We start from the raw sequence: 144179 nt of genomic DNA, 5'->3' as shown, positions 1-144179 counted from the left end.
ATTATTGAAATAAAAGGAGTCCAGCCTGACCTGAACTCAGCTTTGATTTGTATGGAGGCGAGAGAGTGTTTTAAAGGGGGAATTAAGAAATAGGGAGGTGGAAAGGCAGAGCAAGGTAACGAATAGAAGCCTCCCCCAGTTGTTCTTCCCATAAGAACACCAAATGTGACAACTCTCTACACACGGAAAAAGCACCTACATGAGAACCAACAATCAGGAGAGAGATCACAGTACCTGGTTTTAACTTCATATTGCTGAAAGAGGCACCGAAGAAGGTGGAAAAGACAGTCTTGAATGGCTGAACCGCCTCTCTCCCATCCCCCAGCAATGGCCGCGTGGTGTGGAGAGAGAATCTGTGCACTTGTGGGAGAGAGAGCACAGTGATTGTGCAACTTTGCATTGAAACTCAGTGCTGCCAACACCAGGCAGAATTCAGGGGATGCCCACAAAGGGAGTCTTTAGACCAGCTCTATCCAGAGAAGAATTGTCCATTTCAGCAGTTGGAGCTTGAGTTTCAGCAAGCCTCATCACCATGGGCTAAGGGGCTCTGGGGTTCTAAATTAATTTTTTTTTTGAGATGGAGTTTTTTGCTCTTGTTGCCCAGCCTGGAGTGCAATGTTGTGATCTTGGCTCACTGCAACCTCCACCTCCCGGGTTCAAGAGATTCTCCTGCCTCAGCCTCCAAAGTAGCTGGGATTACAGGCACCCACTACCACAGCCGGCTAACTTTTTATGTTTTTAGTAGAGACAGGGTTTCACCATGTTGTCCAGGCTGGTTTCAAACTCCTGACCTAGGTGATCCACCCACCTCAGTTTCTCAAAGTGCTGGGATTACAGGTGTGAACCACCGCGCACAGCCCTAAATTAACTCTAAATCCTGTCTGGGTCACAAGGACTGCAACTTCTAGGCAGGTCCTACTGCTGTGCTGGCCTAAGAGCCAGTGGACTTGGAGGGGTACATGACCTAGTGAGGCATTAGTCAGGGTGGCGAAGGCAGTACTCGCATCACCCCTCCCCCAACCTCAGGCAGCACAGTTTGCAGCTCCAAAAGAGACCCCTTTCTTTCCCTTGAGGAGAAGAGAGGGAAGAGTAATGAGGACTTTGTCTTGCAGCTTGTATTCCAGCTCAGCCACTTTAGTATAAGGCATCAGGCAGAGCCCTGAGTCTCCTGTTCCAGGCCCTAGCTCCTGGATGGCATTTCCAGACATACCTTGGGCCAGAAGGGAATCTACTGCCTTGCAGGGAAGGACCTACTCCTGGTAGAATTCATCACCTGCTCACTAAAGAGCCCTTGGGCTCTGAATAATCAGCAGCAGTAACCAGATAGTACATACCACAGGCCTTGGGGGTAAGGCCCCTCTGCTTGTGGAAAGGGGAGAAAAGAGTGGGAAGAACTGCATCTCATGGTTTGAGTGTCAGTGCAGCCACAATATAAAAGAACACCGGGTAGATTTCTAAGTCTTCCAACTCCAGGCCCTGGCTCCCAAACAGCATCTCTGGACCTGCCTGGGGCCCAGAGTAACTAACTGCCCTGAAGAAAAGGATACAAAACTGGCTGGCTTTGCCACCTGCTGATTGTAGGACCCTAGGGCCTTGAGCGAACATAGGTGGTACAGGCAGTGGTTACAGCAGGCCTCAGGCAAGACCCAGTGCTGTGCTGGCTTCAGCACAATCCCAGTGGTGATGAAAAAAGGAGAGAACACCCAAATAAATAAAATAAGAGATGAAAAAGGAGACATTATAACTGATAAAACAGAAATCCAAAAGAACATTAGAGTCTACTATGAGCAACTGAGCAACTATATGCCAATAAATGGGAAAATCTAGAAGAAATGGACAAATTCCCAGACACGTATAACCTACCAAGACTGAACCAAGAAGACATAAAAAACCTGAAGAGATCAACAAGAATTAATGAGATCAAAGCCATAATAAAAATCTCCCAACAAAGAAAAGCCTGGGGCCCAAAGGCTTCACAGCAAAATTTTACCAAACATTTGAAGAACTAATACCAATCCTACTCAAACTATTGTTAAAAAAAAAAAATAGAGGTGAAGGGAATTTGTCCAAACTCATTCTCTGTTGCCAGTATTACCCTGATACCAAAACCAGACAAAGACACATCAAAAAAGAAAACTATGAGCTGATATTTCTGATGAACATTGATGCAAAAATCTTCAACAAAATACTAGCAAACAAAATGCAACAAAACATTAGAAAGATCATTCATCATGACTAACTGGAATTTATCCCTGAGATGCAAGGATGGTTCAACATATACAAATCAATCAGTGAGATACATCAAACTAATAGAATGAAGGACAAAAACCACGAGATCATTTAAATTGATGCTGAAAAAGCATTTGATAAAATTCAACATCTCTTTGTGATAAAAACTCTCAAAAAACTTGGTATACAATGAACATACCTCAACATAATAAAAGTTATATATGACAGACCCACAGTTAATATCATGCTAAATTAGGAAAAACTGAAAGCTTTTCCTCTAAGATCTGAAACACAACAAGGATGCCCACTTCTACCACTATTATTCAACATAGTACTGAAACCTCTAGCTAGAGCAATCAGACTAGAGAAAGAAATAAAGTTAATCTAAATAGGAAAGAAAATAGTCGAATTATCCTTGTTCATTGATGATATGATCTTACATTTGGAAAAACCTAAAGACTCCACAAAAAAACTATTCGAATTGAAAAACAAATTCAGCAAAGTTGCAGGATACAAAATCAAAATATGAAAATCAGCAGTATTTCTATATGCCAACAGTGAACAATCTGAAAAAGAAATCAAGAAAGTAATCCCATTTACAATAGCTGCAAATGAAATTAAATGCCTAGGAATTAACTTAACCAAAGAAGTGGGAGGGCTCTACAATAAAAACTATAAAACATTGGTGAAAGAAATTAAAGACGACACAGAGAAAATGGAAAGATATTTCATATTCATTGATTGGACGAATCAATATTTAAAATGTCCATGCTACCCAGAGCAATCTGCAGATTCAATGGAATCGCTATCAAAATACCAATAACATTCTTCACATAAATATAAAAAAAATCCTAAAATTTATATGGAACCACAAAAGACCCAGAAGAGCCAAAGCTATCCTGAGCAAAAAGAACAAAACTGGAGAAATCATGTTACCTGATTACAACTCATACTGCAGAGCTATGGTAATCAAAACGGGATGCTACTGGCGTAAAAACAGACACATAGACCAATGGAACAGAATAGAGAACCCAGAAACAAATTCATACATGTACAATGACATCATTTTTGACAAAGGTACTGAAAACATACACTGGGGAAAGGACGGTCTCTTTAATAAATGGTTCTTGGAAAACTGGATATCCATATGCAGAAGAACGAAACTTGACACTTCTTTCCATATACAAAATTCAAATTAAAATGGATTAAAGACTTAAATCTAAGGCATAAAACTATGAAACTACCACAAGAAAATCTCCAGGACATTGGTTTGGGCAATTATTTTTGAGTAAAACTCCACAAGCACAGGCAACCAAAGCAAAAATGGACAAATATGATCACATCAAGTTAAAAAGCTTATGCATGGCAAAGAACACAATCAACAAGGTGAAAAGACAACCTACAGAATTGGAGAAAACATTTGCAAACTACCCATCTGACAAAGGTTTAATAACTCAACTCTATAAGAAAAGAAATCTAATAATCCATTTAATAATAGGCAAAATATCTGAATAGATATTTTTCAAAAGAAGACATACAAATGGCAAACAGGCATACTAAAAGCTGCTTATCATCATTGATCATCAGAGAAATGCAAATCAAAATTACAATGAGATATCATTTCACTCCAGGTCAAATGGCTTATCTCCAAAAGACAGGCAGTAACAAACACTGGCGAGGATATAGAGAAAAGGGAACCCTTGTACATGTTGGTGAGAATGTAAATTAGTACAACCACTATGGAGAACAGTATGAAGCTTCCTCAAAATCTAAAAATAGAGCTTTTATACAACCCAGCAATCCCACTACTAGGTATATACCCAAAATAAAGAAAATCAGTATATTGCAGAGATATTTGCACTCCCATATTTATTGCAGCACTATTCACAATAGCCAAGATTTGGAGGCATCCTAAATGTCCATCAACAGATCAATGGATAAAGAAAATATGGTGCATATACACAATGGGTTACTATTCAGCCATAAAAAGAAGATCCTGTCATTTACAACAACATAGAACTGGAGGTCATTACGTTAAGTGAAATAAGCCATGGAAAGACAAACTTCCCATGTTTTCCCTTATTTGTGGTAGCTAAAAATTAAAACAGTTGAATTCATGGAGATAGAGAGTAGTAGAACGATGGTGGGGCAAGTGGTGATGATTAATTGATACAAAGAAATAGAAAGAATGAAGAAGATCTAATAATTATTAGCATTAATGAATGCTAATTCATTAATTAATGGGGTGACTATAGTCAATAATAACTTAACTGTACATTTAAAAATAACTAATAGAGTATAATTGTATTGTTTGTAATACAAAAGATAAATGCTTGAGGTGATGGATACCCTCATTTATCCTGATGTGAGGATTATACATTATATGCCTGTATCAAAATATCCCGTATATCCCATAAATATATATATGTCTACTATGTACTCACAAAAATTAAAAATAAAATTTTTTAAGTAAATAAAAATAAAAAAGAAACAGGGAGTAGGTGATCAGGGCCTCAGTATAGTCAAGAAGGTGAAAAGTTACAAAAAATGGGAAGCAGTATAGGTCCACGTGAAACCCACCTGGGTTTGTTAATTGGCACTTATTGAATTTAGGCTTCTATCTTATCATAGAGGCTGGGCAAAAGGGACCCTATCTTTCAGTGTGGGCTGAAACAAAGAGTAAATTAACTTGCCAGCCTTGAGTTTTCTCAGTCAAGTACTTTAAGAGGTGCTAGGATCATCCTAGGGATGAGAGCATAAGCAGTTAGAAACTATGTTAATGTTTTAAGACTTTGCAAAAGAAACTACCATCAGAGTGAACAGGCAACCTACAGAATGGGAGAAAATTTTTGCAATCTACTCATCTGAGATAGGACTAATATCCAGAATCTACAATGAACTCCAACAAATTTACAAGAAAAAAACAACCCCATCAACAAGTGGGCGAAGGATATGAACAGACACTTCTCAAAAGAAGACATTTATGCAGCCAAAAGACACATGAAAAAATGCTCATCATCACTGGCCATCAGAGAAATGCAAATCAAAACCACAATGAGATACCATCTCACACCAGTTAGAATGGCGATCATTAAAAAGTCAGGAAACAACAGCTGCTGGAGAGGATGTGGACAAATAGGAACACTTTTACACTGTTGGTGGGACTGTAAACTAGTTCAACCATTGTGGAAGTCAGTGTGGTGATTCCTCAGGGATCTAGAACTAGAAATACCATTTGACCCAGATATCTCATTAGGGTCAGGATATATATATAATCTCAGCAGGATTATAAATCATGCTGCTATAAAGACACATGCACATGTATGTTTATTGCGGCAGTATTCACAATAGCAAAGACTTGGAACCAACCCAAATGTCCAACAACGATAGACTGGATTAAGAAAATGTGGCACATATACACCATGGAATACTATGCAGCTATAAAAAATGATGAGTTCATGTCCTTTGTAGGGACATGGATGAAGCTGGAAACCATCATTCTCAGCAAACTATCACAAGGACAAAAAACCAAACACCACATGTTCTCACTCATAGGTAGGAATTGAACAATGAGAACACATGGACACAGGAAGGGGAACATCACACGCCAGGGCCTGTTGTGGGGTGGGGAGAGGGGGGAAGGACAGCATTAGGAGATATACCTAATGTTAAATGACGAGTTAATGGATGCAGCACACCAACATGGCACATGTATACATATGTAACAAACCTGCACATTGTGCACATGTACCCTAAAACTTAAAGTATAATAAAATAAAATAAAAAGATTTTGTAGGCCAAGGTTGAGGCCTAGTCCACAGTAAGGATCAAAGAAGCCTGGTTAGAACTTGGTCAAGGAGAGAATCTTTGTCAGTGTCTGGCCAAAGTCCACTCTCAGCTCACTCTCACTGGATATCCTCTCTCTCAGAAAAGTATTAGAAGGCCATTAAAATCAGAGTTAAGTGTCTTCTCCACCTGTAGCATAAGCTCTCTTAGAGCAGAAACTAGGCTTGTTATACTTCTGAACTACTTCCCCTGTGAATTTATCCATTTTTCTCCACATTCACTGCCATCCAGTAGTAGATCAAATGGTGGGCAAGCTCTTCCTCTGGTGGAAGCAGTTAAAAGATGTACATTACTTATAGAGGATTTTAAAGCATCTTTTTTTATCATTACCATATGCTGATGATTCTAAACAACATCAGTGATTAAAAGCACTCCTCCTTTTCCAAATCTTTTGTGGATCTAATTTCTAGATAATATTCTTGGTTCCTGTTAAGTTTTAACAATGTATACGTAAGTTTTAAATTAGCACATTTTTATCCCTTATCCTTTAACAACTATTGTATCCTTTAACAACTATTGTATCCTTTAACAACTATTGTATCCTTTAACAACTATTGTATTTTTACAGGAAAATTAATTCAGAGGATTCCCAGTTGTACAGTCAGCGTTTAATACCTATTGGTTCAGCACATGCTTTCATTTTAATGCAAATGTTAATGGTTCAGAAATCATTTGAGCTTATTTTGGATATTGTATATAATTTTCATTATTTCTTTTAAACAGTAGATTCCGAATATATGATGATAGCACAGTGATTGTGAAGACAAGGAAGCAGAACTTCAATTACTTCAATTCTGTCATTCTATGTTGACCACTTAAAGCCCGTCTTAGTCCATTTGTGTTGTACAAAGGAATTCATGAGGCTAAGTGATTTATTAAGAAAAGAGGTTAATTTGGCTCATGGTTCTTCAGGCTGCACAAGATGCTGCAGGCACCAGCATCTGCTTCTGGTGGGGACTTCAGGGTGCTTTACTTTTGGCCGAAGGCAAAGGAGAGCTGGCCTGCAGGGATCACAAAGCGAGAGAAGTGAGAGAGAGAAGAGGAGCTGCCAGGCTCTTTTCAGCAATCAGTTCTTGCAGGAACTAAGAGTAAGAACTCACACACGAGAAAATGTCTCCAAGCCATTCATGCAGGATCTGCCCCCATGACCCAAACACCCTGCACCAGGCCCTACCTCCAACATTAAGGATCAAATTTCAATATGAGACTCAGTGGGGGGCAAACAGGCCATATCCAAGTCACGGCAGGACAAAAAAGTGAAAGTGTGAATTGTGAGATGTAATATTTTTGTTTCTTAACCACAAATTTTAGTTTACTCATAATGAATAGTATCTTTAAAATTAAAAAAAAATTAGTAAGCATCTTAAAGCCAAAGAATCAAGAAAACAAAACATTTCATCAGTGTTATCACTTCGTTGTTCCCAAATTGTATTTTTTACAGATATTTTGGTTTTATTAAAATGCACTTATTGTCAAAACACTATTTACATAAGATATTATAATAGCTCTATAACCTGATATTAAAGTTCAAAATGTTAAATAGCAACAAAAATAATTGAATGAATACTTTTTTCCTATTTTGTGCTTTGTTATTTATTTTTTAATTTTTTAAAAATTGGCATGATTATATACACAAAGTTCCACGAAAACATCTTTCCTTGTCTGTATTTCTTTTTTAGCCATTATTGTTACAAGCTGTTTGTTTCATTTGATGATTGCTGAAAATAATTTGTCACAGGGGGAGGTATTAAAAAATGAAGTACTCCACTGTGAAATGCACCAGGTATACCCACACTGTCACCCACCCTAATCATATTCACTGTCTTCCCTCAAATCATAGACCCTACCTCGTGTTTGGATTTCTTCCCACTGAGGCACCCTTACAATCTGTTTTCCATACAAAAGTCAGATTGGTTCCAAGTCTTTGCTATTGTGAATAGTGCCGCAATAAACATACGTGTGCATGCAAAGACTTGGAACCAACCCAAATGTCCAACAACAATAGACTGGATTAAGAAAATGTGGCACATATACACCATGGAATACTATGCAGCCATAAAAAATGATGAGTTCGTGTCCTTTGTAGGGACATGGATGAAACTGGAAAACATCATTCTCAGTAAACTATCGCAAGGACAAAAAACCAAACACCGCATGTTCTCACTCATAGGTGGGAATTGAACAATGAGAACTCATGGACACAGGAAGGGGAACATCACATTCCGGGGACTGTTGTGGGGTGGTGGGGGGGGGGGGGGGGCAGGGACAGCATTAGGAGATATACCTAATGCTAAATGACGAGTTAATGGGTGCAGGAAATCAACATGGCACATGGATACATATGTAACAAACCTGCACATTGTGCACATGTACCCTAAAACCTAAAGTATAATTAAAAAAAAAAAAAAGTCAGATTGACCTTTCCAAAAAACAGTTCTGATCATATCCACCACCTTTTCTATAAATCCTTTCATGAAGTCAAAATGCCCTTAGAATAAGAACTAATTCACTCAATATTTATTTAGCATAATCTCTCATGCAATTCTCTTCTCCAGTGATTACTTTGTAAGGCCCTCATTGTAAATACATGTTCAAAAAAATTCAAGAAAACATCAAATAAAAGTAAAAGTTAAATGACAAAAACTGGATAAATGTATTTTCAAATTATATCACAAATAAAGTGTTAATACATCTTATGTAGAAGACATTCTGGAAAACAAGAAGAGAAAGGCTAATACCCTATAGAAAAATGGACAAAAGATACAAGGAAAGAACTCACAAATAAACATAACAATACGCTCAATCTCTAGTATAATAAAAGAATGCAATTAAAAGTACACTGATGAGATTGGCAGAAATCCAAAAGTTTGACAACATACTCTATCAAGGTGACTACAGGGAAATAGGCTCTCTTAGACTTTATTGGTAAGAAGAATCTAAAATGATAAAATCTTTATCATGGGGAATTGAGTTACAACTAGCAGAATTATATATGTATTTATTTTTCAATCTCCCCTCCATAATAACCTTGTCTAGGAATGTCTTTCAAAGATAACACTGGGGAAAGGGTATATGGGGTGAAGGGTTCATGAGGGTCGCTTTTACTCCTCTCTATACTTTTGTGCTTATTTATAAATACCTACAATGAAAGGTTTTAAAAATTGATCTTTGCTGGTGTTTTCTCTTGACCATGGTATCCTAGCTCCTTAGCCTGGGTTTCCCAAAAAGCAAAGGCTAAGAGAAAAGCTGCTGCCTGATTGGACTACTCAGAAGTGTGATGGAAGGAGGGTGGTAAACAGGAAATAAGAGAGGGTCTTCACAAAGATGCATTGTTGAGTTGGCCACCACGTGAGGCTGCTCACATGGAAGGGCTTTCGGAGAAGTGTGATGAAATGAACCTTAGCAACAAACACTCTCAGCCTCAGAGAGACCCCAGGGCACGAAGTGAGTGGCACATCTGGTATACCCGAGTCCTTGTCCTGCTAGGGTACCCATGGGATGAGAAGTCAAGCTTATGCAGAATTAGCTATCATATCTGTGGCTACACAAAGAGGGGAGGCAGGGAGAATTTGATATGTGGCAAGAGATCTGTAATGCTGCCCCCAAAAAGGGATTATTAACACTTGCATATGAGTTGTAGAATTTGCCTGTAATTTGATACAATAAAATGAATCATCGGATTAATTTTGGGAATATTGATATTAAACAGCCAAACTCCTAATAGGTAATTTTATGATTGATGTCTTTACCAAGATACACAGCTTCCTCAGGAGAGAATAGTACATATTAAAACTAGAAAATTATACTATAGATATTAAGAGTTCAAATAATATATGCCAATCTATAAGAAAGCCAGTTGTAAATAGTTTTCACTGATGCATGCCAGAATATTTAAATATTTAGCATATTTAATACATTAAATATGGTAATGAAGTGGGACAACCATCATAAATCTATATACACACATATAATGTATTGTAAAATAGTATAGTATAATCTGTATATGTACATAAATATTGATTTTGAAAAGTTGATAATAAAAAGAGAAGTAAGCTGGCATCACGTGTGCTCTGTAAGCAGTTACTGAGGCAAAGATACAACAGCCAAGGGCTCATTTTGAAGTGCTGATTATTTCTTTGTGCCAGACAGAAGTGAGAATCAAAGTGATTTACTCTGAGAACTTTGCATTACTGTGAAATCATTTACACACTGTAAATGATTTGAATACCCACGAAGTCCGTAAGTCCCCAAAGCATGTTCTTTTGCATTTCCCTGCATTTCTTCCACCAAAGACAGATATCATGTGAAGTAATGAGTCTGAAATTCATAAGCAGACAAAATTTCTATTGACTTCAATCATATGGGCCAATGAAAAGGTTATTATCTTCTCAAATGGTCTCCCAACCTATATTAGTTTCCTGTTGCTACTGTAACAAATAATCACAAATAGCCACAAATTATGGGGAATTATCATAGCCACCTTGGTGGTTTACAACAACAGAAGTTTCCGTACTCACAGTTCTAGAGGCCAGAAGTCCAAAATCAAAGCAACAGTGACTGTGCTTCCTCCTGAGGCTCTTGGAGAGAATCCATCCCTTGCCTCTTCTGGCTTCTGGCAGCTGCTAGCCTTCCTTGCATTCCTTGACTTGCCAGCCCTATCATTCCAATCTCTGCCTCTGTCTTCACATTGCCTTCTCTATGTGTATAGCAGATCTCCCTCCACCTCTAAGATCTTCCTACGAGGACATTCAAGATGATATTTAGGGCCCACCCAGCTAATCCAGGTATACCTTCTCATCTCAAGATCCTTAATCACATCTGTAAAGACCCTTTTTCCAAGTAAGGTAACATTTACAACATTTACATGTTCTAGACATTAGGACCTGATATCTTTGGGGCCACAATGTAGCTTACCTCAGCAACCATGAGTTATTCTATGTCTCATGACATAAATACTGTCTGTCATGCTTATTGCCACAGTAGAATAACAATTAAAAAAAAAAGTCTGCATACCCCTACCTATTCTCATACTCATCCTAAGATTAGCGATAATTTTGTTTCCAAGACAGAAGACAGTACACTTTTTCTGAAAAGGGCCAGATAATAAATGTTTAAGAACTTGTCAACCATATGATCTCTGTCATAACTGTTCCAATAGTTTCTTATATGTGCTGTAACAAATTGACACAAATTTTGTGGCTCAAAACAACACAAAGTTATTACCTTCCAGTTCTATAGGTTAGAAGGCAACAGTGTTCTCCCTGGGTTGAAATCAGTATGATAGCAAGACCATGTTCCTTCTGGAGGCTTGAGGAGAACGTATGTTTCCTTGAATTCACCAGCTTCACATGTCCTGGTTCATGGTCCTCTACCTCCATCTCCAAAGCCAGCAGCAGGTCCAGTGCTTCTGAGATGACATCACTCCAGCTTTTTTCTCTGCCTCCCTCTTCCACTTTTAAGAACTCTTATGATTACATTGAGCCCACCCAAATAATTCAGGATAATCTCCTTTTAAATCAATTGATTAGCAATCTTAATTGATCTGCAATCTTAATTCCCCTTTTTTATATCATATAATATTCACAAGTTCTGGGAATCAGGATGTAACATGTTTGAGAAACCAGTATTCTACCTACCACAAGGAACATGCAAAACCTATATTTTACTCCCAACCAGAACTTAGAAGGTGGCAGAACCTCTGATGAGGGACAAATGTAGAGACCCAAAGAGGCTAAAATGTAAACACCCTGACCTTGAGAGCAGCTACCAGTTTTTTTTCAACTTTTTTTTAAAGTAAATTTCAGGGTACATGTGCAAGACGTGCAGGTTTATTAGATAGGTAAACGTGCAATTTTTTTTTTTTTTTTTTTTTTTTTGAGACGGAGTCTCGCTCTGTCGCCCAGGCTGGAGTGCAGTGGCGCAGTCTCGGCTCACTGCAAGCTCCGCCTCCCGGGTTCACGCCATTCTCCTGCCTCAGCCTCCCGAGTAGCTGGGACTACAGGCGCCCGCCACCACACCTGGCTAATTTTTAACATGTGCAAATTTCTTGTATCGAAGAGGACCATATGACAAGGCATCTCTGGAACCCAACCAGAACAGTTTCGCAGTTGTCAACTGAGCCACCCAGAAACAAAAGGAACAAGAAAGCAATGCTGGCCATCTTGAACTAAGAACCAGGGACCTCCCCTGTTCTCATGGAATAGTGTGAATTAAACTGATTAATTCACAGTATGTTAATACGGAATAAAGTTTCACCTACCTTCTTACATGAAGGTAAGAAATGAGTTCAAGTAATGACTGATATTGGATGTCCTGCCGGTCAAATAATTGGGAACTCAGACACAGAGTACATTTGGTTTAGAAAAATAGAAGAATATGACATTCTTATTATTGCCAGCATAACACAGAACATACTGATACCGACTACATATCTTCAAAATATATAATACGTTTTATTCCTTTCCTTCTCTGACTTCCTAATATTGCAACCTTCCTGCTCAAAAGCCTTAAATAGTTCAGCAATTCTGAGTCTGGTGTTAAAGATCCCTCCCCCTACTCCTGCACTAAGATCTGATTCAATTTTACCTTTGGTAATTTATTATTAAATATTAACTTTTACAAATTATGATTTCCAGCTGGTTTGTAATATTTTATGTTTCCTGTTATTAAATATTTTTCTAATGTTCTCCTTCTTTGAAAGTCTTTTTCCACCCCATCTTTACACCTCTAAATCCTACCTATATTCAAGATCTTTTGCAAATCCTATTTTTTCATAAATTCTTCCCTGATCTTTCCAGTTGAATTATTGGGGAACCCCCACTCTATTTACATAGATCTTTAATTGCTATAGTCTTCTCACAGTTTATCAGTCAGGTGCAGTCAGAAAAAAACAGAAACCACACTAGGGACTCCAACAAGGAGGATTTAATATAGGCGCTGGTTATACAGATGTTTGAGGGATGAAAGAGCAACAGACAACACTAAAGGTTAGCAAGAAATAACAAGCAGCTATTTCTCATAGAGCTGGAAGAATAAAAAGGAAGAGGTTAGACTACTAAAGCTTAGGATCTCACAAAAGCGGACTTACATAACTGTGACTTGGATTTTTTTTTTAAACAGGGTCTTGCTCTGTCACCCCCAGGCTGGGTGGCATTGGCACGAACATAGCTCATTGCAGCCTTGAACTCCTGGGCTCAAAAGACCCTCCTGTCTCAGCCTCCTGAGTAGCTAGGACTACAGGCGGGCACCACCACACCTGGCTAATTATTATTATCATTATTTTGTAGACAGTGTCTCACTATATTGTCAGGTTGATCTCCAACTCCCAGCCTCATGCTATCTTCCTGCTTCCGCTTCACTGGGATTTCAGGCATAAGCCACCACAATTGGCAGGACTCAGACTTCTAAAGTGTAGGCAATGCTTGACGGTGGTTAGTTCTTATGAAGGAGAGCAACAAGCTGGTTTGGGAATTTGAAGGCAGTTGGACATTGAAACCAACTGGCACTGTTAAGACAACTGTTTCTACAGGCATGAAATGTTATTGCTGGAGAAAACTGTCACCACACAGGTGAGAGCAAGAATAACAAACAGGAAAAAGGAGGTCCTTCCTCCTTTCTTCCTGTGTTCCAGTCACTCTAGTGCTTCTTGGCAGAACCCAACAGGAGGCCAGCTGGCAAATACATCAGGGAAATGTTTGCTGTGTCTTTAGCCACAGAATGGTAAGGTATTCTGGAAGACTAGTGAGGAAAGTTTTCTGAGGTGGCAATTCTTTCTCTAACTTTAAATTTTTATCTTATAGAAGTCAAAGGCCAGGTGTGGTGGCTCACGCCTGTAATCCCAGCACTTGGGGAGGCTGAGGCAAGCAGATCACTTGAGGTCTGGAGTCCAAGACCAGCCTGGCCCATATGGTGAAATCCTTTCTCTACCAAAAATACAAAAATTAGCCAATGTGGTGGTGGGCATCTGTAATCCCAGCTACCACTGAAGGCCACTAGAGTCGTCCAAAGCATGTTGGTGCGACAGGATCCATATTTACCAGACAGATCTGTCTCAAGACCTTGGCAAGGCCAGAATCCATGGCGGGAAAGTCCCCTCCACAGACCCTGAAATGTCTTTGAAAATTGCAGCAGTTCATTTTCTGTCCTGCTCGATGATTTCCTGTGTCATTCCAACTTTATAGCTTATTATGCAACTTACTTTTTTTTCTCTCTCTCTCTTTTCAAAGAAGAGAGATCCCTCTAGTGGTTTGAGTGAGTCTCTGTTTTTCAGTAACCAAATGAGAACATGGAGAGAGAGCCCTTTTAATTTCCAAAGAGCTATGAGAGTTGATGAGCTGGGAGGAGAAAGAGATGAGCTGCAATAATAGGAGACACAAAGAAGCATGACTTGATGATGCTCATACAGTACCTTTCTTTGCTATGCTGGCAGCAATCAAGCAATTTTATGAACCTTTAGAGACTTGTAAGATCCTTGCCACTGGTTCATCGGGATCTTTCTGATTAACATTTATTATTTATTCCCATTTTCTCATTCCTGTTATTTCAGTTCTTTTTTCTGCTATCTGCATTGCTTTTGGAGGATGCAAATTCCCTTCACATAACTGCCAAGTCCATGTACAGTTTCCATGCATGATTCTATATGGAAGTAGTTGACGAAAAAGAGTTGGTTGTCATGCTAATCAGTGTATCAGAAGGAAAGACTCAAGAAAATCCATTTGCATTTCTGGTTTTGTGAATTTTACTTCATTACAATGAGAGAGGAGGGTGACGGGATGGGCCACTTTCTGTCTCTTCAATTCTAATGAAGCAGCTGGAAAGATTTAAAAAATCATTCTGCATAGTCAAAATCAATTAAAAGAAGAACACTAGCAACCTGCAATTATTTATATTTTTTAAAATGATGCCTGAGATTTAATTGGCTAAATAAAGTCTGCCTATATGTCAGTAACATTTTAACTAAGAATCCTACTGCAGACATTTAGCCAAAGTAGCTAACATGCTTGATATTCCACCTTTGAAGTGTTGGTTGGTTAAGCCTAAGGATGCACTTTCTGTCCCCTCCAACAATGACCAAGTGGAAGATCTTAAGAATGGGTCTAGTTTCTTAAACAACCCTGGAAAATAGAAAAAGAAAAATTTCCCATGTTGAGGGTGCTTTTGTATAACAGTTGAGCTGCTTCAAGTGTCCCAGAGAGAACGGGACTGAACACTGTTCATGCTAATTATCGTTTATCTAAAAACTGCAGTTATTGGTTACACAGCGTTGTTTAGATACTATGGCAATAAATCATTTTTGTGAGCTGATGTGATGAAACATATATTGTCCTTCAATATAAGCAATCAACAGCAATGGTGTTTCTTGTTCTACTTCAAACTGTTGGTCCCTGGAAAATCTACAGAACAAAATCTCTTAATGTCACAGTATATTATGTGTTTCAGAACCGCTACATGAATTCATTCATGTACATTCATTCTACGTGAATTCTACATTCATTCTACATGAATGCATAAAACGGCAATCAGTAAATGGAAGAGGTAAATAGACAATGAAGAAACGAAATTGGCTAATTCACAAACCAGGTAATCTCTGAGGGATACCAGAGTATGCCACCCTAAAATATGCCTCTTTGGATTATGTATTATTTTGAGCTAAAAGCCATTAAAAACCAGCAGCAGGAAAAGCTCTAAAAATAAAGCACAGATTTTCCTTTTATTAGGGAAATCTCCATTTATAGAGGTGTCTCCCTCATACCAGGAAGAGGAGGACTCTTAACAACTCTTAACTCCTATCAATGGAGAAAGCACCAATTTAAATCTGCAAACAAATCTTAATAAACAACCCTTGTTTGCCATTCTTTTCTCTTGTCACCTTCCCATAACTTGCCTCCTGCCATTCTTTTCTCTTGTCACCTTCCCATAACTTGCCTCCTTCCACCCACAACATGAAACCCTTTTTCTTTAGTCTAAGATGGTACATAATCCTAAATTCTAACCACCCTCGTAGGTCACTCATCTCTGGGTACTCGCGTGTGTAAGCACAACACATGTGTTAATGATATAGGAGTTAAAAAGAAATTATTTAGGCAGATAGTGAGGTCTCCTTTTAATAAAAAGCAGACCCCAAATCATTTTTTCTAACAAAGAGCAGCCTGTAAAATCAAGCTGCAGACATACACAAGCAAGCTGGAAGTTTGCATGGGTAAAGGCTAGCAGTTGTGCCAGTAGGAAAAGGCTACCTATGACAAGGCATAATCAAAATGGCAGCTCCATCTTCCCTTCTCTTTGCCAGCCACCTGTACAGTAAGAAGCAGACAAGATGGCGCTGGCCAAGTGGAAAGTTCATTTGCATAATAAGATTAGGGTGGTGCAACCAGCCTTCCCTGGCCCCACCCCTCACTATGTAAACGTCACACCTGGTAGAACCAATCTGTGGGCCCTATGTAAATCAGACACTGCCTCCTCATGCTTGCCTATAAAATCTGCTGTGGTCTGCTGCAGGCTGGCTTTTCCCTTTCAGACACCTCACTTCAGATAGCTGCTGTCCTCTCTTCTTTCTTCTGCCTATTAAACTTTTTGCTCCTTAACCCACCCACATGGGTCCATGTTCTTAATCTTCTTGGTGCAAGATGATGAACCTCAGGTATTTACCCCAGACAAGGATGCCACTTCACTAATAAACTATTGTTTGTTTTGCTCTTGTTAATCTGTTTTTGGACAGTCTGATTTATAGAGCCCCAGCTGAAGAATCTAAGATGGATAGAGAAAACGATTTTTTCCTCACCTACATCTGTAATTACATTAGTTTGAGGGTAAATTTGAAGCAACAATGATCACTACTTGGTAATCTCCTTTACCAATCCTCTGTAATTTGGTTAATTATAAAGCAAAGTTATAGCCAATTCTCATGATGCGGGCTTCTTTTTATAGCATTATGTCTAATATATCTGATTCATGTCTATTGTTTTAGTAATAACATGCCAACCTCATGGAAACCAAAAAGTATCTCAGACAGCTCTCAATGAATTTAGAAAGCTTATTTTGCCAAGGTTAAGGATGCACACCTGAGAGGCAGGTCTGTGCCTTTCTCCAAAGATGGGTTTGAGGGCTTCAATATTTAAAGGTGAAAGGGTGGGTATTTGGGAAAGAGAAAGAAATTTTCAAAAGGTGTGGGTAGACAAATGGTTGCATTCTTTTGAATCTTTGATCAGCCTTTCACTAAATACACAATTAACATGTCGGTGGTGTGGAGCAATAGACACTTATGCTGTCATCTAGCTCACTGAATCAGCATTTTTACATCAGAGGAAACAATCAGATATGTGTTTGTCTCAAGTGATCAGAGGGATGACTTAGAGTTCTGTCCTTTGTCCTGCACCTGTGAAGATAAGCTGTCTATTTCACTATCAGAGTAAAATTCAACAGAACCGTTGTAGGGTAAAGATTTTGAAGTCCACAAGGAATTTCCTAGTGGGCAAATTGTAAGGGAGATATATACTTTGTATTTTTGTAGTTATCTTATTTAGGAATAAAATGGGAGGTAGTTTTGCCTGATGCAGTTCCCAGCTTGACTCTTCCGTTTGGCTTTGTGATTTGGGGGTCCCGTATTTTCCTTTCACACTCACAATAAAATTTTAATACCCTCAAAATCTGCAGGACCAAACTGACACATAAAGCTTCTTGAGAAGAAACTAGAGGTTAAATGGGTCTGAAGGGCTCTTTCCGTTCTAGGAGAAGGATCATGATACTATGATAAGGTCACTAATATCAGCATCATTTATTTATTTAACAAATAATATTGAGTACCTGTGGTGGATTTATATCATGTCAACTTAGCTAAGGTGTAACCACAGTTTTCAGACTTCCCTTCACTGCATAGCTCCAAGTTAGTATGGGCCACAAATGACATTTGCAAAAACTGAGAAGTAGAAGGGAAACAGCAGCCTTAAAAAATAAAATAAATAGTTGAAAGATCTGCGCAGGTCTACTAGGCACCACTGCAACTCATGTACATTGCGCCCATCTGCTGGCTTGCCTTGAAGATGTAGGAGCCAAACGGAAATGACCTCTTTGCACTTTGAAGTTTCATTGAAAATCAACTGACAAAAGGCAAAGCAATAGCAGAGAAGGCTTGCACAATTTTATTTTAACATGAATAGCACAGGTGATTCTCAGGAGAATGATTACCCAATAACCCAATGAGGTACAGAAGCTTACATCCTTTTTCATAGGGGAGAGGGAAGATAGGGAATGTGGACAATGCTTTTCAGAGGCAGCAAATGATTCTTAGGGAGAAGAAATGGACAGAAATTAACTTGTAAATGATTCTCTTTGGAATTCGAATGAGCCAGAAAAGCAGGCATTCTCTTGTGAAAAATCCATCCTAGTTGCATTCCTCAGTCTTCTTTTCTGAGAGAGACAGGGGGACTTCAGGGAGAGGAAGAAGGCAATCTTGTTCATTTTTGAAATAAGATTTCATGGTGAAATAAGAAAATTCCAGAGAATCCCTTCTTGTGCTTGGGCAGGAAGCGGGGTTGGCGGAAGAAGACAATATTAGAGGGACCTTGATTCTGAGGCAGCTTCTAAGGCCTCTCAGCATGTCAAAGTGCCAATCTTTGCAGTTTTATTTTCCAAGCCCCAATAATAGCATAGGGCAGATCCCACTCCTAGTTTTTCTGCTCCTATCGGACACCCCCTCAACTCTCTGACAAGCTTCTTCAACCCCCTGATCAGGTGAATATTTAGTTCCACGACAAAGGGCTCAAACTTCGATTGAAAGTCACCCCTTCAGCATTGAAACTGGAGGTTTGGAAAGACTGACATAGTTCTAATTCACCCATTGGAGTTCCAGCTCATTCTCATGGGTTCCAATTTCTCCTTGCTCTTCACTACTTTGCCTTCATCTTTTCTTCACAGGTGGCTGCCTTCCTGATTCAGATTTCAGAATCAGGTTCAAAGACAATAGATTCTGTTAGACCAACCATTTAAGCAACTTCCAAAATTACATAAGGCCAATTGGAATTTTTTCTTATAAAAGGCAAACCAAAACCAAAACCACATTTTTCTCTCTACTCTCACTCTTAATACAGAAGGCCTCTGTGACCAAATGCATGGGTTTTTTTCCCCTCAACACACCAAGCAATTCGTTAGCAGACACCAGTTGGGTGTCCTATAACTCAATTCAATTCTGACACTATGTGATCCCACAGGTTAAGAGTCAGATCCCACAGGTTAAGAGTCAGATCCCACAGGTTAAGAGTCAGATCCCACAGGTTAAGAGTCAGATCCCACAGATTAAAAGTTCAATCCCACAAAACTGCCCCCCTACCTTAAGATGCCAATTGCAAGCCCCAGGTTGTGACCTGTAATCCTGATCAATGGCTATACCAACTGGGATTCCCGCAGTCTGCCTCCTTGTGTTCCATAATTTGCTAAGACAGCTCACAGAATTGAGTGAAAGACTTTACTTACATTTACTGGTTTGTTTTAAAGGATATACAGGATATGGATGAACAGCTAGATTTAAGAGATGGATACAAGTCTGGGGTAGGGGATGTCACAGTTTTCATTTTTCTCTGGGTTTGCCACCCTCTCAGCACCTCCACATGTTCAATAACCAGGAAGCTCATTAAATCTCGTCGTTCAAGAGTTTTTATAGACTATAATCTCCAGCAACTTCCATCAGGTCAATGGATGGGGTTGACAGTTCCAACCCTTTAATTCTTTAATCCCTTGGTCTTTCTGATAACTGGCAGCATCTTGAGGCTATCCAGGGGCCCTATCCTAAATTGAGATATTAGGATAAATACAGGTCTGATCAAAGGGGGTCCATGAATAACAAAAGACACTAATTACCCAGGAAATTCCAATGGTTTTAGGAGCTAGGTGACAGTAACTAGGTGCACAGATCAAATGTATTTCATTCTTAAGGGCTCTGTTTTGTCAGACTGAACCTTGACTCATACAATGCCCACCATGTACCTAGCACTGATCATATGGATATAAAATAAAATTAATTTTATATTCTGATCGTACAGATATAAAAATTAAGCCAATCTAGTGAAGAAGTCTGTGTTAGTTTGTTAGGGCTGCCATAATAAAATACCACAAACTGCGTGGCTTAAACAACAGAAATTTATTTTCTCACAGCTCTGGAGGCTGGAAGTCCAAGCTCGAGGTATCAACGTGTTTAGCTTCTCCTGGGACCTCTTTCTTTGGCTTGCAGATGCTTGTATTCTTTCTGTGCCCTCACACAGCCTTTTCTCTGTGTGCGTGCATTCCTGGTGCCTTTTCCTCTTTTTATAAGGACAGTAGTCCTATTGGATTAGGGACTCACATTTTCTACAGCAGATACACGTGTCGGCAACAACTTAAGCATACGCTGAGAATGACCCTGTGGTCTAAGAAGAATGTGTGTTCAGAGTTCTGAATCCCTGGCCTTTCCCTTAGAACACAGGCTGTCCAGCGGATTGAGGCCCTCTGTTTTGGGTTAAATAGTGATTGCTAGATGGATGGTACTGTGTGAAAATACTATATAAACTGCATGCTTTTTACAAATGGTAGCACTCCTCCTGTTCAGCTCGCTGCCACTGGACTGTCCCTGTAAGCAAGTTCCCCCAAAGAATGCTGTGTCTTATTCATTGTCTCCAAGTCTCTTCTTCAGCCTCTCAGACACAGTGCCATCTCTATTGGAGTAAATAGGGGTTCAGGATGACACCTTTATGACCTCATTTAATCTTTATTACCTCTTTAAGGAACCTATCTCCAATATAGTCACATCTGAGGGTTAGGGCTTCAACATATGAGTTTGAGCCGGATACAATTATTTCCATGACAAAGGCAAGTAAATAGGAAAGTATAATTGCACCTGAAATATGCTAGATGCAATTATAAAATGTCATGGAAATCCATACAAAAGAAATATAACACAGTTCTGGAAATGTAAATTCAGAGATCGAGTGATTATATAATGTATTATTCAAATAGGGACACTTGTAAGAGTGAAAAGGTGTATTAAAAAGAATTTAAAGGCACTAATTATTTTTAAGCAGGCATAATCTAGAACTTTCCCAGGAAAAGTAGGAGATGTATGCACCCTGTTCAAAGAAGACCTAATGGAAGAAATATCATCTAAACTGAGACCTAAAGGAGGAAGGGAAGTTGAGACAAAGGTGAGAAAGAAGGAAGTGTACTCCAGGTGACCAGGCAGAAAGAACATAGTTGGCAGAAAACAATAAGCTGGAGAAACAGTGTGCCATGTTTGGAGAACTGCAAGAGATTTCACATAGCTGAAATTATGGGGGCAGAAGGTATCAGGCAAGAAGCAAGGTTAAGCAGGATTTAGACGATAACAGAATTCCTTAAAGAGTTTGGACTTGGTCTGTAGCAGGTGTGGGCCATTAGAGTTTCAGTCATGGAAGCAGCATTGTTTGATTCACATTTTTGAAAGATCTCTCAGATTCGATCAAGACAGCAGACTCCATCAATTCCTGACTCTTACCAAATACCTCTCTTCCCCCAGGGACAAAGAGCATTATCTAAAAGGCCAAATAAATAACAGCCATGGGAAACAATAAGGAATTCAGAAATGGAAGATTTGCATAAAAATAGAAATTAAACAGTATCAGATAGACAAAGAAGCCACAGGCCAATGTATGAACAAGAGAGAAAAAGAGGTAAGAGAGAACCAAGGGTGCCCCAACCTTATGCGGAAGAGATACAGGGCAAACATCAGTGCAGAACACCACACCGAGGAACTCTATTTAGAGCAGCTGAACAGGTCGACCTCTACTCCTAACCTCCTCACTCCCAGATCTGAGGGGACTAAAGAGTCAACTTCCAAGGGCTCTCATTAAAGATGGGCAATTTGAGTGTCAATAATGATAACTACAATAGATTGAAGTGCATCACAAAAGCTTCAGTCTATAATGATACTTTGATAACACAAATTAGCTGCCACAAAAGGATACTAATAAATTGTTTTAAAACTGTTAATAAAGGGAAAGATTCAAGCATTTATCTTGCTTTTTCTATATGAACTGTACCAAAGGGTAAACAATACTAGATGGGATGTTTCCCTTTATAGAAATACTTCAGCTAATAAATGAGGAAGGAATAATTTAATTAGTACATAACCATTTTGCAACTATAAATGAGGTAATGCAGTAGGTATTGATCAGCAATAGCTGCTAAAACCACGAAAGAAAACCCAATAGACATTATGTGCCTCTGAATAGGAGAACATAATATTACCTATGAATTAATTTTGCTAAAAGAAAAAGTTAAACCTGAATCTAATTAAACATCTAATCAAATCTTCAGACCAATTACTAATGTGCAGGAAATTTAGATTGATACAGGTTACAGTCAGAAAATCAACAAGACAAATGACCTATTTTTCTTAACAAACAAATTACAAAAATAAAAAAGAAATGGAGAAAGACTATAGATTAGAAGAGTAATCAGAGACATGCCTATCAATCACAATGTGTGGACCTTATTCATACCTTGATTTAAAAAAATCAACTGTACACCAAAATTGCGATATTTATGTCACAATTGCACACCTAAATACTGACTCAATATACCATGACTGAATACTTTGAGTTTGGAATAAATGGGGAGAGGAGGCAGTTGCATACATAAATCCAAAGCTCTTGACAGACATCTGAACTGGGGAAATATATGTAGAAGTCAGAATCAACTATGAATTCTTGCTGAACACACATGAGCTGATGAGCTACAAAGCTGTGTTTGAAGCTGGGGTTATCAACATCTGCACTACTGAGGTTTGGGGCCAGCCAATTCTGCTTTGCGTATTGTAAAATGTTTAGGTATATCCATAGCCTCCACCAACTAGATGCCAGTAGCATTCCCACATGCAGTTGTCACAACCAAAAATGTCTACAGATATTACCCAAAGTCCCCTGGAGGATAGTGGGTGCAAAAGTGACCCCAGTTGAGAACCAGTGGTATGGAGTAAAAAGAGAAGAAGGCAGAGAATGAAGCCTCAAGGAATCATACAGATCCGTCATTCATTTACAATTCCATGACTAACTGTGACCATCTTTCCAGACCCCAGTATTCTCATCTACAAAATGGACGTGATATAATCTAATTCACAAAACAGGTGTGGCAATTATTTAATATTGAAAACCCTTCTTAAAGTGAGAGCATATTCAAAGTGCCTGCCTTTGTAAGTGTCCATTACTATTGGCCTCTTATCTCTTCCCTTCTCCCTCAAAGCTTAGTCCAGTTTAGCTCCACCAAACTCCAGAACAACCTTTATCCTCTTATTTCTCTCTTAGGAAACCTGGATCTTTGACTTTGTAGCTACAATGCAGAAGCAATCCTGCTTCTGTGAAGCTGCTTGACGATTCCCACGTGTCACCCACTTCCCAACCCTCCACATGAAGGTACTTTCCATAAGTTAACTAGCAAAGCAATCTCAAAAGCAAAGACAAGATGTTGTTCTTCCTGGAATTCAGTACCAGAGCCCACTCTTACACCTTCCCGAGAGCTTTCTCAATATGATTAAGAAACACGTCCTCACTGGAACTTCTTGGATGAAAAAGTAGACAAGAATGTATATTCTCAGTGAATTGAAAAGGTTTTGCCAGGGGAAAGTTACTCTGCTGTAACAGAGGTTCCTTTTCTTACTTGGGTTTTGAGAAAGGGGCCTGAAGTTTGTGCTTGACCTCTGTTTACCCAACATGATTTCCTTTCAGGAGTTATAATTCCCTTATTAAGAGCTTTACTGAGATATAGTTCTTACACAATACAATTCAGTCATTTGAAGTGTGCAGTGCAAGGACTCATAGTATATTCACCATTGTGTACACCATTACTGTAGCTAATTTTAGAACATTTTCATCACCGTAAAAGAAAACCTGTTTAGCCATCATCTTCCTACCTCTTTATCCCCCCAATCCAAAGTAACCATAGATCCACTTTCTGTGCCTATAGATTTGCCTATTCTAGATATTTCTTATAAATGGAATCATAATATGTGGTCTTTTGTGTCTGGCTTCTTTCACTTATGAAAATGTGAAAAGCATAAAGTCTTCGAGGCTCTTCTCTGTTGTAGTATGTATCAGAATTTCATTCCCTTCTATGGTCAAATAATATTCCATTATATGGATATATCACATTTTGTTTATCCTCAGCCAACAACTAGTAAGAAAATGAGGATCTCAGTCATACAAGTTCAAGAAAATGAATTCTGCCAATAACCTGAGAGAGCCGGGAAACAGATTTCCCTAGCTGAGCCCCCAGATGAAAATGCAGCCAGCAGACACTTTGATTGCAACCATGAGTCACTGAGCAGAGAACCCAACTAAAGTATGCTAGATTTCTGATAATAAATTAATATTATTGCAAGCCACTATGTTAGTGGTTATTTTCTATCCAGCATGAAAAACTAATACAACTAATACAATGGCAAATGTCATTGTGTGTGTGTGTGTGTGTGTGTACGTGTGTGCATGCGTAGCTTTGTGTGCATGCATAATTTGTGCCTAAGAGAATTCAGTGGCTTTGAAACACAGGCAGGACCTAACACATATTCTCGCTGTTGTTCTATATGCCTTTTGTGTACCTATCATTGACTTATGTTTTATATCTAAATAGCTCTTTTACTATCCATCTTTCACACACATCTTCTACAATTAAATAAATTGTTAAGATTCTCATCTTGATGATAATGCAGTAACCTACACAAGAGATTTCTTGTTAATTTGTTTTGTCCTGAGAGGTAGAGTTCTAAACCCTTAAACCTTGCAAATGCTTTTCTGTTTTGAGTCCCAAGTTGCACTTATAAACAGAATGAGCGGTAGAAGAAATCAGAGATTAGATACAAAGAGATTTAAAGTTCCTAGGGGAGTGGTAAACCTAAAAGAAAATCTGCAGTTTGTCTGTGTAACCCACAGACCATTTAAATGTGGGCGTTATTGTTTAGTTAGCACCGTATTATGTAAGGGCCTAAAACAATTTTATTCTAGTGATTTCAGAGTACAGTGTGGTATATATCTGTGTCATCAGATTGCAGTCAGAATAACATACAATGCAAGATAAACTCCGATCACTTTTTTCATTGTGGTGTTAGCCCCGAAGCTCCCCCATTTTACCCAAAGACAGATGGACAACAAATGGTGCTCTGTTATTTGTACAGAACTCAAACTGAATGGGATTTATCAGGATTTTATAACTAATCTCTCTTCTTAAGGGCTCTGGCTGTTAGCTTTGACTAAGAGAATGGAAACCAGATGTTTAGATACCAGAGGCAGAGTTCCTAGGTTAAAAACAAAGTTTAAAATTGCCTTTTATTTTTATGTATTTGCATATGTCATTCTAAGTATGAACATTTCTCACTGATATTAGTGGATTTGAATTATGGATTAATCTAAATAGCCAACCACTCCCCAAATAAAACCAAACTGTGTTAACTACACCTTTAGCAATAAGTATATCTGTCCTTGTTATTACAGAAAATAAAGCCAGTACTGAAATTTGTAAATAATACTAATAAAAAACATATTCACGAAGTAGAACACTTTTATTTAAAAATTCCAGTAAAATGCATTCCCTCCTGGCATGGAACATCCTGCTCATAAAAACACTTGCAAAGCCTCCAGCTGTTCCTGATTATTTCCCCCATCAGCTCCACACTATCATCTTAAAAAGGCACAATAGGACTTTCCCAAATAATCACAATGCATGATGAAATTACTTCTCCAGATCTAAGAACTCCAGCAAAGAATTTGTAGGGGATTACGATCTCATTTTCAAAATGTGTCTTTTTCAGATGTAGCTACAACCACCCTACAGTTAGAGCAATAATTTTTTTCTTGTCACACTTCAGGGGGTCTCCAGTTATGTTAACAACTGTCATAAAACTCTAAAAGAAAAAAAATTAATGTATACTTGCTCTCATAAACAAAAGACTAAAATGTATTATATTATCCTTAGGAGTAGAAAGGAGAAAGAGCTCCTAAAATCAAAAATTGAATAATAAGATCATAATTGCAAAGAGTTGGCCAGTCTAGATTAGGGAAGTGACTCAATGTTCTACTTCATTTTCTGCTGCTATAACAGAATACCACAGATTGGGTAATTTATAAAGAACTAAAGATTATTTGGCTTATGGTTCTGGAGGCTGGGAAGTCCAAGAGCACTAGAATCTGGTGAGGGACATCCCATGGCAGAAGGCATCACGTAGGGTGTGAATCTGCAAGACAGAGACAAACAGAGCAAAACTGTTTCTATTATCAGGAGCTCACTCCCGAGGCAACAACAATAATCTATTCATGACGGCAGAGTACTCACTGACCTAATCACCTCTTAAAGACCCCACCTCTTAATACTGTTAGGATGGCAGTTAACTTTTTTACACATGAACTTCTGGGGGACACTTTCACATCATAGCACTCTCAAACCTAGCCAATCATAAAAATAGCTTGGAAAGAGGTTTAAAACTCATATTTTAAGGACCCTTAACATACCTTCTAAATTGGAACTCTTGAGAGTCACCATTCATAAAGCAGTTTCCACATATTTCAGACGCAGCTCAGCTGTCACCAGAGTTTGGGAACCACAAAATTGAGGGATGTTTAAATATTCCCAATGGTTTGTTAAAGTGTTAATTATCATGTAATACCTGATAATAATCTACTCAAACATTTAAAACACAGACTTTGGTCTGAATACTTGCATTTAACTTCTGACTCCCCAAAATCCCCAATGGAATGACCAGAGGAATTCAAAAATTGTGGAAAAATTGTACTAGCTCTGAAAATCGTAGAGGGAAACCAAACTATTATGAAAAAGTAAAGCAATTCCTGCAGAATATATTGTAAGCAAGAAAATTGAGAGAACTGCTGACCAAGTCACAATTCCCACACTGACTCCAAGTTGATAGCAGCAAGGCATTAGGACAAAGTAGGAGGTACTGGAGGGAAGTTACAAATCTGGAGCTGACAAGGATGGGATTACTCTGCATAATTTTTCCCCAGTTTACTATTGAATCATACAGCAAGCCAAGTAGAATAGGGGCAATGCTACAACTAGTCTCAAAAGAGAAAGGCTGTGACAGTCAGAGAACAGGCACATTATTCCAGCAAAAAAAGAGTGAATTTAATCTCTTTGGCTTAGGAATAAGACTTCTTGATGTTGCTGTCCACATCCCCACCCAGCCTTAATTTATATCCTATTCTTCAGAGGTCATCACCTTATAATTTTTCAATGTCAAACTACAATAGCGTTAACTCTTCCTTCCTTTTCCTTTTAAATGTCTTTCTTTCTTTTTTCTTCCTTCCTTCCTTTTTTACTTTCTTTCTTCCCCTGTTTCTTTACTTCTTCTCTTCCCTCCTCTTTATTCCTGCTTTATTTTTTATTTTGTCCCAAACTGTATCTATTTAAAAGAAGTCACATAAATCTCCAAATATGGACAAACCTAGAGTGTCCTCCAACATTCTATTTACCCAGTCACTCCTTCATTTCCTATCCCATCCATGTGTTATTTGCAAGAAGCAAAGAGAAAATTCTAAAGAGAGTCAATAGTTAGAAGGCAGTCAATCTAAGAAGGCAGACAAAATATTTCCTAAGAATGGCTTTATTAATAAAAGCTAGGAAAAAGCTATAGAAAATATTCAATGTGTACTTTCAAGAAGATTCAAGAGAACATTTTGTGTATGAAGTAAAAGCAAGAAGTCATTAAAAAGGTAGGACCTGAGAGCAGAAAAAGTTGCTTTGAGATGAAAAATATGACCATGAAATTTCTAATGTAATGGAATTTGTGAATACAAGAGGAGATTCTGTAGAATTGGAATCAATGGATTAGAAAAATAAGCTAAATAACTTCTTCCAGAACTTCTAAAAAATGTAAAAAAATGCTGCCAAAGGGTAAAAATTTAGAGGAAATATCCAGGAGATCTAAAATAAGTTTTATAAGAAGTCTAGAAGGACACAGGAGCAGATAACCGAATACCACATGCTTTCATGTATGAGTGGAAGCTGATTGAGGGGACTACATGGGCACATGAGAAGGAACAACACACACTGGGTACCTATGGATGTGGGGCAGAGAGCATCAGGAAGAATAGCTAATGGATGCTGGGCTTAATTTCTAGGTGATGGGATGATCTGTGCAGTAAACCACCATGGCACACATTTACCTATGTAACAAACCTGCATATCCTGCACATGTACCCTTGGACTTAAAATAAAAGTTGAAAAAGATAGATGTCTAGAGACAAAGAACTTGGCAGATAGAGCAGCAAAAATTAAAAAAAAAAAAAAGAGGAAGAAGCAATAGAAAACTTAGCAGAGCTGAAGAAAGTCATTTGACTACAAGTGTAGAGGACGTGTTTAATGTCAGGTGAAATTAATTAAAGCAGACTTAAGCCTGATATATTGTGATGAAATATTTCATTCCAGCACTAAAAACAAAACCCTACAAGCATCAACACAGGGATGCCAGCAGGGAAGGGCGAGGACAAGTGACTTACAAAAGAAATCCTCAAGTTGGCATCAAGTTTTTCACAATACTAAATTCCAAAGGATCATGGAGCGTTGCCTTCAGAGTCTAAGAAAATCGGTTTAAGAACCAGGAATTCCATACCTAATTGAGCTGACATATATACAAAAGAAAAGAAAAGACACATGCCTGTAATCCCAGAACTTTGGGAGGCTGAGGCGGGCGGATCATCTAAGGTCGGGAGTTCGAGACCAGGCTGACCAACATGGTGAAACCCCATCTCTACTAGAAATACAAAAATTAGCTGGGCGCAGTGGCACATGCCTGTAATCCCAGCTACTCTGGAGGCTGAGGCAAGAGAATCGCTAGAACCTGGGAGGCAGAGGTTGCGTTGAGCCAAGATCATGCCATTGCACTCCAGCCTAGGCAACAAGAGTGAAACTCCATCTCAAAAAAAAAAGAAAAAGAAAAGACAAAAAATAATAACTACGTCCCCTTCCAAAACATTACAAAAGAAGGGAACAGCTGACAGAGACAAAAGCAGTATCAGAAATTTAAGAAGGGGGAAGACAGTAGTATAATAACAGGTAGTGTTTACCCAGTGGTTACTATGGGCAAAGCACTGTTCCAAATACTTTAGTAACCCACTCAAACCTCACAATAACCCTATGAAATAAACTCTGTTGCTATACCCATTGCAGAGCACAATACAGTTTTAGAGAAATCAAGGAACTTGTTCACAGTTATAGGGCTAGCAAAATGGTGCAGCCAGGAGTTAAGCCCAGAGAGTCTGAATACCACATCTGAGTGCTGAACCACTAGGCTACCCAGCTCCTCGAAAGGAAAATGAAAGGAGAGCAAAAATAGAAAATGCGAAGGAGGAAGCTCCAAAATAATTATTAAAAATGAATCAATGACAAAAGTGTTGAAATACATACCTCTTATGAAAACATGACTCTCCAAGCCTTAAAAAAAGAAGAAAATCCTGCCATTTGCAACAACCTGGGTGAGCCTGGAGGACATTACGCTAAGTGAAATAAGCCAGGCACAGAAAAACAAATGCTGCATGATCTCACACGTGTGAAGTCCAAAAAAGTCAAACCTAGAGAAACAGAGAGTGGAAGGGTGGTTACCAGGGGCTGGGAGATGGGGAGAAAGGAAAGATATTTGTTAAAAAGTATAATCTTTCAATTATAACATTAATAACTTCTGAAGATCTAATGTAGATTATGGTGACTATGGTTCATAATAATGTATTATTAGCTTGAAATTTGCCAAGAGAGTAGATTTTAAGTGTTCCCACCCACAAGAAAGGTGGGTTGATATGTTAATTAACTTAATTTCGAGAATCATTTCACAATGCATATGTATATCAAATCATCACCTTAAGTATATGCAGTTTTTATTTGTAAATCATACCTCAATAAAGCTGGAAAAAAATTCTTAAAAAAAAAGAAATATATGACTCTTCAGCAGTGTAAAGAACTTAAATCACAGAAAGGTTAGAAATAAAGAGACAAGTAAATATATGCCAGGGAAATGCACATTTAAAAACATATGTGTCAATCTCAGAAAAGGTAAAATTCAAATTAAACATAAACAGGACAGAGAGAACTATTTTCTGTTCATAAAAAGGACAATCCAGAATGAATTTGTAAAAGATAAAAACTTTGTATGTGCTATGTACCATGGCACTTAAAAAAACACAGCAAAATCCAATGAAACAATAAAAACTTACATGGTAATCGTGGCAAAAAGCATTTAATGTTTTCTCAGTCTTTGGCCAATCAAGACAAAAGTTCAGTATATAAAACAATTGACCATTACAAATCGTCCCTCGGTATCCAAATGGGATGAGTTTCAGGACCATCTTGGATACTAAAATTCATGTATGCTCAAGTTCCTTATATAAAATGGTGCAGTATTTGAATGTAACCTATGCATATCCTTCCACATTCTTTAAATCATCTCTATATTACTTACAATACCTAATACGACGTAAATGCTATGTAAATTGTTATTATACTATATTTTCTACATGAATTTTTTTTTAATTTTCATCTGCAGTTGATTGAATCCAGTGATGCAAAACCCATGAATACAGAGGTCTAATTGTATATTTAGTGTGTTAATTTTATGGATATGAAAGTGATAATATAACAATATAGAGATACATGTAAAACAGGGTCACGATTAAGGACATTGGCTGCAGAGCTGTATAACCTGAATTTCAGACTTATTTCCCCCACTTAACTAGCTCTGTCCTTAGGCAATACACTTACCATCTTGCTACCTCAGTTTCCTTCTATCCTCCCTTATAAAATGGATGGTATCATTGTTACGATGATTAAATAAGTTTATACATATAGTAATAAAATTAGTGCCCAGCCCAAAATAAATAATTAATATGAGCTGCTATAATAATAACTGATGATGTACATACATATATATGGAATTTTGAGTTTTACCAACAGAGAATATTCTTTCTTTCCAAATATCTTAGGGATATTTTACAAAAAAGTAATATAATATGCCACAGGAAATCACAATAAATTATTTAATGTGGAAATTATATGGACCACATATTTAAGTACACTAAAACTCTAATAGTAATAGTAAACAAAAAATCATACTACAAAGAAATTTTAAAACACCCTCCTAAGAAAATTTTGAATAACAAAAGAAATCAAAACTGCACTTTACATTATCTAGATAATTCTAGATTGTATTCTAGATTCTAGAATATAACCAATTAAGTGTCTATATATCAAACCTAGGTGATTATAGTAATACAATAAGAGTTTTGCCATACCACAAGAGAGATAACATCTTCATAACTTTAGAACAAGAATTTTTAAACAAGAAATAAAACACACCTCTTCAAAGAAAAAAAGTGATCCACCGGACAACATTTAAATTATAAAACTATGTTAATCAAGGACACCATTGAGAGAGTGAAAAAACAGCTACCATAGAGGAAGAAGATACTCATAATGTACACGTGTAACAAAGACTTCAGATCCAGAAAAAAGAACACTTAAAAATCAATAGGAGAATACAAAAGAAAAATAGACAAAAAACTTCAACAGTTACTTCACAAAGGAGGTATCTAAATGGCCGATAAACAATGAAAAATACTAACTGCATGTCGTCAGAAAAATGCAAATTAAAACTTCAATGTGAGACCATTGCATACCCACCAGAATGGCTAAAATTAAAAAGAGCAATCAATACTTAATTTTGTCAAGGATATGGAGTAACCAAGTATCCCATACATTGCTGGTAGAAATGAAATCAGTACAACCAACTTGGAAAACTGTTCGGAGTGTCTATTAATGTTGAAAATACATATTCTAAGTATATCCCCACTGGACATGCATCCATATGTTCACCAAAAGACATCTACTAGAAAGTTCATAGCAGCAATATTTATAATACTCTATAACTAGAAATGACCCATCAACAGTAGAATGGATGAACAAATGGTGATGTATTCACAGAATAAAATAATATATAGCAATAAGAATGAATACATTATAATTATACATAACAACATGGCAGAAGCTCACAAATAATAGTGAGCCAAAGAAGCCAGATGCAAAGACTGAAAACTATGATTTCATTTATACAAAGAACAAAAAAGGCAAAATTAATCTATGCTACTTAAAGTTAAGATACTAGTTACCTTTGGGAGGATTGTGACTAGAAAGAAGGGCTCTGGGAAGCTAGTATATTCTACTTCTCGATCTAGGTACAGATTACACAGGTTTATTCAGTAGGTGATGGTTGTATGAGTGTGTTCAGTTTGTAAAATTTCATTGAGCTTTATGACTATGGTGTATGCACTTTTCTCTTTTTATATTAACTATCTTTCAATAAAATGTTTTAAAAATCTATGGGAACAGATTTAAAAGTATACTAATAGGAAAATACAGAGCACTTTGTGCTTAAAAGAATATCACTCAAGAAGTCATAAAAAGTAATACAAAATGAAACTAAGTTTCTAAATGTAGAAGCAGAAAAGAGAAATTAATAGAGGTTAAGAACCACATTTAAATTAATGATAAAATATTAAAATGCAAAACTGATAAATAAATCCAAGCACCAGCTCTTTGAAAAGACCATAGGCAAACCTTAGGAAATGTTAAATGAAGAAAAAAAAGAGGTAAAACCTAAGTTTGAAAAATGATGAAGGGGATGGGATATTATCATAGACCAGAAATTCTCAACTTTAGCAACACTGACATTTGGGGCCAGATAATTCTTTGTTATAAGGGGCTATCCTGTTCATTGTAACAGTAGCCCTGGATTCTACCAACTAGATGGCAGTAACACATTCCCACTTCCATCTGTAAAATCTGAAAATATCTCCATACATTAACAAATGTCAGGAAAGGCAAAATCACCTCCAGTTGAGAAGTAGTGCAATGGTAAAGGAAGTAAAACTCTATACTATTAACTTTTTACATCTGAATAAAAAAGCAATGTTTGAGGAAATATACATTATAAAAATGGTGGAAATGTGGTAGAGAAGCTCAATAAAACAATAACCAAACAATTAAAATTTTTATTAAAGACATTACCCAAAAAAGGCAAATTCTGAATTTTCTATGTTGTTGCATTGATTTGTGTGTATATTCATGCCCTGCTGCCACACCCATTTAATCATTGTGACGGAGAATACCCTTCAGACTTCTAAGAACTAGGTCATTCATCTCCTACTTAGAATGTTATTGAGAGAAGTTACACAATAGAAATATAAATGAATACCCCATATAAGTAACAGAAATTGAAGAAATGTGATTTAATAATAATTATGATATATTAATTGTAATGATAAGATTTTATAAAAGTTGATGTATCAAAAATATTATTCCAATGTACATTCAATACAAAAGTACAATATTTGAATTCTTTTTTCATACTAAGTATTTGAAATTTGGTATATATGATATACTTACAGAACATCTCCATTCAGACTAGCTATATTCCAGTGCTCAGTTGCTATCTGTGTATTGGACAGTACACTTATAGAGTATATTTAAAGACGGAAATTTCCTAGATTCATTTTCTCATTTCCTGAAGACAGTAGAAATGTGATCTTTAAGAAGAATTAAAAAAACAAAGACAATTGGCATTTCAGAACTTAGAAACAAAATCTTCAAACAAAATGTTAGCAAAACAATTATCATTACCTTAAAATGATAATATGTCATTCATGATCAAGTATGGTCACTCTAAGAATGCAAGGCATAATTTATATTGGACCTATTAATATTATTTATCCTCTACTATGTAAGAGAGAAAATTGTATGAGCAGTTTAACGCCGGAAATTTATTTCGTTAATTAAATTTCATTTATATTCCTGATTTTATTTTATTTATTTTTATTTTTTTTCTGAGACAGAGTCTTGCTCTGTCACCCAGGCTGGAGTCCAGTGGTGTGATCTCAGCTCAAAACAACCTCCATCTCCTGGGTTCAAGTGATTCTCATGCCTCAGCCTCCCGAGTAACTGGGACTACAGGTGCATGCCACCATACCTGGCTAAATTTATATTTTTAGTAGAGATCATGTAGGCCAGGCTGGTCTCCAACTCCTGACCTCAAGTGATCCACCCGACTCAGCCTCCCAAAGTGAGATTACAGGTGTGAGCCACCGTGCCAGGTTATCCCCCTACACCATGCTTCTTATATGTTGTAGACCATATATTAGAATTCAAAAGCTGAATACAAAGGTAAAAGTAAAATGTCTTATTTTTAATAAAATTGAGAATGATATAAGAATAAGAAAACCCTAATTCTTAAAGATTCACTGCTTAAAAGTCAGGTCTCTCCAAATTAATTTATAAATATTTTATAAGTCCGATTAGTGTCAAAATTATTAAAAATATTACCTGTAAGAAATAAATAAAAAAATGGCCAACAGATTTTTGGAAATAAGGTGTGCTTTGACTTGCTAGATATTAAAATAAATAAGAAAAAAGTAATTAAAATAGAGAGGAACAAGTGTAGGAAGTATAGGCAGTTCAATGATGCAATGTAAGGTCCAGAAAGAACTCAGCTATTTATAGAAATGTAATATACAGAAATAGTTACTTTTCAATTCCAGTAAAGATAGATTCTTCAATACATGTTTGAAAGTTTAGCTACAGTGAATGTTTATTGGAGTACTATTCATTGGTGAAAAATAGGAATCAACTAAAATGTTTGTGATGGTTAATACTGAGTGTCAACTTGTTTGGACTGAAGGATGCAAAACATTGATACTGAGTGCGTCTGTAAGGGCGTTGCCAAAGGAGATTAACATTGGAGTCAGTGGGCTGGGAAAGGCAGATCCACCCTTAATCTGGGTGGGAACCATCTAATCAGCTGCAAGCACAGCCATAATATAAAGCAGGCAGAAAACCATGAAGAGGCTAGACTGGCCTAACCTCCCAGCCTACATCTTTCTCCCATGCTGGATATTTCCTGCCCTCAAACATCGGACTCCAAGTTCTTCAGCTTTGGGACTCTGACTGGCTCTCCTTGCTCCCTAACTTGTAGATGGCTTATTGTGGGACCTTGTGATTGTGTCAGTTAATACTCCTTAATAAACTTCTTTTTGTATATATACCTATCCTATTAGTTCTGTTCCTCTAGCGAACCCTAACAAATACAGATTTTGGAACCAGGAGTGGTTCTAGAGAAACAGAATACTTAGGAAGGAGTTCTTTCATTGGTTTGGGGGTTTCTGGAATTGTCTGCTTAATATTATTAGAGCCCAAAATGCTAAAGCCTCTGCTTCTAATAGTATGGAGAAAACTGATAGTTCTTGGCATGAACTGTTTGGAGAGTTAAGTAAGATAAATGCATTTAACACTCCTAATTCACTGCTCATGAGACGAAAGGAGTTTAGTAACTCTATACATAATACATTTGACCATATATAGAGAACCAAGGAACATAATGAAGTTGGTTGGTTGCTCCTAAGTTCACTGGACAAAGTGATGAAAGAAAATGATGAACTCAAGGATTCTAACTCCCAGCTACAGAAGCAGATACTTAGCTTCAAATCTACTAAGATTGCCCTGAGTGAGAAAGAGCTGTAGAGAAAGAGCTGAAATTGCAGAAAAACAGACACAAACTCTTATCATGCGAGGGACTGACATGCAATGAAAGATGCATGCACAGCCTCACCAGGTGTCTACTGCTAAAGTGAGCGCATTGATTGGAAAAGAATAGGACCTTGCAACTTGAAATGGGGATGTGCGGGAGGACCCTGATGAAGCTGGGGACACTGAGTTTGTAAACTCTGATGAAACTTTTTTGCCAGAAGGAATAGCTTCCCCATCCCCAGCAGTGGCAACATCCCCTCTCTAACCCATGCTGCCATCAGCCTTTCCACCTGTGTCTGAGGTGATAAAGCTTGTACTGTCTGAGGCAACAGTGATGGACTGCTTCAGCCAGTTGCCAGGCAGGATAATGTTGATTTCCCCAGGAACCACCCCCAAAACCCCTGTTTGCTTCTAGAATTATAACTAGACTAAAGTCTGGGCAGGCCCCTAGAGGTGAGGTTCAGAGTGTGACCCATGAGGAGGTGTGGGACACTTGAAAAGAACTGCTTGAGTTTTCCAATGTATACAGGCAGAAATCTGGAGAACAGGCATGAGACTGGATATTAAAGGTGTAGGATAATGGTGGAAGGAACACAGAGTTGGAGCAGACTAAATTTATTGATTTGGACCCACTAGGTAGGGATTCTGCATTTAATGTTGAAGCTCAGGGAGTTAAAAAAGGTTCTAATAATTTTTTTGCTTGGTTAGCTGAAATATGGATTCCAAGATGGCTCACTCTGAGTGAGCTGGAATTGCCTCATCTACCTTGGTTTAGTGTAGACGAAAGGATCCAAAGGCTTAGGGAGATTGGGATGGTGGAGTAGATAAGTCACTTTAGATCTACTCATCCCAGCTGGGAGGGTCCAGAAGATATACCCTTGACCAATGCTTTGGGAAACAAATTTGTGAGGGCAGCACCTGCCTCTTAGAAGAGCCCTGTAATTGCTCTTCTCTATATGTCAGATCTAACAGTGGAAACCACAGTCATTCAACTTCAATATTTAAATACAATGGGAATAATTGGATCCTGAGGTGCTAAGGGCCAAGTGGCAGCACTCAAACAACAAAGGCAAGGTGGGCTACTGTAATGGATGGCAGAGGCAAGGCAGCAATCAGAATAGTCTAACTTGTGTAGACCTCTGGCATTGGCTAATTAATCAAGGTGTTCCTAGAAGTGAAATCGATAGGAAGCCTACTGTATTCCTACTTAATTTATATAAGCAGAAAACTTCTAGATCAAATGGACAAAGACTAATGTGAATTATAAAAACAGAGAATCATGGCCCCTCAATCAATTTCCACACCTGAGCCAGTTCACAGACCCAGAAACACTTGAATGAAGGGGAAGCCAGGTCTCCTTGAGGAAGGACCCCACTACACTACTGACAATTTATGCTGTTAATCTTTCTCCATTCTTCCCCAAAGGGACCTCTAGTCTTTTACCATTGGGGAAAGGGAAATGATCAGACATTCTGGGGACTACTGGACACTGGCTCTGAGCTGATGTTAATTCCAGGGGACTGAAAAGGTCATTGTGGTCCTCCAGTTAAAGTAGTGGCTTATGGAGGTCAGGTAATTATTGGGGTTTTAGCTCAGGTCTGATTTACACTGGGTCCCTGGATTCATCCTGTGGTCATTTCCCCAGTGCCAGAATGCAGAATTGGCATAGACATACTTAGCAGCTGGCAGAACCCCCACATTGGCTCCCTGACTGGTAAGATGAGGAGTATTAAGTGGGACAGGCCAAATGGAAGCCATAGAGCTGCCTCAACCTAGAAAAATAGTAAATCAAAAACAATATCACATCCCTGGAGGGACTGCAGTGATTAGTGCCACCATCAAGAAGTTGAAAAATGCAGGGATGGTGATTCCCACCACATCCCCACTCAACTCTCCCATTTGGCCTGTGCAGAAGACAGATGGATCTTGGAGAATGACCATGGATTATCATAAGCTTAACCAAGTGGTGACTCCAATTGCAGTTGCTGTACCATATGTGGTTGCATTGCTTGAGTAAATTAACACATTTTCTTGTACATGGTATGCAGCCATCGACTTGGCAAATACCTTTTTCTCCTTTTCTGTTCGTAAGGCCCAAAGAAGCAATTTGCCTTCAGCAGGCAAGGACAGCAATATACCTTTACTGTCCCACCTTAGTGGTATATCAACTCTCTGGGTTTGTGTCATTATCCGATTTGGAGAGATTTTGATTGCTTTTTGCTTCCACAAGATATCACACTGGTCCATTACATTGATGACATTAGGCTGATTGGATCCATTGAGCAAAAGGTAGCAAACACACTGGACTTACTGGCAAGACATTTGTGTGCCAGAAAATGGGAAATAAATCTGACTAAAATTTAGGGACCCTCTACCTCAGTAAAATTTCTAGGGGTCCAGTGGTGTGGGATCTGTTGAGATATTCCTTCTAAAGTGAAGGATAAGTTGCTGCATTTGGCCCCACCTACAACCAAGAAAAAGACACAATGCCTAGGGGCCTATTTGGATTTTGGAGGCAACACATTCCTCATTTGGGTGCATTACTCCAGCCCATTTATAGAGTGACCCCAAAGCTGCCAGTTTTGAGTGGGCTCCAGAACAAGAGAAGGCTCTGCAACAGGTCCAGGCTGCTGTGGGAGCTCTCTGCTACTTGGGCCATATGACCCAGCAGATCCAATGGTGCCTGAGGTGTCAGTAACAGATAGGGATGCAGTTTGTAGCCTTTGGCAGGCACCCATAGGTGAATAACAGCAGAGGCCCTGCCATCTTCTGCAGATAACTACTGTCCTTTTGAGAGATAGCTCTTGGCCTGTTACTCGGCTTTGGTGGAAATGAACATTTGACTATGGGTCATCCAGTCACCATACAACTTGAACTGCCTATCATGAACTGGGTGCTTTCTGACCCATCTAGCCATAAACTGGGTCATGCAAAGCAGCATTCCATCATCAAATGGAAGTGGTATATACGTGATCGGGCTCGAGCAGGTCCCGAAGGCACAGGTAAGTTACATGAGGAAGTGCCCATGGTCTCCACTCCTGCCACCCTGCCTTCTCTCTCCCAGCCTGCACTGATGGCCTCATGGAGAGTTCCCTATGATCAGTTAACAGAGGGAGAGAAGATTAGGACCTGGTTCACAGATGGTTCTGCATGATATGCAGGCGCCACACAAAAGTGGACAGCTGCAGCACAACAGCCCCTTTCTAGGACATCCCTGAAGGACGGCGGTGAAGGAAAAGCTTCCCAGTGAGCAGGACCTCAAGCAGTGTACCTGGTTGTGCAGGTTGCATGGAAAGAGAAAGGGCCAGATGTGCGGTTATATACTGATTCATAGGCTGTAGCCAGTGGTTTGGCTGGTCAGGGACTTGGAAGAAGCATGATTGGAAAATTGGTGACAAAGAAATTTGGGGAAGAGATATGTGGATGGAACTCTCTGAGTGGTCATCACTGAAGATATTTGTATTCCATGTGAGTGCTCACCAACGGGTGACCTTGGGGAAGAGATATATGGATGGACCTCTCGGAGTGGTCATAAGTGTGAAGATATTTGTATTCCATGTGAGTGCTCACCAACAGGTGACCTTAGCAAAGGAGGAGTTTAATAATCAAGTGGATAAGATGACCCGTTCTGTGGACACCACTCAGCCTCTTTCCCCAGCCACCCCTGTCATAGCCCAATGGTCCCATGAACAAAGTGGCCATGGTGGCAGGGATGGAGGTTACACAAGGGCTCAGCAACATGGACTTCCACTCACCAAGGCTAACCTGGCTATGGCAACTGCTGAGTGCCCAATTTGCCAAAAGCAGAGACCAGCACTGAGCCCTCAATATGGCATCATTTCTCAGGGTGATCAGCCAGCTACCTGGTGGCAGATTGATTATATTGGACCTCTTCCATCATGGAAAAGGAAGAGGTTTGTCCTCACTAGAATAGACACTTACTCTGGTTATGGGTTTGCCTATTCTGCACCCAGTGCTTCTGCCAAAACTACCATCTGTGGACTCACGGAATGCCTTATCCACCATCATGGTATTCCACACAGCATTGCCTCTGACCAACCCACTCACTTTATGGCTAAAGCAGTGTGGCAGTGGGCTCATGCTCATGGAATTCACTAGCCTTACCAAGTTCCCCATCATGCTGAAGAGGCTGGATTGATGAACCGGGGAATGGCTTTTAGAAGTCACAAGTACAACACCAACTAAGTGACAATACTTTGCATGCCTGGGCAAAGTTCTCCAGAAGGTCGTGTATGCTCTGCATCAGCATCCAATATATGGCACTGTTTGTCCCATAGCCAGGATTCACAGGTCCAGGAATCGAGGGGTGGAAGTGGAAGTGGCACCACTCACCATCACCCCAAGTGATCCACTAGCAAGATTTTTGCTTCCTGTTCCCAGAACATTACATTTTGCTGGCCTAGAGGTCTTAGTTCCAGAGGGAGGAACACTGCCACCGGGAGACACAACAACAATTCCATTTAACTGCAAGTTAAGATTGCCACCTGGACACTTTAGACTCCTCCTACCTTTAAATCAACAGGCTAAGAAGGGTGTTACAGTGTTTGCTGGGGTGATTGAGGCTATTAAGATGAAATAAGTCTACTACTCCACAACAGAGGTAAGGAAGAGCACGCATGGAATACAGGAGATCTATTAGGGTGTCTCTTAGTATTACCATGCCCTGTGATTAAAGTCAATGGAAAACTGCAACAGCCCAATCCAGGCAGGACTACCAAAGGCCCATCAGGAATGAAGGATTGGGTCACTCCACCAGGAAAAAAAACTACGACCTGCTGAGGTGCTTGCTGATGGGAATACAGAATGTGTGGTAGAAGAGGATAATAATTAATACCAACTATGATCACATGGTCAGTTGCAGAAAGGAGGACTGTAACTGTCAGGAGTATATCCACCTTCTTTTGTTAACAACATGTTTGTGCATGGATATACTTGTACTAAGAAAATATCTTCATTTTATTTCCTTTTTCCTTTATCCTGTGACATAAGATTTATTGACTTCATATCAGCATTTAAGTATTGTTGACTTTATGTAATAGCATTTGCGTTGAGGATTGGTGCATTTTCGGTTGTATGAAAGATAGTTGTATCCTGTTAGGTGTAATTATAACCTTATTACTGTCTTTATTTGAAGATTATGTATGATCTCAGGAGATGTGTATGGGTTCGAGTTGACAAGGGAGTAGACTTGTGATGGTTAATACTGAGTGTCAACTTGATTGGATTGAAGGATGCAAAATATTGATCCTGGATGTGACAGCTAGGTGTTGTCAAAGGAGATTAACATTTGAGTCAGTGGACTGGGAAAGGCAGACTCACCCTTAATCTGTGTGGGCACCACTTAATCAGCTGCCAGGGGAGCCAGAATATAAAGCAGGCAGAAAAAAACAGAAAAGGCTAGACTGGCTTAGCCTCCCAGCCTACATCTTTCTCCTATGCTGGATGCTTCCTGCCCTCAAACATCAGACACCAAGTTCTTCAGCTTTGGGACTGGCTTCATTGCTCTTCACTTTGCAGACAGCCTATTGTGAGGCCTTATTATTGTGTGAGTTAACACTCCTTAATAAGCTCATATATATATATATATCATATATACTAATCAGAGAGATATATATATCCTATTAGTTATGTCCCTCTAGAGAACTCTAATACAATGCTCAAGCAATGAAATTTGTATATAAATTATGATATATTTTTATAATGCAATATTATCCACCCATTTAAAATTATGTTGTGGAAGAATAATCTATATAAAGAGGTTTATTACACAGAGTTAATTGACAATGAAACAGTTTACCAAGTAATAAGTAATGTGAAGTTCAATTTTTATGTTGTCTTTGGTGTTCACACCAAAAGGATCTCTTTGCAGTCCTTTTAATAACTTTTTGCTGAATTATCAAATCCCTAAGACACAAAAAGTCAAATTCTTGAGTTTTACCTAACCTAAACTAGGTTTAACCTTAATTATTTTTACCCAAATTTCAGTCATATTTTGATGTTTTTGTTTCCCTATCTCCTTTCCCTTCTTCTATTTTGTACGCTTGTTCTCTTCCAGCAAGGTTTTTTATAGCCTTTTTTTGTTTTTTTTGTTTTTGTTTTTGTTTTCCATTTCCATTGATTGAATTGGGAGCAATTATGAAAAGCATTTTAGAAGCTATTGCTTATTAAAAGAAATTACTACTACATCACCTTGCTTCCGCCTCTATCTTTATCAGTGCAGATACCAAGAGCCTGAATGCTTCTTTGACTTGCCCCTCTGCCGCAAAAGCCACGTCCAAACCTGATGTCATAATTCTGAAATGTGTTCAGAACCCACTGCTCTTCTTTAATACTGCTGTAACTGTGTGTTGCGAGCAGCGAAAGATGAGACGTAACCAAGTCTGTGCATGTTTGTGTCTTTCCACAAGGTCAGATTTTCATTGGTGTTCTTTCAATCATAAAAGTCACAGCTACACGGAGTTCCCAAGGAAGCAATTCTCCTTAGCACTACCTGTTCACTCAGTAGTTAGCGCCATGGGCACACGGGCTCAAGCCACAAGTCAGTCTATATTGCAAATCACACATTGTAGTATAATTAATATATAAATGTTATAGATTAAACATCCCATATCAGACAAACAATTAACATCAAGACAAAAAGGGTTAGGAAAATGGGGTCAAATGAACCAGTGCAAGGAGAGAGACATGGACAAGGAGAGTGTCCTGGCCTGATCCTGATGGATGTCAATGACTTGCACTGAAGAGTCTTTTATTTGGGCAGAGCCTTCAGCCTCAGATGCCAGGTGCTAATCACAAGTGACAGCATAACTGTGTCTATCAAGATGGCCGTCTTGAGCTGGTGAAGTCTTGCTATTTTTATGGCCCCAGAGTCTTCTGGTGAGGACTGAATTGATAGTAAAGAGTGTGCCTGGTTATGTTCTTATCTGATTGATTGCAGTCTCTACTGATTAGGCGAGCATCTGATCCCTGTTGGTATGATCCCTGTTGGTCTGATGCATTCTGAAACATAAGATGAGTCTTTTTCTAAGATGGAGTTACAGATGTCAAGGGTGCTCTATAAACATCACCATTCAGTCCTTCAATACTTTTCATAGGTACGTCTGTAACCTACCAATAGACCTCATTGCTAACAATCTCCTCCCCTGTCCAATCCATACCTCAGCCTGAAAGTTCTTTCTAGAATACTGATTAATCGTGCCATTTGTCTGCTTTTTGGAGAAAGTTAGAACTTCTGAGAATGGATTTCAAAGCTTTTGAGCCCAACCTGATTTTCCAACCTCACCTCGGTTTATCACTCCCTGCCTACCATACCAAACTCTGCCCATCTCAGAAAGTATAGGAACTTTCGAAGAAGTGTTTCTGATGGAATAGTCTAAACAGTATGCACATTTTGCCAAGCTGTGTGTGTGGTACCACTGTAAATTTTATAATGACACTATATTTTCCAACCATTTGTTTTTCATTGAAGTATTTCTGATCATTTTAGTAACAGCAATTTTTTTCACAGTAATTTGTTTTATAAGCATCAGGTAGTATCAAATCTCCCTCATGCAAACACATTATCATCTCTTCAATATGTGCAGCTGTGACTGCATCCTCCACCCCTTTTCCTTTCAGGAGAAACTGTACTTTGTGGTTTCACTCTTATTTTATTTGTTTAAAATGTCCCATCCTGTTAAGCAAAGGATTATTCCTCCAAATGACCTATATCTTTTCTTACTTTTCTCTTTTTTTTTTTTGCGCATGATGTTATCTGTACTTGAAAATTCCTTGATATTTGTCTTCACTGAGCTAAATCCTACAGACATTCAAGGCTCACCCCGGACATTACTCCCTCTTCAAAGGTTTCCCTTTTGATATTCCTAACACATCACCTCACATGTGCATAGAAAGTTGAATTTATTAGGTTGGTGCCAACGTTTGCACCAACCTAATACTTAATCTCCTCATTACTACCACTAACAGAGTCTCAAAAAGGAAGACATATCTATATCAAAAGTCTAGAAGTAAAAGTTTTGGAGTTAAATGATCTGCTTTTGCCTGGGCGCAGTGGCTCACACCTGTAATCCCAGCACTTTGGGAGGCCGAGGTGGGCGGATCGTGAGGTCAGGAGATCGAGACCATCCTGGCTACCGTGCTGAAACCCGGTCTCTTCTAAAAATACAAAAAATTAGCCAGGCATGGTGGCGGGCGCCTGTAGTCCCAGCTACTCGGGAGGCTGAGTCAGGAGAATGGCATGAACCCCGGAGGCGGAGCTTACAGTGAGCCGAGATGGCACCACTGCACTCCAGCCTGGGTGACAGAACGAGACTCCGTCTCACCAAAAAAAAAAAAAAAAGACCTGCTTTTGTTCCCAATTTACAAATCACTCAAATTTCAATCTACTCTCTTTCTCTTATGCATTCCCATTGCCCTTTGTAAATACTCTCTTGAAACATTTAACACATTCCTTGTCTCTCACCATACATAAAATCAGGTGGTATGTGTTAATTCATTTCTGACTTTTTCAGGCCCTAATAATCATTAAAAACAATTAAAGAAGACGAGAAGGAAGGAAGGAAGGAAGGAGGAAGGAAGGAAGGAAGGAAGGAAGGAAGGAAGGAAGGAAGGAAGGAAGGAAGGAAAGAAGGAAGGAAAGAAGGAAGGAAGGAAGGAAGGAAGGAAGGAAATCATTCTATTCAGATTTCTAATAGCCTGTCTATCTAAACTTTGAGTTGAGGCCATGTCTGATCCAAGAGGAAAAAGAAGCAACGTGGATAGCTTAAGCTAAAATTAAATTCCTATAAAAGGTGAAAGTTTACACTTTTTTTTTTTAGGTGGAAGCTTGATTAGACCACTAGAAAAAAAAAAAAGAGTTAAATTACTTCTTTCTCTTCCAATAATCGTGTTTATTACATTGCAGCAAACGTTTGTATATGGAATTGCTTTTTAAAAGCAGGAAACCTGCTTCTCTGTGAACACTGGTTTGTAGCTGCTTGTTCATTTTCTTGACTAAAAACTCAATTCTATAAATTGTTTCAGTAGTTCAATAAACGAGTGCTAAATTGTGAGCTCCCTAAGGATAATCACTGTGTCTTATTCAGTAATGTTTCCCAGGAGCCTCACTAATACCAGGAAGGCAAGTTTGCCTACATTTACTCGAGAATACATTGTTGTTAATTCTCTAAAGACCAATGGAGTATGTGTTCTCTCAGTGTCCATCCACATGGCAAAACTGTGTGAAGAATAACAATCAGACAGACCTCAAATTTGCTCATTTGATGATTTATCTTGTTTGATGAAAGGCACGATAGCCTAAGAAAACTCTCTCTTCTCAGATACTATTTGCCTCAGATCAATAATATGCAGAAAATACCATGACAGGACAAATGAAAATTGTCTTGACTGCAACTAGAGCACAAAGAGGAAAAAGTTGTAACAATCTAAATTTCAAGAAAGCAGTCTCAGTTAAAAGCATTGCTCTCAGAAGTCTTTTTTGGTGCCTCTGCAGATGATCCTATTAGATTCTAGCAATTGCTAGGATTGAAATACTCCGAAGTGAGATAGAATGCTTCGGAAACACAGACTAGATGGCCTATGATTCGTTAACTTTATTAAACAGCACTGTATTTCCTGAACAAACAAAAGAGTACACTGGTATGTTCCTGAACTTTTTAAAGTTTTGCAGTTGATGGGGTTCAGGACACACTAACCCAGGATGTAGCATCTTGACATTTGAGAAAATAGTAGAAACATGAAGGTCACTCTCACCTTCCCCTTGCCCCATCTCCTCTGAGCAGGCCATAAAATGTAGAAATAATTCTCTGACCTCTCCTGTGGCAGAGAATAAACTCAGCTGACTTTCCCGTGAAGCAGGTCATAAAATCCTGTTTCCTGAGGTGCCTTCCTTGTACTTGGAGGGAAAGAATGTTCTTATCTCTGAAATCAGAGGGACACAGAGAAGAATCTGAACAAACAGGCCTTGCTAAGATGGGGTTTGTTACCATTAGATCATACCTCATTTGTCCAATCACACTTCTGCACAACTCTCCACTCTTCCTCCTACCTGAGCATAAAAATATACGGTTTCCCTGTTTCTTTGGGTCTTCATTTCTTTTTTTCTTTCTTTTTTTCTTTCTTTTTTTTTTTGAGTCGGAGTCTTGCTCTGTCACCCAGGCTGGAGTGCAATGACACGATCTCGGCTCACTGCAAGCTCCGCCTCCTAGGTTCAAGAGATTCACCTGTCTCAACCTCCTGAGTAGCTAGGATTACAGGCATGCACCACCACTCCCAGCTAATTTTTGTATTTTTATTAGAGAGGGGGGTTTCACCATGTTGGCCAGGATGGTCTCGAACTTCTGACCTCAAGTGATCAACCTGCCTCTGCCTCCCAAAGTGCTGGGATTACAAGCGTGAGCCACTGCACCCGGTGCGTCTTCATTTCTGAAGGCTCCCATGTCGGGCAAAACTTATATTAAATAGATTTGTTTTTCTCTTGTTAATCTATCTTTTGTTACAGGTGCCTTAGCTGGGAACATTGAAACAGGTAAGGAAAAGATTAACACTTTTTCTCCTTTGCACATTTCACTTCATTAGAGTACACCTGGCTCCAAGTCTCCCTTACTTCTTGCTTTCTTACCCCATGCCTAGCTTTAATTCAAATTTAATTTAAATGGTTAATTGCCTTAGAAGCCTGGTAAATTAGTTTTTATGTTAACTAAACACCAAATGTGAGTAAATCACTCTGCTAGATGCTTTACATAGTCTACCCAATTTTCCCTTAAACAACTTCCCAAGGCTTATGTTTTTTTTCCTATTTATTCTTAGGAAAACTAAGAGTCAAGTGATCAAGTAACCATCAAGGAAACATTCATAATCTTTCCATTGGACCAGGTCTATCTCCATGTTTATTCAACACACAGTGGCTTCAAATGGTATCCTCTTTATAAAACTTGCTCAAATTAGGGATTCTTACCCTCCTTCCCCATCTCCACCCAGAACTCCAAGGTATGAGAGCAATCTGGCTCATCCCTTCAATCTCCCAGGTGAACCAGCATCAAAAGAATTCCTAGCAAGAACAACTTGGCGTAGTGAAAAACGTGCCAGTTGAGGAATTAGATGTTCTGGGCTCCACTCACCTGACCGGCTGTGTTACCTCTGCCTGATGATTTAACTGCTCTTAGCCTTATGTTCCTTATCTTTAACTGAGGTTAACCATCTAGTTACATACAGCATTTCAGTTTGAGTTATAATGGAATCTCTAAGAGAATAGGTATATGTTGTAAGTATTCTTTAAATTAACATTTAATCCATAAACTGCAAATTAGGGACATTGCCCACACTTTTTAATTTAATTTAATTTTATTATTTTTTGAGATAGGGTCTCACACTGTCACTCAGGCTGAGTTGCCGTGACACAGTCATGGCTCACTGCCGCTGTGACCTCCTGGGCTCAAGCAATCCTCTTACCTCTCAGCCTCCTCAATAGCTGGGGCTACAGGCGCATGCCACCATGCCTAGCTAATTTCTGTATTTTTAGTAGAGATTTGGTTTCACAATGTGGCCTAGGCTGGTCTCGAACTCCTGGGCTCAAGTGATCTACCTGCCTCAGCCTCCCAAGGTGCTGGGATAGCAGGCATGAGTCACCGTTCCCAGCTGCTCACAACTTTAAAAAAGAAAGCTTAATGTCTCAACTACATTCTAATGTCATGGATTATGTTCCAACAAATTCTTTTTTTTCAAAGAAAACAATTATTTAAAAAATCATTAACATGTTTGTTTATTATTTGACATTTAAAATGTGCTGTTTTTATATTGAAATAACTCTATCCAAAGTGTACCAAAAGAGAATGGATTCCCTAAGATGGTCAAGTGCAGCAGCATTTTAGCTATCAGACAATAATAAATTGGGAATGACAGATAGTGCTGACCATGGTGCATTCCATAGTGAGAATGGTAAGGACTTAGCAGCTTCCCATTAAATTAATGAGAACCCTCAGCCTTTTTGGCTAGCAGGATTAAGCAACATAACGGAGACATCTGAATACCTTTCTACCACCCTGGGTGTGAAAGGCAAGATTGAAAGGACAATCAATTCAGTTAAGTGTTTGGCTTTTCACCCAGGTAACCCCTAGATCGGGCTGTTATTCCACTATTCTCTCATTTTGGCTTTCAAGATCAGCAGCTGCTAAAATGGCGTTTTTGAAGTATTTTAGGTTGTTTACACCCTTGTTTCCTGAATCAATAAGAAATAAAAAGACCAGGAATCCCTCCAGGTCCCTAAAACTGTCCAATAAAGGTGTGCTCTTAATTTGGATTTATAAGTAGGGTTTTCATTTTATGGTCTGCTTGCTTTTTATAATCAGCAACTCTTCAGTCTGCTGTCTAAAAGGAGGCATAGCAAATAGTTAAAAATTCAAATGAAAAAGACTAGAATCTAACTGTGGATTAGTTCACATTGCTACTGTTAGTATTCTTTACCGGGACTTATAACATCACCTGTTAGGTCAACATTGATCCACCAGTCAACACAATTTGTTTGTATTTTTGCTTTCTTTAATCCATAATTTAATTATCTTAACCCCCCTGGGAAAAACCCGTAGACATCACTTTGAAGGAGTTTATTTTTCATAATCTTTTAAAACATAGGTCATGAAGTGACTGTGTTTCCATTTAGAGGATTAATCCCCTGTGTGTTTTCTAATTCCTTAGGCTGACTAGTGTTGTCATCTCAATACCCATTAATATCTTACCCAGAGAATGGAAGCTTAAAGAAAGCTGTTGAAGATTTAAGATAATCTATAAGTTTGGATAGAAGTTTTTTTTATTTATTGTATTTATTTATTTATTTGAGACAAGAGTCTCGCTCTGTCACCCAGGCTGGAGTGCAGTGATGAGATCTTGGCTCACTGCAACCTCTGTCTCCTGAGTTCAAGTGATTCTCATGCCTCAGCCTCTGGAGTAGCTGGGATTACAAGCGTGTCCCACCACACCTGGCTAATTTTTGTATTTTTATTAAAGACGAGGTTTCACTGTGTTGGCATGACCTCAAGTGATCGGCCTCCAAAGTGCTGGGATTACAGGCCTGAGCCACTGTGCCTGGCCAAAGGTTTTAAAACTGTAAAGACCTATAACATTAACCTTTACATAGAGAAACGCTATTGGGTTTCTAGTGGGGTTACTAGATCTGTATGTTTCACAGACTTCTGAGAGTGCTCAAGCCCCAGGAAAATAATGAAATCCAACTTTAGTGTCCAAAATTTCTTAGTAGTTTTTTTATGAAAGTCTGCAAGGAAAAGAAATAGCGACATTGAGCACTTACTATTTGACAAGTACTTTATGTATATTAGCTTGCTTTATCTTATCTTAGCCCTAAGAGTGCCATGAGTCCTGATTCACATATAAAGAAACCTAGGCTTAGCAATATAAGGATTCTTCCTTTGACTCTTTCTTTCTATGACAGGTAGTCAACAGCAAAATCAGTATTCCAACACTAGTCTATAAAGCTCTAAAATTGATGTTTTCACTCTGTCACTGCTTCTCTTGCAAAACCTAACAGATATTCCCTCTATTTCTGCCCTTCATGCTTCTTTCACTCGATTGATTGACTGATTGATTAAGACAGGGTTTCGCCGGGCGCGGTGGCTCACGCTGGTAATCCCAGCACTTTGGGAGGCCGAGGCGGGCAGATCACGAGGTCAGGAGATCGAGACCACGGTGAAACCCCGTCTCTACTAAAAATACAAAAAAATTAGCCGGGCGCGGTGGCGGGCGCCTGTAGTCCCAGCTACTCGGAGAGGCTGAGGCAGGAGAATGGCGTGAACCCGGGAGGCGGAGCTTGCAGTGAGCCGAGATCGCGCCACTGCACTCCAGCCTGGGCGACAGAGCGAGACTCCGTCTCAAAAAAAAAAAAAGACAGGGTTTCGCTCCCATCGCCCAGGCTAGAGTGCAGTGGCGCGATCTGAGCTCACTAGCACCTCCACCTCCCCAGTTCAAACACTCCTGTCTCAGCCTCCAGAGTAACTGGGACTACAGGCACAGACCACTATGCCCTGCTGATTTTTATATTTTTAGTAGAGATGGGGTTTCACCATGTTAGCCAGGCTGGTCTTGAATCCCTGACCTCAAGTAATCTGCCCACCTTGGCCCCACAAAGTACTAGGATTACAGGTGTGAGCCACAGTGCCTGATCCCTCTCTCCACCTTTAAACTCAAGGTGAAGACTTTTTAGTTAAATTTTCTTCCACCTACCAAGCTTCTGGTAATAAAATAGTTTTTGTTTTATTAGAGTTAGCATTTATTGAGAACTATGTGGCCTAAACTGCACTGTAGGGTTTGGCGCTATAAGAATAGCATTTACAGATTTGAAAACAAAGGCTAAAAGATTTAGTAATTGCCTATGATGAAATTGTTGGTGAGTTCTGAAGAAAAAAATTCAATCCCTTATCCATGTAACTACTGAGTGTGCTGTTAGCAACTATTTAAAAATCTAAGCCTCAGGAAGAAAACATATATTAAAATTTCTTTTATTTCAAGTAGGGGAGATTTAATTAAATTTGTATTTTCCAAAGAGATTTGGTTGCCTATCTCTATTCTGAAAATTCTCTTCAGCCTTTTGCTTTTTGAAAAACGATTTGCACTCTGCCTAAGATAAACAAGAACCAAACAAAATGCCACTGCTATTATGGTATACCACTGCCATCTAATGGCCACTAAGGCAAACAAATTGCAAATGTTTTATGACTGAAAATGACCAATGTACAATTATTAAAATACGGAGAGGCAAGGCTGAATTTGAAGGGAAATGCTAGAGTAGTGTAATTTGATTTTATTACTTACTGTGGATCTGAGCCATCCCAACAGTAAATACACAGTTTTAGCTCTTCCTGTGTGTGTCATGAAGTGAACATTAGTGTTAGAGGCCTTTAAACAATGAATTGTAAAAAGCAAACACACCATGTGCAGTTGGGAATTTTGCTTTAAAGTTTGTAAACTTTTTGGGTAAGCACAATTTTAAGTCGCATCTATATATTTCAAAAACATTTTGGAATTAGCTGTGTGAATGCTGTGCTGGGCTTGGTGACTAATACATACACTGAGCAAAACCAACCAGTGTTTTGGTCCATAGAGGCATAGATGGTACTACCATATACAGCATTTTGGATTTGTATTGCATGTAGATTAATGTAACACTTCATTTTTGATTTGTTTTGTTTGTAAATTTGTTCAAACACTTCTTTATTTGTTAGCTTATTTAAACCACTTGTGCCAGAGATGCCTGTCCATTTTGGCATGGAGAAACTAGAGATTTTGGATTCAGGTATGTTTAGAACCATGAGTTGGAAGGACATTAGGTTACTCATTTAGCAAATATTTATTGAGTTTTGGTGAGGTGTTGCACACAGAGTAAACATGACATACTCTTCTTCCCTTCAAAGTAACTGTAGAAGTATGAAGTAACTATAGAAAGCAGAAACACAGATAGGCAAACACAAGACAAAATATGGCTAATGGGATTGAGGACATGTTACCACAACATGTGAGACCTTGGCTTTTGAGAAAACAGCAGAAGCAGAAAGGTCACTCTCACTTTCCCATCACACTTTTCTCCTAAAGCAGGCTACAAAACCCAGCGAGTTTACTCTTTGACCTTCTCTAGACCCTCATTTCAGAGGCATCCTCCCTATACCAGGAGGAGAGAAACAGGGACACAGAAAAGAATCTGCACAAGCAGAACTTGCTAAATCCCCCCTCCCCCAGTTTATTATCACTAGATTATGCCCTCTGTCCAATCACAATTCTTGACAACTGTTCAATCTTAATCAAACTGAAGCATTAAAATACACAAGCTTACCTGTTTGCAGGATCTTCAAATTTCTGAAGCCTCCTATCTTACATAAAATTTATATTAAATAAATTTAAATCCTACTCAAACTATTCTTAAAAATAGTTGAAGAGGGAATATTTCCAAACTCACTCTATGAGGCTGGTATTACCCTGATATCAAAACCAGACAAAGACACAACAAAAAAAAGAAAACTACAGGTCAATATCTCTGATGTATATTGATGCAAAAATCCTCAACAAAATTCCAGCAAACTAAATTCAACAATACATTAGAATGATTATTTATCATGACCAAGTGGGATTTATCCCTGGGATCCAAGGATGGTTCAACACACACAAAATCAATCAGCATGCCACATCATATCAACAGAATGAAGGATAAAACCATATGATCATTTCAATTGATGTAGAAAAAGCATTTGATAAAATTCAATATCCCTTCATGATAAAAACCCTCAAAAAACTGGGTATAGAATGAACATACCTCAACATAATAAAAGCCACATATGACAGACCCACAGCTAGTATCATACTGAATGGGGAAAAACTGAAAGGCTTTTCTCTAAGACCTGGAACATGGCATGGATGCCCACTGTCACTACTGTTATTCTTCATAATACTGGAAGTCCTAGCCAGAGCATTCAGACAAGAGAAAGATGTAAAAGGCTCCAAATTAGAAAGGAAGAAATCAGATTATCCTTGTTTGCAAATGATATGATCTTATATTTAGAAATACCTAAAGATTTCACAAGAAAGCTATAAGAACTGTTAAATTTACTGATAAATTCAGTAAAGTTGCAGGATATAAAATCAGCGTATGAAAATCAGTAGCATTTCTATATTCCAACAGTGAACAATGTGAGAAAGAAATAAAAAGGTAATCCCACTTACAATAGCAATACATAAAACTAGATACCCAGGAATTAACCAAATAAGTGAAAGATCTGTATAATGAAAACTATAAAACACTGATGAAGGAAATTGAAGAGGACACCAAAAAATGGAAAAATATTCCATGTTCATGGATTGGAAGAATGGATATTGTTAAAATGTCCCTACTACACAAAGCGATCTACAGATTCAATGCAATATCTGTGAAAATACCAATGACATTCATCACAGAAAAAAAAAATCCTAACAATTATATGGAACCAGAAAAGATCTAGAATAGCCAAAGAAATCCTGAGTAAAAACAACAAAACTGGAGGAATCACATTGCCTGACTTCAAACTACACTACAGAGCTATAGTAACCAAAATGACATGATACTGACATAAAGACAGACACATAGACCAATGAGAATAGAGAACCCAGAAACAAGACATGCCTACAGTGAATATATTTTTGACAAAGGTGCCAAGAACATACACTGGGGAAAAGACAGTCTCTTCAATAAGTGGTGCTGGGAAAACTTGATGTACAGATGCAGAAGAATGAAACTAGGTCCCTATCTCCAACCATATACAAAAATCAAATCAAAATGGATTAAAGACTTAAGTCTAACACCTCAAACTATAAAACTACTACAAGAAAACATTGGGGAAATTCTCCAGGACATTGATCTAAGCAAAGATTTCTTGAGCAATAACCCACAAACAGGGACAACCAAAGCAAAAACGGATGAGTAGGATGACATCAAGTTAAAAAGCTCCTACATAGCAAAAGATACAATCAACAAAGTGAAGAGAAACCCACAGAATGGGAGAAAATATTTGCAAACTACAACTAACTACTCACCTGAGAAGGGATTAATAATCAGAATACATAAGGAGCTCAAACAACTCTATAGGGAAAAAAATCCAATATTCCAATCAAAAGATGGGCAAAAAGTCTGAATAGACATTACCCAAAATAAGACATACAAATAGAAAACAGATATATGAAAAGGTGCTCAACATCAATGATCATTAGATATATGCCAAAAAAAAAATACTTTACAATGAGATATCATCTCACCATCGTCAAAATGGCTTATAACCAAAAGACAGGCAATAATAAATGCTTGCGAGGATGTGGAGAAAAGGGAACCCCCTTGTACGCTGTTGGTGGGAGTGTAAATTTGTACAACCACTATAGAGAAGAGTTTGGAGGTTCCTCAAAAAACTAAAAATTGAGCTACCATATGATCCAGCAATCCCACTGCTGGGTATATACCCAAAAGAGAGGAAATCTCTCTATTAAAGAGATACCTGCACACCTATGTTTGTTGTGGCACTGTTCACAATAGCTAAGACTAGGAAGCAACTTAAATGCCCATCAACGGATAAATGGATAAAGAAAACGTGAAACATATACACAATGGAGTACTATTCTGCCATAATAAAGAATGAGATCCAGTCATTTGCAACAGCATGATGGAAGCGAAGATCATTATGTTAAGTGAGATAAGCCAGGCACAGAAAGAAAAACATCACATGTTCTAACTTATTTGTGAGATCTAAAAATCAAAACAGCTGAACTCATGGACATAGCGATTTGAAGGGTGGTTACCAGAGGCTAAGAGCAGTAGCACAGTAGCAGGGGATTTGGAGGGAGGTGGTGATGGTTAATAAGTATAAAAAAAATAGAAAGAATAAATAAGACCTACTATTTGATAACATAATAGAGTAACTATAGTCAATAATAATTCTATATTTTTAAATAACTTTAAATAACTTTTAAATAACTTTAAAGAATGTAATTGGATTGTTTGTAACTCAGACAATTGAGAGGATTCTCCCTGATGTCTTATTTCACATTGCATGCCTGTATCGAAACATCTCATGTACCCCAAAAATATGTACACCTACTATATACCCACAAAATTTTTTAAGCAAAATTTTTAAAAAATTAAATTGTATACTTTTTTTTTTTTGTTAATCTGCCTTTTGTTATCAGGGTCTTGGCCATGAACCTAAGATGAGAAGGAAAGAGATTTCTTTTCCCCTACATGGCATTGCAAGGAATGAGTGAAGAACAATGTCTCCTTGCATATAAGTGTGTCTCTAGAAGTCAGCAAGCACCTCACACATGGTAAACACCCAAATGTTACTGGATGAATGAATAAAGTAGCATTAATTGAGTTAAACGTGAGTGTTATAAGACACCTAACCACAATTCGAGAGGTTGTCTGGAGTACAAGACTGGGCTAAGGCATAATTAGGCATAAGCAGCCATGAGAGTCAGTGGAGCAGCGTGTTTCAGACAGATCGCAGGGATCTTTTTTCTCTCTTTTTTTCTTTTTCTTTTCTTTTTTTTTTTTTTTTTTTTGAGACAGAGTCACACTCAGTCACCCAAGCTGGAGTGGCTCGATCTCGCTCACTGCAAGCTCCGCCTCCTGGGTTCACGCCCTTCTTCTGCCTCAGCCTCCTGAGTAGCTGGGACTACAACGCCCGCCACCACGCCCAGCTAATTTTTTTTTTTTTTTTTTTTTTTTTTTTTTTTTTTTTTAGTAGAGATGGGATTTCACCGTGTTAGCCAGGATTGTCGAGATCTCCTGAACTTGTGATCCACCCTCCTCGGGCTCCCAAAGTGTTGGGATTACAGGTATGAGCCACCACGCTCGGCCTTTTATTTCATTTAGAAATCTGTTTTTTGTTCTTTGTTTTCATAGGTTATTGTGGAACAGGTAGTGTTTGGTTATATGATTAAGTTCTTTAGTGGTGATTTGTGAGATTTTGGTGCACCCATCACCCGAGCAGTATACACAGCACACAATTTGTAATCTTTTATCCCTTACCCCCTTCCCATCCTTTCTCCTGAGTCCCCTGTGGCATTCTTATGCCTTTGCATCCTCATAGCTTAGCTCCCACTTATGAGTGAGAACATGTGATGTTTGGTTTTCCATTCCTGAGTTACCTCACTTAGAATAATAGTCTCCAATCTCATTCAGGCCACTGCAAATGCCATTAATTCATTCCTTTTTATCGCTGAGTAGTATTCTATTGTGTGTGTGTGTGTGTGTGTGTGTGTGTGTGTGTGTGTGTGTGTATGTATACATATGCCACAGTTTATTTATCTGTTCATTGATTGATGAGCATTTGGGTCAGTTCCACGTTTTGCAATTGCGAATTGTGCTGCTATAAACATGCATGTGCAAGTATCTTTATCTTTTTCGAAAAATGATTTCTTTTCCTCTGGGTAGATACCCAGTAGAGGGATTGCTGGATCAAATGGTAGTTCTACTTTTATTTCTTTAAGAAATCTCTACACTGTTTTCCATAGTGGTTGTACTAGTTTATGTTCCCACCAGCGGTGTAGAAGTGTTCCCAGTTCACCACATCCAGGCCAACATCTATTATTTTTTGATTTTTTGTTTATGACCATTCTTGCAGGAGTAAGGTAGTATTGCATTGTGGTTTTGATTTGCATTTTCCTGATCATAAGTGGTATTGAGCATTTTTTCATATGTTTGTTAGTTATTTGTACATCTTCTTTTGAGAATTATCTATTCATGTCTTTAGCCCACTTTTTGATGGGATTGTTTGTTTCTTTCCTTGCTAATTTGTTTGAGTTCATTGTAGACTCTGGATATTAGTCCTTTGTTAGATGTATAGATTGTGAAGATGTTCTCCCACTCTGTGAGTTGTCTATTTACTCTGCTGAGTTTTCCAAATACAGTCAACTGGTCTTTGACAAAGCAAACAAAAACATAAAGTGGGAAAGGACACCCTATTCAATAAATGGTGCTGGGATAATCGGCAAGCCACATGTAGGAGAATGATGCTGGATCCTCATCTCTCACCTTATACAAAAATGAACTCAAGATGGATCTAGGACTTAAATCTAAGACCTGAAACTATGAAAATTCTAGAAGATAACATTGGAAAAACCCTTCTGGACATTGGCCTAGGCAAGGATTTCATGACCAAGAACCCAAAAGCAAATGTAATAAAAACAAAGGTAAATAGCTGAGACTTAATTAAACTAAAGAGCTTTTACATGGCAAAAGGAGATCTGGTTTTTAAACCTTTGTCAGTGCATCTATGATTCTAATCCTGAGTGTCATTACTTATATCTTAAGTAAATCTCTTCATTTAAGAATGAGGAATGTGATAGTTAATTTTATGTGTTAATTTGACTGGGTCACAGGGTACCCAGATATCTGGTCAAACATTATTCTGGGTGTTTATATGAAGATGTTTTTGGATGAGATTAACATTTAAATCAGTAGAAATGAAATAAAGCAGATTATCCTCCACAATGTGGGAGGGCCTCATCCAGTCAGTTGAAGGACTAAATAGAACAAAAGTCTGATCCTTACTCAGGTGAGAGCAAATTCTCCTGACAGGCAGTCTTCTCACTGTCATGTTGGCTCTTCTTTCCAATTAGCCTCTGCTTTTCTAATTGCTTAGCAAGGTTGTGCAAGGGATTGCTCAAAAATGTGCATCTCTTCAGAGGCCTAGGCTTGGAACCATCAGCTTGTCACTCCCGCCACATTTAATTTGCCAAAACGTTCTGAGGCTAGCCTAGTTTCAGAGGAGAGGAGATGGACACCACCTCTTGAGAAGAAATTTAAAGTCACATTGTGAAGAACTGGGAATGATTTTTGCAATGAGCCTACCACATTTATCTGCCATCTTCATGAATTTTGCAAAAATTCCTTTACCAACTCTTTAACATTCTATTTATTCATGAGGTCTACATTACCATAATCATATATGAAATTGTGGGTTTAAAGTTAAAACTTTTTATGTTCATTAGAAGTCATAACTATTAAAAATTGAGAAGAAAAAACTTACCCACATACTTAAATAAGGTAGAGTTCAGAAGTTTCTACGAGATTCAGAGATTGATGGAAATTCTCTAACATGCTGTGAGAGAGTAAAAATGATCTCTCTAACAAGTGCTAGCGTCCCTATTGTGTCCATAGCACTAGAATAAATGCAGGGGAAAGGACTAAGAACTTAAAACCTGTTTTAGGAGAGTTTGCAACGCAGAGTGGCCAACAGAATCATCTTGCCCACCACTACACTAGCCAACCCATAAGGAATGTAAACCCTATGTCGATCATACAAAGAATAAGTAAAATAGTATTTGGAAAAGGAGGTGATCAAGTGGAAAGGAGGGATAGAAGAAGGAATCATGGACTGAATTTGCTTCAAGCTAGACCTTCAAATACGGGTAGGAGAAGAGCAGATAACCTTAAGGTAGGGAGACTTTTTAAACTGGAAAGAAGCCCTAGCTAGAGGCTCAAAGACAGTAAATAAAAAACCACAGTCAGAAGTCAGTAAAATTAGATGTAAAATGTTAAAACCAACATTATTCACATTATGGTATGTAAATGACATTATATAATACTTAGTTTTGGTCATCAACATAGTGGTCATTATGCACATCTGAATTTAAGAGAGATAGGAAATATATAAAGAGTTGAGAAATGGGGATGAATTCTACTTCTGGCAAGGTAGGGCTGCATACTTTGAACCAATATTCCTACTAAAGACAAGGTGAAAACATGGACATTTTATCAAAGCCATTAGCCTAATGACACCAAAAAGCTCAGAAAATGGTGAGAAATTATCAGGTGAAGATCCAAAAGAAGATTAAAGTGCAGAAAAGTGAATCCAGCTGAGAGGGTAATTTTTCCCTTGGGACCATTAGCTGCTCAGGACCTGGCCAGCACTTTTGACGGCTTCTCAGGGATAAAGACACCAAAGGTGGCATCTAGGCCCACATGTTAAGCTTGGGGCCCTAAAGACTACATTCTGAATCAACCTCAAGTAGCACTGCCGTCACACAGACTGCAGCCCAGCTTCAAAGCAGCTAAATCTCTGAAATTGAGTTAAGGTGTTCTAAGGCTACTAGCAATTTAGAAATTTTGTTTTTCACCCTATTTCCGGTTCCTTTCAGCTAAGTTTTCCTTCTACTGGACACAGATGGAATCTCAATGAGAAAAGAGATTCATGAGACTATTAAGGAAATATAAAATGACGTACCATGTGTGTTGCAAAAGGGAATTTTATTTATTATGCTAAGGAATTTAGAGGAAAACATTGCAGCTTTGTTTATTTTAAAAAATAATAAAATTAAAAATTAAACTTTTTTATTGGTTGCCAACCAAGGACCATTCATATACTTGGCTGTCTTTTGAGATCTCCTTTACTTCAAAATCCATTTAGAAGGCTTTTCTAATGTGCTATGTGTGGAAACTGGTTGCAAGATTTAGAACAAAAATAATCCTGAGTGACATGTGAATTATCAAGTCAAAGCTGAGAGAAGTAAATCCAGTTTCTGAAGAAATAATACAGTTAGCCTTGTACCATTGGCTCTGATGGAGTTTGATTTTTGTGAGGTACAGATGTTTTCAGTTTTTGATACATAGTCTCAAGATACAACTAAAAGTAGGCTTTGGTGCTATTTTTGGAGGTGTATAATCTGCTACTCTACTTAAAATATTTTGGTATATCTTCCTGTTTCATTCATTTCTCTGAGTCCCAATATGTCAGAGCAAGATGTCCTCCTTCTTTCATTTTGGGGGACCCAATTTTTATTTCTGTAATTTTAATTATCACTTGTCTACTCTCTTCTTTACGGTATTTTTACATGTGGGCCACTGTGTTAGGTGACTAAGCAAAGCCTGAGCCACCAGATACTGACTTGCAGGAAAAAAATGAACTTAATGTACTCCAGTAAATCCAGTGGTAAAATTTGCCATGGCCAAGTCTTATAGTACAACATATTAAACAGGAATCTGTGTCTAAGATATTCAAAATTATTTTAAATTTTTAGTAAAATCAGCAGAGAATAACCATGAAATAAAAAAAAATGGAAGCAATTATAACCACATCATAAACAAAATGTTCTCCTCTTCCAAAACTTCCATGGTAATTAACAGTATGTGTCATCTTAGCTAGATTATGGTGCCCAGTTGGTTGGTAAAACCCTAGTCTACACGTTGCTGTACAGTATTTTTTAGATGTGATTAACATCTACAATCGGCTGACTTTAAGTAAAGCAGATGACACTCCATAATGTGAGTGGGCCTCATCCAATCAGTTGAACACCTTGAGAGTAGAGACTGAGGTTTCCCAAAGTAGAAGAATTCTGTCTCCAGATTGTCACATGGAAATTCTGCCTGAGTTTCCACCCTTCAGACTCAAGAATGCAATATCAACTCTTATCCGAAATCTGAGTCCAGTTTTTCCGCCTGCCCCATGAATTTCAGGCTTGCCAGTCTCAATAATTGAGTCAATTCTTTAAAATAGATCTCTCTCTCTCTCTCTCTCAGTCTCTCTCAATCTCTCTCTCTCTCTCTCTGTCTCGTGTGTGTGTGTGTGTGTGTGTGTGTGTGTGTGTGTGTGTTTTCCTGGAGAACCTTAATTCTTACACCTTCCAAGGAAGGAATAAGCTTCCAATGGTTATTTGTAACATTCCATGTAAATATCTGAATGCATCTAACACACATGTAGAGTGGTATTTTTAATATTGCCTTTGCATTTTGTTTAAAACCAAATAGATAGTAGCCACTTATAACTCTTTTATTATGTATAGCAGTTTTAACAGTTTCCAGGAGGTTATGTTCTTTTGACCCTCCGAGGTTTCTTCCCATAGTTTCACCCTATTTTTCCTTTCATTCTAATCCTTAAAGAGCATGAAAGCTTATTCTTTTCCTCCCTGAGTAAATAAAAGCAATATAGTTATGTCATCTTGTGGCCCTTTGTGGATTATAGGCCAATTTTTTTTTTCCTTTCACAAAAACAACTGTTGGCACAAAACTATTTAAACAACTATTATTTAAATCTATGGGAAAAAATATTGCTGATTTTTATAAAACAGTTGCCAGAGAATGATGATTAAGGGCAATTTACGAAAGGCATGAGTGTTAGGGCCATTGCTAAGGACAACAACTAGTTGGGAGGAAACAAAAATAATTTGTTACAAAAGAAAAGTGAGTTAGTAATGGAGAAGTCTAGCAGATAAGTGTTTGATGAGTATATGAAGACTAATTTTGACATTTTCATTCTCAGCTCTCTCTTCTTGTAAGTAGGAGAAAAGACGTCAGTTTCAGACAATCAAATGGAAAAATTCTAAAAGGTACATTTAAGAATTTCTTAATCTTTTCTCATAATCTAATCAGACTGACTATATCACAAATAGTTGTCATGGGAAAGAAAAAAAGTGTAAGCAGCTAAGGGAAGGAGATAGAGGAAACAAAGAACAGTTGATAAAATATCCAAAATTGCATAATACATTAAACTTAAAATTTTTCAAATGTCTTTATATAGTCACTTGGAGATGATGATTAACTGTATTAGTTTCTTCAAAACACACTTGGGAAGGTTTTAACGAAGTTATATAAGTACCAGTGTTCACAGTATGGGAGGAGAATTTTATCTTAGCAACTGGTATTAGTGATCTAAAAATGTTTCACCCGTGTATGAGCACCCTAAAATCTGTTCTTACACACACCCTCCAGATTTTTTCCAATATAAATTGGCAAGTCTTTTATTCTTTTTATGTATATGACATCAACCAAACTTGCAAGTTTTTAATTTGTAGTTTATTCCCTTTGCTATACTGACACCTAACTCTAGTGACAGGTGTGGTCAAAGTAGGGATAAGGAGAGACGTGTGGGTAATGGACTGTTTCTTTAAGGAAGTCACTATGGTGAGGTGGTAACAAAATAATCCTCAAGCAATGGAGAAAGAACTCTCAGACAAGAAAAAGAAATATGCTTTTGAGGGTAGCAGATGCTTCGTGGAAGGTGGGCGAAAACCACCTATAGATCTGATTTCTGGTTCTTGAATTTAGATATTTGGGTTTAAAATTCCCTCCCTTTACACTATCTAATTAATTCTACTAGAAAGAGTCATGCCACCGTACAGGTCTTCCATTTTTGCTACCGAACTTCGGTGGCGACAATGCTGTCTCCCAAACTTTGTTCCCAAGGGCACACAAGATGACATAATTAGCAGTACACAGGATGACTTAATTAGCAGTTTTCCCAACTGTTTGTCATGGATTGCTCAATTCCAAAACCAAAATATTAGGGTACTTCAACTAGATGCATTCAGACCAGATAACCCATCCCATTTTATCCATATTTTCCCAGGGATATTTAGTTTGTGTCTATCTGCTTTGCTTTCTGCATCAATTAAGACGTTGTTTTGCAATAAGTAACAGAAACATACTGTGGATAGCTTAAATACATACACTTTAAGGATATCAGGAGCTCGCTATATTAATAGAAGGCTTGTCTGAAGCGGCATCTCTTAGCATCGCATCTGGCCCAGATGTGGGCACTGCTGTTGAGAATGAATTGCTATCATTCTTGTATGCACCACGAAGCAAAGATTCCAAACCATGTATGGAAAATCCAGTTGAGAGAACTAAATCGTCGTAACTGCTTGGCCGCCAGGCTGTTCCTTATCCTCTTTGCCCTTTGCAGTGGGAAATAAGATACTGCCTTCCAAAAGGAATTATCACGGTGGGAAATTACCTGCAAATAGGACACCATGCCAACTCAAAATACAAGTGGGTACTGGCGTTCCTTATCCTTAGACGTTGTTATCCTTATGCTCAGCATAATCTTCACCATTGACTAAAATGCTCTCTAATGTAGATAATTTGTATTTGCCTCCTAGAGAACTCTGAACTACTGCCACCCTGAACATGTCTTGGCTTCTTTTTTCCCCCAGCAAGGATCAAAAGCAAGTTTTTTTTCATTGTAATTGTTCAGTCATCGTCGATCTATTAACTTGTGTTGATTTGCAAGGCGGGCAGCCAAATGACTGTCACAATAACAAAAGCCAAGTCTCCTTTGATTGTAGAATCATCAATAATATTTATTCACTTGTCTCTGGCATGAGACAATTACTTTTCCACTACAGAAAGGCCGTTTAAATTGAACTTGTATTTCCTGCTTCCCAGGCATTTTGAGTAGGAGGAGGGCAGACCTCCTCATCATCTAATGCAATTGTTTTGCATCATCTTAATTTGAGCGGAGCCTGACATTCCTGAATTCCTGATTGCATGCCAAGCTGTGGGGTGTGGCAAACAGCTCAGTTGTTTTAATTCCAGAAACTGAGTGATGACATTTTGCTAAGCTTCTGTCACATACGCCCTCACGAAGGGTGGGAAAATTTTGAACTCTGGGCTTCAGTTTATGTGTTATGTTTAGTAAGTGTGTAAGTAACTAAAGCACCTCTGTTTACTTGGTTTTGACATTTGGAGAATGAACTTTTCTCACCACAAGATAGAATACCAAGTGAATCTTGTTCTTCACGTGTTCCTGATAAAGATGAAGAAACAAATGATTGAGAAGTTAAAGGATAATAAAAAAATGTGGTAAATACCAAATGAATAGTATAGGCAGAAAAAGGAATAAGAAAGAACTTAGGTGACGGTCATGGCAGTGGGAATGGTGGGTTATCCCTTTCGCACAAGTTCTGCATCACAGAGAACACGTTTAATTTTTTCTCTGTTCAGAAAAGATCAACCAAAAAATTCTTTTAACTTGTACTACTACTAGGTAAATATTTCTGCCTCCATTCCCCTAGAAGAAGATACTAATGCATAAACTTGTTCCACTACTACCCCAAATAACTGTTCAAACCCAAAGTAAGGACTTGGATCCCAAGCCTGAATCTGGTACATGTGATCCCTAGGTTGCCAGCCTTAAATATGTATAACTTTGCATTGAACCCAAGGTTAGATCTTGGGGGGGTGCGGAAATCTTGGAGTTGCTATGTCCAAGGGAAAATGTCTATGAATGTGACCTGGGGCATCATGTCCTTTTGCCCAGACCCTGAGAGGATCTGCATCTATTTTCAGACCAACTTCCTTCTGGAACTTAATATCCGTATAAAATGGATGATTTTAGGGGACTGCCTGTGGCTTAGGCAGAATTGTAGAGTCAAACAGAGAAAGAAATCATCTTTTTAATAAACTGGTGCTGCAGGATTTTCCATTTTAAACTCCAGTTACCCTTCCTATATCCCTCCTGAATTGGTTTTACAAGTTTAAAAGAACAGACAATGAGGTCCTGTCAGACTGGTTCACACAAACTCCACAGCACCTGACAGGTTTGAAAAACACTAACATTTGAGTATTCCCAAGTGTCACACACTATCTGCACATATTCTGGGTATATGAGTATGGAAAGGAAGGGACTTCTCCAAAATATTTTACGAACCCTGAATTCCTCTAATGGGGTTAGAAACTCCTTTCTTAAATCACAACTTCATAAAAAAAAACTTCTGGAATCCTACAATATAGTATCACCTCTAAATTTTTTCTGTCAAATCCACAGTACAATAAAGACTTCATAAATAAAATTTATAAATAAAACTTATAAATAAAATTTATAAATAAAACTTATAAATAAAATTTATTTATAAATACATAAACTTATAAATAAAATTAATTTATAAATACATAAACTTATAAATAAAATTTATAGATAAAATTTATAAATAGAATTTATTTGTAAATAAAATTTATAAGTAAAACTTATTTATTCATAAATAAAATACATTAAAGAGTAGATGGGACTACAGGCCCAGATAATTTTTTCTTTTTTTTTTATTTTTGGTAGAGACGAGGTTTCCCCATGCTGGTCAGGCTGGTTTTGAACTTTTGACCTCAAGTGATTTGCCTGCCTCAGCCTCCCAAAGTGCTGGGATTACAGGTGTGAGCCATGGCTCCTGGCAAGACTTGCCTTTAAACATAAAATGCCAAGGAGTAACAAAGTGAAGGAAACAGACTTCCCAGAATTTTTGGTGCTATTCTTTGATAGCAGTGGCACTAGTAAGAGGAGAAACCTACACTGTATTTTCTTTGTCCCTGATTGCCATGGAGTAGGTCATCCAGGGGAGGGGGTAGTGTGGTCTTTTGGAAGAATATGAAAAGGGGAGTTAGAAAGAAGAACGAAGGAGGTATGGTTTGTAATATGATCTTGCCCTTCTCAAGTAATTAGAAATTTGAAGGTGCTTGGGAGTATCAAATGATACTAAATTGTACACATATTTCTAATTCCTTACTCCTAAGACATCACTTAATAAAATTCACTTAAAAAAAAACAAAAACCTCTCATCAGAGGTGTCTAGTTTTTGATTCAGCAGCAGGTAAGGATCTCAGAGTTTGCCACTCCATTCTAACAAGTAAAAAGTTAAACAGACTGAAGAAATCAACAACTCTTGTCAGGTCTGTAAGCAAAGTGAGGTCCAAGAGCAAATCGCTAATCCTAAAATTGGAGAGATGGACAAGTGACTATAGAGAAGCACAGCTTACCAAAGCAAAAACCTCCCTGCAAACCAGTAGGAAAACCTGAACTGTAATGTATGGATTGCTGAAGGCTCAGTATGGACAAGTCTGACAAATAAAATCTCTGGGGGGACCCAATCATTGTGGGGTCCCCATAATTTTGTGAGTTTTGCCTCCTGCAGTCCTAACAGTTTCTCTCAGTGAATAGTGAAGAAAAATCTCATTCTTCCAGCACAGGGAGAGGAAAAGATACCACTTTGAAATACACCAGAGCATTGTGTTCTACTTAACAAGGTCACCCTCGGAAGAAGCCATTTAACCAGAGCCTAACTTAATGTGGTTTTCTCAGAGCCTACATGTCCTGGTAGAAGAGAAATACCCAATCCCGGTCCCCTCTAGCTTCCACATGGGGAAAGAGAAACCCAACTCCAGCCCAGTCCTGCCATCGTGCCTCATGAGAAAGGGAACGGGACTGAAAAGCGCTCGTGAAGTTCACAGTCCAGGTAAAAGCTCAATAAACAGACACCTGTTCATGAGACTATAGGACACTTCTCCTCCCCTCACATCTTTCCACCATATTACTAAAGTCCTGTTCACAGTAGTTTCTTTAACTCTATCCATCGTATCCAGTTATCAAGAAAAAATTACAAGCTGTGCTAAAAGACAAAAAGCATAATTTGAAGGGACAGAGGAAGTATTAGAATCAGACTCAGATATGGCCAGGATGTTAGAATTATCAGACCAGTAATTTTAAACAACAATAAATAATGCGTTAAGGGATCTAATGGATAAAGCAAATAGTATGCAGGGACAGACAGATGATGTAATCAGAGAGATGGAAATTCTAAAAAAGGACCAAAAAGAAATACTAGCGATCAATCATACTGTAACAGAATTGATGTATTTGATGGCTTATTAGTAGACTAAAAATGGCCATAGAAAAATCTGTGAGCTTGTGGATATCTCAGATAGAAACCTCCAAAACTGAAAATCAAAGAAAAGAAAAACTGACAGGAACAGAACAGAATATCCAAGGGCTAGGAAAACTACAAAAGGTGTAACATGTGTGTAATGCAAATACCAGAAGAAGAAAGAGAGAAAGGGACAGAATAAGTATTTGAAACAATAATGACTGAAAATTTCCCCAAATTAGTATCAGACACTAAACCACCAATCCAGGAAGCTCTGAGAACACTGAGGAAGATAAATACACTCCCCCCCACACACAAAAAAAACACACTTAGGTATATCATTTTTAAACTATAGAAAAATCAAAGATAAAGAAAAGAAATCCCAGAAGAAGCCAAAAGAAAAGAAAACCTTACCCACAGAGAAGGAAAGATAAGAATTACATCCACCTTCTCCTCAGAAACCATGCAAGAAAAAAGAGAGTGGAGTGAAATATTTAACATGTTCAGGGGAAAAAAAAGCAACCAAACTAGAACTCTGAAATTATCTTCAAAAGTGAAGACAAACAAAAATTGAAGGAATGTGTTTCCAATAGACCTACGTTGCAAGAAATGTTAAGAAGTTTTTTAGCAAGAAGAAAAAATATATAGGTCAGAAACTCAGATCTACATAAAGGAAAAGCATAGGAAAAGGAATAAATGAAAGTAAAATTAAAATTTTTAATTTTGTCATTCTTAATTGAGCTAAAGGATAACAGTTTTTAAGACAATAATAACAACAATACGTATGTGTGTATATATGTGCTTACTTATGCTCATGTATAAATTAAATGAAATACAGCAATCAGACAAAGGATAGGAGGAAAGAATTAAGATTATTTTGTTATTATAAGGTACCATACACACTACCCATAATAAATGGTATAGTCTTATTAAAGTAGATTTGAATTAGTTATAAATGCATATGGCAAACTTCAGGGAAACTACCTTTAAAAAAGTATAACTGATGATCTAGGAAAGGAGAAAAAAAAATCATATAAAATTCACAATTAAAATGATAAAAGACAGAATAATAGTGTGCTATAGATTGAATGTTTGTCCCCCTTCAAAATCTATTTAGAGATTGAATTGCCGATGCAATGGTATTAGGAAGTGAGACCTTTTAGAGGTGATTACGCCATGAGGGTGCCACTCTAAGGGGTGGGTTTAATGTCTTAATAAAAGGGTTTTCAGAAGTGGGCTCTCTCTCAACTCTTCTGCTTTTCTGCTGTGTAAAGAACAATATTCTTCCTCTCTGGGGAATTCAGCATTCAAGGTGTCATTTTGGGAGCAGAAACCAGGTCCTCAGCAGACACTAAAGTTGCTGCTGCCTTGATATAAGACAGTGTCAGCCTCTGTAATTGCAAGCCAATAGATTCCTATTCATTATTAATTACCCAGTCTGTGGTATCCTGTTATAGCAGCACCAACAGATCAAGAAACATTGGAAGACAAAAATAGGAACAAGCAATTAAAGCAATGAATTAAAAACAGTAACAAATACAATAGATACTAATCCAATTACATTAATAATCACTTTAAACATCAATGGTCTAAATGCACCAATTAAAGAACAAAGATGGTGAGAGTAAATCAGAAAGCAGGACCCAGCTAGACGTTGTCTGTAAGAAAAACATTTTAGTTATAAAGACATACAGAATAAAAGTAAATGGATGGAGACAGATAAACCATGCTAACACTGATGAAAAGAAAGTGGTGTCACTATTAATTTCAGACAGAGCAGACTTCAGAGCAAGGAAAGTTATCAGAGATTAAGAAGGGCAGCCGGGCGCAGTGGCTCACGCTTGTAATCCCAGCACTTTGGGAGGCCGAGGCAGGCAGATCACGAGGTCAGGAGATCGAGACCACGGTGAAACCCCGTCTCTACTAAAAATACAAAAAATTAGCCGGGCGTGGTGGCGGGCACCTGTGGTCCCAGCTACTCGGAGACGCTGAGGCAGGAGAATGGCGTGAACCCGGGAGGCGGAGCTTGCAGTGAGCCGAGATTGCGCCACTGCACTCCAGCCTGGGCGACAGAGCGAGACTCCGTCTCAAAAAAAAAAAAAAAAAGAAGGGCATTACACAATGATAAAGGGGTCATTTCTCCAGGAAGATATAATAATCCTGGAGATGTGTTTGCCTATAACACAGTGTCAAAATATGACACAACGAGGAATTTTGGCATGTATTTCAAAACTCCTTGATCAGAAAAGGGACAGACCCTGCAGTCGAAAATCATGAAGAACACAGTAAAATTCAACAATACCATCAATTAACTGGAAATAATTGACATTTATAGAGTACTTTATTCAACAACAGTAGATTATATATTCTTCTTAAGCTCACGTGAAACCACATGAGATCACAATTTGGGCCATAAAGCACACCTCGACAAGTTAAAAAAAAATAGAAATTATACAATTTCCATTCTCATACCACAGTGAAATTAAACTACGAATCAATAGCAAAAAGGTAGCTGAAAAATCCAAAAATATATGGAGATTAAACAACATACTTTTAAATGTCTCATGAGTCAAAAAATAAATATCCAAAAAAAATTTAAATATCTTGAACTAAACAAAAATGAAAACAACTTAAAATTTGTTTGATACAGTGAAAGCAGTGCTTACAGGTAAACTTACAGCATTGAATGCACATGTTACAAAAGAAGAAAGATTTAAAATCAGTTATCTAAACTTTAACCTAAGAAACTGGGAAAAGAAGAGCAAATTAATTTCAAGGTTAACATGAGAAAAGAAATAATAAAAGTTAAAGCAGAAATCAATGAAACTGGAAATAGAAATTCAATTTTTTAAAATCAACAAAACCAAAAGCTGGTTCTTTGTAAAGATCAATAAAATTGATAAGCCTCTAGCTAGGCCAAGTTATTAAAAATGAGAGAGGACGCCAGACGCCTGTCATCCCAGCACTTTGGAAGGCCAAGTCGGGCGGATCATGATGTCAGGAGATCAAGACCTTCCTGGCTAACATGGTGAAACCCCGTCTCTACTAAAAATACAAAAAATTAACCGGGCATGGTGGCGGGTGCCTGTAGTCCCAGCTACTCGGGAGGCTGAGGCAGGAGAATGGCGTGAACCTGGGAGGCGGAGCTTGCAGTGAGCCGAGATCACGCCACTGCACTCCAGCCTGGGCAACAGAGCAAGACTCCGTCTCAAAAAAAAAAAAAAAAAGAGAGAGAGAGAGTGGACACAAGTTATAAATACCAGAAATGAAAGAGAGGGCATTACTGTGAATCAATCCCATGGACATTAAAATGATAATAAAGAAATACTATGAATGACTTTATGCCCATAAATTTGATATTCTGGAGGAAATAAACAAATTCCTTGAAAGACACAATCTGTCAGAACACACAAAGAAAAATTAAAAACTGTAAATTAGCCTATATCTATTTAAAAAAATTAAATCCCCAAACAGAAAGCACCAGACCCTATGGTTTCACTGGTAAATTCTATCAAACATTTAAAGGAAGAAATTATACCAATTTTCCACAATCTCTTTCTGAAGATAAAAACAGAGGGAATAATTCCTAACTTATCTGTGAAGCCAGCATTTCCCTAATAGTAAAAGCAGACAAAGACATTACAAGAAAAGAAAACTACAGACCTATATCTCTTATGAATGTAAATGCAGAAATCCTCAATAAAATATTAGCAAATTGAAGCCAGCAATATATACAACAATTATACATCATGACCAATGGGATTTATCCTAGGTATGCGAGGCTGTAGGCTCAGCATTCAAAAATTAATTGGTGTTATCATCATACTAACAGGCTAAAGATAACAAATCACATAAGCATATAAATAGATGCAGATAAAGCATTTAACACAATCCAACACTTTTCATGTTAAAAACTTTCAGTAAACTAGAAATAGAGGGAAACTTCCTCACCTGATAAATAGTATCTATGAAAATTATTATTCCGAATGGTAAGATACGAAAAACCTTCCTACTAAGATGAGGAACAAGGCAAGAATGTCCCTCCTCACCACTCCTTTTCAACATTGTACTAGAAGTCTTAGTGCAATAAGACAAGAAAAGGAAATAAAAGGAATATTGATCGTAAAAGAATAAATAAAGGTATCTTTATTTATGGATGACATGATTGTCTATGTAGAGAGTCTAAGAGAATTGACCAAAAACTCTTGAAACTAATAAGCTATTAATATTATAGCAAGGTTGCAAGATAAAAGGTTAATATACAAAAAGTCAATTGCTTTCCTGTATTTCCTGCTTTCCTTTCCTGTATTTCCTGTAAGCAAATCAATTTGATATTAAAAACGCGATACCATTTACATTAGCACCTAAAAAACAAAACACTTAAGAATAAACCTAACAAAATATATGCAAGATCTATATTAGGAAAACTACAAAACTCTGATGAAAGAGATCAAAGAACTAAATAAATACAAATTGCATGTTAATGAATAAGAAGACAATATGGTGAAGATGTCAGTGGTTCTCAACTTGGTGTATAGATTCAATGCAATCTCTATCAATATTCCATCAGTTATTTTGTAGATAACACTAAACTGATTCTAAAATTTATATGGAGAGGCAAAAGATCAAAATAGTTAACTCAATATTGAAGGAGAAGAATAAAGTCAGAGGACAGACATTACTTGATTTAAGATGCATTACAAAGCTATAGTAATCAAGACAGTATGGCAATAATAAACAAAAAGATCAATGGAACAGAATAGAATACCCTGAAATAGACTCACATAAATATATTAGTTAATTAATCTTTGACAAAAGAGCAAAAGCAATTCAATGAAGAATTGATAGTGTTTCAACAAATGGTGCTGAAATAATTGCACAGCCATATGTAAAAAAATTAATCTACATACAAACCTTACACCATTCACAAAAAATGACCAAAATGTATCACAGATCTAAATGTAAAACACAAAACTATAAAACTTTTGGAAGATAACAACAGAAAATTTAGAATAAGCTTATCCAACCCAGGGCCCACAAACCGTATGTGGCCCAGGATGACTTTGAATGTGAGCCAATACAAATTGTAAACTTTCTTAAAACATGAAATTTTTTTTGTGATTCTTTTTAGCTCATCAGCTGTTGTTAGTGTTAGTGTATTTTTTGTGGTCCAAGACAATTATTCTTCTTCCAATGTGGCCAGGGAAGCCAATAGATTAGACATACCAATCTAGAAAATCTTGGGTTTTTCTAGACTTTTTCAATATGTGACTTTTTCAATATGACATCAAAAGCTGGACTTCACTAAAATTGAAAATTTCAAACATGTAAAAAACAGTGTCAAAAGAATGAAAAGACAAGTCACAGACTGGGAGAAGATATTTGCAAAAGACATACCTGATAAAGTACTGTTATCCAAAATACATAAAAAACTCACCAATAAGAAAACAAACAACATGATTTTAAAATTGTCCAGAAACCTTAACAGACACCTCACCAAAGAAGATATACAAATGGCAAATAACTATACAAAAAGATGCTTCACATCATATATCATCCAAGAAATGCAAATTAAAACAACAATGAGATACCACTACACACAAATTAGAATGGCCAAAATCCAGAACACTGGCAATACCAAATGCTGCCAAGGATGAGGAGCAACAGGAACTCTCATTCCTTGCTGGTGGCAATGCAAATTTGGATAGCCACTTTGGAAGACAGTTTGGCAATTCTTACAAAACTAAATATATTCTTGCCATATGATCTAGCAGCTGCGTCCCTTGGTGTTTATCCAGAAGAGTTCATGATGGTTAATTTTAGGTGTCAACTTGACTGGATTAAAGGATGTGCAAATAGCTGGTATGGCATTATTTCTGGGTTTGTTGGTGAGGGTGTCTCTGGAAGAAATTGACATTCAAATCAGTGGACTGAGAAAGGAAGATTTGCCCTAATCTAATGTGGGCAGATACCATCCAATCAGCTAAGGGCCTAGATAGAACAAAAAGCAAAGGAAAGGTGATTTCTCTCTCTTTCCTGAAACTGAGACACATTTCTTCTCCTGCCCTTGGACATCAAAACTCCAGGTTCTCCAGCCTTTGCCATCTGAGACTTGCAACAGTGGCCCACCAGTTTCTAATGCCTTCAGCTTCAGACTGAGAGTTATATTGTTGGCTCTAGTCCTTTAAATTTGGACTGGCTTTCCTGGTTCCCCAGCTTCTAGATGGCCTATTGTGGAGCTCAGGCTCCATAACCCCATGAGCCAATTGCCCTAATAAATTCCCTCTCATCTATCTATCTATCTATCTATCATCTATCTATCTATCTATCTATCATCTATCTATCTATCTATCTATCATCTATCTATCTATCTATCATCTCTCTATCTATCATCTGTCTATCATCTCCTATTGGTTCTATCTCTTAGGAGAACTCTGACTAATGAAGAATTGAAAATTATGTCCACATAAAAACCTCTACACGATGTCTATAGCAGTTTTATTCATAATTGCCAAAACTTGGAAGCAACCAAGGTGTCCTTTAGCAGGTGAATGGACAAACTATAGTATATGAATACAATGGAATATTGTTCAGTGCTAAAAAGAAATAAGCTGTGACACCATAAAAAGACACTGAAGAAACTTAAATGCATATCACTAAGTGAAAAAGCCAATCTGAAAAGACTACATACAGTATGGTTTCAATTCTGGAAAAGGCAAAATTATGGATACAGTAAAAAGACCGATGATATGCTCCCTTCAGAAGCATGTACACTAAAATGGGAGTGACACAGAGAAAACTAGCAGGGCCTTTGCACGAAGATGCCATGCAAATTCATAAAGCATTCCACATTTTATAAAAAGAGCAAACCCTCATGTAAACTATAAACTTTGGCAGGTGAGCTGCTGCTGATGCGTCAAGGTAAGCTCATCAGTTTTAACAAATGTGCCACTCTCATGGGGGATGTTGATAATGAGGAAGGCTGTGCATATGTTTGGGCAGGAAGTATTTGGATCTCGGTCCCTTCAGCTCAATTTTGCTGTGAATCCAAAACTGTTCTAGCAAAAAGTCCAGTAGAAATAATAATTTTTTAAAAAACTACCCTCTACTGTGAAACACGGTCCCAGACCTGGAGGGTACGCATAAAGATTTCTTGAAGCAAATTCTGCGTACATTACATTAACATTACAGTAAAACTCAATTAGTTGAACTCCTTTGCCTGTGTGCTTATTTCTACCTTTCTTCTTAGATTGGTGTTTCTAAACTTACATTCAACAGCTGGAATGTGAAGAGGACAAAAAGAAAGAGGGGAAAAGATATGAGTTAAATTGTTGGTAGCATAAGATGCTTGGCAAAGTAGGGAAGAGTCCTCCTCGCTTCTTAATGAGTTTTTACATAAAAGGCCCAGGAACTGAGCCAAACCTACCGCGTTCCTGAATAACATAAGCAACTTGGAAAAGATTTCACTAAGTAAAGCAGGAGCGCTCTGAAGCCCTGGGCTGTAGGCAGAAGCCCATGGGGGTTTATACTGCTGAACTGTCTCAACAGTTTCTTTCTTAAACTTGACTTCCACTGGAGACAGTGTCTTAGGCATGGTAGTGAAATACGGTGGTGACTGGAGCGAGCCAGGTGGTGCTATTTTTGTTCAAGACAAACTTGTTTGCTCCTTAGAGGTCTTCTGGGGAACTGCAGGTAGGGCGATGAGAGGGGAAAGCTACAAAGAGGATGCTTGCTATTATTTTACCACCTGACAATAGTTTACCCAAAGGTGAAATAGATGCAGTCTGTACCTCAATTCTGTGTCATCATTTTTGCCTGAAGGTTTCGAAATAGCTTCCAGTCTTTCCCATGTCTAGTCTGTCTTTAATATTGCTGTCAGATCTTTCCAAGTTATGAATGAGATTAGTGCCTGGTAATAATAGACACTCGAATATTTGCTGAGTAAATGAAGTTTCTTCCTATGATTAAAACCTTCCTATGGCTTCCACTTTCTTATACTGTAGAGTTTCAATTTCTTAACATGGTGTCTGAGACTTCAAGTCTTCATGCGTCCTCTTCTTTTCTAGGTTCTTATCACATGCTCCTCTTTGTGATTCCCTAACTTTGAGCTGTTCCCTTATGTTTCAAAGCATTTACATGTGCTATTTCCTCTTGTTCTCATGCCTTCGTTCCTACTCTGTCTTTAAAGTTTCTGTTCCTTCTCAGTCCTGCTCCTCAATGAAATCTTCCTCGGTGATATCCAGACAGATTGAGTTGGTCCCATTATAGGAGTTTCAATGAAACTAGTAAAATGTATTCTGCTTTCAAGTACATTATAAATGGTTGTTTTCATGTTTCTCTCTCTTGTTAAATGTTGTCTTCTGAGGGAAGAGCTCTCAGCTTGACTGTCTATGTCAAAGTATGGATCATATGGAACAAATAAAAGCAATGGGGGTAGGCAAACCCAGATGAGACTTCGGGCTTTCCCTGCCCAGTGTGCGACCTTAGTAAAAGTAATTAATTTCTCAGAAATTCAGTTTTCTCCTTTAAAAAAATGTTACTTTGGATGGGTCAGCAATTGACAAATAAAATTTTTATTTCTGAATAAAATAAAGTGTTAAAGAAGTAAATGACAAAAAAAGTTTGTGGGGTGTGTGTGTAATTGCCAGATTTCCAAATAATAATTTTAATACTTAATGATTTTTGGACTTTGTTATCAAAACTTTTTGTCCCGTTACAAATGCAGCATTGACAAAGTATATTCGAGTCATAGGCTTTTGAATTACCTGTGATTCTTTGTGAAAATAAAAGACCGAGATTCATGTGACTTCTTATTCAAAGAAATCACAATTATATAGTAGCATCAGATAAGTGAATACACTAAGATAGTAACATAGGTATAAAATTAACCAATCAAAGCCAAAATATAGAGCTATATTTAGTTCAGAAGTTAGAATTTCAGATCTACAGGTTTGTGCCTGGTCTACAAGGAAAAAAATAATTTAAAAATCATCTAGTTCCCAGGTATTCTTATTTACTCCAAGCCATCCTGCTATATTTGTGTTTGCTTCTTTAATTCTTAAGTGTAAAAGTGAGGATGATTGCAGGGAAACTAAGATGAGTGATGTATTATTACCAAAGATTTAAAATTTAGAATTGCACAAAAACCCGTGGACTTCCAAAACCATTCCCAAAGAATAACGTGTTGCCAGGCTCATGAAAAAGGATTTTTCAATTTGAGTTCAGTATCTAATATCTCTTTGTTGTAAAGAAATTGTAAATTAATTGTACTCTGAATGCTAAGTTTTAAAGGCATAACTAAATCTAATGTAAAATTTAGGCTCGTTAAATTCTTTACTTTTAAAGAGTAGAATTTTCTTTTACTCTTATGAACACAGAGAAAAAAGAATAAAACAAAAGTTGCCATTTTAAAAAACACCTCCACAATTTGGAATTTGGTTGTTCTCAAAGGATAAAACTTCTGCCAAATGGATGACAAGCTGTTATCAAAGCATAATAGGAGGCTTCTGTGGGAGTAGGCGATGGATTAATGCACAGAAGTTGCATCACATTTTGAGCTCAGATACTCTTTGAAACAGAAAGAGTCTAAATTTCAAAGCTTGTACTAATCTTTCTTAATAACTCTAGCACTTATTCATAGATGTCCAATATAAATGTGTATTAACCCTAGAAATAAAAACATCAACTTTCTAAAGAAATATTATTTTCAATATCTTCTTACCTCATCACGTTCTTGGAAATCTAAATGACTCAATATGTCAAAGAATGCTAGTGAAAAATAAAACCATCCTTTTTTTTTTTCTTTTTTTGAGACAGGGTCTCACTATGTCACCCTGGCTGGAGTGCAATGGTGCCATCATACCTCATTGTAACCTCAAACTCCTGGGCTCAAGCAATCCTGTTGCCTCAGCCCTCTGAGTAGGTAGGACTACAGGAATGCACCACCACATTCGGCTAATTTTTAAAATCTTTTTGTAGAAGCAGGGTCCTGCTAGGTTGTCCAGGCCAGTCTTGAACTCCTGGCCTCAAGCAATCCTCCTGCCTCAGTTTCCCAAAGTCCTGGGATAACACAGGCATGAGCCACCGTGTTCAGCCAAATCCGTACTTATAGGTTAATAAAATATGAATTCACAAGTAAGATAGAAGGAAAACTAGTAATCAAGATTTATCGAGTATACTGTGCCCAAAGATTATGGGTTCTTTAGCATACTTTTATTATTGACTACTTACAGCATCTACTAAGTATGTTTTATTATTCTCATTTTTAAATTAGATACTGAAATGTCAAGAGATTATTATTTATTGAGGATCATATAGCTGGTTTGTTATACAGACAGAACTCAAACCCAGGGTTTTTGTGGATTTTTTTAAGGCCCTGCTTATCCAAAAGTTGTGCCATTTTTAATTTTTTCCTAGTGTTACAAAATTTTTCCCACATATAAACAACATAGGAGCAGTTAAATTGAACAGATAGTTCTTACAATATAGGAGACATAAATCGCTTCCTGGGATGAGATATTATAAACTTATCTAAGCATCAATATTTTTCGGAAAGACGCCAACATCATTGTACAAGGGAGTTCCCTGAAATGAGCCAAACAAAACCCTTGAAAACAGAATCCTATGAACCATTCATTTCATATCCTCTGGGGAAGTAAATAAAGAATCCTCATCCCACATGGTCATGCACCCTGCCGGCCATCCCATCTTCCGGAAGGGTCAGACTGCATTCCTGGGATGTTTGAGGTCATTACGAGAAGTTGGTTTTTGTTCCCATCCACACCCATTATGAAGGAAAATAGTGTTCAAATTCAGTTCAAATAGTGTTCAAAAACTAACCCTTTACAACACAGAGCTCCATCTACTCTTGAGCTTGAAAATAGTCTTCCAGGTAATTTTATAGCAATAGCTTGATTCCTAAAGAGTGCAGGAAACTCATCTTACTTTACTTTTAATATTGAGGAATTATCATCTGCTGCCCTCAATAGCTAGGTAAAATAGCTAAGAAATTAGGAGTGAGGCATTTTCCCACTAATCTGAGAGAGAAGATATGCCGTGGATACAAAAGATGATCACTGCAAGGAGCACATACTTACGTAACTCAGGTTGACTCATAATATGCCATTTTGCTTTGTTGGGATTAGTGTATAGAAAGTTAAGAGACACTATTCCATGTACTTTGTTAATCGGGGATAGTAAGTGAAATATCACGTTCTACCTGTTTATCTCCTTAAACATATCATTCCTATTTCATATTCAAAGGGACATGGTAAGAGAACTAAACCATGGTCAACATTTGCAGTAGGAAGAATAGGTACTTTTAGCTTTTGGACTCTCAAAACATATAACATTTAAATGAATCTTATTAAGATTTCATTTAACTGATGCTCACCATCAAGCAATATAAAAGTCAGTAGAAGAAAAGCTTCCAGAAATGCCTGGAAGACATTAACCTCTAATTCAACAGAAGTTTTTGCTCCAATAAAACAATAATCTTCATTTTTTTCTTTTTGTTTTTTGTTTGTTTGTTTGAGACAGAGTCTTACTCTGTCACCGAGGCTGGAGTGCAGTGGTGTGATCTCAGCTCACTGCAACCTCTGCCTCTAGGGTTCAAGCGATTCTCCTTCCTCAGCCTCCTGAGTAGCTGGAAATACAGGACTGTGCCACCACGCCTGGCTAATTTTTGTGTTTTTAATACAGACAGGGTTTCACCATGCTGGCCAGACTAGCCTTGAACTCCTGACCTCAGGTGATCCACCCGCCTCAGCCTTTCAAAGTGCTGGGATTACAGGCTTGAGCCACTGCACCCAGCCTCATCTTCATCTTAGGGTCCAAGAGTTCAAACAAGTCTGCAATGCATACAACTGACGAAGGTGAACTTTCCAGAGAAGAGGCATTTCTTTCTTTCTTTTTTTTTTTCTTTTTTGAGATGGAGCCTTGCTCTGTCGCCAGGCTGGAGTGCAGTGGCACGATCTTGGCTCACTGCAACCTCAACCTGCCGGGTTCAAGCGATTCTCCTGCCTCAGCCTCCCAAGTAGCTGGGACCACAGGTGCATGCCACCACGCCCAGCTAATTTTTGTATTTTTAGTAGAGACAGGGTTTCACCATGTTGGCCAGGATGGTCTCGATCTCTTGACCTTGTGATCCACCAACCTCGGCCTCCTAATTGCTGAGATTACAGGCTTTCACAACATGCTTCCCTACATGCATGATCTGCTCAGGGAAGGTCAGAGAATCCTTTCCACACTTGCCCTTTCTCAAATTCCTTAAATTTAAAAAATTCAAGATGCCAAAGTGTCATATTTTAGGGTGTATTGTGTTCTAAATCCCATCACCCATTTGATCACCTTTTAAGAGAACACTTCACCAGCAAGAATTCTCTGAATTAAAAGATGTCAGAAAATTCTTTTCATATCACAGTGAATTTAGGAAAACAGGTATTCTTCGTCCCTTGTGTCTCAATTTTATTCATATTAATAGAGATCTTTCAAATAAAAACTATGAATAAACATTTAATATGCCATTTTTCTAAGCCTCTAAGACTTCAGTTTGACCCATTTAGGGTCAGTGTGAATCCAGGTGACCATATGCAGGCACTATCAGGCCACAGCCCACTGTCTGTCCTTCAGAAGTGTACTGGGAGGGAAGTTGTCTTTCAGAGATCAAGCATGTCTGGTTACTGAGAGCAGAAATTAGTCATCTTCTGAATCAAAGTAACTTAAGTTGGATATGGGAAGTAATTTTCACATTATTATATAATAGGTTATCTACAGGAGGCTATTCTTAATAGAAATTTCAGCTCCCTCATCATACAGTGCTCATTATAGACTCTGCAGGGTGATTGTCATTAAAGCAGATATGTCCTTGACTTTGTCATAGGGTCTTGAAGCTCATTTCTGTCTTTTGCTACGGGTCCTGGAGCCTCTGTGCTTTGTATGAGAGAGAGGGCTTTATATAAATTAAACAAATCCAAAGATGTCTCGTGCATATTCTAGATGGTTCTATAGTAAACTTGACCTTAACAAGGGCTCTATCCCAGTGCTTCAGAAAAAGAATTTGATCACACAATGGAGATTCAGACAGTCCCATATCTGGTGAGTAATCCTAGCTCATTACCTAGCACTCTGTCTCTACTTTTTCCCTTTTTAGTTTTTACTTCTTGTAGTAATTTCCAGGAGGGGTAAAAAATTGTTGATGTTTGTGAAATATAGCCCACAATAGAAAGTTCAAACTTGAATACAATGTAGAATAAATGATGACTACACGAGAGCCAAAATCATCTTAACTGCTAAGACCCTACTTGACAGTCATTCACAGTGTAAAATAGATAAAATCTTCGTCTTAGTCCATTCAGGCTGCTGGCTATAACAAAATACCATAGACAAAGTAGCTTATAAACAATAGAAATTCATTTTTCATGGTTCTGGGGTCCAGGAAGTCCAAGGTTGAGGCTCTGGCAGGTTTGGTGTCTGGTGAGGGTCCCCTTTCTTATTTATAGATGGCGTCTTCTCACTGTGTCTCACATGGTGGCAAGGGTTAAAAGAACTCCCTGGGTCCTACAGTATAAGGTCATTAATCCCATTCACAAGGGCTCCATACCCATGACCTAATCACTTCCCAAAAGGCCCCACCCCCTAATACCATCACCTGGGCGTCAGGACTTCAACATATGAATTATGGAGAGACAGATACTCAGACCATAGCAATCTTCTTATCTCATTGCATGCCTGTCTGAGACCAAAATGAAGTGTTTTCAAAGAATATCTTCTCTGTTGTTTATATTCTACTTCTTCCAGGTGACCTTTCCCTCATTCTAACACCTTGTTTCTATGTTCCTGATCTGATGTTCTCAAAATTACTACCTTCCTTTTGGCTACCTATACCAATTTAGACCGTAAAGCATTTGTTGCTACTAAGGTTTTTATTGTGTATCTTATATGCCAGTCTCCCAACATGAACGCCTACCTGCCTGCATTCCTTGCCACAGTTGTCTGTGGCCTTCCAAGATGACACTGAATTGATTCAATGAGTTCATGAGAATATAGACTAGGATTTTTGAGGCCTCCATTTCCATTTTCTACTCACCAATAGTGTGCCACTGGACAGGTTACTTAAAAACCTTTGAACTCACTTAGTTCAGTCACGGAATAGAGAAAAGCATCTTCATAGATGGTTAGGAGGGGCACGTGTAAAAAGGCTTTGTCTGCTCACAAATGAGAAGTTTTGATGTAAGACAACAGTAGAACTCTATTACTCTAAGAGTAATAGTGAAAATGACACCCTTCCTATTTACTCTAGAGAAAAGTTATGGGCAGGATGGGATGGTACCAATTGTTCACTAAAATCTGAGAGAAAGCATTCTTCAGGAAAAGGGGACTTGATTGTCTTTTCAAATTAAAGAGGATTCATCCATCAATGTTTCGTATCTTCCCATGTATCCCAGCTAGCAAATTTCTTTCTTGATATAAATGTATTAGGAAAGATAATTGCCAATTTACAAAAGGAAATGATAGTTCTTAAAGAGATATTGCATATGCTTGGGCATAACTTAATGAACCATTCTTCAGAATCAGTCACATTCACACAGTACTAATCAAACCCCAGCCAAATTACTTTGATTTTACTTTCTCCAAAATCCATTTTGGGTAGAAAGTTAATTTATATCTATCTCATGAACCTCAAATTTAGTCTTCTTGTATATTTTAATTAAATAAATACTTTATTCACATCCCCTCTCTTCTTCCCCCAACCTCCCTTTTTATTCCTCCCATTTTCATTAATATGTCTTTCCTTCCAAAAGGGTTTGACATTTCCATATGTTCATTAGTATCTTGTCCAGAAGAAAGAACAGGACATGGAGGAAGAGTCTTTATTTGTGAGCTTGCTGTTCTCTCTTGAATACGCAAAGCTCTTTTTACTGATATATTTGGGAAGAAAAATATTCTAAGTATAAAGGAGAATCTGAGCACAGTTATGTTGTTTGGTTGGTAGATCTCATTTGCAAGAGGTTTTTACTGGACTCAGATTAGAGACTTCAGATGGAATAATTCAAGGGTAGTATTTCAAAGCAGGTACTACCCCCAATTTTATGCAACTAAAGGTGTCATTTTGGAGATTCCTATTTTTTGTGGACCAGAAACCCAAAGTTTATTGACTCAATCAATGATAGGTGCATTGGAAGTTTTCAGATGTCCTTCAGGGGGCCTGTGCCCCAAAATAGAGAGGTTTATGGATTTAAAACAATATCAGAGAAACTAAGTTCCAGATGATATTTTAAAAAATGCCAGGAGTCCTGTGATAACCTATTCTTCTCAGTATGTTTCTCATGTCAATTGCTTTTTTATTTCAGACAAAACCCAAGTTTTTCTATTTGTTTTTTATATGCCAATATGTAAGATAATATGGTGATAATAATAGCTCCCACTTTTTGAATGCCTACTGTGTGTCCAATGCTAAGTGCTTGCCTCTTTTTACTTTTATATCAACTTGACAATTTTATACATGGGAAATCTAAAGATCAAAGAGGTTAAATAACTTGTCTAAGATCTCAGAAGTCATAAAAAATTGAAATGAAATTTGAACCCATGCCTGAATCCAAATTCCTTGTTTCTTCCTCTGTACCAGACTATTTCCATATTATGTTTCTTACTACGTGATGAAAGCCAATGTATAAAATACCAACGTCAACAGTTTTCCAAATACATCACTTATTTTAGCAAACAATCATTTGTCAGAGTCAGCTAGTGTATTAGTCTGTTCTCATGCTGCTAATAAAAACATACCTGAGACTGGGTAATTTATAAAGAAAAGATGTTTAATTGACCCACAGTTTCACATGGCTAGGGAGGCCTCAGGAAACTTACAATCATGCAGAAGGAGAAGCAAATACATCCTTCTTCACATGGTGGCAGGAGAGAGAATGAGAGCCAAGTGAAGGGGGAAGCCCCTTATAAAACCATCAGGTCTCGTGAGAACTCACTCAGTATCACGAGAACAGTATGAGGGAAACCGCCCCGATGTTTCAATTATCTCCACCTGGTCTCTCCCTTGACACATGGGGATTACTACAATTCAAGATGAAATTCTAGGTGAGGACACAGCCAAGCCATATCAGCTAGCTTCACTGACCCTTAGTATATATATATGTGGTCAAATGGAAGGTGTTTCACCCACTCACCTGTTATCCCATTCCCCACTCCTACCTTCCACTGATGGGTGAAGCAAATCCTGATGTTGGTTAAAAAGGCCAAAAACTTAGGCAAAGCTTTCTACAATTAACTCTCATTTATTCATTCTGTGACATTTCCTTGAGCCACAAGACAATTGTCCCCTTTCTGAAGGAGTAAACCTTCTCAGTTTACTATTAATTTAATATTTTTAAAAATATTTGCATGCCACATGCTTGATATCTATCCAAGCATAAATCATTAGATATTTTGTAAAAGATGTTGGCGTCTTCTTCTTTCTATTCCATTAGTGTCATTGCTCCTCAGGAAGGAGCAACACTTTTAAACACAATCGTCTATCTGGAATGGTCATGATAACCACAGGAATTGTAATATTGCATGTTTTCAAACTAAAATTTCCAGAGAGCTTTTCTACCTTTCTCGCTTCATTTCCCAGCTCATCATAAATTTTCAACTAATATTGGGGAAATTAGTCACAAATCCCAAATTAGCATTTGTAATTATCATCAAAATAGTAAGATAATAGGGAAATCGCATCAGTTTCCAGACAACCAGAAGATTTTTTAACCACTAATTTACTGAATATTTAACATGCCAAGCTTAGTGACAGAACTGGAGCTGCAAATATATATGATTAAAGAAGAACTAAATAAATTAACATATTTTGAAAGATTTGAGAAGTGATAAATAATCGGTGATACATAATTGAACAGTACGCAGACATTAAAACTGATGGTTTCAAAGACATGAAATAATGAAAGGAAGCAGAAGGCACTCATATGTATAGTAGGATTACTGAATTATCAAATAAAAAGAGAAAAACAGCTAGATCCTAGAAAAACTTGCAATGAGTAAAGCCAAAATTATACTAAATTTTTAATAAGTAATAGAATTATAGGTGATTTTGTTTCTCTTCCTTACATGTAGCAGCTTTCTAAAAACATTGCAAATAGAGGATGGTTGATCTTCTGGAGGAATGGACAGAATGCTAGACAAGAGGATGAGATAAATACCCTAACCTTGCCTAAGGAAGTTAGCAAGACATCACAACACAGTCGAGCTAAAATGTAAGGATAGGTTTGTCAGGCAAGTTGTGGCAAGGAAGGCATTCCAGACACAGAAAAATGAAAGCACCTGGTAATTTCCATGGCAATGGCAGTGTGTCCTGCACTTGGCCTAAGCATATCATGACTGAAATATCTGAAGCATTATTAGCTCATAATCACAGCAAGTTTCTTCACAAGGGGACCTTAAATAAGCAAATAGGAATTTATGTGAGAGCAAAAAGAACTGCTTGAGATAGTACAACAATATGTGAAATTGATTTCAAGAAATTTTGACAATACCATTATGCTTCAATACTATAATTGCCCACCTAATGGGACATTCTTCGGTTATTTGTCCTTCATCCTATGCAACTTGCAGTGATTGTAATGAAAGATGGCTACAAGGTGAGGATGAAGAGAGATGTCAGGCTCGTGATACTCTGCCCTGCAGTCAATAATGCTAGCAGAGGCTCTTTAATGAGAAGGGGAGTGACAGACTCAGGTTTACTTCTATAAGAAAATAGTTTAGCTGGGCGTGGTGGCTCACCCCTGTAATTTCAACACTTTGGGAGGCTGAGGTGGGTGGATCACTTCAGTCCAGGAGTTCAACACCGGCCTGAGCAAAATGGCAAGACCCTGTCTCTACAAAAACTACAAAAGGTTAGCTGGACATGGTGGTGTGCGTCTGTAGCCCTAGCTACTCAGGAAGTTGTGGTGGGAAGATCACCTGAGCCCAGGAGGTCGAGGCTTCAGTGAGCCAGGATTGCACCACTGCATTCCAGCCTGGGCAATAGAGTGAGAGTCTGACACATACATGCACACGCATGCACACACACACGCACACACACACACATATGCACAGAAGAAGAAAGGAAGGAAAGAAGGAAGAAAAGAAGGAAGGAAGGAAGGAAGGAAGGAAGGAAGGAAGGAAGGAAGGAAGGGAAGGAAAGGAGGAAGGGAGGGAGGGAGGGAGGGAGGGAAGAAAAGAAGGAAGGAAGGAAGAAAGAAAGAAGGAAGGAAGGGATTCTTGTAGCTTCATGAAGGATCATCTGGAAGGGGAGAGAAGCTGGGGGCAGGAAGGACAGAGGGAGGGCTGTTAGAATGGTTTGGGGGAAATAAGAGAAAAAGAAGAGGCAATAATTGTTAGAAGTTGCCAAGATAAAGTCTCCTTGATTAAATTACTCACTAACTCTATGACCTTGGGTAAGCTTCTTTGCCTCAATTTCTTAACCTGTAAACTGAGTCATAGACCTTCTTCAAAATGCCATTGTGAGAATTAACATAGGAGAAAGCATTTTATAAGATTTTCAACCCTACAAAATCCCAAGGATTTGTCAGCTCTACTTCATTAGTGTTATTAGCAGTAATAATATTAGTATTCCTGTTGCAACATCCTCACAAGGCACACATTTTGAAAACATAACCAAAGGCAGACAAGAAAATCAAGTAAGAATTTCTGCTTATAGTAAGAACATTTCTAAGAATATGACATAGCAGTTATATGGATGTATTTCATAATGCAAGATTTCAGTACTTCTCTAAAATAAGCTATGAAGATTACAGCTTTCATTTGAAAATAAGCAGTAAAAATGAATCATTGGCTTCTATCACCTACTCTTATGGTATTGGGAAATCACCAAATAAAATGTTTATTTTCAAAAATGTATATTTTATCTGGCTAACAGTAGTGTTACTACAGCTTGAATGGGTGGAATATTTCTCAAGGATGTTTTTTTAGTTGGGGTTTTTTCTTCATGATCCTTTGAATAAAGGAGAGGAATCTTTTGTTGTTGTTTTCATGAGGGTTTTTTTGCAAAATTCTCATTTATCTTTTAGATCCAATTTAAAGAAAAAATGCTTAGACTAAAAGCCCTTAGGTATAATATTAAATACAAATAAAACTAAGAATAAATATTTTAAATTTGTAACATAACTACAGCCATGAAACCAAGTAAAATTCCAAGAATAATCAAGCAAAAACAATTTAAATATTCAAATTAATAATTCAATGTGATCAATGATACTGAGTTTGATGACAGAACGATATAGCCTTAGATCTGGCTTTACGTTTGATCTGTTTATGTACATTTTCATGAATTCTACTAATGTAAGAATTGCCTCTTACATTTATATACTATATAAAGCAGAATTGTTAAGACAGTTAGCTCAGAATAATCACAATTTACCCAACAAGCAGTCCTCAAGTGCCAACCTAAGACATGAAAAAAGAAAAAGACTGTTTGCTTAACGTTTCAGTTAGCATTGTGGCTTTGTTGAAATCAACATTAAATAATTTTTATTTTATTGATTGCCAAAATTGAAAGCAGCAAATTTCTTTATTGCATATTTAGTGCTCACTTACCTTGGCTGAATTATTGTAGGTCAGTATCAGAAACATCTCCATAAAGCAGCATTTGCCACATGAATGTGGTACAGATGTACTGATTGACTCAAGACTTATCTATTTCAACTACTCAGAAAACTTTATTGTGCAGTCACTTGGCAACCACTTTGCACAAACATTGTCATCACCATAGACTCGGGCGTTGATGTGACTGAGAGATCCATTATAAGACTGGCATCTAAACGATGCAGAATTCAAAGAAAGCTATTTTGGACACTCAAGATGCTATCTACAGACCTCAATCTGAGATCTTGTCATCATCTGAAGCAAATTCTAAATTGTGTTTATGAGAAAAGCATTCCAAATTACAGTTCCCTTTAAAGGAATTATAAGATTTTTGGAAGATCTTTATAAGATCTTATAGAAATTTTTAACTATAAGATCAAAATTACAGCTAAGACAACAGAAAAACAAGATGATTGAGATTTATTGCCTTAGAAAAAGGAACACAGTTAATTAACTTAGACTTAACCTGAGTAAGAGCTCCGGTGAACAAACAATATGCAATTCAGAGAATTTAGACAAACTGACATGTTGGTCAGTCTCTAACAACGTTTGCGATCTAAGTAGGAAAGAAGCTGAAGTGAGGTTAAAGCACAGGTTTAAAAAGTATGCACACATATATTTTGTTAACTGTCCTCATTTGTTCAGAGTCAAACAGGCTGTTAGGGAGAAAACTACAAAAGAAGGGAAACACAAAAGCACTTATCTTCGCCAGAAAATAAGTCAATCCCTGAGAATTATTTCATGATTCACACAGAACAATGCAGGCATATATATACATGTTCCCTTTAACGTAGGGCCTTCGCAAAAGCTATGTGTTTATACTGCCACAAAAGTGACGGTAGCCATGCCACATTAATCACTTTTTGTTTACCAGCTAAATCCTAATGGCCTTTGAGAAACGGCTCTGTAAGAGCAGGCTCTCCTTAGGGCCACCTCTAATCAAGTGATTATACTGAATGGGAAAATGGCATGACCCATCAAATAAACCCTTGGCATCACATGTTTGTTTTTTAATCGCTCATTGCCAACACAAGATTATTATTTTTCAATTGTACATTTTTCCCTATGATTATGTCTCTCTGTCAAGGACTAAGATACATGACATTTATTCTTCTATAAATTTGTTACCACGAATATGACATTTAGTCTTCTGTGAATTTGTTATTTCTAATATATCATGTTTTAGGCTTGCTTAAATCAATATAAAAAACATCAACTCTTATGTCTGAGGTGATTGTTTTCCCAGTATGTCTTTTAATTTTACTTGTAGTTTTTTGAGTAATTTTTGGTAGTAATAACTTTTTGTTTTGTGTTAGAAAGTTATCTGAATCCAGATACCTAAACACACACACACACACACACACACACACAGAGAGAGAGAGAGAGCACACACACACAGAGAGAGAGAGAGAGAGAGAGAGAGAGAGACCGTTTTTATAACTATTCTAAAGCTTTTTTTTAACTTTGTATTTTAAAGCATTTTTTTTTTAACTTTAACTTTTCAATTCATCTGAATTTTCAGTTGAGAGAGGTGCAGATCCACACTATTTTAACATCTCTCTCTTCTACCTTGGAACACCTTGACCTCCAAGTCTACTATCAAATGCATTATTTCCACAAGAGCTCACAATTGGCTCCTGGCTTATTTCAGCTGATAATGATGTCAACTTTTTGAGCTTTCATTTTCTTAACAGAATATTAGAAGACCAAAATCCTTTCAGACCTAAAAGACTGGGCATCTAACAAGGAATGTATTTAGATTACAAAAGATAATTAAATATCTCCATATTTTTGGAATGGAGCTTCTACCTAGAAATCCTAAAATCTTACTGGCTAGATCTCAGCCAACTTGTAAACAAGTTCTTTTTTTTTCTCACATGGACTTTCTGAAAATACATATTTTAAAATCTCCTACATGTACAATGTTAGTATATTTGGAGCCTACTCACAATCTTAACTGATTTAGATGATGTCAAACATTAGATATTTGTAAATGTCAAAGGCCCTATAGGTGGCCCACCCAAGTAGAAAGTGGGACAACCTGTTTTGCTTGTTTTAATGCATTCTTGAAATCCACCAGTTTGGTTAAGATCTATAGATAGCCTGTTGGTTGGAAGTACTGGGTTATTTCTAGTTTCTTCACCGTGAGTGTGTGTGTGTGTGTGTGTGTGTGTGTGTGTGTGTGTGTGTGTGTATGATGAGGAAGCTATCCAACTTTATTCATTGGATCAGGTATTTGATTCTGGTCTCTCTACTTATAACCAAAGCACTATGCAGTAAACTCAGACTATCACAGGGTCTTCGAATTTGACTCTTCCTAAAAATCTAGAGTTTTTACAGGGGGGTAGAGTTTCAGAATATTTCCATTCCTCTCTCTTATGTAAATAACACACGACTGGAAACTGAAGTGACTATAGAACAAATTAATTTGAATACTAACCAGCCTTGGAGGAAAATGTCTAGATATTTGTATGTAGTAGGTCTAAGAAGTATGAATAATGGCAATGAGAAAAACCTTTCAGGCCCAGCACGGTGGGTCACACCTGTAATCCCAGCAGTTTGGGAGGCTGCGATCACTTGAGCTCAGGAATTCAAGACCAGTCTGACCAACATGGTGAAACCCCATCTTTACTAAAAATACAAAAACTAGCCAGGCGTGGTGGCACATGACTATAATCCCAGCTACTCAGGAGTCTGAGGCAAGAGAATCCCTTGAACCCAGGAGGTGGAGGTTGCAGTGAGCCAAGATGGCACCACTGCACTCCAGCCTGGGTGACAAAGTGAGATTCTGTCTCAGAAAAAAAAAAAAAACACCTTTCTGAATACTAGTTCCTTTACCTAAGTTAATACTTAAGACTTCAGATTAAACAGTAATTTTATTTGAAAATGCAGGTAGAAATCAAATGGAAAAAAAATTACCAAAAGAAGAAAACCTGTCCATACTTAGATGAAACTGTGCACCAATTCTGCAGTATGCCTGGGTGAAAGAATACACAATCATGATACATTTAAATTCATCTAGTCTGTATGGAAAATTGTCCTGAGTATAACGGACTATAACTATAACCTTGACCAATTCAACTGAATCCCATTTTGTTAAATAAAAATTAGGGCAACAAGATAAAAAAAATAGATACATTGGATTGCATCAAAATTTTAAAAAACTTTTGTGCATGAAAGGATATTGTCAACAAAATGAAAGGCAACCCATGAACAGAAGAAAATATCTGCAAATCATACATCTGATAAGGGGTAAATCTCCAGAATATATAAAGAAAATTCAACAATAGCAAAAAAACAAACAACCTGATTTAAAAATGGTCAAAGATCTTGAATTAACATTTCTCGAAGGAGGATTTACAACTGGACTATAGCACATGGAAAGATGCTCAACATGTCTAATTATTAGGGAAATGTAAATCAATACCACAGTGGGATACCATTTGACACCTATTAGGATAGTTAATATTTAAAAACAGAAAGTAACAAGTGTTTTTAAGGAAATTGGAACCTTTGTACATAGCTGGTGGGAATGTGAAAAGATGCAGATGCTGTGGAAAATAGTATGATCCTCAAAAATTAAACATGGAATTACCATGTGATCCATTCCACTTCTGAGTATGTACCCAAAAGAACTGATAGCATGAATGGATATTTGTACGTTCATGTTCATAGCAGCACTATTCACAACAGCCAAAACGTGAAAGCGATCTAAGTGCCCATTGATAGATTACTGGATAGACAAAACGTGGTGTATACATACAATGAAATAGTATCCAGCCTTAAAAAGGAAGGAAGTTCTGGCATATGCTACAACATGGATGAACCGTGGCGACATTACGCTGAGTGAATAAATCATCATAAAAACATAAATACTGTGATTCTACTTACATGAGGGACCTAGAGTTGTCAAATTCATAGAGAAAAAGTAGAAAAGTGGTTTCCAGAAACTATGGGGAGGGTTGAATGGAGAGTTACTATTTAATGGATACAGAGTTTCAGTTTTGTAAGATGAAAATAAAAATCTGAAGATGGGTGGTAGTAATAGTTGCACAAAATGTTAAAGGTATCCCTGCTACTCAGGAGGCTGAGTTGGGAGGATCCCTTGAGCCCGGGAATTGGAGGCTGCAGTGAGCTATGATGGCACCACTGCACTTCAGCCTGGGCAACAGAGTGAGATCCTGTTTCTAAAACAGAAATATATTATATATAATGTACTAATGCCACTATGCACTTAAAAATGGTGAAAATAGTAAATTTTATATTGTGCATCTTTTACTGCAATTTAAAAAATAAATAATAAAATAATATAAAGTAAAAGAAATATTAGGAACAAGGTTTGGGCTTTTATAAATGTCTGTGTTTCCATGGAGACCTGGTTGTTGATCTTGATGACTCATGTAGAAAACTGTTTGGCATACAGTATTCCTGTTTTATAGAGTAAAATGGTAACGTTTGTGCTATTTCTGCTCCTTCCAAAATATAAATTGATTTTACAATTACTCAGGAATTACAAATTACTGAAATCATCTGAGAAGGCATCTGTGAGCAGGTTGAGTTTCACAGTCTGAAAATGCCTATCATAATCAACTATCTCATGACAGTAATTATAGTTTCAGTCTTGAAAATGTTTACTTCTACTTCAAAAACTTTTCCATGCAATGTGGGAATTTCACATGGTCATGAAATGTCTTTATTACATGTTTCCAAGAGCCTTGTTCCATGCCCAATATGATGATTCTCTTAAAATCATTATAAACAGATTTTTCTCATTAAAATTACATATTCTTTGTTACAAAGACTGAAATCAAGCAAATATCGAAGATGATCCCCAGATATTTGGGTATTGTTGAAAGCAAAATTAGAACATGGTTATCTTTGTCCATTTTCTACTAATACTAATGATAGCCACTATTTGTTGTCTACTTTCTTATGTGGGTACATGCACATTTATAGTGTTTAATATTTTTATTCCTACATACAATAATTTACCAAGTCAGATTATGAGTATTTCAACTTTCAGGATTCATTCTGTGATGATGTTCACATGTTCACAGCCTCTGGAGTAAATTTCCTCTGTATTTAAAACCCATCTCTATTTCCAGGCAATCAAATAGATCAAATTAACATCTCACTCTGGAGAGAAAATTCTCCATGAATATGGTGTTCCTGGTAACAGAGTTTTCTGTTACTTTGCTCTTAAAAAAAAATGGAAAAGGCTCTCGACTTCTTGGTTTGAGAGTTGCTAGTGCAGTGTACATGTATAACAAAATAAGGTACATGTTCCACTCTAAGGAAGGCCAAAAAGAGCTGGGAAGGTGTATTATATGTTCAAATTAAGAAGTCAAGCAAGAGGGTGAATAATCCAATCATTATGCTGAGTGAATAAATCATCATAAAATATAAATACTGTAGTATAAAGTATAAATCCAGACCAAATCACCAGTTTGGTCTGGATACTTCTCCTTTCTTGTTGCTCTGGGGGGCGGTGAGTCTTTGGGTAACTGTTGCAGTTGTCTAACATTCCTCATTGCCCTTTGACTTCAGAATGCTATAGAGTTGCTTTCTGTGTAACAAGTCTAGTTTAACATTGGAAATATGTGTTCTTCATTTTGGTTTTGTACAATCTCTGCAATCTTATCACTGATGCATATTTTTATAAGACTGTAAATGGCTCTGAGCAACGTTCAGGATACTCAGAGTGTCTTGACACACATGGAGGTTTTTAAGTACAGATCATTGGTGATATGCGCTTGGCATATCAAAAACTCAGGAAATCACCAAATGGGATTCTCAAAGACGATTACCAATACTGACTCCTTCACCTCCCCTGAAAACACCTAACTACTTATGCGGTGTGTGTTACTTAAATGATGGGAAAAGAAACAATCTAGAAGGGAGTCATTAAAGAAGTTGAATGGTGAGGAGGACCTTGGCCTAGTTGAGATTTACAGAAACTTACTTCTTTGAGATGAGCTTAAAGTACAGAATCGATGTTGCCACAATGCTGGCATGTCTCATGGCATCATAGTCCCCTTAGCCAAGATTGGCCTTTGTTTTCACAGAACAGTTATGACTACCCTAGGGTAAGGACAATAATACTGGTAATAAAATTGATTAAATTATATGAACAAAAGAAACTTGCTTTAGAAATATACTTATTTTAATATGTTTTAAATGGTATGCTTCTTGTAAAATATTCTAGCATTAAGCATTTTATTTTTTCTTCAGTGCACATCCATAGATACCACAACAAAAGTTATTACAGTAGGGCTGATTTTCCATGTTTTGGAGTTTGTATTATTCCATTCTCACACTGCTATAAATAACCACCTGAGACTGGGTAATCTATGAAGAAAAGAGAATTAATTGACTCACAGTTCCATAGGCTGCACAGGAAGCATGGCTGGGAGGCCTCAGGAAACTTACAATTTTGGCAGAAGGGTGAAGGGGAAGAAAGCATGTCTTAGCATGGGGGCAGGAGAGAGAGCTAAGGGGGAAGTGCCACACACGTTTAAACCATCAAATCTCATAAGAACTCAGTCCCTATCAGGTGAACAGCAAGGGGGAAATCCGAGCCCATGATCCAATCCCCAAGTCTCCCTGCCAACACTGGGAATTACAACTCAACACGAGATTTGGGTGGAGACACAGAGCTAAACCACGTCACAGTTCTTATTCAATTCAGAATCATATGGACCTTTAAAATCCTTAAGCCCAATTTCACAGTCAGTGTGGAAATGCCTTCTAAAGCATACTCTACAAATGTGATGGAAACTTGGCTTGAATAGTCACAAAGATAGAGCATGAAAACACATGGTCAATAAGCAAAATGTATAGTCATTGTCAGCCGACATGTTTTTTCTTGTTATACTGATCTATCTGAGGTAGAGGTCCCTGAATTTTAGTCAGATCTATTTCCCGTCCTCTGGCATGCAAATGTCTCACCAATAAGTCCAGTGTGTTTGCTACTTCTGGTTCACTGGATCCAATCAGCATAATGTCATCAATGTAATGGACCAGTGTGATATCTTGTGAAAGCAAAAAGCGATCAAGTTCTCTCTAAATAAAATTATGACACATAGCTGGAGAGTTGATATACCCCTGGGGTAGGACAGTAATGTTATATTGCTAACCTTGCCTGCTGAAGACAAATTGCTTCTGGTGGGCCTTATGGACAGGAAAGGAGAAAAAGTTATTTTCCAAGTCAATGGCTGCATACCAGGTTCCAGGAGATGTGTTAATTTGCTCAAGCAATGAAATCACATCTGGTACAGCAGCTGTAATTGGAGTCACCATTTGGCTAAGCTTATGATAATCCACTGTCATTCTCCAAGACTCATTTGTCTTCTGCACAGGCTAAATGGGAGAGTTGAATGGGGATGTGGTGGGAATCACCAACCCTGCCTCTTTCAAGTCCTTGATGGTGGCACTAAACTCCACGATCCCTCCAGGGATGCAATATTGTTTTTAATTTACAATTTTTCTAGGTAGAGACAGCTCTAATGGCTTCCATTTGGCCTTTCCCACCACAATAAACCTCACACCACCAGTCAGGGAGCCAATGTGGGGGTTCTGCCAGCTGCTAAGTATGTCTATGCCAATTACACATTCTGGCACTGGGGAAATGACCACAGGATGAGTCCAGAGACCCACTGTAAGTCGGAACTGAGCTAAAACTCCATTAATCACCTGACCTCCATAAGCCTCTACTTTAACTGGAGGATCACAATGATGCCTGAGGTCCTCTGGAATCGACTTCAGCTCAGAGCCAGTGTCCAGTAGTTCCCGAAATGTCTGATCATGTCCCTTTCCCCAGTGCACAGTTACCCTGGTAAAAGGCCAAATGTCTCCTTGGCGAGGAATGGGAGAAAGCTTCACTGCATAAATCGTCAGTAGTGTAGTGGGGTCCTTCCTCAAGGGGACCCAGCCTCCCCTTCATTCAAAAGGTTCTGGGTCTGTAAACTGGCTCAAGTCTGGAAATTGATTGAGGGGCCGTGATTCTCTGTTTTTATAATTCAAATTAGTCTTTTGTCCATTCGACCTAGAATTTTTCTGTGTGGATCATTTAAGTAGGAATGCAGTAGGCTTCTTATGAATTTCACCTCTAGGAACACCATGATTAATTAGCCAATGCCAGAGCTCTAAATGAGTCGGACTATTCTGATTGCCGCTTTGCCTCTGCTGGCCATTACAGTCGCTACGCTTACCTTGGCTTTGATGGCTGAGTGCTGCCACTTGGCCCCTGCCACCTCGGGATCCAATTATTCCCTGTGTATTTAAATTTTGTAGTTAAGTGACTGCAGTTCCCACTGTTAGATGTGACATACAGAGAAGAGCAATTACAGGGCTCTTCGAAGATGCACGTGCTGCTTTCACAAATCTATTTCACAAGGCATTGGTCAAGGGTCTATCTTCTGGACCCTCCCAACTGGGATGAGTAGGTCAAAAGTAACTAATCCACTCCACCATCGCAATCTCCCTAAGCCTTTGGATCCCTTCCTTGACATTAAACCAAGGGAGATGAGGCATTTCCAGCTCACTCACAGTAGGTCATCTTTTAACCCATATTTCAGCTAACCAAGCAAACTATTAGACCCTTTTTAACTCCCCAAGCTGCAACATTAAATTCACAGTCTTTACTTAGTGGGCCCAAATCATTAATCTCAGCCTGATCCAACTCTATGTTCCTTCCACCATTATCCCATACCCTTAATATCCATTCCCATGACTGTTTTCCAGATTGCTGTTTATATAAATTAGAGAACACAAACAGTTCTTTTGGAGTGTAGCGCACCTCCTCATGGGTCACACTCTGAGCCTCCCCTCTAGGGGCCCCTAGGGACTTTAGTGGAGTTACAGGTCTAAAAGCAAACAGAGATGTTGAGGGTGGCTCTGAGGACAGTCAACATTATCTTGCCTGGCAGCTGCCTCCGGGGAGGCCATCACTGTTGCCTCAGGCAGTGTAGGGTTTATCTCCTCAGACAAAGGTGGAAAGGCTGATGGCAGCCTGGTCTGGGGAGGGGATGTTGCCACTACTAGGGATGGGGAAGCTCTTCCTTCTGGCAAAAAAGATTCATCAGAGTTTACAGACTCAGTGTCCCCGGCTTTATCAGGGTCCTCTCACACGATCCCATTTGAAGTTGCAGAGTTCCACTCTTTTCCAATCAATGCCTTCGCTTTAACAGTAGGCACCTGGTGAGGCTGTGCGTGCATCTTTCGTTGCAGGTCAGCCACTTGCATGATAAGAGCTTGTGTCTGTTTTTCCACAATTTCAACTCTTTCTCTACAGGACATAAGACTCTCACTCAGGGCAATCTTAGCATACCTGTGGCTCAGTATCTGCTTCTGAAGCTGGGAGACAGAATCCCTGAGTTCAACATTTGCTTTCATCACTTTGTCCACTGAACAGGAGCAAACAACCAGCTTCATTATGTTCTTTGGTTCTCCACATATGGCCAAAGGAATTATGTATAAAGTCACTAAACCCCTTGCCTCTCATGAGCAGTGAATCAGGAATCTCAAACGCATTTATTTTGCGTAACTCTTTAAACAGTTTTCAACAAGGACTATCAGTTTTCTCCATACTATTAGAAGTAGAGTCCCTGGCATTTTTAGGCCTAATCATATTAAGCAGCCAATTTCAGAATCCCCAAAACCAATGAAAGAACACCATCCTTAATATTCTGTTCCTCTAGAACCCCTCCTGGTACCGAAATCTGTATTAGTCAGAGTTCTCTAAGAGGGATAGAACTAATAGGATATATATATATATATATCCTATTAAATAAACACACATATATATGTTTATTAAGTATTACATATATATTACACGATCACAAGGTCCCACAATAGGCTGTCTACAAGCTGTTGAGCGAGGAGAGCCAGTCTGAATCCCAAAACTGAAGAACTTGGAGTCCGCTGTTCAAGGGCAAGAAGCATCCAGCACAGGAGAAAGATGCAGGCTGGGAAGCTAGGCCATCTCTTGTTTTCACATTTTTCTGCCTGCTTTATATTCGCTGCCAGCTGATTAGTTTGTGCCCACCAGATTAAGGGTGGATCTGCCTTCCACAGCCCACTGACTCAAATGCTAATCTCTTTTGGCAACACCCTCACAGACACACCCAGAATTAATGCTTTCTATCCTTCAACTCAATCAAGTTGACACTCAGTATTAACCATCACAAGCATTTAATATAAACCTAATAAGTTATTTCTAACAGCTTTATTGAAATATAATTTACATACCATAAAATTTACCCTTTTAAAGTATACAGTTCAGTGGTTTTAATAATTCACAAAGCGGTACAACCATCACCACAATTTAGTTTTAGAAAATTTTCATCACTCCAACATAAATAATTTTTTAGTTCTTTTTGCTTTCACTTTAGGAATTCTGTATTTCTGGATAATTATAAAAGGCATTTTATTAATTTGGCAATGACTGTGTCAAATCTAAAATGAAGAAAAAAATGCTGCAAAGTTAGACAGCTACCATAAAGGAGATAATAAGTAATTGTTTTATTTGTTGTCTTTAAACATGTAAAGGCTTCTGGGAAGAATCCTTAAATATTAATTTTTAGTAACGGAAATTCTGGAAATTAAAATAGATCAAACATCAAATGTTATTAAAAATTTTAAATCAACAAAGGCTGCATTTGTAAGTCAAATTTCTACCTAAGATTACAAAGGCTTTGGTTATAGATCCCCTTAAAAGGATTTGGATGATTCTAAGAAGAAAACAAAATTACTTGGATGTAATCGTAGCTTTTGGCTCTGTCAATGCAGAAGACATTTCGTCATGTGATTACACAGCAATAGGGTGTTTTTATAGTACCTATTCTTACAGAAAATGTTCTTTGAGGTTCTGTGCAAGCTGGTTAAGACAGGATAGTTGCCATATTTCAGCATCTAACCAGAACAAAAGATGTGCATTCATTTTGCATTCACAAGTCTTATTAATTTTTACCAATTTGCATGACTTATTTTAAATTTGTACTGCGTGAGTTGGAGAAATCCTCAATGATCAAGTTATTTGAGAGCATTAGTCATTCTTTAACATGATTATTGCTGCACTGCGTTAAGTTGTATTTGATAATTTTCTTCTAAATGTGACTTAATGGGCTTACCAAACCAACATTAAAAATGCTTTTCAACTATGTAGTCACTTACATTTTCTGCCATTACAAAATGTTTCTGATTTTTGAGTGTTTGCCTCCCAAAAAACACTTTAGAAGTTTTTTCAGAAATAGAACTTACTGGGTTAATCCTACTACCAAAACAACCTCTCTTGGGATTCACAGGCTGAGAATCCAAACTTTCACCAAACATGATTTCTTATAAAGATGTCTTATACCTTACTGAGAGAAACCATTTGGAGAACACTGCAAAAATACAGTGTAGTAGAATCTGGGAAGCAACTTCAGAATTTTGGTCTATGGTATTACAGGAATTAAAAAAAAAAACAAAGCATTAGAGTAAAAGTCTAAATGGACTCGCTCTTTGGCCAGGGCACTCTAAAATGTAACTGAAAGACTGGTTCAGGCCATGATGAGAAGTGGGGTTCAGACATGCCTTATGATACCCTTCCAGCAGTAACATCAATGCCGACCTTAAGTCTGATAAGAAACATTTACAATCCTCTCTAAAGCCTGCTACTTGGAGGCTTCATCTTTATGATAAAACCTTGGTGTTTTCAACCCCTAATCATAACAAAGACATCCCTTTCTACTGATAATAACTTTCAACCAATTGCCAATCAGAATATATTTAAATCTACCTATGACCTGGAAGCCCCCTGCTTCAAGTTGTCCTGTCCTTTCAGATTAAACCAATGTAAATCTTACCTGTATTGATGGATGTGTTATGTCTCCCTACAATGTATAAAAGCAAGCAGTATCCCGACCACCTTGGGCACATGTCCACGTGTCGTCAGGACCTCCTGAGATGGTCATGGGCATCTCCTTAACCTTGGCAAAATAAACTTTCTGAAGTGTCTGAGATCTGTCTCAGATACTTTGGGTTCACAACAATGACTAAAGAGTATGTCAGGATCCCATCCAGTACCTTAAAATACCTAATTTAAACATCAGTTTTTTCCACAATGTTTAATAGAAGGCTAGGAGCCTAGCCTTAATCCTGGTGCTTGCCATGTTTGTTGTTTTGGAGGGAATGTTGTGTAACGCCTTACTCACCCAAGAATTGTACCTGTTGACTCCCTTCAATGTTTGAGGCACAGCCAGCACTCTGTCTAGAGGAGCTAAACAGCACAGCTGGTTCCTCTGGCAGCATGACTGGAATTCTTTCTCAGCTTTTATGTTCACACAGAAATGTTATCTTAATCTCAACTGACAAGTGTGTTCTTAAAACAAAACTCAAAGGTAGAAGGCTAGAGGAATGCTTCAAGGGAGCTCCAAAATGAACAAAATGAATAGATCTGCACAGCAATTACATTTAGAAACCAAAACTTTGAATCCACAATTTAGACAGTAGCTGCAAAAGACAATTTATTCCTTTCTGTTTTGGAGTGAAGATTATAATACATCATAATAGTGGTTTTTCACATTGAGTAATGTTTTTGCATTTCTGTAAAAAGTGCCTTAATGCCAAAACAAAAGGAAAATTAGTCATTAGTGGAAAAAAATAAATCCTTAGTAGTGGTAATAATTCATTTATTCCTCCATCCAGCAGTTACTGAACACCTATTGTATGCCAGACTTTTATCTAGGCAAAGAAAGAGTGAAAGATAATTCTCATAAGGGCCCTAAAAACAGGGAATCTTGGGGTATTCTGAAAACCTTGAACTAGGGTGCACTTCCAAACAAAGAAAGGGTGCGAGGGAGGACTTCTCAGAGGAGCTGAATACTTGTAAATAGATAATATGGGGATTTTAGAAATCAAAATTTGAAACATTCTAAAGCAGTGTCAGAAAATGTTCTGTGTAAATTTACCTGTTATTATTATATTATTAAAATCTTTGTGTGTCCTAAGCATACATAACATAAGCATACATACGAAACAGATAAATCCGTTTCAGATAATCCATTGTCCATTAAGCATAATTATTGATCTTCACATGGTTCAGACACTATTCTGAAAATTGGAATTAGGAGAGAAGGATAATTTTTCCAGGACTCCCTGAGGCAAGCAGTCTTGTATCCTAAAGCTTAGCTTGTTTGTATTTATTTATTTATTTATTTTGAGACAGGGCCTCACTTTGTCACCCGGGCTGGAGTGCAGTGGTGTGAACATGGCTCACTGCAGCCTCAACTTCCCAGGCTCAAGCAATCCTCCCACCTCAACCCCCCAAGCAGCTGGGACTACAGGCACATGCCGCCATGCCCAGCTAATTTTTGTGTCTTTTCTAGGGACTGGGTTTCACCATGTTGCCCAGGCTGGTCTCAAACTCCTGGGCTCAAGAGACGAACCCACCTTGGCCTCCCAAAGTGCTGGGATTACAGGCATGAGCCACAGTGCCTGGCCTGTTTTTAATTTTTAATCATCAAAATTAAAGGAAGAATAATTTGTTTTATTCTCTAAAGTCTCTAGAACTTTTTTGTTCTCTTCCTCCCTCCCTCCCTCTCTCCTTTCCTCCCTCCTTCCCTCCTTCCTTCCTTCCTTCCTTCCTTCCTTCCTTCTCTTTCACTCTTTCCTTTTCAATCTCAGACCTCCAAGAAAAACAAACTTGACACAATTATTAGGAGTCACTCTTTTATGGTGATTATGAGTTTCATGACATTTCAGAGGAAGTACAGTCAGGCATTTCCGTGGTGATTGAGGAGGTTTGAAGATTATGGACTAATACGCAGGAAGTTATCTATAGATTGTACGGAAGGAACCTGAAGAATGAGAGCTCAGATTGGGAAGGAGATAGGTTATGTTTTCAGCACTTTTATGCTGCCTTTTATCCTTTCTTATAGGAAGGCTGCAGATAATAACTAACAAATGACTAATAGTACTACCTATGACTGTTTTATTCCCATTCTCTATAATTCTGTCCTTATGAGACTGCCAGAGTGAGGACAAATTTTACGCCACAGACTGAGAGGAAAAAATAATCAAGAAGAATTCCAGGTGTGGCGAGAAGGGAACATGCCATGGTCTTCAAAGCAATGATCAGGACACATTGTCTTTCCAGTCTGGGGGTGGGAAGAGAAAAAGGATAAGACTGTAACAGAACTGCTTAAACAGAGCTCAATATTCCACAGATTCAACAAGCACCCCTCTCATTCACTATATACAGATACTAAGAACGCTGATTAAAAGTGGGAGAGCTACTGCTTAAGTACAATATGTGGAATGTTGAGCTCTGTTTAAGTGTTTCTGACAGCATGCCTCTTTTTGACAAATACCAGTTAAAATATGAAATATGAGTTTCTTGGAACAGAATGCAGAATCTCTTGGGGAACTGAGAGAAGCCAAGTTGACCATTTAATAATCATCAGGTTCTTTTGGCAAATATTGACAGCTCCCAGCAATTAGAGGTAGGCAAGTAGGCGTTGGATAACAATCCTCTCCCATGTAACCGTGCTACCCCATGGTATGTCAATAATGAAAACAAGTTATATAACAGATTAAGACTTGTCTAAAATGTATTAACAAGAAGCAAAAATAGTCACATCAGCTGCTCTTGTAAGCTTAGAATACTAAGGCTGTTAAGACATTCTGAAAGCAGTATAAGCCAACCTTCTAGTTTGGGTCAAGCAACATTGTCATCTCTGAAATGGAAGTGTGTGGCCAAATGGAGGTGTGAACCTACCATGCTGCTCCAGAGATATTAGTTGCTGCTGAATTTGCATATCCTTACATCAAGTTCATACATGGGTGTTGGTGCCTGTACACTCATTCTATCCAGTCATGTAACTCAAGCACAGCTCATTTTACTAATGTTTGTATGCTAATTAAAAACTCTCAGGTATAGATTCCTATAATAATATTTAAAGTTTTTATGTAGCTACCTCTGAAGTGTGAATACCTGATTAGGGTACTTCAGATGTTCAATACTCCCTTAGAACAGTGAATATAGTAAGCATTCAAATGTTACCTTACTACTTTTCTTGTACCTATCTTGGTTGTCATCTTCATTAGTATGCAACGTGCTCTGCTATTTCTCTACATGTCTCACTTACTCACTAAGCATGTGCTTTTCAAGCCCATTAGTGGGTTATAAAATCAATTCAACAGTTTCTACGTAGCATTTTTAAACGAACTAGGCCAGAAAAGAATAGAAAATATTAAAGTGTATCAAGTTTTTGGTTCAGGCTTATAAAGGTATATATACTAAGTTACACTGTAAAATATATTTCCTACTGTGGCTCATGGTCAAAAAGAACAAACAGAAAAATGCTATACTAGGTTGTATACTTCAAAGAGATCTTGTCTTATTTATGTTGCTAACCCCAGTGTTTAGTATATGTTTAGATGGTCAGTAAATGTTTGAATGTAAATAACTTGTTTTTTCTGCTAAGACAAATTTCACTGTAAGATGAAACTGGCATTTAAACCTTTTGCAGAATCTGAAACAGAACATGTGTAACTGACATTTGTAGAACCAATGCGTAGAAATATTCTCTGTTGCTCTGTTTTGAAGAAAACTGTAATTATAGACAATCTCTCCTGGAAATCTTTATAGTTCTGTGTCTCAGTGTTCTGCATTTTAAAAACCAGAAATTACTTATTCTGGCGAAATGTATTCCAGTGCCCTTTGTATCAGTTGCCTGTTGTTGCTGTACAAATTGCCACAAGTGTTGTTGCTTAAAACAACATGTTTACTATCTCATAGTTTTATGAACTAGACATCTGACATGAGTCTCACTGGGCTATAGTCAAGAGAGCCACAGCCTGCTTTCTTCTGAGGTTCTAGAGGAGATTTTCCAGCTTCTGGATGCCTCTGGAATTCCTTGGCTCATGACTCTTTTCTCCATCTTCAAAGCCAGCGGCGCAGCCCTCCGATCTCTGCCTCCATGGTCACATCTCCCCTTCTGACTCTGACTCTCCTGTCTTCCTCTTTGATTTATAAGAACCCTCCTGATTACACTGGACTCACAAAGATAATCCCAGATAACCTCTCCATTTCAAGTTCTTATTTAGCCATATCTGCACATTCTCTTTTGCCACTTAATATTCACAGGTTCCAGGAATAAAACTTGGACATCTTTGGAAGCCATTATTCTGCCTACCATGCCCATCAATTCTATTGCCTAAGAAGTGACCCAAGCAGAGAACATTTGCAAAGCATTTTGAATAACGTTCATGCTACTTGACTTATAGATGTGGCTATGCAGATCATTTCCTAAAGACGTGTTTTCTGATTTCATATGATTTTGCGAACACGGGCCAAGAAAGTAACACCTAACCATTAGTGATTTTAACATCCTTGCTTTTGAGAATTTGTTGAAATTTAGGAAACAACCCACATTTTCATACTGAAATTTAAAATTGTTCTAACTTTTAACATTACTTAGTTAATAAACCTTAGAGTAATGAATTAGAGAAATAGAAGTAGAAGGTATAGAATTCTAAACTAGTGAAGAACAGTTTGATAATTTACAAGGATACATAACTTGCAGAATGTGAAATTTTGGGAAATAATATGACTGTCCAGGGCAAAGTCACTGCAGTGTTTCCTGAGTAATTAAGGAATGTAATTTGTAAGAACTGCTAACCTGTTGGCAAAAATTTTGAACACTATCTACTCTGGTTTGTTTTATAAGTCAATGCCTTCTAACACTCTTGTTTTCAGTGACTGTCATTTTAATTTTTTTCTCCAGTTCCCTAGTTTCTATGAGAATTTGGTCTTGCTAATAAGATTTTCTCCAATTATGGAATTTGTCAACAACGTAGATTCTTAAAAAGTAATGATAAACCTTTACTTAAAATTTTTATTGTTTCCTTTAAAATAAAATGTCTTCTGCATAGTAAAATTCAAAATCGAATATCTATCAAAGAGGTGAGTGTGCCTTATTACCTCAAAGATGTTAAATTGCTTTTGCAAATTACTTTCTCATTCTCTTTTCTAGTCTCATCTTAATTCTCCATGGTTTTAATAGCAGGTGTTCTTGCTGACTTCACTTGGTTTATTGCTTTGTCTAAAAATAGTTTTCATCGCTTAAATAGGCTTGTAAATTTGATTCTTTCTAATAATTTCATTTATAAGCAGTCACATTTTCTCTCTGAAGCATAATTTAATATTTATATTGCCAGTTGGGCTAGGTTTGGTTTTTAAGTTGTGCATTTGTTCCCATTTGAAACTACTATTGTTAATAATCAACACTGGCTGAGGCAAGATGTAGTAGACGCCACCCTTACCAATAAATATTCCTTGGACTGTTAACATGAGTAGTTCATTGAAAGTATGTTTGAATCAAAAGAATTAGGTTGTAAAGTGAGCGGAGCCTGTGGCTTCTGAAAAAAATTGGCTATGGACTTAGAAATCAAATCAAACCTAGGATTAAATTTGGCTCTGCTACTGATTAGCTAAGATTTGGAACATGCACCTCAATTTTGTCATGTGTACAATTGGAAAGTACGGACCTCGTGAGAATGATGTGAAAACTATATGAGATAATGTAGCTAAATTTCTGGCATAGGATTCACAAAAAGCATCTAATAAATAGTACCTCTTATTACCTAGACATTTCTAGTTTTGCTTTAAAAAATAAAATCTGTGGCCAGGGCCATGGCTCACGCCTATAATCCCAGCACTTTGGGAGGCCGAGGCAGGCAGATCACTTGAGGTCAGGAGTTTGAGACCAGCCTGGCCAACTTTGTGAAACCCCATCTCTACTAAAAATACAAAAATTAGCCGGGTGTGGTGTCACGCACCTGTAAACACAGCAACTCGGGAAGTTGAGGCTGGAGAATCACTTGAGCCCGGAAGGCGGAGGTTGCAGTGAACCAAGATCACACCATTCACACCACTGCACTCCACCTAGGCGACAGAGCCAGACTCCACCTCAGAACAAACAAACAATCAAAAAACTGTGTATCTTAACAGATTTTTTAATTGATATGTGCTATAAACAGTTCTTAACACCCACAAGGAATACACAAAACATCCAATAGATTACAAAAAATGTTAAACTTCAAAAATTCTTGATATGAAAATCAAATCAATACAAATTTTTAATTGTTAGATTACCAATTTTTTTTTTTTTTATTCAGAGTCTAGCTCTGTCGCCCAGGCTGGAGTGCAGTGGCACGATCTCAGTTCACTGCAAGCTCCGCCTCCCGGGTTCAAGCTATTCTCCTGCCTCAGCCTCCCAAGTAGCTGGGACTACAGCTGTGTGCCACCACGCCTGGCTAGTTTTTTGTATTTTAGTAGAGACGGGGTTTCACCATGTTAGCCAGGAAGGTCTCGATTTCCTGACCTCGTGATCCACCTGCCTCGGCCTCCCAAAGTGCTGGGATTACAGGCACCTGGCCTAGATTAGCAATAATATCTAACAGAATATTTTTATCAACAGACTGTCATTATAGTGGGACAAGGGGCTAGATTAAAGGCATTAGGACAATTAACCATCTGTATATAAAAGAATAAAACTAGTACCCTACATCACACCATTTTCAAAAATCAATTACAGACACACAAAATACTTAAATGTAAAAAAAGCTACAAGACTAACTTAAAATATTATATGTGTATACATATATATATGTATACACACACGAATATGTACTGAAAAATGTGAATAGTTAAATAAATAAATAAATTGGAAAGGAAAAACAAATATTCCTTACAGAGGAATTCCATTTAAAATATGCAGATTCTCCTCCTTCGAAGGCGTGGCACTTAATCACCACCACATTTGTCCTTGTTGATAGGCTAGACATAATAACTTGCTTCCAAGGACTAGGGTAAGGAGAGAGAAAATCAGTAACTTTACAGTGAAAAAATCTGGCAAGGCGTGATTAACCAAGTAATTAAGGTTAACATCGTCAGTGATGTCATGTGGGTATGATATCCCCCTTGATATTCTGGGATGAGAAGGGCATTTTACCCATGTCATATTCTTTCCAAAAACCCATAAGCTCACTGTAATCATAAGAAAAACATCAGATAAATTTAGATCCAAGACAATTCCACAGCTTCCTTGGCCAGGACTCCTCAAGACTGCCAAGATGATGAAAAACAAGGAAAAGAAAGAAAAACTGTCATAGACCAGAGGAGACGTGGGAGAAATGACAAAGAAACACAATCTGGATCCAGGATTGAACACTGGAAACAAAGAAAAGAAACCTAGTGAAATCCAAATAAAATCTGGAGTTCAATTAGCAGTAATGTATTAATGTTGGTTCCTTATCTTGGACAAATGTACTATGGTAATGTAAGATGTTAACAAAGGGTGAAACGGAGAAAGAGAAACACAGGGACTCTGTATTATTGCTGCAAACTTTCTATAAATCTAAGGTTATTCAAAAGTAAAAAATGTATTTTAAAAGACTATAAGATTTAAAATAAACATATCAATGTATCTTTATATATTTTTTTTTCCGACGAAGTCTCGCTCTGTCACCCAGGCTGGAGTGCAGTGGCGTGATCTCAGCTCACTGTAAGCTCCTCCTCCTGAGTTGATGCCACTGTCCTGCCTCAGCCTCCCAAGTAGCTGGGACTGCAGGTGACCACCACCACGCCCGGCTAATTTTTTTGTATTTTTAGTAGAGACGGGGTTTCACCGTGTCAGCCAGGAAGGTCTCGATCTCCTGATATCATGATCCACCTGCCTCAGCCTCCCAAAGTGCCGGGATTACAGGCATGAGCCACCGCAGCTGGCCCTTTATATTCTTTAGATAAAGATGTCTTAACCAAGAAAAAAAATGTAGAGAAATATTAATGAAAAGAAAATATTGATGAATTTGACTACATTAAATTCCAGAATGTTCATCAAACCAAGCTGCAAAGAAAGTAAAAATATAAATCACAAATGGTGAGAAGGTATTTGCAATAAATACATTGAAATGACAGAGATCTCTTGCAATGCAAATTGAAAAAAGATAAGCAGCTCCATGGAAAAGTGAGGAAAATACTTAAATAGAATTTCAGAAAAAAGGCAGTCTCAAAGATCAATGAGTATATTAGAGGATGTTCAACCATATTACTGTTGAGGAAAAAACCACAGTGGGATATCATTTCATGTTTGCTTACTTGGAAATTTTAAAGACTGAGAATATCAAGTGTTATCAAGAGTGGGGAAAGCCAAAACATTTACACACTGCAGGTGGAAGTGTAAGACTTTATTGCCACTTTGGAAACAATTTGGCAGTATCTAGAGTAAAAGATGTGTGTATTCTATGTATGACAAAGCAACTGCACTTCTAGGTATATAGCACAGAGAAACTCTTGTATATATGAACCAGGAAACAGGCACCAAAATACTCTCAGAAGCTCTGTTTATAATAACTACAACAAAAAGAAAAACAAAACAGATGCAACCAAATATCTATCACAACATAATACCATCCAGCAATGAAAATCAAACAATAATAATGAGCGAAACAAGGATGAATGGCAAGAATACAATTTGGAGGGAAAGAGGAAAGTGCAGAATGCATACAGCATTTCTTTACATCAAATTTTAAAATGTGGAACTAAACTATTTAGTGTTTAGAATTACAAACACGTGGGAAAGTGCTACAGTCTTAATGTTTGCATTCCTCCAAAATTCGTATGTTGAAATTAATCCCCAAAATGCTGTTATAAACAGGTGGCGCCTTTGGGAGGTGATTAGGTCATGAGGATGGAGCCCTCAAGAATGCAATTAGTGTCCTTATAAAAGAGGCCTGCAAGAGCTCATTGGCCCCTTTTTGCCCTTCTGCCATGTGAGGATATAGCAAGAAGGCACCATCTTTGAAGAAGAGAGGAAGCCCTCACCAGACATGGAAGCTACTGGCACCTTGATCTTGGACTTCCCAGGCTCCAGAACTCTGAGCAACAAGTTTCTGTTGTTTACAAATTACCCAGTTTAACATATTTTGTTATAGCAGCTTGAACAGACTCCAATAGAAACCTATAAAGAAAAGCAAAAGAATGGTAAAGATAATTCTTACAGCTACTACCTCTATGGAGGGCTTAGAGGAGCGGTGTCTAGGGAACTTCAAAAATAAAACAATATTCTCCATTTTTAACTGGATGGTGGGTTCGTGGGGGTTTGTATACATACTAAATATGTTATAAATATTATTTTATATCTACTTAATACTTAATAAAAATAAAGAAAGGAAAGAAAGAGAGGAAGAAAGAAAGACAAAGGTGAGAGATAGAGACAGGGAAGGAGTGTGGGTTAGCACTTTCACTAGCAGTGATACCCATACAGCATGGAGACTCCAGTGTGCAAACGGATTCCCAAGTGTAGAGCTAAGTTTACTAGTTTGGTAGATTTCACTGCCTCTTTTTATTCTTATCTCATATCAAAGCTTCATTTAAGTAAGCTAGGCCCAAATTACCGGAGTAAAAACATCATTATCTCCTCCCTCTAGTTCAACCTCTTGTGATGCACAGTGCCTCATGTCTGTTTTCTCGGAGCCACAGTCCCCTCTTCCTCCTTCTCTCACTGTCACAACAGAGATTCTAAATGTCTCCGTCTACATACCTGACCCTTAAATGCTGTAGTAAGCCGTCCTTCCTGAGAATTCATCCCCAGATCCTAGGCTGTCTTTTTCTCCTTCCTTGGGACTTCCTTCCTCCTCACTTTGCTCAAGACCATGAATTGATGCAGTGGTAATAGAAGAATTTCTAAAGCAGATCAGACCGATCGTTGCCAGAAATGCATCTTCTCTCTTTTCTGGTTCAAGGCAGTTGTCAGGCCAAAAAAGTGGCCTCAGAGAAATACAGACCTCTTTTTCAAGTGATAGATTCTGTATTAGATCTGGGAACTTCTTCACATTGTAGGCCAAAGAAAAAATTTTAAGCAAGTATAAAAGTAGGGAGACTGATGGACTAGTCCAGATGAAGGAAGGTAGTCTGAACCAAGGCAGTGGATATAACAGAAGTGGAAATAGAAACGAGGGGACAGATTTGAAAAAGATTTGCTTGGAACCCTGTTTATTTACTAGAAAAAAAGCTGTCTGGAGGGAATTATGTGAAAATAGCCATCATCTTCATAAAACAACAGTGGGTGGACAGATTAAAAACTTTAAAATTATTGTCTATAATGAGACAAGAAGAAAACCGAGTATTGTGAAAGTTATAGATTATTGAAGCAAAGTTATTAACTGAGCACCAAGCTCTGCCATTGCCTCCAGGAAGCTACAGAGAACATTATTACTTGTAACCTAATGAGCCTTCAGAAATCAATAACTAATCGTGTTCATGACTTGCTATAGTTATTAGCATTAAACATGGATTCGACTAATTTTTAGTATTATACATAGGTGGGATTTGTCTTTTTGAAAATTTTCAACTATTTACATGTATCCTTTTTGTTCTATAGCAAAAAAAGATAAACAACATGTTAGAAAACATGGATATGGTTCATAATATTTTTTGACTGAGCAATTAATTCTTATAATGACATTTAAAGACTTTCTGAGAAAACTTTTAAGAAAAATGTTTTAAGTATAACATATAAAGGATGATAAAAGATCTGGAGAAAGGAAAGTATCCTGCTTAAGTCAACAACTCCTACTGTAGACAGAGTTTTTAATAAAAAAAAAGAATTCTGACAATAAAAGATAGTTTAACCACGTAGTTTTTATCTTGGAGACTGAGACAGCATTTAAACCACAGAAGAAAGAAGCCAGGTAAATTTATTTTGTGACTCCCAATTCATAATAAAAAAAGAGCACCTGAATTTCAGGCATATATTTTGTTTTCCCCCAGGATAAACATATTTTTACAACATAATTTGGCACATTTTACAGCCAAAGTAAAATTCCAGGAAAACACTATAATATTAATGATAACTCTACAAACTGCATGGGGAAAACATTACTCAAACATCAGTTAAGTAGAATTCAACCTAAGTGTGGGGTTTTAATCCCTCCTACATGGAAATGTTTATGTGTTGTATGTGTTTAAGGCTTAATAGCTCAAAACGTATTATACATTCCCTAATGAAAAGTTATTTCTTATAGGCCTGTATAGCTTTTTGGTTTGTATTGCAATTTGTACAATGTCCTGATGCACATTTTTTATTAATGTTCTAATTACATTGTAAATTTTTTTGTTTGTTTGCTTTGTTCTCTCTTAGAATGTTAGTGCATTGAAGACAGAAACTACCACTTCTGTAAGATCTCTTCAGTTCTTTGCACAGTGTACGGTACATGGTACTTATTCAATAAATTTGTAATGAAAAGCTTTACATATATACAATGGCCATGCTCAGGATATTTAATTTCCCTAAAAGTTGTTAGTTCTAACTATGAAGCTAGTTAAGTAATACAAACTTTCTCATCCTTATAAATGTCTTCTTGGGATCTATAATTTTGTATAAGCTTTCCAGTGAAAACTTTAATTCATCCCTCTAAACTATTGTATAAATTCTGTAAACTAAAGAAAATTTCCAAGTACCTTTGCCCCATGAGATATCATACCATTAAATGGCTCTGTTATATTTTGGAGAGGAACTATCTCATCCAAAAATAATAGAAAATCATGAGTTTTAACATTTCCGTAAAACAGAGCATAAAGAAGTGTGAATCTTCTCTTGTTCTCAGGCGTGCATATTCTGCTCTGTTCGTTGCTAAGATACACTAAACTTAAAAGTACAGAAATGCAATTTGGCTCCTTAAAAATAGGCTATGCAGCTTTCTTATTTTTGACAAAATTAGTCTCTATGGAACATAACACAATCTCAGCACAATCATCTATTTTAGTCACTTTCTGGCCTTAGTTAATTAAATAGTGTTTTGTAAAGATTTTAATTTTAAGTTTTCATTTTGAGAGCAACAAAATTATTTGCAAGCACTAGCCAAATATCTCTGGTTTTTGGCTTCCCACCCTTCTTTTAAGTGATCTGTAAAAAACAACCCCAACATGGGTTTTTGCAGTGAAAAGCCACACTGATCTCAATTTCTAAAAGGAACTGATTCTTGTTTTCTTCCATTTCTTCTTCTTTTTCCTGAAAAAGTAAAGTTTCGTCACAGGCCAAATCTATTTATCTTGAGGTGAGGTGGTGGTGAAATTGGGTCAAATACCATGTTGCATTCTCAGATCATGACAAATCTGGCAGATGCATCTTTTCTAGTGGAGCCAGATAAGAACTGTGGGCATCTTTATAAGGTTCACAGCATTCCTCCTGGGAAGCTCGACCTCAGAACCTATCACTTGTTTGGTAATGTCAGTATGTTCAAGCTGAATTCCACATCTGGGCATATCCCTCGGCACCAGCCTTAAAATCTGCTTATTTTCTATAGGATCCTGCCTTTCAGGGGAAGGCATGAAAAGGTATAATTAGGAAAGAAAACTTGTATCTATGTAAATTTTAAAGATACATATATGTGTGGATATATATGTGTGTATGTGTGCATACACACATACATACAACCATACAACAGGTTGCAAGATCCCTGGATCTGAAGATAGTAGACAAGAATCAAAAATCTCTGCCATGTACTGCCTACTAATTCATAACCCCTAAATTGGATTCTCTTTTTTTTAGTTCTCACACGATTTCACATTCCCTTTGTTTCCTTTTACATTAATGGCTTTGTTAATTCTTGGAGGATTTTTTTGTTCCTTCTCATTTTTCTCTTCTAGCGCCTCTTACCCACAGCATTCCATCTTTTTCTCTCTTCTTCCCTCACTACACAGTCTACATGAACTTCTTCACTGTCACATTTCAATTAATGTCCATACATAGTACTTGGTAAATATCTGTCTCCAACCCATCCCTTTCTCTTCAACGCTCCAAATTCGCATCTCTGAAGCTATGTCTTTGAATGTAATAGTCACAAACCAACTTCATACTCTACTACTCCATTTCTGCTCTTCCTCCTTTGTTTCTTATCTATGATTCTTACGGTAATGGCAGTGCAAAGGCTGGGAGAGGAAAAATAGAAATGTATTAATGTGAGGTTGTCATACTACACTTGAAGTGATATAGTACCACTTTCTGTTACACTCCAATATGTTGAAGGTTTATGCTATAAGCACTAAGGCAACCAAAAGATGCTGCAGACTATTATAGCATCTCTTCAAACAGACTTCACGGAAACTTGCAAGCAGCCTGTGTCTATGACATCGGTTGGCATGAGCAACGGGCTTTTGATTTTGGAGAACTATGTTTACCCGACACTGCAACAAAATAAAAGCAGCTATACATAGTAGGAATGAGTACAAATACTAACAACAGATACCATTGAATTTTTGGAGGGTGAGGAGCCCCTCAAGACAAATAGAGACTTTCAATTTTAAAAGAGCAGATATTGTGTTTGTTCTGCTTACTTACTTCTTAAACCAACTAATCATTTCATAAGCTGTTATCTATTCCTTGCTGTCTTCTTTTGCCCTGCTTAAACTTTCACCACCCCCAGGTGTTTTTCTTCATACACGTATACTAAATTTCAGGGCTAAATGCTTTCATTGTTTTGGTAAAGTTGACATTTCCTTTACTACTTCTTTTTTTTTTTTTTTGAGACGGAGTATCGCTCTGTCGCCCAGGCTGGAGTGCAGTGGCGCGATCTGGGCTCACTGCAAGCTCTGCCTCCCCGGTTCACGCCATTCTCCTGCCTCAGCCTCCTGAGCAGCTGGGACTACAGGCGCCCGCCACCACGCCCAGCTAATTTTTTGTATTTTTAGTAGGGATGGGGGTTTCACCGTGTTAGCCAGGGTGGTCTCGATCTCCCGACCTGGTGATCTGCCCGCCTCAGCCTCCCAAAGTGCTGGGATTACAGGCTCCTTTACTACTTCTTATTTGTATTAAATTATTGGTTGGCTTAAGAAAGGAGAAACAAGGAAGAAACAATATCTATCATTTTAAAACTTCAAGGGCCTATTTCTTCAGGAATTTCACTACACAAAAAATTAAAGGGTCTCTATCAGAAATGTTTTTATTTACTCACAGCTATTATGCTTAATGTTTTAGTTTTTCTTAATTCAGGGTATTACATTTGAAAATCATCACCTTTAAAGAAATCTGACAGTATAATTTTGCGGGTACAAGGAAAAGAAAAAAAGCAATTGATTCTGTAGTTTGTTAAAACTAAAACCCATTCTCCCTTTTTCTCTTATCGCCATCAATCTTTACCATACTCTACTAAGCAAAATGACTGTTGCCAAAATCAGTTCCCAAAATCCAAATATGAAGCTTCTAGAATGTTATAATGTAAAAATAAAATATGCTACATTCTGGAGTAAAAATTTGAGGACACACAGACAAGGACATACCTGGGTTGGCTCAATCCTGCTTGTCCTGTGGTTTCACAAATCTAAATTGATTATTTGGATATATTTTTCCTGTATTTTAGCACTGTGTTGTGCCCACCAAATTAGGTTGCTGAAATGTCTGATCCAAGAGGATTATGGAAGCATTCTCGAGTATTTTCATCTTCCTTGTTCCTCTGGGCTTTCTCTCTTGAAGTCATTTTATTAGCCATCCCCAAATGGCTTCTTCTGATGTTTCTGATAACTTGATGCTGCCCTGGGAATGCCCGTCACACAGCTGTCACCACCATCTGGAGAACTCATTATCTCTATGAAATAGTTTTCTCTTACCCATGTGATATGACCTTTGCTAATTACTCTGGTGGAGTAAAAAATCATTTCCCCATCATTATTTTATCCTGCTACCAGGTCATGTGGCAGCCACATGACTCCATCCCATAGTTTCCTGTAAAAAGACTGGTAATTCGACTTTTATTTGATTTACTCTTTATCACAGCTTTTACCTCCTAAGAACTTGGGTAGTAGTCCAAAGAGGAATGGATCACAAGTCAAACAGTATCGGCACATTGTCATGTACTGGTTACAGAAATAAAGATTTGAATTATTTGTTTTTCCCACTACCGGGTGCCCTTGGTTAAAGTTAACCCTCCCTTATACTACATAGAAATAATCTACATTGTAAGATCATCTGCATTAACGAGTATATCTTTACATCTCAGATAAAATTACGTCTTCCTTCTCTGTGGTAGCACTTCCTACTGATGTATCATTGTATCTTCGGGCTCATGTGGGACAAATGTTTTCAGCAGGGCAGAGGATCTACTGATACTTGTTAAGTGCTTCCTCTGTGCTGGCACTGTGCTAAATACTGCACATGTTTAACGCACACTGCACTCATTTAACCCTCACAAAAATCCAATGAAGTAGGTACTAATACTATCCCATTTTGCAGATGCACAAATGGAACCAACGAGGCTAACTAGAACCCACTTTTCAATAAGCGGTGGAAGCGGGATGAGAACCCAGCCAATGCTGCAACAGAAGCTTCACTCTTAACTAGCGCCAAACTGCTTCTCATAATAAAACGTGTGCTGCTAACCACTTCTTAGCCTACATCATGCTGATGAACTTTAGATTGATTTTAATCTTTTGCTTTTATGAACAGTATTCTAGTGAATGTCTTTGTATGCACATCATTTTGCACATAAGCATTTATCAATATAATAAGTGTCCTGAAGTAGAACTTTTGAGTAAAAAAAAGTATATAGGTACATTTTACATTGTGATGAGTATGTTCTCCATAAACCATAGTCAGAATTTATATTCCAAAAGCCATATATTGGAGTAAAACCATGTATTTTACAAGTTTCAAGTTATTTTTGGAGCATATCTACATGTTCTTTGCTTTTATTCATTCTCGGGTTCCCTCCTACACCAAATTGATACGACTATCCCAGGACTTGGTCTGCAAAGTGTTTTGTTCAACTATTCAAAATCTAGGTGCAGGTATTTCTTAGTACTTCATAAGATGGGGAAGGATGAAGCCATCTGCATAATTAGGTATTTTCCCCATTACAATTGGAATATTTGAATTCACAGATGTTAAATAGGGTACCATTTTATTACTAGGTTTTCTGGAAATCAAATATTAACTACACATGGGAAAACCCCCAGTTGTTTGTTTGTTTGTTTGTTTGTTTGTTTGTTTGTTTGTTTGTTTTTGAGACAGAGTCTTGCTCTGTCGCCCAGGCTGGAGTGCAGTGGTGCGATCTCAGCTCACTGCAACCTCAACCTCCCAAGTTCAAGCCATTCTCCTGCCTCAGCCTACAGAGTAGCTGGAGCTACAGGCACGCACCACCAAGCCCAGTTAATTTTTGTATTTTTAGTAGAGAGGGGGTTTCACCATGTTGGCCAGGCTGGTATCAAACTCCTGACCTCAAGTGATCCGCCCACGTTGGACTCCCAAAGTTCTAGGATTACAGGCATGAGCCACCGCACCCAGCCAACCCACAGTTTTTCTACAGATAAATTGTTAAATGTCTGAAATATGTTCAACGTAAACTCACCACAAAGAAGGTGGAGATTTAAGAACAAACTTTAATAAAACCGGGGAAAACTATAATAGAAAATTTGTCTCAAAGTAAATAATTGGCAGTTAGTACATTGAAGATTTTTTAATACAAAAATTTTATCTCACAAAATAAAATCTAAATAGAAAATTTACCATAGTATGATTTTTTCAAATATTAAGATAAAAATTAAATTGAAGCTAGTGCCAAAAGGGAAAAACTAGATAAGTTATAGTAAATAACTAGAAAAGTCATAGTAAATGTTTAAAGAGATGTTGTTGTGTTAGTTAAAATAAATTAATTATATAAATATAGATTTTAAATCAATTTTGAGTTTCCAAATGAGTCAGATGCATTTTATAAATAATATAGGTTGCATTACAACGACATATTTACGATGTTTTCAGTTGAGTGACTAATATGAACCAGGCACCTTCTCATGTGTTTGCTCATTTAAGACCAAAGAACAACACCCCATTGAGATGGGAATTCTTCATCTCCCTTTTACAGACAAAACTGGAGTTCGGGTGGGCAAAGTGACGTATCCATAGTCACGGACAGACATAGATAGCTATGCCAGATCTCAAGTCCCACAAATCTAAGACAGAAGATTCAGTTGTAATTAACAAGAAGATACTTCTGACCGATTTCTGAATATCAGTTGAACTAAGAACTCCAAGGCTACTTTGGATACTCCAAAGTATCTTTCGAAACACTTTAACCTCAAGTTTTAAATATTTATTAAGTTTCTATAATACCATTTGGGGTGTTTTTGGTGGTGGTGTTTTTGACAGAGTCTCGCTCTGTCCCCCAGGCTGGAGTGCAGCGGGGCGATCTCGGCTCACTGCAAGCTCCGCCTCCCGGGTTCACGCCGTTCTCCTGCCTCAGCCTCCCGAGTAGCTGGGACTACAGGCACCCACCACCACACCAGGCTGATTTTTTGTATTTTTAGTAGAGACAGGGTTTCACCGTGTTAGCCAAGATGGTCTCGATCTCCTGACCTCGTGATCCGCCCGCCTCTGCCTCCCAAAGTGCTGAGATTACAGGCATGAGCCACCACGCCTGGCCCCATTTGGTTTTCAATTGTCCAAAATAAATTGGAAGGAATACATTGTTCTTCGTGAGTTAATTGCTTAACACTTTGCACTCCCAAGAACTTTCAGAGGTTCAAATGCCTTCAAGGGCCTCACAATTCTAGGGCTAGGCTGGAATAAGGATATCAAAAGCAATAGCTTCAGAGGCATATGAAAGAGGCATGCTCTTGGAAAGGTATCCAACTTCAGAAATATTTACAACCTTATGAACAAAAGAAACCGAATGTCCAGTCTGGGCCTATGGTTTTGGTGTTGGTGTTTCGGCTACTTCACCAAAATTAAACCTGAATATTTACAATATCCAGAAAAATAATAGTAATAAAAATATGATTGTAAATTGAATTCTAAAAACCAAACTGGTTGTGAATCATAACCTGCAGAATAAAGAATATTATAAATATATATTTTGTTTTGGCCTTGGTTAGAAAGAAAACACTAATTTTTTAGAAAACTATATACATATTTAGATAGAATAGGCTAAAAGTCTATCCTACACAAATTTCAAATTTAAATACACGCTACTCAGAACTAACAATATGAGCCTCGTTTTATATCTCAAAAGGGATGTGAGCTATAAATAAAAGAAGAATATTATGTTGCCCACACAGTGTCAATTGCACTTGGCAGAGTTTGCTACCATCTCTTTTCATTGGGAGACTTAGCAGAGATGTAAAGATTTTGCAGTGTCCATAGTTCTGCAGGTGGTTTCTCCGCTCTAAATCTCTGATCTCGTCTACATAGTAGCTTTCCAAAGGGAGAATGAAGTTCTGTCAATTTTAACACAGAGGATAATAAAATAGCTAAGCCCACTTAAAAATTCTTTTTTCGTAGGTTATTGGGATACAGGTGCTATTTGGTTACATGGGTAAGTTCTTTAGTGGTGATTTGTGAGATTTTGGTGCACCTATCACCCAAGTAGTATACACTGCACCCTATTTGTAGTCTTTTATCCCTCACCCTCCTCCATCCATTCCCCCTAAGCCCCCAAAGTCCACTGTGTCATTCTTATGCCTTTGTGTCCTCATAGCTTAGCTCCCACATATCAGTGAGAACATATGATGTTTGATTTTCCATTCCTGAGTTACTTCCTTTAGAATAATAGTCTCCAATCTCATCCAGGTCGCTGCAAATGCCCTTTACTAATTCCTTTGTATGGCTGAGTAGCATTCCACTGTATATATATATGCCACAGTTTATTTATCCACTTGTTGATTGATGGGCATTTGGGTCGATTCCATAATTTTGCTATTGCAAATTGTGCTGCTATAAACATGCATGTGCAAGTATCTTAAAAAACAACAACCTCATACCGTATTGTTGTTCATTTGACATCAAGCTCTATAACATTCTATGCTTTCTAAATGAAGCAATGCTGAATAAATTATTCATTATTGTTGGCCAAAAAAATGTTTTCAGATTCGAGCTAAAAATCCAATTCACTAGCACTTTACAAACCTGACAGAGGAAACCCAGACCTCTATTTGTAATTAGGACTGAAGAGTCACCTGCTACTCAACATATCCACACACAAACTCCTTATCTTTGCCCCACTAAGCCTTTTCCTTCATCATAAATTCTTTAGAAGTTACTAAACATGCAGTTTAAATAATCATCCATGACATATGTTGTGATTACCCTGATTACAAGATCTCCAACTTCTCTCTTCTGAAACTTTCTAGTATTTGTCTGCAATATTCAGATGCTTCATTTTATGATAATCATTCGTACATATTTACCATCTCTGATGTCATTGTAAATTCCAAAAAGATGGGCGGTGTTGTATTTCTTAACTATTTTACTAAGGAAATAGATATAAGGATACTTATGATGTGTTCCCAGCTATCAAGAAACCAAGAAGTCCAGCTCCTTAGTGTTCCACAGAGCACCTTACATAACTGTAAAATTTGAGTTTTTTTTTAAAAAAACGGGATTCTTAGCCCATAACAATAGCTGTAAAAAAATGCAGACAGTGAAATTTTTTAATTTATTGGATTTCATTAGAAGACATCATTTTTTAAAAAACACCAAAATGGCAGCGTAAAAAGGAGCAAGGGCAATGAATCAATACTTTTAATTGTATTAATATATTTTTAGAAACAAAGAACTGTAGTAAATAATAACATTGCAGGTTCTGTTTTCTTGATTTGTTTTTTGTTTTTAAAATAATTAAGCAATTAAAAGGAACACATTTTAATATTAATAACATTATTTGTGGTTAAGGGATACAAAAATGAATACAAAGAATAAATCAGATCTAGCATTTGACAGCACAACAGGCTGACTATAGTCAATAATAAGTTAATTGTACCTGAAATAATAACTAAAAGTATAATTGAATTGTTTGTAATACAAAGGATAAATGCTTGAGGTGATGGATGCCCCATTTACCTTGATGTGTTTATTACACATTGTATGTCTGTATCAAAATATCTCATTTACCCCAGGAATATATGCAACTACTATGTACCCACAGAAATTAAAAATTTTAAAAATGACTTAAATTTCAGGAATAGAAGTGCTCTATTCTCTCCCCTTGAGTGGGAGAGTCTAATCTGACATTTTAAAATTACCGTTTATTTACTGAAAATAAAAATAAAAGTTCAAACTAAAAAAATAGTTAGATTTAGTAAAATATTTCAAATGAACTAAAATAGGCACTTACCAAACAATGCAACTGTATATTACAATGTGCAGTTCATACTTTTTCACTGTTTTAATATTTAAATACAAGTAAAACTGTAAGTTGTCACAAAGAATGATAGAATTGAAGTAAGTCAAGTTCTGTTTCTTCATGTTTACGATGTGTTGTCTATTTATTTTGATCCACTGTTTAAATAGAAGAATATGTGTTACCATGGCAGTTAGAGAGAGAACTGCACCCACCAGTGTGTGTGTGTGTGTGTGTGTGTGTGTGTTAAGTTTAGGGAGAGGCAAATCTATCCAAAGAATATTCCGAAGTAACTTTCATATAGAATATAACATTCATCAAAGGTTAAGTAATAAAACATTGCCAATGGGAAGCTCACATCCATGTTATTAAAACCCAACAGTTACTACAACGATATTTTAGAATTCAGAGATCTTTTTCTGGCAGGAGTATTTTACCACGGTATTGCTCAGAGTTTGCTGATGCCTGGTGATAATAAAAAGCAGATCGACTTTAGTGAGTTTCGTTGCTGTTTTCAAATCTTTCCATACAGGGAATTTCTTGATCCCAGCCCCACCCACGCTATTCCACTGCCTGAAACCTGCTATCCTTAACTGAGATCAGGAATGTTCAAAGACCTAGCACCAGGCCTCATCAAGTTATTTTATGGTAGTGATCACAATGGTGACTGTTAATCATTGGCAGAGCTACCCTTTGCAAAGTACAAAGAGGCTTCTTTTTAAACCACTTTCCAGTTTAGCATATTCAATGAGGATGTTTCTTTGGAATGTTACCACAAACAGATTTAAACAATTTTCCTATGATACTATGAATTTTCTTTTAATGCTCAAATGCATACAAGTTCTTAGCTGTCACATTAACAAGATAATTTCTTCTCTTTTCGCTGGCTGTAGTAATAGCAGTACAATGAGGAGTGCAGTTCCAGAAGAGACTATTTAACTCCTCAGCTCCTCGGTCAAAGCTTATTTCTATTCCCCAGTTTCACAAGCTATGAGCAGTGGGACCTTGGACAAATTTCTCAACATTTAAAACACATGGTAAAATGATTACAGTAGTACTTGCTTTCATAGAGTGGTTGTAGGGATTAAATTAGATAATTTGTGTAGAGTAGGTCTCACACTATCTGAGATACTGAATGACAAAACATGCAAAATTGTTCGCTCCTGCTATTATTAAAATAGAGTAATCTGAGAAAAGAAAAATAGCTCAGAGCAGTCAAATATGTAAAGTATGCAAAATTTATCAGGCTTGGAGAGACATGAGTTCATACAAGCCATCCATGCCCAGGGGACAAATGTTTAAAGGCATCTTATTCCCAGCTAGCTGCTTATGTTCATGTTCTTGGAGTCTGTGATACAAAGAATAATGTACAGCCAATCAATAGCTTATGTTATTTTAATGTAAATTCTTGGTAAACAACATAGAAATTGCCTCCTTTTCCCCCTTAAAAACCCACTTGTAACTGCTGCTAATCAAAGTGTATATTCAGGGCACTTAATTCTGTGCCCCTAGTGGCCATCTTCAAGTTTGGCTCAGAGAAACTCTACACTTGATGGTATTTTCTGAATCTGATTATTTGAGGTTGACATGATAAATCAAAGTATCTTACCTCCCCCAACCTCTCACCTCTCCCTAAATGCTACATTGCTGCTACCACAAAAAGAGGTAAATTGTAGATTTTTTTCCCCATTCTTTGCTCTCTTAGTTTTTAAAAATCTTTTAAATTTAATCTCTCATATGTTCTTTTGTCATTCCAAACTGGAAATAACTTTGTGTGGTGTCATAGTATAAAACATTAACCATTTTGCAAATGAAATCTATTTCTAGATTTTTAAAAATCTGACATTTCAATCATTTAAGTTTTGGGGACATTTCAAGTTAAGGACTCTATTCATTTAAAAAAATTTTTTTAATGCCAAGTTAAATCTCAAAAACTAACCATATCCTGGTATTATAAGGAGTTGCCTGCAAGAAAAATATTTTTCTAATCCAAAAACTTTCAGAATAAGTGGAATATGAATGTGAACATGGCAGTATGCCAAAATTTCCATCAATGCACAATGAAACCAAAGGAGATATCAAACCCCAAATTATTTACTTGGGAAAAAAAATGCTCAACTTGACACCAGTAAAAGGTTACAGCCTTTTCAAAAACAAAAAGCCCTTCACAAAGTTATCAAATGAGATACTGGATTATTTGAAGATGGTGACAGAGGGAAACATTTTGATCAGCTGATCAGCTGAAAACAAACTCATTATACTCCCACCTCACCAACTAGTTTAAAGTCAGGAAAAAAAAAGGTTATTAGCAACTGGAAACTTTTTCACAAAAATATATGCCTATTTTCCTGGTGCGGTGGCTCATGCCTGCAATCCCAGCACTTTGGGAGGCTAAGGCAGGAGGATTGCTGGAGCCTAGGAGTTTGAGACCAGCCTGGGCAACATAGTAAGACCTGGTCCCTACAAAAAAATTGAAAAATTTGCCAGATGTGGTGGTGTGTGCCTGTAGTCCCAGCTACTCAGGAGGCTGAGCCTGCAAGGAGGCTGAGCCTGGAAGGTGGAGGCTGCAGTGAGTCATAATTGTACCAGTGCACTCCAGCCTGGGTGACAGAGCTGTCATATACATATATATATATAATATTATATAATTTTATAATATATTAATATAGATCTTTAATAATATAGATCTATATTAAAACATCTATATCAAAACAATAATGTATATTGACTCAGTTGTTATCAAATTCAACTTACATAGTACCTTATAAATGTTTTATGAAAGTAAATACCAGTCTATAAATATTTTTTCCTAAATTTGTAAATAAATTGTATTAAATCTTTAGTACCTAGGTTTTATTGGTTAATTCTAATAATTCTGCATTAAAAACTGGTATTAAAGCAGTATTTCAGTATTTTTCAAATCAAACACTCAAGATACATGTATTTCAGTCACTCTATTCACGTTCTCCTAGCTTGCTCTGGAGAAAAGAAAATATTTAAAATACGTCTTCAGCTCATTTTCACATTCAACTGATTTCATCCAACCTCTGGCTAAGTAGGAAATGTGCCAGATTAAAGTTTGATGATCAGCAATTTTTTTTCTATGCTAACATTTTTTTCTGCTTACAGAACACTGTTCTATGATTTTCAGTACATTTCACACAGGATCGCATAGGCAAATTTAGATGTCCTTAACGTTCACTTATCTCTGCATACAAAAGTCAGTCAGGTATCTAGTTATCTTATGTTCCAAATAAAAATATGTTCCAATATATTGATGTTGAAAGAAACAAGAGAGGATTACATGGAGCATTTTTGATGTCACCTTGAAGAAATTGTCATACACCATCTGCTGGTTTATTGAGCATACATAATAGCAATGTTGATGAATTCTTCTTTAATAAATGATACATATTGACATAACCACCAAATATATCTTAATGACCAGAAACATATCAAGGTGACTAGAAATGGATCCAGCTTAAGTTATCCATGTGTATTTTGAATCTGTGAAGTGACTAATACTCTAAATAATCTATTTGGTGCTATGCTTCATTTATATACACTTGTAAGTGTGCCTTTCAATCTAGCTCACAAATGAGGTTCACGGTCTTCTTTGTGTTCATTGTCTCTGTGGGCTGTCTTCTGAGAATTCTTACCCCATTAAGAATATAGAGGCTGAAGAGGTCAGTCTACTAGCACATCAAAAATAATTTAGAAACCATTCTCTCTGTTTTATGCCTTGATTGACTAACATGAACGTGTTGGGAAAATTACAACTGTAGCCTATAAATGAAAATTATTCCATAAATCACTGAGATCAAAGTCTTCAATAACTTCCAAACAAAAAAGAAATGAAACACAACTTCTTAAGCAGAAAAGTTGGGAGTTCAAATATGGGTAAAGAGGAAGGAGGAAGTTTGCTATATAATTAATAAATAAGTAATTAAAAATAAAGGAGACTTTTATGAATCATGTGAGAGAAAACCATGGAATACTTCAGAATCTCAATTCTAGAACTTAGCTTATGAATGGATCCACAAACTGAAAGACTCAAATGAAAACAGAAATACTCAGTCAATCATTGGATCACTGGTATTGTGGTACGCTTTATAGTTGACAGTATTCGAGTTTGGTTCAGGAACTGGAAATCACTTAGGTATTTTAAGCAGGAAAGAAATCAAATCAATAATTGTAAATTGTATAAAATTCTTGGAAGAACTGGAGACCTGAAGGCGGAGCTGGGCCTTCAGGTCTGACCTCTGCCAGAATCAAGAAGGTGGAGAATCAGGGATAGCTGATGAAACTCTAGAGTTTAAAAAAAAGGAAAAATACCTCCATTGCTGTGCCACAAAGATTAAAAAGCCACTGCCAGAGTAACTTCCTCAGGAATGGAGCACTTACCTCATGAGACCAGCTGCCTCCTCAGGGCAATTTCTTCCCAACACCTTTGAAACTTAGGAATGAATTTTTCTGCTATGCACAGATTCTACTTCTCAACTCCGCCTGCTAGCAGAACACAACACTGAGCAACTGACTCCTTTCTGGATTCCTACGCTCTGGCATCTACATTGGGTGAACTTATTTTAAATACATAACAATAGATGAATGAGAGCCTGGGTACTGTGGTTTGGTCTTCGAGCCTTTGCAATACAGAAAGGCCCACTTTCAGAAAGCTAGCAAGTTGGATATTTTGCACCAGTCAACCACATTCATTATTATTTACAAAGTCTTTTCGTGGTCACAGTGCTACATACTCTTCATAAAAACAAATTCGCATAGGTGGTGTTATTCCCATTTTACAGAGGAGGAAATTTACAGATTGAAGTTGTACCATGTCTAAAATTACATATGAGGCCAGGCCTGGTGGCTCATGCCTATAATCCTAAGCCCTTTGGGATGCCAGGGTAGGAGGATCACTTGAGGCCAGGAGTTTGAAACCAGCCCAGGCAACATAGTGAGGCCCCCGTCTCTACAAAAAAAAATTTAAAAAGAAATTAGCTGGGAGTGGTGGTGTGTGCCAACAGTCCTAGCTACTTAGAAAGCTGAGATGGAAGGATTGCTTGAGTCCAGGAGTTTGAGGTTACGAATCTCTTCATAGACTGCTGTGATTACGTAGTTATGATTGCACCACTGCACTCCTGCCTGGGTAACAGAGTGGAGACCCTATCTCTGAAATAAAAGCAAAATAAAATAACATGAAATAAGGTGCTAGAATCAGTAACTTAATAACACAAATTTGCTTTGAAATCCTCCTATTACTACTACACCGCCTCTGCATGTATTTGCTAAGTAAAGCCAGTATGTTTCTTGGTTATCAAACATCTATAAAAGAAAACTTTCAGCCCAGTGCAGTGGCTCATGCCTGTAATCTCAGCACTTTGGGAGGCTGAGGCAGGAGGATTGCTTGAGCCCAGGAGTTTGAGACCAGCCTAGGCAATATAGTGAGACCTCATCTCTACCAAAAAAAAAAAAAAAAAAAAAAAAAAAAACCACACAAGAAAAAAACTTAGCCAAGCATGCTAGCATGATCCTGTAGTCCCAGCTACCTGGGAAGCTGAGGTGGAAGGATCACTTGAGCCCAGGAGGCAGAGGTTGCAGTGAGCTGAGATTGCACCACTTCACTCCAGCCTGAGCGACAGAGCAAGACTCTTTCTCAAAAAACAAAAAGAAAAAGAAAAAGATCTATTTAGTTAAAACATAACAAAGGAAGACGATTACCGTGGTTGAATGTTGGTGTGCCCCCATAATTTATATGTTAATCCTAACCCCCAATGTAATGGTACTTGAAGGTAGGGCCTTTGGGTGATGATTAGGTCATGAGAGTGACACCCGTAAGATAGGGATCCGTGACCTTATAAAAGGGACTCCAGAGAGCTAGTTAGTTCCTTCTGCCATGTGAGGACACATCTAGAAGTACCAGAAAGTGGGCCCTCACCAGACACTAAATTTGCTGGAAACTTAATCTTAGACTTCCCAGCCTCCAGAACTGTGAGGAATACATTTCTGTTGTTTATAAGCTACTCAATTTATGGTATTTTGTTATTGTAGCCCAAATGGAATGAGACAGCCATCCAGCAAAAAAATAGCCTCTACCTCTATAATAAATATAAAAAGTTATATTCTAAAATGGAATTAACAATGGATTTATTGAATCAAAGACATTGATTGCCTAAAATTGATTACCCAAAGAGGTAGTTGGGTATCAAAATTCCTGATATAGGGGAAATATTCACTGTATAATAGCTTTAAATGACAGAAATTATGGAATGCTATACAGTGTTCTTATTATTTTTTAATTTTAAAAAGATTCGACATTAATGTTTTTCTTGGAGACAGGGTCTCACTCTGTCGTCCAGGCTGCAGTACGGTGGCATGATCGTAGCTCACAGAAACCTTGAACTCCTGGGCTCAATCAGTCCTCCCACTTCAGCCTCCCAAGTAGCTGGGACCACAGGGGTGCACCACTATGCCTAGCTAATTTATTTTTGTAAAGGCAGGACCTCCCTATATTGCTAGGCTGGTCTTGAACTCCTGGGCCACTGTACAGTATTATCTTAGCTTAGAAAAAATATATGAAGACTACATCAAAATTAAATAGGTAACTCTGGATGATGGTATTTTGAGTGCCTTTATTTTTTTCATTAAAGTTTTTCTCCATTTTCCAAATTGTCATATTTGAATTTTTTTAAGCAATAAATAGTACCCTTAATACAAAACAAAAACTTGTTTAAGAGAATTAAAGCATTTAGAAATAATAGCCATAGGGCAAGCATAGATAGAGGTATGGTAGGTAGGTAAAGTTATCAAACTAAAAATAGTCGAAGATAAGTTAAAAGTGTGATTCATATTAAGAAGGAAAGGAGAAAATGTTCTCAACCGTCTCCCCATGTTTTTTAAGCAAAATCCTAGGACTATTAAAGATTCTTGACACATACAGGAGAGTCAGATTGTATTTCAAATAGATTTATTTTCTTTTTAAATCATGAAATATCACTTATATTTATTAGTTTAAAAATCCATTTTATGAACACAAATTCTCTCATAATTAATAAAACTAAAGCTACACATGAGCTATAGACAGTGTTTGTCCTCAGTATCATTGCTGAATATCTTAACTGACTCATTTTGTTGTTGTTTTAGCAATAGGGTCTTACTCTGTCACCTAGGCTGGAGTGCAGTGGGGTGATCGTAGCTAACTGCAACCTCAAACTCCTGGGTTCAAGCACTCCTCCTACTCCAGCCTCTGGAGGAACTGGGACTATAGGCACGCACCACCAGGCCCAGCTAGTTTTTAAATTTCCTGTAGAGTTGAGGTCTCGCTCTGTTGGCCAGGCTGATTCGGAACTCCTGGCATCAAGCAATCCTCTCTCCTCGGCCTTCCAAAATGCTGGGATTACAGGCATAAGCCACCTTGCCAACTGGCTTATTTATTCTTAATCTTAAATTTATTGAGTATATAATCATTCAAACAATTTTAAAATCATATTCACTCTTTAATTTTTAAAACACTTGCCACAGGTGGGAGAAATGTAATCCAGCTTCTCATTTTCCAAACCCATTGTAATTTAGCCTCTAAAATAAAACACTTAAAATCTGAACAAGTAATCAGTATTGCTTAACTGAAAAATGATTGATCATGATTAGTTATTGAATGAGTTTCATTTGTATTTGTTTGGTATTGGTTTCGCTCACTGGATGAGATTATTTAGTAATCAAATATAACTTTGAAATTTTTACAACTGTTGGTGAAATCTCTTTATAGACTGTGAAATATCTGTTTAATTCTCATTTGGTGGTATAAGGTACTCACCGATGAATCACTAACAAGGACTTCTTTACTCATGTTTTAATTTCTAACAAAACAAAATCGTGTAACCATCCAAGAGGAATCTAGAAATACTTGTTGAATTAATATGTCTATAGATCACCAACATTAATGATTTCTGTATAGTCTGGTTATGAGGCTACCATATGTTTTCATCATCTGGATATCTTCCTTCTAACTTCAAATATTATTTTTGAAATAAAACCTCAGATGCTAAAGTGAATAAAATAAATAAAATAAAAGTGAAACCCTGTACATTTGAAGCACAGAACTTTATCTTAAATACATAGAAATGATATCTTTGTTTTTTATGCCAATAAACTAGAACTAGAATAATACATTTTTTTTTCTTCTGGATTTTGGAACACAACACACACACACACACACACATGCATATAAATAGCTCTGGTTCACATAATGTGATTTTTAAAAGCATGCCAATTTGGTTATGAATTATTACACCAATAAGACATAATTAGCGAATCATTCATTTCCTTCATAAGTATACTGAACATTAATAATGCTATTCCTCAAATGACCTTTCATATTTCACCTCTGGACCACAGCCCATCATGCTTTGCATTGTGTTATTGATACACTGGTACTAAATTAAACTCAGATTTAAGGAGTTATCTTGAAGAAATCAGCAAATTCTGTACGTGAATACAAACTTGAACATCCGTGGATAATTTATAGCTTCTTACGTCAAATGTTGATGGAAAGCATTTGAGAATAGATTGTGGATTAAGCAAGGATGACATTTCAAGTGGACTGAATGGGGATTAGCTGCTACTGTTCTGGAATCTCAGGCCTATGGAATGCTAGCCTGCTAGACTCTTCCATTCACATATTCTAGCTCAACAACAGCTATCGGTGCCACTCACCCCCAATAGCCAATGCCCTTCTAATGGCATCTCCATCTCTGTTTCCCAATTGCTCACTTTTTCTCCCCAAAATATATTCTGATCCTTTTCAAAAATAATTCTGTATTTTCCCAAGCTTAGCAGTCTCCTCTCTGACTTCTCTATTCAGACATTACTGTATTCTATATGTCTATTCAGACATATATTCTCTATTTAGACATTAGCCCAGACATTCTTAGCAGATGATTTGTAGTCTCTATTACTACCATTAATGACAGCATTGAAAAGCTGGATGGCCACAGAAGGCACTCATACCATAGTCAACACTGCATCTGTACTCACGTCATTTATTGTGCTTAACTATCCGGGCTCATTTTTTGCCATCATTCTCCCGCGCCAACCTCCCCCAAGTTATGAACAGCCTGCATTTGCAAGTAGTCTTTATGTATGTAGGGAAAGCAAGCAGATTTGACCATTGCCCAAACAAAGTACCGTAATGCTAATCTACTATGAAATCATGTCATCACCAACACAGAGAATACAGGGATTCCTTTATTCATTGTTTTGGGGAAAACCTGTATTTGCTTAGAGTCATGAAATTTTCATATAGGGAAAGAAGTTGTTCCTTATGTGGTCATAACTAAGAGATGTCAGTATTAAAGGGACCCAGACACAGGGATGTTCATGTGAATTTGAATCAGGTAATGGGCGTAGGCAGATGTATACTAAATGAAGAATTTTATTTTGGTTAACAGTCACTGAGTACATCTTCCTCAACTTTTCCCTCATTTTTTTTCTCATTTATTTAAATTGTCCTATCTTAAAAACCCAAAGTGGCAGCTGAGTGCAGTGGCTCACGCCTGTAATCCCAGCACTTTGGGAGACCGAGGTGGGTGGATCACCTGAGGTCAGGAGTTCAAGACCAGCCTGACCAATACTGAGAAACCTTGTCTCTACTAAAAAGACAAAATTAGCCGGGCATAGTGGCGCATGCCTGTAATCCCAGCTACTTGGGAGGCTGAGGCAGGAGAATCCCTTGAACCTGGGAGGCGGAGGTTGTGTTGAGCCGAGATCATGCCATTGCCATTGCACTCCAGCCTGGTCAACAAGAGTGAAACTCCATCTAAAAAAAAAAAAAAAAACACCAAAGTGGCTAGTGGGATATGATCAGGGTGTGGTGAGATGGGAGAAGAGAGTGGATTTGGACAGGATTTTGTGGATTATGAGAAGTGGAAGAAGAATTGAAGCTTCTGCTGCCCCTGGTGAAGTCAGGCCAAAGGAGTAGGAGGAGCTCCTGATGTGAACTGAGAAGCTGGTGATTTTATCTCAAAGGCAGCCAAGCTCTTTCCGTGAACTGAGAAGCTGGTGATTTTATCTCAAAGGCAGCCAAGCTCTTTCCGAAGTAAGAATCAGTAACTGTTTGTATAAAGGGCAGGATTGCCCAACTGCAATCTGTTTGTGAGATGGGTGTTAAAATGCTTTGGGGCACCTCCCACTACTCCTGATTATAGGGAATTAGGTTAGCATTGTTGAGAGTAAGGGTTTGAGGATGGTGCTTGACACCTACCTCCCCACACCTTTCAGAGGTTTATATCAATAATACAGAGGAACTGTCAAAAATATAAGAAATCAACTAAATCAATTATGATCCTGAAGTCGCATTGTTATGTGCTTACTAACAGTGAGAACATTTTGTTGGAAAAAAATAGTATAAAGTATACTAACCTAAAATTGCTATTAGCACTTTGATCCAGAGATGATACAAAAATATTTTACAACTGGTATGGTATAAGCAATGACCTATTAAAATGAGCATAGACCAGACTGTTGGAAAAAGGGCCCTAAGGGTCTGCTGATTCAGGAAAGGGGCTGGGATGAACAAGGCGTTAACATGTACTTCACTCTTTAACAACTGGCACAGACAAAACCTTGTGTATACTGCCCGAATATTAGCCCTGCCTTTTTATAATTTGTGTATACTACCCGAATATTAGCCCTGCCAATGATATTAGCACTCCCACCACTCTTGGTCTCTAACAGCCTGATGTTCTGTCTAACAATTGAAAAGAACTTGCTTATTCACAATGGTACATGCCTTTGCATCTGTTGCTGTATACGTTTTGTTTTTTTTATTTATTTATTGTTTTTGTTTTCGTTTTTGAGAGGAGTCTCGCCCTGTCACCCAGGCTAGAGTGCAGTGGCACAATCTTGGCTCACTACAACTTCCACCTCCTGGGTTCAAGTGGTTCTCGTGCCTCAGCTACCAAGTAGCTGGGATTACAGGCGCATGCCACCATGCCTGGCTAATTTTTGTACTTTTAGTAGAGACGGGGTTTCGCCATGTGCCCAGGCTGGTCTCGAACTTCTGACCTCAGGTCACCTGCCCACCTTGGCCTTCCAAAGTTCTGGGATTGCAGGCATGAGCCACCATGCCCAGTCTTGCATACATATTTTACTGCACTTCAATCATTTAGCGTTTTAACATTGACTTGTTATGGTTTCTTTACCAGAGATTTTGATTCACATGAAAATAATGTCAAAACAAATTTTGTTGTTTTTCACAAAAATTCTGAGTTTGGCTGCCATATTAATCAAGGGTAATAATGTGTGAAATAGTGGAATATTTCACTGAATGTTCAGTCAGCATACAGCTAATGCCACTATAAATTTAGATAATAATAAAATCTCATGTCCACTGTATATCAAAATTTATCAATAAAGGGCAAATGGTTAAAACAGCCATGAGTTTTTAAAGAATATTGGTATTAAAATTTGCGATTCTTAGGATGTTTTATATATGTCTTATTCTACATATGTCAAACGGTTAGATATGCCTTCTTACGTTCAGCTGGGTATGGTTTTTATGTGATTACTTCAGCTAATCTACTGTTGAACATAGTGATCGTGGTAAAATCATACCTATGAGTTTATCAACAAATACTGGCAAATAACAAGTAGGTAAATAACTATAGGAATTATGTTTATATGCCAATGCTTAGTAAATCTTTTTGAAGTTAAGCTTTGAATTTTACACATTGCTGTATTAAACAACTCCAACTATTTTGACTTTAAAAATTGCAAAAAATTGTTTATAAGAAATTAATGCCTTCCTAAATATTTTTATATGATTGAAATTGTAAAGGGTAAAAGCATAAGTAATGCAGAATTATTTCTGAGAGCTCTAAGAAGAAATCTAAATACAATAGTAATACGAAATCAAATGTCTAAGAGCCGAGACAAAACTCTGTCACATCTAAAATGGAAATAGTACTCTGAAATAAGAAAGAGTAACTAGAAATGGGAAGCCCCAGTTGCAGTCAGCCGAGATCACAGCACAACTACCCAATATGAAGAAATGTAACATGGGAAGGATGTTTCTAACATGGGTACTTAGGTCAGCTATAATGCCTGGCTTGCAAATCACAGAAAGTACAACTCAAAGCAGCTTGAAAATGAGAGTATTGTATTGGCTTATATAACTGCAAAACCCAAAGTTAGGCCTTGTTCGAGCAGGGCTTGAGCTACCTGTGCAAGCATATCACCAAGGATACAGTTTCTTTGTCTTTCCAGAATGTTTTCTGCAGAGCTGGTTTCATTCTAAAGATGACTTCTTGTAATAACATGATGACTACAAACATCTTTGGAACACACACTTCCCGGAATACATTTGCACCATAGAGGAGAGTGTATGTGTCTTAGCATTCTCAGCAAATGTCTCAAAATTAATTATCTTTGCATGGGCTAATGCTACATGCCCACCTGCTGAACCCCACATTGTATCCAGGGAGGTAGAATTAACTGATTAAAGTAGCTTCGATCACATACTCCATACCTATAACTTTTTTTTTTTAGCTTCCCTGGAGCCATATGGATCCACCACCATCACCAGAAAAATATCTGCTATTAATACCATTGGGAATAGGGAATAAGGGCTGGGAAGTCATCCAACAAATGTCCTCACTAGTAGAGAAATGCAAGAATATTGGGGCAAATTAAACACATTACACAAATACAATAATTGATGTCATGATGAATTTTCCTCCAATCATGTCTTTCATATTCCTGGGTTACTGCAACAGCTTTTTGTAAGAGATACATAGAAAATAAAAATCATACAGAACATGTAAACATAAAATTCAGCAATAGCATTCCTATCATTTGATGCTAAGACAAAATACATCACTGCCTGTTTTTTAGTCATAGACAATTCATAGGAACTTAATCATCTGATATTAAATCTGAATATGATGAGGATGTTCATTGACCTTATAATGAAATATGTGAATAAATACAAAATCAAAGTAATATTTAATTAATAACTACTCTACCAGAACAGCATATTTTGCATTGGTTATACGTACTGATATAAACAGGTAGCATTTCCTTGTATTCATTGTTCTGCTGACAAAAATTGTATCATGGGAGAAAAATGGCAATAAAAAACTTATATTTGGATAAAAGTTCTAAGAAATCTTGAAGGCTTTTAAGTGGAATGCATTTGAAATTAGAATTCTGAAAGAAATATGAATTTGTGGTAAAATTGTCAATAAAAATTAACACATTTTAAACAGATTAAAGAACACAATGCATCTGGACTCCATATGTGAAAATAATATGTCAGAAAATTCAAGATTTTACTTGAAAGAGGGCTTGATGAGATTAATCTGAGAACAAGAGTAAAATTTTTAGAGGTATAATTTAGTGTAAATGAGAAGGACAAAATATTTTCACCCATCTTTTTTGGGTTTTTTTTGGTTTTTTTTTGAGACGGGGAGTCTCGCTCTGTCGCCCAGGCTGGAGTGCAGTGGCCAAAATGGTGAAATCCTGTCTCTACTAAAAATACAATAATTAGCCAGGTGTGGTGGTGGGCACCTGTAATCCCAGCTACTCGGGAGGCTGAGGCAGGAGAATTGCTTAAACCCGGGAGGTGGAGGTTGCAGTGAGCCGATATCACACCACTGCACTAGCCTGGGTGACAGAGAAAGGCTCCATCTCAAAAAAAAAAAAAAAGCAAGCAACTCATGGTCCCGGGTTGGATATTAGACAGTGAGGGGGGCGCCAGAAGCTGGAGGAGAAGGCTTTAAAGTACACAATTCATTGTTAAGACAATTGCGAAATTTTTTAAAAAGAATATGTGTTAGATAATAGTATATCTATATTGATTTTTCTTACCTTAATAATTATACTCTGGTTATTTAAGAGCATATCCTTGTTCTTAGGAAATACACACTGGTATTTACAGGTCAAGGAGCAAGATTTCTGCAGCCCTCTCTGATGGTTCCAGAAAGTTCATAAATAGATTGATAAACAGACAGGATAATAAAGTAAGTGAGACAAAATGTATGCATTGGTCAATTGAGGTCAAGAATATACAAGAGTTATTCAGATGATTCTCGTAACTTTTCACTAAACTCAAAATTATAACCCAAAAGAGCAATGTTTGCAATGTGTTTCTCATCGTATTGGTAATTTACATTTTTTTGGAAGTGGAAATTTTTTTTCAAATATTTTGGCTATAGGTCTGTGTCTTAGATACTTAGTTCAACACAAACCCCACCATTTAATTCTCTAAGGAATTTAGGAGCTCTCTTTCCCACAATTAAATTTCCAATAGATACTATGATTACTATGAAACCTATGATTTATAGATTTCAAAGTGCTGTACATCACAAAGCAGCATAGGATTAATTTAAAAGTGTTCAGAATTAGGAGACTAGGCTAATAGTCCAGAGCCATGAGTTCTTATATTTAAGTATTCAACAATATAAATGAGTACATTACTCACATGAATACTAAGATTCTTACTGTTCATGAACTATTTTGTAATACTATTAACCATTTTTAATTAAAATTATCATTGCGTATGTTGAGTTTTAACGTAGAAAGAGAATAAGACTCCTTCAGGAGGTAGTTTTTTTGTTTTGTTCTGTTTTTTCAGGCAGGCTGTCACTCTGTTGCCCAGGCTAGAGTGCAGCAGCATGATCACAGTTCATATCAGCCTCGACAACCCCGGGCTCAGGCGATTCTTCTGCCTCAGCCTCCCAAATAGCTGGGACTACAGATGTGTGCCACCATGCCCAGCTAACCTTTTAATTTTTGTAGAGGTGATGTTTTGCCATGTTGCCCAGGCTTGTCTTGAATCCAGGAGATAATTATTATATGGATACACTTAGGAATATTTTTAGTGATATAAGTAACCAGAAAAAGAGGAGCCCTTATTATACTACCTTCTGAATAACCTTCACTGAAAACTAACAAAACTCAGAAAATAACTGGAGAGAAATAATAATTCATTCTTCACAGTAATTCATGCAATTTAGTAATTAAAAATATTAGTTTTAGTTTCAATTTTTATTCCTGGTTCAAATGTGGTAAATGCAAACCAGAAAAATTATTAGTCCAATATTGTTAATTAAAACATTCTATGTCTGTAAGTTACGCTTTTAGAAATCAAAAATAGCAATGGATAAAAAAGTATATTTTCAGGAATGTAGATTTGTTATTTAAAAATAAAAAGCAGAAATTTTGACAAAAGATATTCTTGAAGATGAATTGCCCATACTGTTCAAAACTGTGTGTTTGTGGTTTTGAATATAAATGCAATTTCTTATGTATAAAAAGTTATTTCATGAAGAATTGTACTTCGGTGGAAAATACAATTGAGAGATTTCAATTTTTAAGAAATCATTTACTGCTATTGAAGGTACTGGTAAGTTTCTTCAATAGTTTTACAAATTCCATCCCACTTAGTACCATGGCAGTATAAAATTTTATCTAGCACATATATTCTAATTTAATAAATCAACAAAGTATTGTTATGTTTTACTGTGGTTACTAGCAACCTTAAGGTCTATGGCCATCAAGGTAAAACAGTCTCCAATCAAAGCCTGGAATGAAGGAGTTGACCATATTATCCACGTGATTTTTGTACACTAAAGAATTATGTTCTCTAATGTAAATATATATATTTATATTATATATATATATGTGGTTGTTGACAAACATTTTGGACAACTGATAAGATAACAGAGGGAAATGATAACTAGAAAGCTATTCTGCAATCTAAGTACTGTTTGATAGTACTTATTGTTGGAGAATACATTCCAAACTTAGAATATTTAGGATATTAAATAGTTTCCAGTTGTTTTTTCATTCTGATTAGATCACAGTTTTATCAGTATATGAAGTTGCCACTTCTTTCACTAAAATGAGTGTCGTGATGAGGCAGCATTATATTTCTTCATTAACAGAAGTGTTTGTGTTTCAGCTGTGTTTTCAGAAAGTTATGATACAATCATTCTGATTCCTTTTTAATGCTTTGGCCTATTTGTGAGTAAAGGCAAATATAGGAAAGATGACTGAATCCAAACTGCTGTCCGTTAACTGAACCTATATTTGAAATAATAGTATTACTTTAGCTATAACCATAATATTCTTTCATAAAATGGCCTAAAGACAATTGCAGTTGCCTGATGGAACAGCTTCCTGTGTAAGATGACTGCCTAACTAGAATTTATGTGCAGTATTTAATGTGTGGAGTTGCATTTTGAAACCAAGAACTTTGCTCACCTTCCATGGCTACTGCTCTGATTCAAGCTACTGCCACTTCCTCCCTGGACTTATGCAATATCCTGAATGATCTCCCTACATCTTCTCTTGCTCAATTAGAATTCATTTTTACATAGTACCAGAGTAACATTACATTCCTGTTCAAAACCTTCCTGTGACTTACAATTGCACTTAAAATTGAAATGTACGTGATCTGACCACAACCTCCCTCTGCTGCTTTGGCCCATCTGGCCCTTTTTCTGTTTTTCTGATAGATACACCAATGTGGATTCCGCCTTGGGTCCTCTGCATTCCTGGTCTCCTCTGCTCTTCTACCATCTATTTTCCAGGCATGCTCCTTCCCATCATGCAGGTCTCAACCCAAAGATCTCCGTTCCAGATCTGCCTTCTCTGTAACTTTCTCGACACACCTTTGCATTGTCTTCATAATATTTACCACTATCTGTCATTATCTTGTTAGTTTATGTGTCTTTTTTCTTCCTAATGAAAATAAAAACTCAGTGAGTATAAGGATATTTGTTCCCAGGAGGATGTCTAGTATAAAGGGGGAACTCAATATATATTTGTTTTATAAAATGAATCTTCAAAACTGGTATCATTTTTCTGCTGTAATTGAAATGTTACTGTCCTAGTGTTATAAAGCGTGTAGATATTATTTTCCTTTAAGCATTTACATAACACAGATTCTGATCATTGTTGGATTTGCAAACAACACTTAATTGAAAGAAGGAAGTGGCAAAGGGTTATGTCTTGCTTCATTGCAAAGAAATAATATTTATTATTCTATTGTTTAAAACATTGAGCAGGCAGAGTCTCCTTCCTGGAAATAACATGAGTCAGATTCTAACCATGTGCTGATTGCATATTCTCCATTGTAATCCTAGGATCAGACACAAATGAAAACTGTGCACAAACCCCTCTCTGGTCACTTGAGCATTGGACAGTCAACAGGAGCCCTTCACTAGGCCCAGCTTCTCAAGGTTCAGCTTCCCACCTAGCTCTAAATCTATACCCTCAGCACCTGGCATAGTACATGGTAATGGATATAAGATGAACAAATAATATAGGTGAAAATTGATCAACCTACTATTACCAGTCATCAATAAATGAGAAAGGTTGGCTCTAAAACTTTATTTCCAAGCCAGGCATTTTTCTATGAGAAAATAAGTCCCTGATTCTAATGTTAACTCTCTATGTTAGCCCATTTAAAAGCAAATTTTACATTCATTTTTCATCAATATTTATTAAATTTTTTCTGTGCTAGGCAATACGGATACAACGGTAGGAAAACAGACACATCCTGTTTTCAGGAAACATATGGTCATCTAGAGTCACAAATATGATCAGCCAATCAGCCAAGCATATATTAGTAATTATGAATTGTGATAAGTACATTTAAAGAAGCTATGGGAGTATATGGCAATAATATATGATTTAGTCTGGGGGTCAAAAAAGGCTTTGATGAGAAGGTGACTTTGTAGTTGAGATAGGAAAAATGATTAAGAATTAAATAAAGTGAGAAGTTTGAAGAGAGTTGTATTTATGGGGAGAAAAGAGCATGAACACAGACCTGAGGTGGGAGGAAGAATGGATGTTGAAAGAACTGACAGACCGGCAGCGTGGCTGGATGGAGATGAAGAAAAGAAGGACAGAGACTGGCACAGATGAGACTGGAGAAGTGGGCAGGAGAGAGATCATGGGGACAGTAAGTACTGTAGGCAGTTAAGGGCCATTGGTATATTTTAAGTCTAGGTAATAGAATCAAACTTGCTGTACTGTTGCTCCTGCAATGTGCTGAATGTGAAACCCAGCCAAACACAAAGTTTTATTAGAGACTTGGAAACTCCTTCAGGTATGTCAGTGATGGGAAAGGGAGCAACCTAATGGCGTCTGACTTCTTGATCCTACCTCATCCCAGTACACAGATGAATAAGCTGGTGGAAACCTATTTTGAAATACATGCTTGATGCACACACTTAGGGCAACACAGAGTTTGCCATGATTACAGAGTTATTGGAATAGAATTGTTTAATTATGCCATCATAATTGTACAATTGCAAGTGAAATGTACAATCTTAGGATCTTGCCACAAAAGTCTTTTCAATTTCAAATAATAATTTTAAATAATTTTCTCTTTGCTATATAAACTGAGACTCTGTGAGCGTGTACTTTTAATACACTTATTTTATTGATGTATAGAATTCAAGCATTAGATTCTACTACGACCCTCAAGGTCTCCTATGATTTTGCTACTTGAAATATGGTCCAGGTACCAGTAGCATCAGCAGCAACTAGGAGCTTATTAGAAAGTTGAAATCTCAGTTCCCAAACAAACTAACTGAATTAGAATCTGCATTTCTAGAAGATCTGTAGGTGATTTGTTTGCACGTTAAAGCTTGAGAGGAATTGCCCTAAAACTTTATTCTATTTATTTAGAATAGGAACTTGATCCTATTTATATAGGAATCTCTATTTGAATAATTGAAAAGGTTTAGTTTAATGTCATTTTTGTTCAATTTCATTAAACATAATATCTTTGTGTTTTGAAGTATGCAGCTATTTAAATACTGAGTTGTAAGAGTCAAATTGGAAGAGTTTGGCAAATCAATATTTTTAAAAATTTTCTATTTCTCAAACATGTCTTCTCCCACCCCTTCGATGGATGCATATTTACACATTCTTATTTGAAATACACAGTGTGGTAAATACCAACATACATGTAGTGTCTTCCTGGAGGAAGAAGGTAATTTCTAGACTCATTCATTGAACAGTGTATTTATGATAGAAATGAAAAATGTTGTCATAAATGCAGCAAGAAGATTGGGCATGAGAGAACTATTTTTCATTAATCTTAGGGACACATGACTGTTTTTTAAAGCAAGTTTGTTAAACTTTTTTTAATTTGCCAAAAGAAAGTTCTAGAGCTTAGGCTGGAGCAGATTTTTATCAGATAAGATAAATCTCTTATCGGCAAGCCATTGAGAAGTTCAAGTCCTAAGCATGGGCAGCCTTAACTCCTTGCTCGTCTTACTTATTTAATAAAAGAAAAAAGTCCACACATATCAGAAATGGGTTTGGCAATAACTCTCCTAGGTTGGTGCAAAAGTAATTGCAGTTTTTGCCATTAAAAGTAATGGACAAACTGCAATTACTTTTGGACCAACCTAATATTCATTTTTAATCCAGTCGGCAGGTTGTGAACTAAAAAGAAAGACAGCAGTTCGAGCTCACAACCTGCTGATAAACGTTTTTGCAGAAGAAAGGGTAAGATAGAGAGAAAGTGACTGTTGCACTGCTCAGTTGACCACAAGTGTATATTGCCCCAAAGAATACATCAGAATCAAACCCATGGTGACTTTTTTGAAATTTTACTTCAATATGCCATTGACATAAACTGTAATTGGAAAACTACCAGTTTTTCTCCCAAAACAAAGCCTAATATGAGAACAACAAACTAACTATATTTGTGTACAGAAACTATAGGCTTCTCAAATTCTCAAAGAAGGGTCTTATGTTTAATGAACAAGAAATATTTTCAAAATTGGAAATTATTCTCATTTAAAGAGAAGGCTTCTCACTTTCCCATGAATTTTCTCATGAGTGTGCTTTCCTACACAAATATCGTATATATAATATTCATGTGAATATTCATATTCATAAATGCCAAATTACTGATGACTCTTTTGCTTCATATATATATCTTATAGTTACTCCAAAATATTTTTTTCATTATCCAGTATTGCCATAAAATAGAGACTGCAGATTCTAGTTAGTAAAGATTCTTTCTGAAACCAATCTTCAGTCAAAGGAATATAAAACGTGGCATGATGTTAAATTTATGGATCTAGTGTACTAAGGAAAGTAAGCAACTAGGAAAGGTTATCTACCATTTTATGGAAGAAAAAAAGACCTAGAAAGGTTGCTTTTTTGGTTGTTTAATAGTCTATGCATTGTGTGGATGTGCAATATTAATTTAGGTAGACATAAATTCTTTTTGTCCTTTTACTATTTCCTATATCCATCCCTCCCCACCACCAAAATAAGTCAGTTGGCTACTATTTAGGGCTACTATTTACTACTATTTACTTTTACTAAGTTATGAAGATGAGCCCATATCATCCTAGATGGTCCAGGGAACAGTTAATGTAATACACTCACTGATGGGTTTTATGAGGGGAAAACACGAGTCCCTCAGGAAATCCTGATGCAGTTGACCTTTCTTTGGTGTCTGTTTCCTGAGGCAATGCTTGAATGTGGTTTAGGCACACTTTTGTCTCATCAGCTCCTCCACTGCCACTTCCGCCCACTCCTCCACTAGCTTCTAGGACTGGTCCATTTGGCATTTCCATAAATGTTCCCAAGGTTGGCTAATTTGTACCAGTCATTGAGGAGTCTCTTGACCTATCTGAGGTAGCAATACCAGAAGCAGGGACAGATTCTGTTAAGTGATGTATCTCCTGTATTGAAACTGAGGCTTATTCCATCAAAATTCAAAGGCAGATCCTCTAGAAGTTGCTGCTGTAGTTGCTGCAGCTGTGGCCTCTGGTGAAGATGGAAGAGTCCAGTACTAGCCACTTAAGGGCGTTCAACTATAGCCTTCCTTTCTATTTTTCCAGGACTTCCCATTAAAAGATATTTTGCAGACAAGCCACAGCCCGGGAGAAGATATATGCAAAATACACATATGATAAAGGACTTGCACTCATAATATACAAAGAATTCTTAAAACTCAGCAATAAAAAAAAGACAATGCAATTAAAAAGTAGGCTAAAAATCTGAACAGACTTTTCACCAAAGAAGATGTGCACCTGGAAATAAGGATATGAAAAGGTTCTCCACATCATATGTTATTAGGAATTGCAAACTAAAACAACGAAATACAACTACACACCTGTTAGAATGGCAAAAATCCAAAAACACTGATAAAATCAAATGTACACAAGGGTCTCTCCTTCATTGCTTGTGGGAATGCAAAATGGCACTTTGAAAGACAACTTGGTGGTCTCTTACAAAGCCAAACTTTAGTCTTAACATACAATTCAGCAATAGTGCTCCTAAGTATGTGGCCCAATACATTGAAAACTCATGTTCACACAAAAACTTGCATATAATTACTTATAGCAGCTTTTTTTCATAATTGATGAAAATTGTAAACTGTCAAGATGTCCTTCAATAGGTGAAGAGATGAATAAACTGATATGTTGATAAAATGGAATATTATTCAGTGATAAAAAGAAATGAGGTATCAAGCAACATGGAGAACCTCAAAAGCCTATTGCTAAGTGAAAAAGAAAAACCAGTTTGGAAAGGCTACATGTTGTATGATCCCAATTATATGACATTCTGGAAAAGACAAAACTACAGAAACTGTAAAAAGATCAGTGTTTGTCAGAGGGAGGGAGTTGAGGGAGGAATGAATAGATGGAGCACAGAGGACTTTTAGGGCAGTAAAAGTAAACCGTATGATATTATAATGGTGACTATATGACATTATGCATTTGTTAAAACCCACAGAACGGTACAACACCAAAAGTGAACCCTAAACTAAACTACAGACTTTAATTAATATAATGGATGTATTAATATTGTTTCACAAATAGAGACAGATATACCACACCAATGCAAGATGTTAATAATAGGGGAAACTCCTGTGGTGGGTAGCAGAGGTATAGGGGAACTCTCTGTACTCTTCTCAATAACTCTGTAAACCTAAAAATCTCTAAAAATTGAAGTCTGGTAGGAATGAAATAATTTTTAGATACATGGTAAAGAAAAAAAAAAGATACTTTACTGCTCTGCCAGGGTTATTGAAACTAGTTTTGAGAGCTGTAATTATTTGTTCCTGTTCATAACATATTGACATGATCTCATTACCCTACTTTTATAACGTCAATCTGTCATTAATGTTCTAGATGCATCTTCAAAATGTTTTCCAGAGAAAAATCTTCTAATGAGCTCTCAGTTGATATTGGGCTACCAATCACTGATGTTCCCACTGACTTTTCTGCAAGTTTCTCTTATTTAGTCGCACTACTAGGTGCAGGTCCAGAAAATACTGTCTTTGAGGCTGGGGTGATGGGTACAGCCACACAAGTGACAAGCAAAGTAAAGACAGAGGCTGGGACTTGAGCCACAGCTGCTGTTCTAGTTGAAACAACTGCAGCAGCAGTGGCAGGATTCGGTCTCTGGGTTGTAGATGGGGCTGGTGCTGCCACTGCTTTGAGATACCATCATAATCATCACAAAGCTTTCCTTATTAAGATCATATTCTTTGAAGGCAGTATCATCATTAGGGTTTTGTCTGAAGCAACTTATTTTTGTCCCACTACCTAAAATGTATTATTCACTTTCACTTCTTTTACTACAAAACCACAACCAACTCCAAAGGGTCTAGTCTCCTGCATTAAGCTGAATTTTGGAACCCAGGTCCTAACTGAGCCCACAGCCCACAGTACATATATATCCCCAGAGCCAGACTCCTACTTCTGTTACATCTGCCTTGGGTTCTTACAGTCTACCAGGATAGAACGCAAGAGAGATCAGCAAACATAATAGCAAAGGAAAGTTTACTTCAGCTTGTGCACAAGGGAGCCAGCACCAAGAAAGAAAGAGGAATGGGCTTCTCCCAAGGGTAGTGTATGGGTTAGTTTTATAGGGTCTTTCAATAGGGAAGATTTATGCCATGGCAAGTATAGCGAGGGTTTTCCTAGTGGTTTCACAGTGGCTCAACATGCTTCTTCGTATGTTATATGTAGCATTAACAATTTAAAACTCTATCACTTGGTGTGAATTTTAGCATTAAAATGAGGAAGAGGTAAGTTCAGGTTGGAGTTTAAGTCTTACCAAATATACAAGGCTCCTGGAAGTCCCTCGTCCCCTGAAGTGGAAGCTTTTGGTTAATAGCTTCTTGGGTCTTTCATTACTGATTAGCTGAGAGTTTAGATAAGCTAGAACTGGAGTGAGGGGCTTTTGCCCTTTTTCTCCAGACCATCTTAAAATAGGGAAGCAACAAACCTGCCTGTCTCACCCCCTACCGCCATGTCACAGCACATTGTCCAGGCTTCTAGAAAGCTATTCTCTCCTAAGGAAGTCAAGTTTTCTCTGTTTGCAGATGACATGATTGCATATTTAGAAAACCCCATCGTCTCAGCCCAAAATCTCCTTAAGCTGATAAGCAACTTCAGCCAAGTCTGAGGATACAAAAATCAATGTGCAAAAATCACAAGCATTCCTATACACCAATAATAGACAAACAGAGAGCCAAATCGTAAGTGAGCTCCCATTCACAATTGCTACAAAGGGAATAAAATACCTAGGAATACAACTTACAAGGATATGAAGGACCTCTTCAAGGAGAACTACAAACCATTGCTCAAGGAAATAAGAGAGGACATAAACAAATGGAAAAACTTTCCATGCCCATGGAAAGGAAGAATCAATATCTTGAAAATGGCCATGCTGTCCAAGGTAATTTATAGATTCAGTGCTATCCCCATCAAGCTACCATTAACTTTCTTCACAGAATGAGAAAAAAACTACTTTAAATTTCATATGGAACCAAAAAAGAGCCCACATTGCCAAGATGATACTAAGCAAAAAGAACAAAGCTAGAGACATCACACTACCTGACTTCAAACTATACTACAAGGCTACAGTAACCAAAACATCATGGTACTGGTAACAAAACAGATACATAGACCAATGGAACAGAATAGAAGTTCAGAAGTAATGCCATATATCTACAACCACCTGATCTTTGACAAACCCAACAAAAACAAGCAATGGGGAAAGGATTCCCTATTTATTAAATGGTGTTGGGAAAACTAGCTAGCCATATGCAGAAAACTGAAACTGGACCCCTTCCTTGCACCTTATACAAAAATTAACTCAAGATGGATTAAAGACTTAAACGTTAAGAGCTAAAACCATAAAAACCCTAGAAGAAAACATAGACAATACCATTCAGGACATAGGCATGGACAGAGACTTCATGACTAAAACATCAAAAGCAATGGCAACAAAAGCCACCCCAAAACAAACTATTATCAGAGTGAACAGGCAACCTACAGAATGGGAGAAAATGTTTGCAATCTACTCATCTAACAAAGGGCTGATATTCAGAATCTACAAAGAAGTTAAGGAAATTTACAAGAAAAAATCAAACAACCCCATCAAAAAGTAGGTGAAGGATATGAACAGATGCTCCTCAAAAGAAGACATTTATGTGGCCAACAAACATGAAAAGAAGCTCATCATCACTGGTCATTAGAGAAATGCAAATCAAAACCACAATGAGATACCATCTCATACCAGTTAGAATGGTGATCATTAAAAAGTCAGGAAACAACAGATGCTAGGGAGAATGTGGAGGAATAGGAATGCTTTTACACTGTTGGTGGGAGTGTAAATTAGTTCAACCATTGGAGGACAGTGGAGTGTAAATTAGTTCAACCATTGGAAGACAGTGTCATTGTGGAAGACAGCAGGGTGATTCCTCAAGGATCTGGAACCAGAAATACCATTTGACCCAGCAATCCCACTACTGGGTATATACCCAGAGGATTATAAATCATTCTACTCTAAAGACATATGCACATGTCTGGGTATATACCCAAAGGATTATAAATCATTCTACTATAAAGACACATGCACATGTATGTTTATTGCAGCACTGTTGACAATAGCAAAGACTTGGAACCAATACAAATGCCCATCAATGATAGACTGGATAAAGAAAATGTGGCACATATACACCATGGAGTACTATGCAGCCATAAAAAAGGATGAGTTCCTGTCATTTGCGGGGACATGGATGTAGCTGGAAACCATCATTCTCAGCAAATTAACACAGGAACAGAAAACCAAATACCGCATGTTTTCACTCAAAAGTGGGAGTTGAACAATGAGAACACGTGGACACAGGGAGGGGAACATCACACACTGGGGCCTGTCATGGGATAGGGGGCTAGGGGAGGGTTAGCACTGGGAGAAATACCTGATGTAAATGATAGGCTGATGGGTGCAGCAAACCACCATGGCATGTGTATACCTATGTAACATAACTGCATGTTCTGAACCTGTATCCCAGAACTTAAAGTATAATAAAAAAAGAAAGCTTTTCTCTCCTAGATCCACTGCCACACCCTGCCCAAATTATCCTTTAAATGACTAAATAGAATCATTATGTTTTCCACTAGTATGAATTCTCAGTACCCTAAAAATAAAATAAATGTTAAAGAGACACAGTTCACACTGAGAAAATTATATGATGATATATTTTTTAAAATACTAAATATTATTTTTTAATCCCCTTTTGCTTTTCAGCATTTATGATCTGGTACCTGGCCATAGTAACACCAAATGTGCTAATGGAGAGGGTTAGGGAGGAATAAGTTTAATCAAAAGTTCAGTTCTGGAAAATTTATGTATGTCTGAGGTGCTTATAGGTATATTAGTCCATTCTCATGCTGCTAATAAAGACATACCTGAGATTGGGTAATTTCTAAAGGAAAGAAGTTTAATTGACTCACAGTTCAGCATAGCTGGGGAGGCCTCGGGAAACTTACAATCTTGACAGAAGGGGAAGCAAACAAGTCCTTCACATGGTGGCAGGAAAGAGAAGGGCAGAGCAAAGTGGGGGAAAGCCCCTGATAAAACCATCAGATCTCTGAGAACTCACTCACTATCACGAGAACAGCAGCATGGGGGGACCACCCCCATGATCTAATCACCTCCCACCAGGTCCCTGCCCCAACACGTGGGAATTATAATTCGGATTACAATTCAAGATGAGCTTTGGGTGGGGACACAGAGCCAGACCATATCAGATGTCCATGTGGAGTTGCTGCATAGGCAGATATTAATTTTAAAATTTTTATAGAGATAGCATGAAAGCCATGGGGCTAAATAAAATTCCCTAGTAAGTGAATAAAGAGAAAAATAAGCCTCTGAGGCAAACCGGTTTAGAAATTATGCAGATAAGGAAGAACCAGAAGTTGCAAAAGAGATTGATAAGGAGCAGCCAATGAGATAGAAAGAGAATCAAGAGTGAGGAAGATCCTGGCTTGGAGCAAAGAATGTGTTTCAAGAAGGAATGTGTTTGATCATTTGTGTCAAACATGTTTGGAGGTTCAAAAATTGTTTATAGGTTAGGCAATGTAGGACTGAGGTTTAGCTATTGCATTTGGCTTCATGCAGGTCATTGGCGATCTTGAACAATCAGTTCCTGCAGAGAGAAAGAGACAGGAGGCAGATCACAGCAGGTTTGGGAGACTATGGGAAAAGAGAAATTGCAGACAATTAGCAGAGACAGTGATTTTTCAGAAGTTTAGCTGTAAAGGGTAGCAAAGAAATGGAAAATGGTGCTGAAGGATATGTGGAATCAAGATGAGTTTGCTGTAATTTTTTTTATATTGAAGAAAGAAGACACAATTGCAGGAGTGAAGTCCTTGAGCAGGTGAGAAGTGATGAGAAGCAGTGCACAAGAGGAGTATTTAGCCTTAGGACCAAGGACAGTCTATCAGTTTTAACTACAGGAAAGAATA

At 37.5% G+C, this 144179-nt stretch overlaps 1 long non-coding RNA gene and 1 other non-coding gene across 2 annotated transcripts; one reads left to right on the top strand and one right to left on the bottom strand.

Moving 5' to 3' along the window:
- Positions 1 to 25605: 25605 nt before the first annotated feature.
- On the bottom strand, positions 25606 to 85250 carry LOC116482215 (uncharacterized). Its single transcript, XR_009209672.1, has 4 exons — positions 85177 to 85250; positions 33505 to 33644; positions 29482 to 29645; positions 25606 to 26296 (listed from the first exon to the last, which is right to left on the bottom strand). It is a non-coding gene; the product is annotated as an uncharacterized LOC116482215 (long non-coding RNA).
- Positions 72330 to 72436, top strand: LOC116482673 (U6 spliceosomal RNA). The gene has a single exon (XR_004251949.1). It is a non-coding gene; the product is annotated as a U6 spliceosomal RNA (small nuclear RNA).
- Positions 85251 to 144179: the final 58929 nt, after the last annotated feature.

Source organism: Hylobates moloch, unplaced genomic scaffold (genome assembly GCF_009828535.3).
Source record: "Hylobates moloch isolate HMO894 unplaced genomic scaffold, HMol_V3 SCAFFOLD_14, whole genome shotgun sequence".
In the NCBI taxonomy this organism is placed as follows: domain Eukaryota; kingdom Metazoa; phylum Chordata; class Mammalia; order Primates; family Hylobatidae; genus Hylobates; species Hylobates moloch.
The sequence above is the reverse complement of the archived record's forward strand: the minus strand, read 5'-3'. Positions and strand labels throughout refer to the sequence as shown.